Source organism: Salvelinus alpinus, chromosome 15 (genome assembly GCF_045679555.1).
Source record: "Salvelinus alpinus chromosome 15, SLU_Salpinus.1, whole genome shotgun sequence".
Taxonomy (NCBI): Eukaryota; Metazoa; Chordata; class Actinopteri; order Salmoniformes; family Salmonidae; genus Salvelinus; species Salvelinus alpinus.
Window position 1 is genome coordinate 41,858,013 of NC_092100.1, and position 144,179 is coordinate 42,002,191.

Genomic DNA, 144,179 nt, shown 5'->3' on the forward strand with positions numbered 1-144,179 from the left:
TAAAATGCCTTTCATACGGATGGATGGGCCAGTGGCTGGATCCGTGATGGACAAAGGGCACCACTTCGAGTCAGGCGCCAGCAAGGTGGAGGAGGGGTACTGTTATGAGCTGCTATCAAGGCTAGGCTAGTGAACCACCTCGACAACATGCAGTGAAATTGCAGAGCGCGAAATCCAAAATACAAAATGTTTAATATTAAATATTCATGAAAATATAAGTGTCTTACATCGTTGAAAAGCTTAACTTCTTGTTAATCCAACAGCTTTGCCAGATTTCAAAAAGGCTTTATGGCGAAAGCATACCATGCGATTATCTGAGGACAGCGCCCCGCAATACAAAATCATTAAAAACATTTTCCAAACCAGCAGAGGCGTCACAAAAGTCAGAAATAGCGAAAAAATAAATCACTTACCTTTGAAGATCTTCCTCTGTTTGCAATCCCAAGGGAGCTACACAACAAATGGTCATGTTGTTCGATAAAGTCCTTCTTTATATCCCAAAAAAGTCAGTTTAGTTGGCGCATTTGATTTAGTAATCCACCCGTTCCACTAGTTCAACATGCATACAAAGAAATCCCAAAAGTTACCAATAAACTTCGTCCAAACAAGTCAAACAACGTTTCTAACCAATCCTCAGGTACCCTAATATGTAAATAAATGATCAAATTTAAGACGGATGTAGTATGTTCAATACCGGTGTCACGTTCCTGACCTGTTTTCTCTTGTTTTGTATGTCTTTATTGGTCAGGGCGTGAGTGTTGGGTGGGTAGTCTATGTTTTGTATTTCTATGTTGGGTTTTGTGTTCGGCCTGGTATGATTCTCAATTAGAGACAGGTGTGTATCGTTTGTCTCTGATTGAGAGTCATACTAAGGCAGCCAGGGTTTCACTGGGGTTTTGTGGGTGTTTGTTCCTGTGTCAGTGTTTGGGCCACACAGGACGGTTGAAGGTTAGTCACATTTGTTGTTTTGTAGTTTTGTAGTGTCTTGTTTGCTGTTTTCATTAAAAGTATGATTAATCACCAATCCGCATCTTGGTCCGATCCATGCTCCTCCTCGTCTGAGGAGGAGAACAACAATGACTGCCTTTACAACCGGAGATAAATAAAAAGGTGCGCAGTGTTAAAATGGAAGCCACCTTGAAAAACTACAAATTCTAGCTCATTTTTCAAAAAACAAGCCTGAAACCCTTTCTAAAGACTGTTGACATCTAGTGAAAGCCATAGGAACTGCAATATGTGAGGATTTCCTTTGAATTTTCCATAGTCAAGCATTTTAAAATGGGTGGTGACCTCAAAATAAGAAATTCTGGATGGATTCTCCTCAGGTTTTTGCCTGCCATATCAGTTCTGTTATACTCAGTGACATTATTTTAACAGTTTTAGAAACTTCAGAGTGTTTTCTATCCAATCCTACCAAATATATGCATATCCTAGCTTCCGTGCCTGAGTAACAGGCAGTTTACTTTGGGCACGTCAGTCATCCGAACTTCTGAATACTGCCCCCTTGCCTTAAGAAGTTTTAAACTGTATTATATTTGCATCCTCAACAGCTTACTGTTTAGGATGCAATAATGGGTATGGCTCTACACAAGGTGTGGGAGACCTCAGCCTGGATGTCAGATGTGTGATTTGAGGTGAGTCAGAGTCAGGGATCAGGGTTAATTGTAGATCTCAGGTGTGCAGGGGTTGGAATGCATGCAGAGAGAAACATGATGATGTTGGGGGTTTACCTTACATACCTGGCCAACCGTTGACTAGCGCCAAAGCCGTTTAAAAAGATCTTCTGTTGTAGAGGTAGTAATGATGTTATGGAAGAGCTATGGAAATATATGTGAACGTTTAGGAGCCATGGAAGAACATACCGTTCCTCCTGGATAATCTTGAAATATACAAACCTATTTCTCTCACCTTTATGGTTTGCTCTTTCCCCTTATTACAATAGCTGCTTATGTATGTACCTCTTTTTCACTATGACATGTTCTCGCTTGCTCTAAGACACTGATACTGATTCAGGCTCAGCCCATTATGCTTCACTCCTGTCTGTCTATAATAAGCTGATCCCCTTGGTTCCCTTCCAAAAGGCACCTGAATCTCAACCAGACTGACTGACTGACACGGCAGCTACGCAGAGCTGTAATCATTTAGATGTAACACTGCAACATTACTGGCCAAGGCAGGATGGAGCACGTGTTGGCTGCAACAGCCTGTAGGGGAGAGTGGGGTAAGTTGAGCAAAATGGTTAGTTGAGCCACCCGTTGTTTCTAGGAAACGATGCGAAAAATGTATCATGTGACCAAATATTTAGGAAGACGTCATAATTTCATGGAGTTTGTGAAGGAAGAAACCACATGGAAAAAAGTACTAAACAAGTGTTTTACATCAGTTGGGGTCATAAGCTACAATGTGAGGTCCTAAACCTCACATTGAGGTTCTTGAGAGACCATCCAAGGAATTGAGAGAAGGGAAGATTTTTGAGCAGCAGCAAGGGATAAAAAATAGACTTAATGACACTGAAGAGGTACACTGATTAAAAAAGAAAAGAAACATGTACCTGTTTGAAAGAGAAGTTTTGACAGAGTCTTATCTGATGTCATGGAGTCTGAGCTTGCTAAACATATCACGATTCTCACGGACCAGTTTCATGGGCTTAGTAGCCTCAAATGCAGAGAACTTGCCTACAAATTGGCACATCGAAACAACATCCATGTCCCAGACAACTGGTCAGGAAACAGAAGGCTAAGTGATATTGAACACTGAGTATACAAAACATTAGGAACACCTGCTCTTTCCATGACATATACTGACCAGGTGAACCCAGGTGAAAGCTATGATCCCTTATTGATATCACCTGGTAAATCCACTTCAATCAGTGTAGATGAAGGGGAGGAGACAGGTTAAAGAAGGATTTTTAAGCCTGGAAACAATTGAGACATGGATTGTGCATGAGTGCCATTCAGAGGGTGAATGGGCAAGACAAAAGATTGAAGTGCCTTTGAATGTGGTATGGTAGTAGGTGCTAGGCCCACTGGTTTGAGTGTGTCAAGAACTGCAATGCTGCTGGGTTTTTCACGCTCAACAGTTTCCCGTGTGCATCAAGAATGGTCCACCACCCAAAGGACATCCAGCCAACTTGACACAACAGTGGGAAACATTGGAAATCAACATGGGCCAGCATACATTTAAAATATACAATACCACATCCCATACCATGAATTCAACTTGGACCTACCAGCACCATCACCCCCTGGCACAGGACACCTACTTACTGTACCCCAAGGCGGCTCAACTTACAGTACCCTGTCCCTATGCTCAACTTACCTTATACCCGGGATAAGTTGTGCCAAGAGACCACTTTTTGGGGGGGCAAGCTATGTTTTCAAAACTGTTGTGTTTGCATGAATTCTGATTATTTCCAGGAATACATAACATCCTGAAATATATGTAGATATCTTTGTTAGGAGGAATGCTATATTTCCCTTGACGTAGTGATGCTGAATATAAAAAAAATCTCTCCCCTACGGCACGAAGCCCAATTTACATAGAAATGGCCAAATTACCAAGCACAGGCACTAGCAAATGGTGCCATCGTTCAAAGTGACTGGAAAAGAGTAACCACATATGCACCTCTAATACGCTAAAACCCGTGAGCTAACACTAACATTCAGAAAGGCCATGGTCAGCTATGGAAGGAAGACGGTGAGAGAACGGAGTCAGAGATATTATGGTATTTTGTCATCAAGTGCCACATATTCCCTTCTCTGTATCGATTCTCTCAGTGCTTGGCGGTGATGTGGACAAAGCTCTGATGTCAATGGCATGCCACACATAAACGCAAGTTCTCTCCAATCATACTCAATTGTCCCTGACATGAACGATTGCTATTTACTCTGAGTGCCATCCACATCCATGGTCTGACTGTGGCTGATGTGGTTGTGTTTATGTATTTCGAATGCGTCAGGGAGGAGGAGAGTCCAGGTTTGTAGTGTGGAGTTGTGGTTGCAGATGCGCTGCCTGCTGTATTTAGAAAGGTCACAGCCTCTCCGGTGTTACGCAAGCGGAACCAGACTGTAGGTCCGTCCAGCTCATTTAGACCGGCCACATCTCCCATGCTGCCTTGCCTTGAACGATACAAATCCTAAACTCACACTGCACTGCATTAGCATAGAAATATCTTCCTTAAGAACACATGGCCACAGCATGGCCCAGGTGGGTCTGAATGAGCCTCACTCGAAAGACAAATTATAGATTATCTCTATGAATGCGATCAGTTATTCTTCCCCCTTTCAACAAACTGTCATTTCCATAAGCATACTAATTCACATTTACATAGAGATGAAGACTTATGCTAATGAGCCAAACTCGGTGTGCTTGAAACGGGCCTCCGTAGAGGCTGCAGCACGGAGGCTTCAACAAGCTTCACCCAGAAGGTTACACAAATCTGTCAGCCACGTCAATCAAGAGCCGGGTGGGTTTTCACTCAAAGAAAAAGGAGAGAAAAAAGAAGAGAAAAGAAACAGGGAAATGCTGGAACAGCACCTAGTCCTGACATGGAGGAGCTAATGTCATGCTTGGCTAGCTCAGGGAAGCAGATAAACAGGACAGGATGTTAATACACAAGAGATTTGTAATCGCAAGACTTGCAAATGTGAAATTAATGTGTGGCCTTTCTCTAACTTTCTCTCTCTTTTAAGTGAGAGAAAGGAGTTTGTAGACAAAGCCACCCAGCAATTGGAACCAGTGGTAATTTGAGAGAGAGCGGGAGAGAGAGAGAGAACAACAGCACATAAAGCAGAGAGAGCCTACAGAGGGGAACAGAAGATATTTATATTTTATACACTACTTCTCACACATAGACAATAGACCATTATAAAGCTCACTACCTGTCCAATTAAAACCACTTAATGTATTGCCTATTATCTAAATAATGTATAATAACCAAATGCTATTCAACTGTAAATGATTAGTCAAAGTAAAGGTCAGGATTTTCTGCAGGCTGTTAACTGTTTAGTAATGTCTCTGTAGACTTGTACTACTGTCTGTAGGCCTGTGTATTAGACTTAATGTCATCAAAACAATGCATTGCCCTGTAGCATATTACTTAACAAATAGACTTGAATCTGCATGTGAAAGGAAGGATGTTTCATGTGTAACATAGGCCCATTATTTCAGTGATATTTAGCAGGGAATATGTCCTACAGTAATGTGTTACTTTTTCTTTACTGTACAATCTGCCATATAAAGTAAAAACACGAAAATCATTGGTTTAAAAACAGGATAGGTTCCATGTTATATGCCATATGAGAAAATGGCGGTTGACACATTTTCCATTATACATATCACCACCAAAATCAGTCCCTCTTGAATGCATATTTCCTATATAAGTTATTCTCATTAGATACAATCTCTTTTTCAAGAGACACTTGGTCCAGGACGATTGAATGAAAGAATGCTCTTGCATTAAATTGTAGGAGGATATAGCCTAGTAGCTTCAGCAATGATTGAATGAGATCATGCTGGGGTATAATGAGAGCAGCAGATCTGTGTGATGGAAGAGGAGAGGGCGGATGTAATCTTTTCCATTATCACAGAGTACAGCAGGCAGGCCAGGCAGTGAGAGGATGGACAGCAGCTGGAGAGATGTATGAGTGTTCCCCAGTGCATGATTTACTCTGACAGAGCCCGCACAAACCAATTCCCCCACTCCACCCCACTCCCCTCCACCATGCAACTTTCCTGGCCGCCCCGCAGCCCCCGTGCCAGCCTGCGCCATCCCAGGTCCTGCTCTCCACCCCCTACTCCCTGCTCCTCAGTTATCTTGTCCCCCGGCCTTGGCTGTGCTGCCCAGTCCCAATCTCAACCCTCCTCTAGACCACCAGTTCCCTAATACCTTTTACCCTTCTCTAGCTCCCCAACCACTGGCCTCCGACGTGTCATCCCCTCAACCCCTATAGTAGCCCTGCCTTGATCTGTGCCCTTATTCCCTGTCCTCCATCCCAGTCGCCTCCCTCTGGCACTGCAGTCCAAGCCCCTTGATGTCCTCCAGTCCTTTCTCTCTCCAGTACCCTAGCACATTCTCTCCTACCTCACAGTCTGAGTCCATTGATGTACCCCAGTCCCCTCTCCCTCCTGCCCCCCAGTCTGTGCTCTCCAGCCCCTCACGACCCCTGCATCCACTCCCCTGCATCCAGTCAACTGTAACTGAGTGACTCTCCCCTCCCCTAGTATGCACCCAGCATTATAATGAAGTCACTCAATCATGCACATGGACAGGAAGCACCCTGTATTGCACAGCCACGAAGGAATGCCAGTTATGGCCGTCCACTGGCCCACGCTGTGCACATGGCCACCTTTTTTAAAGCTGAGCCCGGCTGGATAGTCCCGTGGGATCTGGCAACTCCGGTACAGTTGTTGCTCTGTGCTGTTTTGTTGAGTTGTTGATTTTTGTGGAGGCTATCTACACTCAGTTGACATTCACAACTGTATCTGTATTGAAGCTAATACAAAGCAATGTTCTTTATTTAAGAAGTTGCTTTGTGTACTAAGTGAATATAAAATAGTTTCTACTCTAATTACATATCAAAGCAATGAGTATCATAGTTTTTATTTTCTAAAGACAACCTGACCTGTTGAAAAACAAAGAACATTATCTGAACTAGTGCCCTTGAACCAATAGATCATTAAAGAAATAAGTGAAAACCTCACCGCCGACAGCTGAGCTTAAATACACAGCTGCCTGTCTCCCCCGCTCGCAGGAATCTGGGCTGTGTGTGTGCGTGGAGATCCACCCTTGCCTCCTCAGGAATGTCTGCAATGTAGGAGCCTCTGGATTGCAGACCTTAGAGAGAGGATCTGTGTTTTTACCTATAAGGTCTGTAGGTTCAGACCCCATCCAGATACAATCCAGATACAACCCTAGCCCCTATCCCCAAGGCACTTCATGTAGATCTGAAAATACTAGATATAGGTAGGTATAAGAAGCTTGCCCTCTGATAGGTTAGGAGTAATTGTTGCCATATTATTATGGTAGCTACCAATCCAACACTTTGAAAACCAAGTGTAGGAGGTAGGGGCTAGGGGTTGTTTTTGGACGGAGCCTCAGGCCTGCAGAGAGCCTCTGCCTGCTTACATAGTACATAGCTTTCTGTAGCTGCCTGCCTCCCTGGCCACCCTGTGACATTGAAAACAAACAGAGCATGAATAAGCCCAGAGGACGGCCATAGAAGCATGGTCCCTGCACCCTGCATGGCTAACTAGCTCACACGTCCAGATGGACTAAATAAAAACCACTGCCCTTAGCAGTGCCCAATGAGGAGTTGCCATAAGGAGGCCATGTCACATAAGGGGGCTTAGAGAGTTTACTGCCTCAGGGTGGACAGTGTGAGGGTGGGGGGATGGATGGGAGGAGGCGGTATATTTTGTGAGGTTTGTGGCCAGTCGACACAAGCCAGACAGAGAGTAAGAGGGTGAACACCTGCAATCTGTTAGGAGCGGTTGTGACTAAAGGCTTTGATATCCACCGGTAGCGTAATCAGAAGTGACATGAGCTCCAGTAAAAAAACAAGAAGGGTTTCTTGTGCAAAAAAATACATAAAACAACTACTTAAGAAAATAAAAATGTTGATTTCCATTTAGCTAACCACTGTAGACAGATGCTATAGGCAGGAATGTGGTTGGAGGAAGGGAAAGGGCGATAGAGGGATGGAGGGAGGGGTGCGAGTCTGGTTAAGGCATACAGACCTAGGCTTAGCATCCCTGGTGTCTGTGGCCCGCCGTCGTAAATCTCTTGGAGGGTTGGCCCTCGACAGACGTGCCTTAGAGCAAGACGCCCAGCTGCAAACACAGCCCTAACCCCCCTTTCTCCCTTTAACCATTCTGCCTCCCCCTCCCCAGACCACTTAGAAAAGGACCTGCTTTCCCCCTCCACAGCAGTCAGTGCACGTATTGATCCCCAAGTCCCTATTACAGGACCGACAAGCAGGCAGAAACCAGGCAGGCAGCTAGCCCTACTAAAGCTTCCAGCTCCACCTGCTCAAACTCCAGCCGAGTCTTAGGCCGCTAATCGCTCCCTGAGAAACATAGATAGATGACACTGACACGCGTAGTGGACACCACAGAGTTGTGTTCTCATAGAAGTCATGATAAGACACCTCATAGTGCCTAAACCCCTCTCATTGTTAAAGTGAGACTCTTTCCTCTGGCCGCCTTCCCTCCCCAACCCCACTTCTGCCTGGAACAGGATTAAGTGTACTGGAGCACCCTGCAGTTAACTATCAACAAAAGGTGTAAAATGAACCAGATGAGATGAGGGATAGAGGGAGGGGATGGAGGGATAGCAGGATGGAGGAAGGGCTGGAAACCATTAGGCCTTCAAATGTTTATCACTGACATCCCTACAATGTGCCTCCAGCAGGTCTGGGAACAGGAGATCACAGGCACCGGAAAGGTCGCTGTGGAACTAATGAGAAAGACACTTTATTTAGTTTGTGAAATCAAATAAATGCTGTGCTTCCAAGATGTGACAGTTAATAGAACAATAAGAAAAAGGGGCCTCAGGTTAGCAGATGGATTTGGCCCGATGCCTTGACTTTGTCTGACAATACAATTAACTATTCAGATAAATTAATGAGAAGATGGCTATTTAATTTTCAAATAAATGCTCTAACTCCATGATGTAACGGTCTAGGGAACAATAACAAAAAGGCCTCAGGGAAAGAGATGGGTTGTGAACAGTGTGGCCAAATGCTTTGTCATACATTAAAATTAACAATTTAAAGGTCGAAACAAAAATAGCTTCTTAGCTAAAAGCAATTTCTCAAGCAAAAATGTTGTTCTGACTGTCTGGGAGTGGTCTGAATGGGGAGGGGAAAACTGAAAACTAGCTCTTATTGGCAGAGAGGTTTGGAACTCTCTTTCTTATTGGTCTATTAACGAATTTACCGCCTGGTGATGTCACCCGGCAGGCTAAAACTCCATCCCACCAGGATGAAATTTCAGGTGGTCTTTTCAAACAGCTCTTACACTAAAATGGCATATCATAATTTTCACAATTTCACAGTATTATTCCAACCTCATAGTGTGGACATTATATAAAACAGAAAAATCACATTTTTGACTGCACTGGGCCTTTAACAACCCTTTTAATAACTTTTACATGAGGCTGAACTCAATTGTGAAGTCAGGACTATGATTAGTTTTGTTCCAATGTAATAGATTTACCATCAATAACTGAACTGTTACATTAGTATCACCAACACAAACCATTGATATTTGTACATGATGTTATGATATGGTAAGATAGTTACAATAAGCTTATGACACATTTTACAGTGCATTTGGGAAGTATTCAGACCATTTGACTTTTTCCACAATTTGTTACGTTACAGCCATACTGCTAAAATGTCTAAAAACCTGTTTTCGCATTGTCCTTATGGGGTATCGTGTGTAGATTGATGAGGATTTAAAAATAAATCAATTTTAGAAAAAGGCTGTAACGTAAACATGAAATGTCCCAGATTGTGCCTTTAAGAAGAGCTTGGATATGGGGCAGGGGGTTAGAGATTTTTAGGCCCTGCCTGATATATATAGAGAGAATGAGAGGGAGTGACAGAGACCCTGTCTCTTCAATCCCTCCCTCTGCCTCTAAATCTACAGTGTTCAATTTACACGTTTCCCTTTCTTTAACAGTTTTTGTAGAAGTGTGAGAGTTATGTGGAGTGTACACTCAAGCTACAAATGCATCTTTCCACAGGAAATGGCCCCTACTTTACCCTCTCTTGTGTTTGGTTAATGTGAGAGGGTTCTCAGTAGACAGGAGAGAGAGCTGAGCCCTGTAATTGTCTCAGACAGTGGCTGTGTCCGAATACCAGAGAGAGAGAGAGAGAGAGAGAGAGAGAGAGAGAGAGAGAGAGAGAGAGAGAGAGAGAGAGAGAGAGAGAGAGAGAGAGAGAGAGAGAGAGAGAGAGAGAGAGAGAGAGAGAGAGAGAGAGAGAGAGAGAGAGAGAGAGAGAGAGAGAGAGAGAGAGAGAGAGAGAGAGAGAGAGAGAGAGAGAGAGAGAGAGAGAGAGAGAGAGAGCGAGAGAAAACTCTGAATCCCAGGGTAGCAGGCTCTAAGGGCACTGCATTTCAACAGCACAATGGGTACACTGTAGTGGACAAGGATGGGACAAAGCCCTTTATATGAAAACCTGAGGACTGAACACACAGAACAGGCAAATATTGGACCTGCCATTGTACTCCGCTAAAGAAGGGTTGAATACCAAACATGTGGTCTGACAACTTAAATTACAATATACTTAGCAAAAAAGACAGGAAGATTGGAATGTTACAATGCACATTGAATTGGTGAAAGGGGATTGCAATTGTGAATGTCAAAAACAGGTTAACATATACAGTATTCACAGTGTAGCATGTACAACAAATATGACTGGGTCATGAAATTAAGCAGTGGTGTAGTGGTTCTTGGAAAAGTGGGTATACTCAAATTATGCACAATTTTTTTTTCAAAACGGCCTGCCCAATGAAGGAAAGGCGCCCTGTGTAAAAAATGTCCCTATAGTTTTTTCAGGTTTCATCTAACTTTTTTAATAGAAAAACTACAAAAATTGGATGTTCTAAATCCACAACAATGCTTAAAGCTGTAATATGTAACTTTTAGGGTGACCCAACCAAATTCACATAGAAATGTGAGTTATAGATCTGTCATTCTCATTGAAAGCAAGTCTAAGAGGTGGTAGATCTGTTCTATGTGCGATATATTTATGCATCCTGTTCTTATGTTTTATTTTTGCATCTTTTACTTTTGGTTTTGTACCCCAGGTTCAAACAACTGAAAATGTTTGGTTATGAAAAATATATTTCTTAGGTTTAGATGGTACACTGATAATTTACACTATATATGCTTGTTTTGTCACATAAACCAAAATTAGGGAACTATTAGAATTTTAGCAACCAAGAAATGGCAGAGTGGTTTCTGCATAGTGCAACTTTAAACCGCATCAGGAGACCATTTTTGAGGCCTGTATAAAATCAGTCAAAATATTTTTGGGAGTTTTTTTGTTGTTGCAGTCAACATTTAATTGGGAAGTTTTTTGGGGAAAGCCTTAAAAATGTTCATTCAAATAGCACTGAATAATGAATCGCAAAGATTCAACAAAGACTTTTTCAATAAGTTTAAATATCTTCCAACCCTACCGGCTACCGATGCCGTTCAATTCTATGAACCTCTCCCTGCGACAATCATGAGAGCTGCGCACTTTGACTGCCTGATATTCTGCTGAAACTATACTGAACAAAAATATAAACGCAACATGCAACAATTTCAAAGATTTTTACCAAGTTACTGTTCAATTGAGGAAATCAGTCAACTGAAATAAATTCATTAGGCCCATATCTATGGATTTCACGTCTGGGAATACAGATATGCATCTGTTGGTCACAGATATCTTTAAAAAATGGGCCTCAGGACCTCGTCATGGTATTTCTGTGCATTCAAATTGCCATCGATAAAATGCAATTGTGTTCGTTGTCTGTAGCCTGCCCATACCATAACCCCATCACCACCATGGGGCACTAGGTTCGCAACATTGACATCAGCAAACTGCTAGTCCACACAACGCCTTACACGTGGTCTGCGGTTGTGAGGCCGGTTCGACCTACTGCCAAATTCCCTAAAATGATGTTAGAAGTGGCTTAAGGTAGAGAAATTAACATTGAATTCTCTGGCAACAGTTCTGGTGGACATTCCTGCAGTCAGCATGCCAATTTCACACTCCCTCAAAACTTGATACATATGTGAAATTGTGTTGTGTGACAAAACTGCACATTTTAGAGTGGCTTTTTAATGTTGCCATGTGTAATGATCATGCTGTTTAATCAGCTTCTTGATATGCCACACCTGTCAGGTGGATGGATTATCTTGGCAAAAGGAGAAATGTTCACAAACAGAGATGTAAACAAATTTGTGCACAAAAAATGTTATGCGTATGGAACATTTCTGGGATCTTTTATTTCAGCTCATGAAACATGGGACCAACACTTTACATGTTGTGTTTATATTTTTGTTCAGTGTAGCTATGTGTGCGGCGCGCATGTGCATATATTTCACATGCTTTATTACGATTGTGTAGGCTACTTTGTGAATAAAGTATCTATTGTACTACATAATTTATATGGCATATACCTTCACTATACTACTTTGTTACGCATCAGTGGGGATTAAGTAGTGAGTATACGCAATGCCCACGGGGAAAAAAGTGGGTAAATGGCATATATCTGCTACCTGCATATATCCCCCACTACACCACTGACATTAAGGCAGAAGATACAATCACAAGACAACCAAATACATGAAAGTGCTTGCAATGACAATTGATTGTACAGTAGGCTAGAGCTTCTATAAAAGGAGTGAGACAGGTGACAAAGTCTACTTTATACATTTTTGTGGCAACAAATACAAAACGTTGTAGGCGTAACCTATTAAGGCCTGGTTCTCATTATCAAGCAGTCCAGTTTCCTATGAAGATTATTGAACACAATGCACCTTGTGCATATAGATGATATGAAGTGATTATTCATTATCCCCCCTTACACCACAATCATTTATTCCTATTAATAAACACAACTGTGAAGCCTATCAAACTCCTGAGGTTGAAGGCTGACCATTAAACCTAAATAGCTACAAAGATGCATTGGCTCATATCACATTCTTCCTGCAGCTATGTTTTGAGGCTGGCTGAAAATAAATTATGACCATCCTGCACGAAGCCAAAAATCAACGTCAATGTGTATATTTATGCAGACATATAAAGTAGGCAAAACGTTGTTTTCACAAGAGGTAGTTCATCAATATATTAAAAAACTGTTTCAACTGACGCGCATTAATCTAGTACAGGTGTGTGGTTACTGATTTGCAGCACACGTCATTCTGTGGAGCAGATGCCAGATACAGAACCTCTAAATGAGAGGCACCAAAACTAAATGCCCAGCTGGTACTTCACCTTGCAATGCAATATGTGTTTGTATAATCTGTTTATTCGACTCTGTAGTACTCCCGCATGTTCATCAGAGAGAAACCCTAATTCCGGAGACAATGGTTCGCTGTCTCTGTATAGCTCGAGCAGCCGAGTCCTGGTGTCCCTGCGCCGGTGCAGTTCTATAACACGCTGTACTGTCCTCTTTCTGAACACACACACTGAGTCCAAGACGGTGCTGTGGTACTTCTCCCACATATCCAGTACACGGTAACCGTGCACAAGCCCTGCCTCGTTGTCGATGAAAACCAGGTCGCCACGGGGTGTTCTGAGCAGGTTGTTGGTCTCCCTCTCCATCACGCGCGAGTCCCACTGCAGGCTAAATAGGTTGCTAACGAGCCTGTCGAAGTTAGCAGACAGGTAGTCCAATATTATCAGGTCCGTCCACTGCATTAGCTCGAGCAGCTCCGCCGTCGTCTTGTTCCCCAGCTCCCCCCGTAGAGGACGCAGCCCCTTGCTCTCTTGGCGCAGCGGCGCAGGTGTGATTACCCCTGTCAGGTTGGCGACCCACTGGGTGAGTGAGACCACGGCCCGCTCACTCCACTGTAAACCTCCTATTCTTCTTCTCACAGAAGCCCATTGTTCACTGTCAACGTTCAACTGGGCGAGGATGAGAGGCGGCAGATTTGTAATACCCAGCAAACTAGCCAGGTAATAAGTCAAAGTTTCCCCCTGCACCTGGTCCGCGTTTATTCCATAACGCACGCATGCTTTGGATCGGTCCGAAAAAGTGGCCAGTTGATTGGATATTCTACCACAGCCCGGCTCCAGTCTGACAATCCGGTGTCCCCGGGCTCTCCCTCTCCATGCCCGGGCATGTTCCTCACTGAAGCTGACGGGAAACTTATCCTCAAGCCATTCACTCCAAAAAATCCCCTCAACCGGAGAGACCAATTTGGCCGGGACCCCCCTCTGTGCTGACCCCTTGTTATCTATATTCATATGGTAATCTCTGATTCCTAAAGAGCCAGTTTGATCCGCAACACCAGTGAGATTGTGGGCATCCAGTATGCCCCCAAAATGCAGTCTCTGTGCTACTGGAACGGCGAGCAAAGCCCGGAAAGTTTTAGCAGAGAGGTCCGGGGATGGCCCAATGTGAGCGGACCCCCTACTCGTTAACTGTAGTCCCGTGTTGTATCTCCCCAAACTGCTCCAGACGTAGAATACACTGGCACAAGTGCAGAGAAAGAGAAGTGCAAGTAAGTTCGCCGATACAGCCCTCATGGTTACTGAAAGCCGCCCTTCCCTTTGTTGCGACGAGATGACTAGCACATCCCCGACGGCTTCAGCTTCAATTATGAACGAGCGTGTGGAATAAGAACTAGGTAGGCTAATCTAAGTGTTGTGAAACCACACCTAGCCAGAGTGCGATGCCTAGCACAGGCGCTGCGTCCCGTGCCCCGTTCACGGGCGGAGTTGGACTATTTGGATCACGGAACCGCCCGTTAATAAGCAACGAGGTTCGCATCTCTGTTCCCGTTGGGTGAACTAAAATCCTTCTCCGTCGATAGGATATGAGCCATGACGCAGTCTTTTATTTAACGGATCATCTTTTTTTCCAGAGTCTCTCGTTCCGGACAGCAAGTGCTTTTTCTCTCGCTCTCCGCGTCTCCATCTCTCCGATCTCCACTGGGTGCTGGTTGAGTTTGATTTGTGGTTGAGTTTGATTTGTGTAGCTTCTGCTCCACAGAGACAAGGGGGGGGGGGGCACGTGACTCGGGCTGCGAGCTGGGTAGGCTTATCGTCGGAAGTGGAGGGTCATATGGAAGCGTACTTTGGAGAGCTACACATCCAGAGCAAGTGCATGCAACGGCGACTCGCGGGAGCACCTTAAGGTGCACGGTTCTATCTGAATCAAACCTTTATTCAATTTTTTCAGTTTTGTAAAAAATACATTTTTAAACCATTGGACTATATATTTTGATTTGTTTAACACTTGTTGGGTTACTAGATGATTCCATATGTGTTATTTCATAGTTTTGATGTCCTCACTATTATTCTACAATGTAAAAAAAATACAAATAAAGAAAAACCCTTGATTGAGTAGGTGTGTCCAAACTTTTGACTGGTACTGTATATACAGTACCAGTCAAAAGGGTTAAAAAATGGTTCAATCGCATGCATCATATATGGAACCCTCAAAATGGTTCCATTTAGAACCCTACATGGTGTAATACATTCATTATGACTATTAAATAGCAATATTTTCTGTGCTAAGATTATAATTGAATAAACAAATACATAATGTACAAAATACCTGCATAGTTTTTAGAATTTGTAATTATATGCAAACATAGTTTGGAAATATGCGCTGGTGGCCAGGGAGGCACCTCTTTGTTTGAATGATAGCCCATGTCAACTCTGGCTGACTTTTTACAATACAACGTTGTCCATTAGTTACAGTGCATGACAAAAATGTGTCTTCTGCTCCATTCTCAGTTGTCATCAGCAGCAGCCGAAAGAGAGATCCTCTGCCTCGGATGGTTCTGGATACTGCCAGACTGAGAAAAACATAGTCTTACAAGTAATGTAATGATTAACTAGGCTATTGAATCACCAAGACTTATTATACATAATGTATTACAGTATAAATAATTTATACATACCTCTGTCAGCAACAGTCTTCAAATGGCTTCATGAAACATAGTCCCCTCAATTGACTCCACACTGAAATACTGATATAAAAGTAACAATTAGCTAATTGCCCATGTCAGGCTGGGTCTGTAGCTCTATTTGGTATATCCCATAATAACAAATCATGTTTATTTGAAAGAGTTAGCTGGCTAGCTTGTAACGTAGAAAATCAAAGTAGCCTAGCTTTGTCTGTTTAGCTAGCTAAGTCCACCCATTCTGCCATCATTGAGTTGAAGGGAGACACCCATTCTATTCATTATTATTTATTTTGTTTCAACTTTATTTATCTATCCTATCCACCTCATTTTTTACATTACTATGGGCACATCCAAACAATTTTACTTCCCTCCTGCAGCAAGCCGATGGGAAATAGCCAGAGGGAATTATTTGAAGGAGTCAATTTATAGAGTATAAAAGTAAAGTAAAGATACATGTAAATACATTTTATGAGCCCAAGCCCAACAAAGCTGAAATGATTGTGCCATTATCTTATTATTATTTATATTTTTTACCAATACATAGCCTATGATAGGCTACCGCACATTAAGCACAACAGAAAAACTTAAAAGCACATATGTAGCTATGCTCTCTTTTGTAAGTCAATGAAACAAGCTCCAATAAGCAACTTTGTTTGAGTGTGAACTGTATTACTGTATTGTATTATGCTGTATTATATGGACTGGAATTTCACACCTCTTTCAAACCATGAACCTGGGAGAGAACATGTGATGCTGGTGCAGGACATGCAGCCTACAAAGTTACAATTATAGGCTAGCGATTTTGATTTAAATGTTGAAATATAATAGGCCATTACAAAGCTTGTGTCCCACTTTGCCAGGTGTGCCACTTAACCAATACTCACCCTAAATGAAATGTTTTGTTGTCTTGATCTTCATCATTGTAACGACATGCTCAAATAATATTGGTGCTATAATCAGATGCAGATTACTTAATTTTCTCTCAGGAAGATTGAATAAACAAATAACTGCTACAGCCTACCGCCTTCCTGCATTCTCTCTTCTTTCAAACTCCCCGGCCAGTGGCTGGGAGTTCTATTCGCTGCTGTATTTAACCTTCAGCAAACAAAAGCTTGGATCCCTCTTCCAATAGTCAGTCTATTAGCATAAGAAATGCTAAAAAATACATTCTTCCTGCAAACTATTATAGTCTAGCTTTTCCTGGGACTCCAAGAACTAAGGAGGGTTTTTTAAGGAAAGTGACCAGCAGAGCTCATGGTGCGTATTGCACAAGAGACAGAGGCTATAAATTAGAAGCTTATTTCTAGCTGATCATTCTTTAGCTAAATATAAGGCTAATAACTTAACCCTTGTGTAGTCTTAACATTCTGTATACTCCCCTTGTCCTAAGGGTAAAAAATGACCCGCCTTTACTAAACCCCTAAAATAAAGCAGGTTAATTGAATTTTAAACCCCAAATCTAGATACAACCTGTCATTCATCACAAACTTTGTGAATATCTGGGTTTTCTCTCTTCACAATGCAGAAAGACTGCATTTAATCAGTGGACACCACTCGTTTTTATTACAACACACCTGTCATAATTGTTTTCTTTGCTAAAGTAGAGGTTTATTATTTTTGCTAAAGGTACTGCATAGGTGTAAACATAAAATTTTTAGCAAGAGATAGCACTTGTATAGCCTAAGAAGGTAGCAGAAAAGTGCAGAAAATAGTTTTGAATGCATTTTATTGAAGGGAAACAATTACTACTCTTGAACTTTTTTGGCAACATAGTGATATATTCTTATATACTGTACAATGAGGAATTCAACTACAAAATACTAGTCTTCTCCCATTTTTTAACCATTGCCCCCACCCACAAGGTGTATAAACAACAACAATAAATAAGAATAAAATAAGATAATAAGACAAAAATGAAGTACATAAACAAATCAACTCTAATTAGCACGTCGGACAGTATGCAAGTGTGTGTGCATGGACTTTGCAGATGTATTTCTCACATGTGCAGCACATAGTATTTGTTTTACAGTCCTTCTTTGGTGGGCAGAGTTGGCATCTCTTTCCTGCCCCAGCTGCAGCCTCAGGTGGATCAGGACAAGATTCAGCCCCCTGAACAGCTTTCACAAGCGCTGCAGAGGCTGCTGTGCAGGGGAGGCGCTCCCTTCTTTGAATGTGTGGGGTTACAAGTGCCTTTCCCAGCTGCTCCAGGAACACCCTCCTCTTGTTCTGCTTATCAGGCATCCAGGTAGGGTTGATCTTTTTCCATATCGCGAAGGCATTGTATCAATGCTATTATGGAAGATGACCAGGGGCCTGCGGGCAGTCATCCTCATGCAGCTGTAAGTTCTAATCACCTTGTCCAGGTTGTCCACGCCTCCTTTGTTGTGGTTATAGTCCAGGATGATGGCTGGCTTCTTGTCCTCACTATCACTGATCTCAGACGTTTTGTCCAGTGTGCTCAGGAGGACCACATTCTTGATCCTCTTTGGGGGGTAAGATACTGGAGTGGTGGTGGGGGTGAAGGCAAACTTTGATGACAAAGCCTCTCTCCCCCTTGTTGCGAGGAGTGCAGGGGGAGCTCAGGCTTGTTTTTTCTAACTGTGCCAACTATGGTGATCTGCCTCTTCAGGAGCTGCTGCTGAGTTCAATCAGTAGCATACATAATCTCAATGTCTCATTGTGTGTGTGTGTGTGTGTGTGGTTTTTGTGGTGTGTAAATTATTTTATAACTGCCGGGTCAAAAATGACCCTAAGACAATGTTTGTACCCTGGTTGTGTACATCTTTCATGGAAATATGAACAAAGGCGATGTTTCACTTTTTCTAATATTGGGGTCACCCTAGGAAAAGTCATCAAATTTCAAGTTAAAAAAAGATAATTTAGGAGGTTTTCTCTGCTGTTAAACATAGTGGTGGGTCATTTTTGACCCTTAAGACAACACAATGGTTATTTTATATTATTACCTGAAAATATTACCTGAAAGAGGTAGGCAAGGATATATACACTACATTACCAAAAGTATTTGGACATCTGCTCATCGAACATCTTATTCCAAAGTAATGGGCATTGATATGGAGTTTGCCCCCCCTTGCTACTATAACTGCCTCCACTTTTCTGGGAAGACTTTCCAATAGATGTTGGAACATTGCTGCGGGGACTTCCATTCAGCCACAAAAGCATTAGTGAGGTTGTGCATTGATGATGGGCGATGAGGCCGAGCTTTACATCACTCCAGCCGATGCTTGTCATTATGCATGGTGATCTTAAGTGAGCTTGAGTGCGGCTGCTCGGCCATGGAAACCCATTTCATGAAGCTCCCGACAAGCAGTTCTTGTGCTGACGTTGCTTCCAGAGACAGTTTGGAGTGTTGCAACTGAGAACGGACTATTTTTTATTGCTACATGCTTCAGCACTCGATGGTCCTGTTCTGTGAGCTTGTGTGGCCTACCACTTCCTGGCTGAGCCGTTGCTGCTCCGGTATATCACCACTTCACAATAACAGCACTTACAGTTGACTGGGCAACTATAGCATTTGACAAACTGACTTGTTGGAAAGGTAGCATCCTATGATGGTGCCACTTTGAAAGTCACTGAGCTCTTCAGTAAGGCCGTTCTACTGACAATGTTTGTCTATGGAGATTGCAGGCCTGTATGCTCGATTTTATACACTTGTCAGCAATGGGTGTATGAAGGGGTGTTCACTGTTCACATACTTTGGTGTGTGTGTATGTATGTATGTATGTATGTATGTATGTATGTATGTATGTATGTATGTATGTATGTATGTATGTATGTATGTATGTATGTATATATATATATATATATATACAGTACCAGTCAAAAGTTTGGATACACCTACTCATTCAAGGGTTTTCCTTTATTTTAACTTTTTTTTTTACATTGTAGAATAATACTGAAGACATCAAAACTATGAAATAACACATATGGAATCATCTAGTAACCCAAAAATTGTTAAACAAATCAAAATATATTTCTCAATTGGGTGAAGGTTGGGTGATTGTGGAGGCCAGGTCATTTAATGCAGCACTCCATCACTCTTCTTCTTGGTCAAATAGCCCATAGTCATTGTCCTGTTGGAAAACAAATGATAGTCCCACCAAGCGCAAACCAGATGGGATGGCGTATTGCTGCAGAATACTGTGGTAGCCATGCTGGTTAAGTGTGCCTTGAATTCTAAATAAATCACAGTGCCACCAGGAAAGCACCATCACACCTCCTCCTCCATGCTTCACGGAGGGAACCACACATGCAGAGATAATCCGTCCACTTACTCTGCGTCTCACAAAGACACGGCGGTTAGAACCAAAAATCTCAAATTTGGACTCATCAGACCAAAGGACAGATTTCCACCGGTCTAATGTCCATTGCTTGTGTTTCTTGGCCCAAGCAAGTCCCTTTTTCTTATTGGTGGTTTCTTTGCAGCAATTCACTGAACAGTTGATGTTGAGATGTGTCCGTTACTTGAACTTTGGGCTTTCTGAGGCTGGTAACTCTAATAAAATCCTCTGCAGAAGAGGTAACTCTGCATCTTCCTTCCCTGTGGCGGTGCTCATGAGAGCCAGTTTCATCATAGCGCTTGATGGTTTTTGCGACTGCACTTAAAGAAACTTTCAAAGTTCTTAAAATTTTCTGTATTGACTGACCTTCATGTCTTAAGGTAATGATGGACTGTCGTTTCTCGTTGCTTATTTGAGCTGTTCTTGGCATGATATGGACTTGGTATTTTACCAAATAGGGCTATCTTCTGTATACCACCCCTACATTGTCACAACACAACTGATTGGCTCAAACGCATTAAGAAGGAAAGAAATTCCAAAAATGAACTTTTAACAAGGCGCACCTGTTAATTGAAATGCATTTCAGGTGACTTCCTCATGTATCTGGTTGAGAGAATGCCAAGAATGTGCAAAGCTGTCATGAAGGCAAAGGGTGGCTACTTTGAAGAATATCAAATATAAAATATATTTTGATTTGTGGTTAATACTGTACATGATTCCATATGTGTTATTTCATAGTTTTGATGTCTTCACTATTATTCTACAATGTAGAAAATAGTACAAATAAAGAAAAACCCTTGAATGAGTTGGTGTGTCCAAACTTTTGACTGGTACTGTATATACAATATATCAACTTTGAACAGGATTATCTATTTTTAATTCAATTTGAATGGAATTGATGGAGAGAGAGAAATACTATGACAGAGTGCTTACATGCACTCTGATTTAATGCAACAATATTCAGTTGATATGCTGTTTTAAAACTCTACAGCTGAAAAAATTAAAAATAATCTTTACAAAAAAAAAAATCTACTGACAAATAAAATCAATCAAACCATCACAACTGTGCAGCGGCAATTTGATGAATGGAAAGAGACATCTGTTACAAAACACCAAAACCTTTAATGACATTCGGAGATTGTCAAGCCAAGCCTGTCAGCTTAAAGTAGGGAGGGATGTGTTTTCTGTTTGTCGAGATTGACATAGTCTGCTTATTTTGGTGTTGAAAACTCAAACCATGATATTGAGGTGCCTGAAGTCGGTATGTTATGTTTATTGGTTGTGTGTTGCATTGGCACAGAAACCTGTTGATTAAACATTTGTTGCATATATTTTACATAATTATAAATATTGCATCAAAATGTTGAAAATCTGATTCCCCTAGCTGATCAGTGGTCGGCGAACCCTCAACCTTCTGGCCTGTAGCCCTGTGTCGCATTGACTGTGCCACAAAAGCATGCTGAAGTGACAAAGTTGATATCCAAGAGTTTGGGGAAGACTCTTTCTTGTTTCAGCATGACAATGCCCCCATGCGCAAAGAGGTCCATACAGAATTGGTTTGTCGAGATCGGTGTGGAAGAACTCGACTGGCACGCACAGAGGACTGACCTAAATATTTTTTAATTAAAAAATTTTTTCAACTAGGCAAGTCAGTTAATTAAGAACAAATTCTTATTTACAATGACAGCCTAGGAACAGTGGGTTAACTACCTTGTCAGCTCAGGGATTCGATCTAGCAACCTTTTGATTACTGGCTCAATGCCCTAACAACTAGGCTACCTGCCACCCCAATCTCATCGAACACCTTTGGAATGAATTGGAACAATGACTGTGAGCCAGGCCTAATCGCACAACATCAGTGCCCGATCTCACTAATGCTGTTGTGGCTGAATGGAAGCAAGTCCCTGCAGCAATGTTCCAACATCTAGTGGAAAGCCTCCCAGAAGAGTGGAGGCTGTTATAGCAGCAAAGGGGGGACAAACTCCATATTAATGCCTATTGATTTTGTAATGAGATGTTCGATGAGCAGGAGTCCACATACTTTTGGTCATGTAGTGTAATTGCATCTAGCCTACCTGATTGGGCAACCATTTGGATCAGTTATCATTTTTTTCTCAGCGGTTTAGCCCACAAGGTCCAGGCACATTACTAGGCCAGTAATATGCAATGACCTATATAAACCCTGGATTGTTGATACTATGTATTGGCCATTGAGAAGCTTTGAAGCCACAATTCTACAGTATTTCAATTAAATGTTTTAAGGACTAAATTACATGATGTATTTAAAATACAGTAACATTTGTACTCTCTAAAAATACTTTTTAGGAAAAGAAATGTATCTATTTTTTAAATGTGAATGTTTATCTCACATAATTTAATTTAAAAGTATTCATTAAGGTGTCTGTAATAGAATAAATGTGTCAAAAACTAATATAGCTTCCCATTTTTTTTCCTTTTTCTTTTTACAGTTGAAGAGTACCAAGATTGCTGCGTGGCGGCTTCAGTACAACGCACCCTGTCAGTCATCTAGGGTTTATACACATCATTGGTAATATGGTGTTTTTTATCGGCATGTATCTGTTAACAGAAACATGCTAATGTAGGGATTTGTAGTGGCACGCAAATTAATTATGATAATGCATGAGCGCAGAGGAAGTTGTATCCATAGTTTCCCTGTTTGGCATCTGTGTATTAAAAGGGTTCGAAAATGAGGTGGATAGTTATCATATGACTTTGGCTTCATATATAGAAATTGCTTTCCTTAGTACATTGGGAAATAATGTGCTTATTGGTAGGAGACAGATCAACATTTACTGGGGGTGAGGGGCTTGTCCAACTCAAGGTGTTACAACAAAAAAATGCACCCCCAACAAAGAAAATAACCGTAGCGACCCTGTGTTTATAAAAGTGGATATCAATTTTGCCACTTCAGCATGCTTTTGTGGCACATAGGATGCCAAGCATGGCTATACTGCAGAAAATGATCAGCTCGGGAGAAATCTGATTTTCAACGTTGTGATGCCATTTTCATAATTATGTAATATACACTACCATTCAAAAGTTTGGGGTCACTTAGAAATGTTCTTGTTTTTTAAAGAAAAGCTATGTTTTTGTCCATTAAAATAATATCAAATTGATCAGAAATACAGTGTAGACATTGTTAATGTTGTAAATGACTATTGTAGCTGGAAACGGGTGAATTTTCATGGAATATCTACATAGGCGTACAGAGGCCCATTATCAGCAACCATCACTCCTGTGTTCCAATGGCACGTTGTGTTAGCTAATCCAAGTTTAGAATTTTAAAGGCTAATTGATCATTAGAAAACCCTTTTGCAATTATGTTAGCACTGCTGAAAACTACTGTCCTGATTAAAGAAGCAATAAAACTGGCCTTCTTTGGACTAGTTGAGTATCTGGAGCATCAGCATTTGTGGGTTCGATTACAGGCTCAAAATTTCCAGAAACAAAGCACATTCTTCTGAAACTCATCAGTCTATTCTTGTTCTGAGAAATGAAGGCTATTCCATGCAAGACTATTCCAATTGCCAAGAAACTGAAGATCTTGTACAACGCTGTGTACTACTCCCTTCACAGAACAGAGCAAACTGGCTCTAACCAGAATAGAACGAGGAGTGGGAGTCCCCGGTGCACAACTGAGCAAGAGGACAAGTACATTAGAGTGTCTAGTTTGAGAAGCAGACACCTCACAAGTCCTCAACTGGCAGCTTCATTAAATAGTACCTGCAAAACACCAGTCTCAACGTCAACAGTGAATTGGCGACTCCGGGATGCTGGCCTTCTAGGCAGAGTTGCAAAGAAAAAGACATATCTCAGACTTACCAATAAAAATAAATGATTAAGATGGGCAAAAGAACACAGACACTGGACAAAGGAACTCTTTCTAGAAGGCAAGCATCCGGAGTCACCTCTTCACTGTTGACGTTGAGACTGGTGTTTTGCGGGTAAAGCTGCCAGTTGAGTACTTGTAAGGCTATTTTGGACCACCCCTGCCCAGTAAATTTGTATCTGTCCCGATGCTACTTGCAAGTTAGCTCAACCACCATCCTCTGCATGGTCATGCTGGAATGGCAGTTGGTTTTTGAATCAGAATGATAGTTACATTATGAATTGATCAAAAGGTTCTATATAGAACCCCTTTTTTAATCTAAGAGTGTATGCTTTAAATAAATAACACATTATTTCCTCTTGCTTCTAGCTAACATTTAGTTTGCAACAGCACAAATTTGTAAGAACCTGGCTGTTTGCCACACAGACCTTGGCAACAAAGTTGCAAAATATGAATTTGATCTTCCCCCTGCCACAGAGAGCTAACTAGCCATTTTTCTGACCAGGCGAAATCATGTAGCAGCATCATTGATATGAATATAAATGGCAATGCAAAACAGCTGAAACAAATTAAAGGGAATGTTAGCTGTCATTTCAGAGTTTGATGTGACTGGGTTAGCTTTTGTTAGTTCTTGCTTTTTAAAATACCCAGTACACTCTGGAGTAGGGATAGAACCCTCAAGGTTCTTTGCCTTCACTGGGTATATACACTGAGTATACCAAACATTAGGAACACCTTCCTAATATTGAGTTGCCCTCAATTACCCCCTTTTGCCCTCAGAACAGCCTCAATTCATCGGGGCATGGACTCTACAAGGTGTCAAAAGCGTTCCACAGGGATGCTGGCCCATGTTGATTCCAATGATTTCCACAGTTCCACAATCAAGTCGGCTGGATGTCCTTTGGGTGGTGGATCATTCTTTATGCACACAGGAAACTATTGACCATGAAAAACCCAGCAGTGTTGCAGTTCTTGACACAAACTGGTGAGCCTGGCACCTACTACTATACCCTGTTCAAAGGCACTTAAATCTTTTGTCTTGACCATTGACCCTCTGAATGGCACACGTACACAATCCACGTCTCAATTGTCTCCAGGCTTAAAAATCCTAATTTAACCTGTCTCCTCCCCTTCATCTACACTGATTGAATGTTGATTTAACAAATGACGTCAAAAAGGCATCATAGCCTTCACCTGGATTCACCTGGTCAGTCTATGTCATGAAAATAACACGTGTTCTTAATGTTTTGTGTACTCAGTGTATGCAGAACCTTTTTTAGTAAAGGGTTCTTTAATCTCATGCAAAAAACCAAAAGGTTCTATATAAAACCCCAAATAACCTCTTTTTCTAAGAGTTTATGATTGTGAAAGAGAGTGCTCCTGAAACCAGTTTCAGAGATTTGATTCACTGAGTCCACTTAAATAACCTAAACGAAAACATCATGTAACGTTTAACATCTATGCTCCTCCTTTGTTCATTTATGAATATGACCCAAAATGTGCTGTCCTTGCTGTGACCTCAATTAAGTATGGTTCTTGCCTCAAAGCCCCATGCTCTAACTTCTCAGAGACAGTTTTTTCCTAATATGGCTTTGCAACATTGTGGATTGGTATTAGGCCTAGGCTACTCATTGCACTCAAATAATTACATAAACATTGACTTCTGTGTGCAGTCTCTTAAAGTCATTTAAAATAATTACTGCACTTAATTTCATCATTTATCAAAGACTGTGGGTTATACGGTTCATGTACGATTTTCATTACGTCTGCGTGATTAGTACTTCTGCTGAATGCAGCTCATTTGAGTGGATAAGAATTTACTTGTCTGGGATAACACTGAAGCGCAGGCCTATCTCCCGTACTTAATTAGGATTAACAGGGCCACACAACGATTTATTTCTACTCTTTGAGCCTGTTCCCACGATGCTTTATTTTTAGAATCCATGGGCTATTGCTGAAATGAACAATCCTCTAACATACTGTACCAATATCAGTGGTGTCAGTTCAGCTAAACCTAAGGTGTGGCAAAGTAGGGTGTGTAGAAGTTGAAGCTCATTTACTGCATTTCTACACAATTTAAAAACTCTGAAATGGTATTTGGAGAACAGCAAAAAATAACACAAATGAACCCAGCCTTTATCCCTACTAAGCTATATGGAATTGTTTTAATTATTACCACACTATTAGGTTTAAAGGCAAATTTCAACGCTGCTTTATTTGACTATATATGTCCATTAAATATGTTATTGTCATATCATATGTTTCATAAAAATTTAGAATTTCTGTATCAAATATGAGCGTTTCATAAGTAAAACTGAGGTAACATAGCTAACGTTACCTAGCTAACTAGGCCTAACAGGTAGAATGGCCCCGGAGGGGATGTCTGCCGTATTATGGGCTCCTAACCAACCATGCTATTTTGTGTATTTTTTCACGTTGTTTGGAACTTATTTTATACACAATGTTTCTGCCACCGTCTCTTTTGACCAAAAAGAGCTTCTGGATATCAGAACAGTGATTACTCATCTCAAACTGGACAATTATTTTTTTCTTTAATGATTCGGACGCAAAGGATTTACTGCTGCTACCGGACAAGGCCCAAATCCCTGTCATTCGCATGAAGAGGATTCGTCGATAGACGGGACACAGATCCGGGTGCCTTGCTGGCTGATCGACGACATGGATAATATACAGTTGGCTGGGTTTTCCGTGTATTGGCAAGACAGAACAGCTACCTCCGGTAAGACAAGGGGAGGTGGCCTGTGTCTATTTGTCAATAACAGCCGGACCACACTATTTATCAAGAGAGTTTTCATCTACAGTACCAGTCAAAAGTTTGGACACAACTACTCATTCAAGGGTTTTTCCTTATTATAATATTTTCTACATTGTAGAATAATAGTGAATACATCAAAACTATGACATAACACGTATGGAATCATGTGGTAACCAAAAAAGTGTTAAACAAATCAAAATATATTTGATATTTGATATTCTTCAAAGTAGCCACCCTTTGCCTTCATGACAGCTTTGCACACTTCAGAAGCATCTGCATTCACCAAATAGTGGGTGGTTACCCTTACATATATTCTCCAGACTTGCCCAGAGGGAATTGTTGATATGTTGTCAATTTTTCTAGATAACATTTTGTTTGGAAAAATGTGCCAAAAATACATTTAACTTAGGCCTACATGTCTTTAGTATTTTACAGATAAAAGATTAAAACATTTTTATCCACAATCTGCTATTGATAAGTCCAGTCTTGGAGTGTCTTAACAAAATTAAACCAAAATATTTAGGCTGACCTTGTCCAGTGTCCAGGGGCCTGTTGCACAAAACTAGGATAAGGGATTAAGCCAGGATATCTTGGTGATCCTGGCTCAATTGATCCGTAATCCGGTTGCACTAAAGATGGATAGGGGGCAGGAGGATATGTTATGGTATAAATTACCATGGAGATTTATTCTGTGGAGCTAGCCTGCTCCAGACCAGGCTAAATTCCAGGATCTATTTAATCTCATCCCTAATGTCAGTCAGCAGTCACCACAAATGGAAACCAATAGTTATTTCACTGCTCACTATACATTGTTATCACATATAACTAGACCCACTGTTATTATTTAAACGTTTGTGATCATTAATTTCAATGATTTTGGATAAAAAATGATTTTTAGATGATGTTGCTATCATTAGATAATTTACAGTTTCCCATAGACTATAAGGCTATATATAAAATGATAGAATATTAGGGCCACAGAGGGGAAAAAAACACAAGTCATAATATTGTAACCAGTTGTTTTAAAGGAGGACAGTTGTTAAAATGACAGATGTGGGGCATTTCGTGAAATTGTACTTCAGTATGGTTTCATAAACAAAGACATGCTGATGTGCCAGAATATTAAGTATCACATTGTCATAAGTATCAAAACTGTAAAAACAATATGTAGCTTTTCTGCAGAAAGAACCAGCCTCATAAATTTATGACTTTATCCTTTTTCTTCAGTGTGGCCCTAGTACTCTGTCATATAAACAAATACACATTCCATATGAATATAAAAACACAATGTGTAACATTATGTTCCTTTATTGAATAAGGACAAAACAAAGCAGGTAAACCATCAGCTCCTTTCGAAACTGAAGTCACAGTGACTCTACAAGATGGAAAGCACAGAATCCAAGCATATTATACAAAATGATACATACACATTCAAAGGTCTGTATATAACACACCCTGCATGTCTGCACACTAAAATAAATGCAGGACAAATCCATACACATCAACTGAACAGACAAATGAATGGATGCAGTAGCCTCCCTGCAGCCTTGTATTACACACAGTATACCGCACAAACATCATAAGAGGCCAAATTCGTCAAAAAACGAACCCAAAAAAACCCAAATTCCTCTGCCACCGCAGGACATATTTAACCAAAATTGAAAGCACACATACTAACTAAAATAATTCAACACATATTGGTCCCTCAGCAGCCGACCACTGTCGTCATCAGGGAAGATTGCCGGATTGTCCCAGTCCATGGCTGGTGGCACTCTGGGGGCCCTCTCCTTCCTCAGGCAGGCCACATTGTGGAGGACAGCACAAGCCACAGTAATATCACATGCCCTAACAGGGCTGACCCTTAATTTGTGAAGGCAGTGAAAGCGTGCCTTCAGGAGGCCAAAGGTCATTTCAACTCTGGCCCTGGTCCTGGCATGGGCATGGTTGTAGGCCTGCTGTGCTTCCTGGGGGTCTGTGAAAGGTGTCAGGAGAAAAGGCTGGCAGCCATACCCCCTGTCTCCCAGCAACACACCAGAGAATTCACCTGTCAACACAAAATCTCATCATTACTACCTCATAAACACAGTGATATTCTTGACACAGCCATGATGGTTATAAATAGGGGTTGTGTGGCTTACCTTGTGATAGGCACTGATAGATTTCAGAGGCCCGAAAGATTCTGGAGTCATGGACTGAGCCAGGCCATTTTGCCACAACATTGCTGATCACACAGTCAGCATTGCAGACCATCTGAAATCATAAGATGAGGAATATTACACCAATCAATGCACATCACTGGCAATGCAGAGTGTTCGTCAATGGACAATATCAAAAAGTTATGTTCACCTGAACATTAATGCTGTGAAAGGATTTCCTATTCACAAAATCGGCCTCATGGGCACCTGAGGGGGCTTTTATCCTTATGTGTGTGCAGTCCACTGCACCAATGACATTGGGGAAACCTGTCACACAAAGTAATGAGTATCCTACTATGTGTTAACAGTTGTCCTGTAATTTGTAGATCCTCTTACCTGCAATCCTATAGAACTCCTCTTTGATGTCACAGAGTCTTCTGTGGCCAGGGAAGGAGATGAAGACATCTGCTAATGCTTTGATAGCCAGACACACACTCCTTATTGTGCGGCAAATTGTGGCCTTGTTCAGCTGTTCTGCATCCCCCACTGAGTACAGGAAGGCTCCACTAGCAAAAAAGCGCAAGGCCACACAAACCATTTGCTCCACACTCAGTGCATGGCTCCGTGCAGTGCGGTGCTTAATCCTGGGACCCAGTAGTCTGCATAGATACCTGATGCCATCTGCAGAAAACCTGTATCTTTCATATAGATGGTCATCAGGGAAGGCCAGTGGGTCCAACCGGTCCCTGAAGACCCTTTCTCGCCTGAAGGCTCTCCTCAGCACAAGTGCTTCTTCATCCACCACATCTCGCACGAATGGGCATGCCATTGTCAGAGCAGAAAGGAACACACAATTTTGGGCCTTCATATAGGCTAGTGGCCACACCTGGTGCTGGGGGGGTGGGCAAAAGAGGGCGATGCCTTATAACGATGACTTGTACTGATTGCTGGGAAAATAAAAAAAACCTTAGAAAGATGCCACCGTCCTGTGTGCTCACAATAAGAGCTCATATGTCATGGCTCACTTGACTTTACGAGAATATACCTAATTTTTATTTTGAGCTGTGTCATCTTCTTGGAGCTGGGGGAGGAAAGAAAAATAATGATTAATACATTTGTGTTACAGTTAGCATACAGTGTACATTGAAGGCATATCTCACCTCCCTCTCAAGTTTTTTTATTTCAAGGTCCAGTTTCCTAATTGTCCTCTTTTTTATTTCGGACTCCAGTGCAAGATTTTCCATCTTTTTCTTCTTGTACTGAATGTCTATGTCTGCCAGTTCTATTTGGCGCCGGAGGTGGTTGCCATACAACTTTCTGATAGCTTGTGAGCTCTGTGAACACAATACAATTAGCGCAGCTGGAATTTGGCAGGATGTGGTGTCCTTTTATTAATACGCACTATGTTGCCAGGCTGGTTTTCCCACTGTATAGCATCTGGGTCCTGTAAAAGAAATTAGATTTTTTGATTTTGATGAGGACTCCTCACCATTGTAGAGTAAATAGTACTTTCACAGTCTTAACATGATACCTCATGCCTTCTGGAATCCAGAGAGATGGTCTCCTCCTCATCATCGTCTCCATCATGTGCTGTTGCTGCTGCACTGGGGCCTTCACCCTATCACATTTAATCGGATTCATATTGAAGCTAGTAGACAAGACATGCCAGGCCTACAGTATGCCTTTGATGGAGTACTCACTGGATCAGCATCGTCTGGTGCTTGTGCTGGTGGCTCTAACAGGAACACAGTGCTGCCAGACACTGCAAGGCAATAGGTAAACCAAAGTCAGACAGTCCAAATTGATTCAATATGAATGTGGTTGTATCCCATGTAGAGATGGAAGGACATACCTTGAATGAAGCGGGTGGCATCTTGGGAGGAACCTATGCTCGTCTCTTTCCCCCCAGGGATCCCCTCTAAGACGGGCCTGCCTTTATTTAGCTCCAAGGCCATGTCCTCTGCTGGGGTAAGGTCAGCCTTTGGTGACCCACCACCCGTGCCTTGTCTGTGGGTATTCTTTTTCACTGCTAAAACAGTACAGACAATGTGTGAGCAGGCACCTTCTGGGTACAATATATGCTTGTGCTTTGTTAAATATTAGTCAGGGACCATACCATTCTGCAGAATGTTCTTGTATTTGATTTTGACCTGCTGCCATGTCCGTTTTGGCCCGTTCATGTTTAATCTACACACACACACACACACACACACACACACACACATTTAATGGAGTCACACTGCAAAAAATTACTTGGTATTTTTGTCTTGTTTTCAGTAAAAATATCAAAAAATTTATCATAGCTTTATACAGTGTGATGGAGTTACTTTACACAATTTCACTCATATCTGCAGTGCATTTCAATTAAAAATTTAACCGTTTCATAATTACAGTACAACTGCATTTTTGGAGATGTGAATTAAATATTTGAATTGTAATTGTGATGTTTCAGCGGAGCGGTGAGTGTGTAATTGTGCACTACTTACGCATTCAGGCGGTCTGCAATACTTTGCCACGCTTTTTCTCTTTGCTTTATCACTGTGGCGGTGTTGCCTTTCTTCTTAATTATATCTTTTACCTCCTCGTATGCCTCCATGAGGATTTGTGCTTCCGACGGGGAAAAGTACGCGGCTCTAGTTGCCATGGTAAATCAGTTAATCTGTGATCTGTGGCGGGGTCTATTTGAGTGAGCCGTGAGCGCGCACCTATCCAGGATTGGTTTCACCTGGCTTAATGAATCCGTGTCTGCTCATCCTGGCTTGGTCTTTGTGCAACCAATTAAGCCTGGACGCACATGTTTTGGCTTCATTGAGCTCAGCTGAGTCATTTATCCCGGATGTCTTAATTCTACTTTTGTGCAACAGGCCCCAGAAAATGAAAAAGATGCATAATACACACTATTTTGTCACAACAAGGCCGGCTTCAAATGCTGACATTAATGTGAAAGTAACCAGTGCATAAAACAGCTGACTGCGAATGAAAACTACAGTATGTCAGATAAATCCTACACATGCGTTGAAATAAAATGCATACATCAAAGGACTTACTAAGGCCTACAATTGACAGGGATGCATGAGACAAACAAACTCAACCAAAGAATGATGAAAATCACAAAATAAACAAGGAAAACCTACACATGCCTTTTTAAAGGGAGCTAACGCACCACCCGTGATTCAGCACCGCTGAATGAACAGTACATACTGGTAATCATAGTGGAGCTCCGTGGCGTGGTGCCGAATGGACAGCGTATATGAAAATCATAACTGGCACGCAGATCTTTAGAAATAGAAGGATCAATTGTAAATTTGCATTCCACATGAAAAAAGGTGTCTGATACCCTTGTGGAATGGCTCATAAACTGTACTATGACAGTGGCATTGTCTCGTGTGCTTCAAATCAACATTATCCTGTGCGCTTTCTGCTTATTTTTGCATTGCCTGTCTGCATTATTTGCCAGGGAAGGGAAACATTCTGCGGAATATTGACGCATTGTATCAACAAGGTGGCTCTGAGAATATTGAAAAATTGTATCAATGAACGAGGCAGCTCGGAGAATGTTGAAACATTTTGTATATCTCAAGGCTGCTCTGAGAATATTCATTGTATCATATTAGCCAACCAGGAGGCGGCTTGTGCACATTTTTAGCTTGTTGCTGTCTTATTGTGTTGCCTACACAGCATCTGGGTGCTCATTATATGCAAAAAAAACATCCCAACATCCACACTATAGCTAAATAACTTAGCAATGTTTAATGATGTTTTACCAGGCAGATTGATCTGTTAGAATATATCATTTTAATTCAGGAAGATGGACAAGCAAGACTGATAGAGTGAAAGGTGGGAATTCATTATCAGAGGCAGGGAGGCTACAGGTAGGGATGCAGGTAGAGGATGATGATGAAGTAGGCTTACAGCAAGAAGGAAAAAAAAGGTTTGCCCTTTCTAAGTAATCATTAATTATTTTCCTTATCTCAATTATCATTCTGTCACTGCATGACAATTTCTTATAGCCTACAATTGTTGTTCAGTTGTTTATTTTCATACCGATACATGAAACCAAAATTGCACGAGCTTACTGGGCGAATTAATTGAAATATCAATTAGGCATACAGCTATGACAACCGATATTTTAATAGTAATAAAATAGCTTTTGGTGTCGAATGGTCACCAAAAAGGAGGGCTCCTCCACCTCCAAACTCCCAATGTAATTAACCCCTGGATATCAGACTACAACAAGGCTTACAATGCAGGGTTCAAATGCTGACATCAAATTCAAAGTAATCTGTGCACTGCCTAAATGGCTGACCGGCAAAGAAACCTGGCACTGTCTCTGCTCTCTGCTTTCTAAAAGTGAGACAAAAGGCGTGCAGGCTGGCAGCTGCTCTCCAAGAAATGCTCCACATGGTCCTAAAGCCAGCCTCTAGTATGCTAAACAGCTGTTGCATTTTAATCAGGATTGGAGTGATTTCTGTAAAAAAAAAAGTGCCTACTTTATTTTTGATCTTGAGCTAGGGTGCCATACCCAACTGATGCCCCTGACCCTCACAGCCAGTCAACTCTGTATTGAAATTCTTAATCAGATTAAATGGGTAATTTTTACAGTAGCATGCTGACATACCACATTTCCTGAATCCAGAATAACACAGCTCCAGACTGAATGCTCAATTACCAGGACTAAAATAGCCAGAGGTTCATGAACAACAGTGTTCTGAAATGGCCTTCTGTCATAAGAATGAGGCCACTTTAACATGGAGATGAGATTGTCTCTCTGTTATACTGAGAGGACAGGACGTGTGGGCCAGACAGCTAGTTGCCCCGTATAACTTTCACCTCTCCAGCTCTGGCATATCAGTGACAACAAGGCAAGGCTTAGACATAGGAAATGAAGACGGTTTAAACTGCAGTATTGGCATTCCGTCTAGTGGGTGTGCGCTGTGCAGGCTTTTAAGAGTCTGGTTTGACCCTATTGTGTTGACTGGCCCTGCTCCACTCCGCAGCAGTGTGCGGTGTCCCTTTCTCCCAGAAGCACAAGTGCGGGCCTGCGTGTTAGGATATCAAGCCTATCCATTTCCTGCCATGTGTTATCTCCAGGTCACAGTGCCTCTGAGCCCCCGCCTCCCTACTGCATTCTTTCTTCATTCTTTCCTCGTAAGACTACAGTCTTCCTCGTAAAAAAAACGGCAAACCCCAAGAGGGTTGTATAACACCGGCCCCGGCCACTCTCCTCCAATCACCTCCCTTGGTGGTGGCTGCTGCGGCGACAAGAGAGCCCATGCTTTCTATCATTCCGTCTGCAGCGTGACTCCCGAGACACAGTACACCCTGCCTGGCCTGCCCGCCCGTCTGGCCACACAACAGCTGTGAGAGCTCAGGTTCTCTGTGGTGTCTGCCTGCCTGAGGGAGGGAGACAAACAAACGAGAACAGGAGAAAGCACTCCAACCAGGCTGCTGTCATTTCCTGTTTAATGTTAGCCCATGCTGAGCCATAACTCGTGCTCCCCTTGATACGGCCCAGGAGTCTGGTTGCAGGGCTGAAAAATAAATGGACAGGCCTTCCATTACCACTGAGATCTGCCATCATTTCACTGGGCGTTGGGGACAGCTGGGTTCATATCCTCCGAAAGGAATTCAATGCTCGGTCTGCTGGTATCTGGTGTGATGATACCTGTAGTTTAAGTGTGAGTGTCTGTATGTGCATGAGAAGGAGGAAGTTATGTGTAGGCTTTGTGTTTGAGAGAAATTATGCAGATACAGCAAGACAAAAAAATGGATTAAGAGCATGGAGAGAGGAACTATTTTATCTGACACATTACTCTACATGGGATGTGCAGACAATACATGACATGCTGCGCAATTGTCTGTGCGACTGCATACGTGTGAGATAGGATAATGGACAGAGTAAGATTAGAACATGTTAGGCATATGGGGGGATGGGTCATGTCATAGTTTGATGGACTAAGTATTTTAATGGTGAATCCTGACTCTCTTCAAGGTGTTTCTATCTGCCATGCATTCTGGGAATCAGACTGTTAGCATCCGTTCCTGCTTCCTTTAGTGGTTCTGTTTCTTCAACGGAGAATGATAAAATCATTCAGGCTGGAGCAAACTTACTGGCAGTAGAGACAAGGATGCATCTTTAAATACACTCAAACAGCTACACAGACCGAATTAGTAAAGTGACATGTACAGTGCCTTCAGAAAGTATTCACATCCCTTGACTTTTTCCACATTTTGTTGTGAATCAATACACCCAATCACTACAAAGATACAGGCATCCTTCTTAACACAGTTGCCAGAGAGGAAGGAAACCACTCAGAGATTTCACCATGAGGCCAATGGTGACTTTAAAACAGTTACAGAGTTTAACGGCGGTCATACAAGAAACTTAGGATGGATCAACATCGTTGTAATTCCTCCACAATGCTAACCTAATTGACAGAGTGAAAAGAAGGAAGCTTGTACAGAATAAAAATATTCTAAAACATGCATCCTGTTTTTAACAAGGCACTAAAGTAATACTGCAAAATATATGATAAAGCAGTTCACTTTTTGTCCTGAATACAAAGTGTTATGTTTGGGGCAAATCCAATACAACACTCTCGATATTTTCAAGTATTGTGGTGGCTGCATCATGTTATGGGTATGGGAGTTTTTCAGGATAAAAAATAAACGGAATGAAACTAAGCAGAGGCAAAATGCTAAAGGAAAACCTGGTTCAGTCTGCTTTCCACCAGACACTGGGAGATTAATTCACCTTTCAGCAGGACACTCACCTAAAACACAAGTCCAAATCCACACTGGAGTTGCTTATCAAGAAGACAGTGAATGTTCCTGAGTGGCCGAGTTACAGTTTTGACTTAAATCTACTTGAGAATCTATGGCAAGACCTGAAAATAGTTGTCTAGCAATGATCAACAACCAATTTGACAGAGCTTGAAGAATTTTGAAAAGATTAATGGGCAAATATGGCACAATCCAGGTGTGGAAAGCACTTACAGACTTACCCAGAAAGACTCAAAGCTAAAATCACTGCCAAAGGTGCTTCTATAAAGCATTGACTCAAGGGTGTGAATACTTATGTAAATAAGATATTTCCGTATTTCATTTTTAATAAATGTGCAAATATTTCTACAAACATGTTTTCACTTTGTCATTATGGGGTATTATTGTGATTAGATGGGTTAGGAAAAAACACTATTTAAGCAATTTTGAATTCAGTCTATAACAAAACAAAATGTGGAATAAGTCAAAGGGTATGAATACTTTCTGAAGCCACTGTGGAGTTTTTGTTGTGTTTTTTGGGGTGATGCTGAGAGGAAAGATGACAGGCTGTCACTACTGTGTCATCTCCCCACCACTGAACATTTGAATAATGCATTTATTACACAGGGCAGACATTGTAAACAGTTTTATGTGATACATGTATGCGCCACATTGTGCTGGCTGCCTCGTCTTGTTTCACTTCAGAAATGTACAGAGGATATGCTTTTAATCTTGGCTGAGGATCACACAGTTGCTTTGAACGCCGCGTTTCTCTCTCAACAAAATAGCTCACATGCATGGGTCTTATTTGCCAATTTTCCATTCAGACTCGATGCACCATAAAAGGCGAGAGCCCTTTCTCCTCCTCTGCCGTCTAAACACAGGCTTGGCCCAGTGGGTATATGAAGCATAAAACCCAGCCTTTGCTGAAGCGAGTGGCAGATAAAGCCGAGGCTGGAAATCTGCTGCTGGCCTGGGACCTTCACAGCACCGCACACTACTACACACCCCCCCCAAAGCTCTGACTTTTTTAACATCCAATACGAATTTATTAGCTTGCATTTGACAATCTCCTGAGCCCCCCTTGGTGGTGGCCGATAAGTGGGCCCATGGTTTTCAGAGATGATTAATGCAGCTCAGTCCTGGCATGGCACCATGGCCCCCTTTCCCTTCTCTACTCTCCTCCTTACTCACCCTGGGTTATTGCTCTGACAGCCATGAAGGAAAGACTGGGAGGAAATACTGGCCCCTTTGACGTACTGTACTCATCTTCATCTGGGGAAAGGAGATAGAAAGACAAAAGGGGAGAGAGAAAGAAAATATACACAGTGAGAGAGAAAGGTTGTTCTCTGCTCTCCGCTCCTCCCTCACTGTTCTTTTACAGAAACGGAGGAGCACTGGGATGCAGAGCTATGCCTAACTACGTGAGGGAGGGTGGAAGACTGGTGCACTGTCTAGCAACTCCATTAAGGAAGCAGTGTCCAATCTCCCAGATTGCACCCACTGACCTGCCACACCAAATCCCCTATTAAATAATTCAACAATTGAAAAACATTAACTGACTTATTGACTCTGGCCTGCTTAGTGCATTGTGGGAAGCCCTGCCTTTAAGTAAAGTCCATTGACACACACGTGCGTCACACGGTGATGTCATTTTTTATGATAAATAGCTCCCTGTGTGTTTATGCTGGAGACTTACCCTTTCTTGTAGGCCTAGTGGCTCCAGCTCAATCCCCTCTTTTCATCGATATTAAGTTTGTGCCTATTCTATAACATGGGGCTTGTGAAAATGTCCTTTTTCTACACGAGAAGATCTTGACAAGGAAATCGTCAAGAAATCATATGTTAAACCTGAACTCTGTGATCTAAAAACTAATATGTCAGTAATATTGAAAGAGGAGACTCTCATGAACACAAGCTTCAGAGGAGTTGTCTGAAGGTAACCCAGTACCATGCTGGATAAATGGCAAAAACATGGCAGACACTTCAAAACCTTTATGATTTATTTTTGGACCGTGTTTTGCCATGTACAAACGTGTTATTCAATGTGCGTCTATGGGCTATAGCAGTAAATGCCAAATCCAATGTTTCATCAAATACTTTTCTTAAAACAAAATGTTATACCTAAAGGGATACTAAAATCAAATGGCTAAATTATACAGTTCATGACCATCTTAAAACGAAAACTATTCCTGTTAGTAGATATTGAGATCCAAGGGCTTAGACTTTTACAGGGGTTCAATTGGCTAAAGAGGAGCTTAACTGCATCTGATTGTTGTTAGTAGACTCAGCCACAGAATCAAATGTATTTTTCTGGTGAAATGCACCATGGGTTATGATCGTGTCCGGGTCTCTGATATGGGTCACATGGTCGGTGAGGATTAGAGTTGGGGCTCAAACGGTAGGCTCGTCACGTTTCATATGAAGATTTACTCTGCTAAACGAGAGCAATAAAAGGCCTGAGTTTAATGGGCACGTGCTTGCCAGCCTGAAATGCTCGTTCTCATCACATCACATTGGAATGGTTTTACAGGGGGCTGTGGCTAACATACCCCTTCGTAACCGCTCTTGCGCACACACTCACATATAAACACACACACACACACACACACACACACACACACACACACACACACACACACACACACACACACACACACACACACACACACACACACACACACACACACACACACACACACACACACACACACACACACACACACACACACACACACACACACACACACACACACACACACTCCAACCCTCCTCTTCCAACCCAACTAACCCAGAACTTTCGAAACCAAGTCAACCAACCTCTAATTGAAAATGTGCACTGTGAGGCATATGAGCATAGACCAGACAGAACTTGGCTGCGTCTCTAACTGGGGACGTTTGTCCAGCTGTGCATATCCTGCCTCCAAAGGCTTCGCTGTTTTTAAAGGGAAAAAACGCATCTCTCTAGAGCAAAGACTCATCTGCTAAGCCTTCCAGATTCACTAATCCTATCCTCTCCCTCCTCTCTCTCTCTATCCCCCACCCCTCCCTCTGCCAGGATAACTGTGCTGTAAGCGGTGTGTTCAGACCTTACCGGGGTTTACCACTGGACCCTGGGTTCTGGCAGTTTTCTATTGCCTCTTTTTTTACTGGTTCACCAAGCTCATGTCTCATACTCTCTCTCTCTGCTCTCCAACTGGCTACACTCGTAGGGTACATTCAGATTTTGGGGGCAGTAGAACTAGGTTAGCTGTCCCACACAGTTTTAAAGGACAGTTTTATATTCACTTGCCTTGCAGTGTGTATACGATTTCCATTATTTAATGCAAAACACATTCCTTTTTTAATTAAAAATAACACTTGTAGGCCTATTCCCATTTTCCACCATGAGTGACTAAAAATCTCTTCGACGTGTTTGTTTAGAAAAATAAAGAATGATGTTGAACAAGCTTATGTTTCGGCACCTAGTGTTGATTTATTCACCTCGGTTGGTCCGCAAGGTTGTGGCAATATTCTACTCCACCTCTGCCCCACTGTGTTCCTTGTCACTGGATTGAACCCTGGCTATAGTGCAACAACAGAACTGGGGGAGGGGCAAAAGGGTCAGGGGCCTGGACACAAGACTCACCCTTGACCTGTTGACCCCCTTGTGTACTGGGACATGGTTGTTGACAGCGCCTTGGTGGGGGAGGGTTAAACATGCTGGTCACAGGGGCAGTAAGGCATGCAAACCAGCCAGGCAGGGACCCAAACAGCCATGGAGGACTGGATCAGACATGGCTGATCAAATGGTCCACATGTAACCAGACACATGCTGTAGGGCCACTTCTTAACTTGGGGTCCATGCTCAATTGCCTGTGACTGGAATATCTGTGTAAATCATACATTCATGTCATGCTATGCTTAAAGCTATGCTGTGTGGGGGATTCACACTCCAAAAAGATATTCAAACATTTTTCAGTGCCTCATGCTTTAATCATTCTTGCTTTTTGGTGCTTTTGTCATGACTCTCATGAGAAGAAATACACCTTTAAATCTCTTTTTGAGTGCTGATCCCCCACACAGCATTTGATGCTACTATTTTCATCCACACACCCTACGTTCTGAGAGAAGTGCTTTCAAGAACTATTACATGTTTATTGCTTGATCTTAAATTAGCGTTCAGCCCATGTAATGCAGCCAGAGTGCTTGCTTGGACACATATATCAATTCATTGTTTGAGTTTAGTGTTTATGTTTGGCACAGTGCACCCAAACTTGATTTTTTTTTCTCCCTAACTAGGAGTAAGCTCTTATTCTTGTCTCATAATCTCTTTCCATTTTACTGAACTGTGCTATGCATTAATCATGCAGTCCTGTTTAAAAAAAATCCTACTTCAATGACAAAGGGCTACATGAAAGAGTGGAGCCATCTATTTGAGCCTAAGAGGATGCACACCACCAGCGCCTGATATAATTGACTGTATTTCATTCCATGTCTGCCATGAAATGGGAGGCCAGATAATTTACGACCTCGACATTGCCAAAGCATGCATCTCCCTGGCCTTGGTGTTGGGTGCATTTTTTGCCTCCCCCTGCTTTACTTGTGCCTGTGAGCTCTAATGTGGTGGATAGTCTATCACCACTGATAGATTTGTGTCCCCTGGGACTGGCTTGTATCACTTTTGTTGGCTGTCATTGCATACATTACACAGTTTAACTGAGAATGATCACCAGAAATAACAACAAAGGAGCACCAATTGAATTATTTAGTGTGGTGGGTAGTGATGGTAGGACACACACACACACACACACACACACACACACACACACACACACACACACACACACACACACACACACACACACACACACACACACACACACACACACACACACACACACACACACACACACACACACACACACACACACACACACACACACACACACACACACTGCTCCAGTCCACTGCTCCTACTCAGGAGAGGACATCTTGCTCTTAGCTGGCACATTGAAAATCAATATACAGTAGATTAAAATGCAACATTGGAAGAAGTTAAGCACATAGAAAGCTATGTCTGTAGACACTCTTCTAACCTTCATCCGGACTGATGCAAGAGAAATGGACAGGTTGAAAGCAAATACCTTACAATCCTCTCCTGGCATTTAAGTTCTGCAGAGATTACTGAGAGGAGACGACAAGGAAAGGAAGCCCCTTTAGATTCCTGCCTTCCTTGTGTAGCTCCTTGCAGACTCTGAGGTTATGGTGCCCCCTAGAGGATGGTAGTAGTAGCAGACAGAACCAACATTAATCTCCTCTCCCAGCCTTTGTTTAAATAGCACATTAATCCTGACTACTGATAACTCATCCTCATAAATAACAATGGACATTTCTACTGATAATGACTTGCCTTTCTAACACACTTTAATTTAGGCAAAGAACTGCTACGTGTCTCAGCATGATCTAGTTTTGACCTATTGACCTTTATGTTTTCTGAAAAGGTGAAGCATGGTTTATTAATCAATGATGCAATGCATGTTCATCAACTCGATCTTCCTCCTATCTGATTTCCACAGTTAGAAATAGCTTTGGATCGATAAAGGGTTTAGCATGTGAATTGTGGAAATTTTCTTGGTGTTCTTAGGGCTTGAGTCCTTATTTAAAATCTGCACACGTAATTCAAATGTTAGAATCTTCCAAAGACAGTAGTGCAAGATTAAAGGATAGTTCCAGTCATATATGGATTAGTCTCATCCATTGTCATTAACCTAATTGCATATAATTCCATATATATCACTGAACATGGTTGAATCAGAGCAGAATTGAAGTCCAGACACCTCCCCTCTCTCTGTCTCTCTGTCTCTCTGTCTCTCTGTCTCTCTCTCTCTCTCTCTCTGTCTCTCTCGCTCTCTCTGCTCTCTCGCTCTCTCTGTCTCTCTGTCTCTCTGTCTCTCTCTCTCTCTCTCTCTCTCTCTCTCTCTCTCTCTCTCTCTCTCTCTCTCTCTCTCTCTCTCTCTCTCTCTCTCTCTCAGGGCAGAGTATAATGATGTGCTCCCTCCTTGTGGGTTGATGCTGATCAGAGCCGTGCTTTGCTGTCTCAGCTATGAGCTACGGCAGACACCTAACCAGTACCCCCCCCCCCCCCCCCCAGCAAAGAAGTCCAATACCTACCCCAACATAGGATATACACTCTTCCGATTTCACAAGTGACCACCATCACATATTCAATATCCACACAATAATATTGCCTTGTCGGAGGAGTACCAAAGATGTCTCCAACAACTGAATTTAGTTGAAATTGAATATCAAAATAAATATTTTGCTCTGTCTTCTCCAACTCACCAGATACCCCTATACATTTCAAGTGTCCAATAAAATAAAATAAAAAGTAGAAATGGTCTATATTGACATCTATGGACTCATTTGGGAAATGTTCATTCCCTCTAGGTCTGACAAAGAGACACTGAAGCCTCCTAACAACATTTGTCTACGTAAGATTCATATCATACTGGTCAGCATGTCAGAAAGCAGCTCTGTGGCCAGAATGAGTCTATAGAAACTCATTGCCCATAATTAACAGAGTGAATAAGTACAGCGGGCATTTGCTTAGCCAAGGTCCTTCAAAACCCAAAGGTTGTTAAGAGGGATTCAGTAATGCAGAACCGTCTCGAATGCCTCATTATAGATAGTGTACACAAATCTTGCAAGTGCACCACCATAGGCAAATTGGCGCAAGTTACCAGACCCTAGTGGTTTTGGGTGTACCAATCCTGGCTGTCTACAGGCGAGTGTTCAACTGACTGACTACACTGGGAGTACCATGCTGGTCCTGCCGTGGCTACAGCTTGCATTGTGGTCAGGACCTTGGCCCACACACTGAGACAAGCAACAGTTCATGAAGTCCCACTATTGGCCACAAGAGGGAACTCTGGTGCCAGAGGCTCAGGCTGAGGAATGAGCGGTGGTAATTAGCTTTTTTCTTCTTCTCGTCCATGAGAATCAAGGAGATGCAGAAGGTGAAAGTAGAGCGATACTGATGTACATGCTAGATAATGTATACTTTGTGTTATTGTGATGACATGTTTGATTGAGGCTGGGAAATGGAAGACAAAACACATCTATTCCATAGTGGACATTAAAGCCATTGAACATGGGTACATGATAGGAATGACCTCAGATATTGACGTCTTTCTAAGCAACCATAGCCCATTGCAATGCACTGAGGCATACTGTAACCCTTCCTCTGATAGTTGGCCACTACACAGGGATACTAACCTCGTACAACCATCTGGAAGTCTCACAAGCATACATTCTGCGCAGCGGTAATCAGTTTGGCAATACGAGGCTACAGGGACACCACCCCGACTCTTATTGTGAAGGTGTCTCTAGAGCCTAACTCACCCTGAAACAAGATCCTAAATTAAAGCAAGTGGAAAAACACACACACACACACACACACACACACACACACACACACACACACACACACACACACACACACACACACACACACACACACACACACACACACACACACACACACACACACACACACACACACACATACACATACACACACACACACACACACACACACAGTATGTTGGGACACCCCCTGTCCCAACATCCAGCACAACGAGGCTGATCCTCCTCTTTTTGTTTTAGTTCTGTTTGTTCAGTTTGTTAAGGCTCGTTAACTGTTTCAGTGAAACCGAGGTTCCTTCCTGCCAACAGTTCCTCACCCACACAGATACCACTGACTGTGCGTGTCACCACCAACAGGGTGAGATCATTGCCCGTTGCCTGCATAGACTCACAGGACATTTTTACCAATAGAAACCAATAACAAAACAAAGCTGTGGTGAGATCAGGACCGGAGATTTGCTGTAAAAGTCCAGAATAAAGAGAATAAAGAAACTGAAACAAGAAATGTCTCTGCTGTAACGTCTTTGGGTTTCTGTTAATGGTCTGTTTGGGTGGTGTTCCCGTCATTTTCCATTTTAAATGAACGGTTTGATTCAATTATATTTTCTCACTTCTCCGTAGAAGCACACGCATGGACACGCCCACAATACTTCCACCCTCCACACATGCACATGCACAGTCCCACTTCCATACATCTGACCAATTTTCCATAGTAATGGAACAGGCTTGGTACACGACTGGATGCAGAGACTGACATTTTTTTGGGACCTACAACATGGAAACTTTGTTGCTATGGCAAACCATAAACAACTGTTGAGTGTGAACCGTCTGTCTGCTTCATTGCCTCTGGCTGTTTTCCAGTACAGGCCTTCAAAATACACAGACACGCTCAGGGTTCCTCTTGGAATCTAGATCAAAACAAGGATCAGGGGAAAGAAAGTAAACAACATTTTTGTGTACAGCAGAGAGCATGTATTAGTGCCGCCCACCGGGGACACACTGATGGAATCAACGTTGTTTCCACGTCATTTCAATGAAATTTCACTGAACCAACGTGGAACAGACAATGAATTGACGTCTGTGCATAGTGGGTGGTGTGAGACTGATGAGTAAGGTCAAGAGTTTACACTGACCATGTGAACTGACCAGGAAAAACCACCCAACTGACGAGCACCGAGGGACCAGAGCAGGCAGTGGTGTGTGTCAGAGACCTTGTGGCTCCCGGTTGGAACGTTTGGCCGGGCCAGACGGAAAGTATCCCTTCTCCACTTCTTTCTCTCTGTGTCTTGATCCCTCGCTACTCTGCCCTCTCTATTACATGACTAACATTCGTATCCCAATGTGCTCCTGTCTTCCAGGCCAGAGGCTTGGTCAGCACCCACTGGGCACACACTGGTTCAATCAATATTGTTTCAACGTAATTTGTCAACATATTGCGATGTGGAATACAGTGGATTTAAAAAAAAGTCATCAACCAATATGGTTTTCAACTCATTTCAACCAGCATTGTAAATATTGAAATGAGTGTAAAACTTCAACTTTTATACATTAACTTAACCTGACTAACATGTTGTTACATCAATCTAATTTCAACATAATCATCAGAACTATGCATACATTGAAATTGTGTTGAAAATCCCACGGAGAAACATTTCATCCAATATTCAATATATATTTGATGGTTGAAATTATGTTGAATTTCATATTTATTTAGATATATGCTATTTGACATTGTTTCGATGTTGATAATCAAATGGTATGTTCGAATCAATGTCATTGTTTCAACATCATGCCATCAACCTAAATAAAGAGGTATGTTGAAATCAAATGTAAAGCCCTGTCCAACAATTTCTGCCTGAACACTGGTATGTGAGTGGTAATGCACTTCAGGAAGAGCAGGTCTACCATCCAGCTGCCTACCTTTATGCACCCTTCTTAGTTTGAGAAAGAAGCTGTGTTCAATTCAGCTGAGCTATCATATCAACTCATTTAAATATTGATTAGCTTCCGTACTCATTTGCATAGACTACCTAAATAACATTGAAGAGTTGAAAGTAACTAACTTGTCTTACACAAGCTGCATGTGAAAGTACATTCGGAGTGAGCTTGGGTTTACATAGGTCACACTGACATCTGATTTGCCCAACTGACACCATGTTTTCAACATGAAGCTAGGTATAATATCATTCGTCCATGGTTGATTTGTCACGCCTTCCGCCGAAGTTGGCTCCCCTGCCTGTTCGGGCGGTGCTCGGCGGTCTTCGTCACCGTCCTACTAGCCGCCACCGATCCCTTTTTCGTTTGTCTGTTTGTTTTGTCTTATTAGTTTCACCTATGTTTCTGTTGTTTTCGGTTAATGAGCTTCCCTATATTTAGTAGGTAGACCCGCCCTTGTTTTGTGCGGGATTGTCTTTATGTTACGTGTGTTTTAGGTAGAGGTGTATTATTTTTTCTATTTACTTGGCACCCTGTGTTTTGGGTGATCAAGTTGTTCTCTGCACCCTGTATGTTTGGGATTATCATTTTTTGTGTGCAAGAGTAAAAGGAATATTTTTCCCAAGTGGATCTCTCTCTGCGTCTGATTCCTTCACCCACCTAGTCCCGCGTGACAGAATCCCGCACCTGAACATGGAATCAGCAGGAGCAGCCGCATCTCCTCTCCCATCGATGGAGGAAAGGGTCCTCCATCATACCAGTGTTCTCCACAGGATTGGTTCAGATATGGACCAAATGATGGAGAGGATGGATCGATGGGAGAGGAGTGGCCTTCCCACCTCATCTCCAGCACCCCCTCCTCCAGCACCTCCTGTTCCTGCTACCGCATCCGGCTCCGGGGCTCTTCGGCTGGCGCTCCCACGGGAGTATGATGGAACGGCGGCTGGGTGTCAGGGTTTTCTTCTCCAACTGGAACTTTACCTGGCGACCGTTCGTCCTACTCCCTCCGGAGAGGAGAGCGTGAGCGCCCTCGTCTCCTGTCTGACTGGACGAGCTCTCGAGTGGGCCAACGCAGTGTGGAATGGCCCAGACTCGGCGAGGGATCATTACCCTGAGTTCACCCGCCGATTCCGAGCTGTGTTTGACCACCCACCAGAGGGTCGTGCGGCGGGTGAACGGCTGTTCCACCTGCGTCAGGAGACGAGGAGCGCACAGGACTTTGCCCTGGAGTTCAGGACCTTGGCCGCAGGAGCAAGGTGGAACGACAGGGCCTAAATAGACCATTTCCGATGTAGCCTTAGGGAGGACGTCCGCAGGGAGCTAGCGTGTCGGGACACCACCCTCACGCTGGATGAACTCATTGACATGGCCATCCGTCTCGACAACCTGCTGGCTGCCCGCGGATGTTCGGAACAGGTCCTGTCGTTTCCACCTCCCAGCCCTCCTGCTCCTATCCCTATGCAGCATCGAGGGGGACCGGAGGAGGAGTGTCCTCCTGCACCAGTTGTGGTCGGCGAGGGCACACGGCCGACCGGTGCTGGAGGAACTCGTCTGGGAGTCGGGAGGGCAAGCGGAGCACTACTCGATCACCCCAGGTGAGTCAGCACCAGACTTACCCAGAGCTTCCTGTCGGTCATATGTATGTGTTAACTTCTTTCCCCGGATTTTCTCCCTCTCTACAGCATAAGGCGCTAGTCGATTCAGGCGCAGCTGGGAATTTCATAGATCGGGGGCTCGCATTAAGGCTAGGGATTCCCCTTGTGTCGTTAGACCTACCTTTCCCCGTGCACTCCTTAGATAGCCGACCATTAGGGTCAGGAATGGTCAGGGAGGCCACGGTACCACTGGACATGGTAACGCAGGGTAGTCATAAGGAGCAGATTAGTCTGTTCCTTATCGACTCACCTGCGTTTCCAGTGGTGTTGGGGATTCCCTGGCTAGCTCAGCACAACCCGGTGATTTCCTGGCGACAGGGGGCTCTTAAGGGGTGGTCAGAGGAGTGTTCAGGCAGGTGTATAGGGGTTGCCGTTGGTGCGACTACGGTGGAGAGTCCAGACCAGGTTTCCACCGTGCGCATTCCCTCTGAATATGCCGATTTGGCTATCGCCTTCAGTAAAAAGAAGGCGACCCAATTACCACCCCATCGTAGAGGGGACTGCGCGATAAACCTCCTGGAGAACGCTGCACTTCCTAGGAGTCACGTGTATCCTTTGTCCCAGGAGGAGACAGTAGCTATGGAGACATATGTTACTGAATCACTGGGACAGGGATACATTCGGCCCTCCGCATCACCTGTCTCCTCGAGCTTCTTTTTTGTGAAGAAGAAAGATGGCGGTTTACGCCCGTGCATTGATTATCGAGGTCTAAATTCCATCACAGTGGGGTTTAGTTACCCACTACCTCTCATCGCTACAGCGGTGGAATCATTTCACGGGGCGCGCTTCTTCACAAACTTGGACCTGAGGAGTGCGTATAATCTGGTGCGTATCCGGGGAGGAGATGAGTGGAAAACCGCATTTAGTACTACATCTGGCCATTATGAGTACCGCGTCATGCCATATGGGTTGAAAAATGCTCCAGCTGTCTTTCAATCCTTCGTAGATGAGATTTTCCCCGAGACCTGCTCGGGCAGGGAGTGGTAGTGTACATCGATGACATCTTGATCTACTCTGCCACACGCGCGGCGCATGTGTCTCAGGTGCGTAAGGTACTTGGGCGACTGCTGGAGCATGACCTGTATTGCAAGGCGGAGAAATGTGAGTTCTTCAAACAGGCCGTTTCCTTCCTGGGTTATCGTATTTCCACCTCCGGGGTGGTGATGGAGGATGACCGCGTTACAGCCGTGCGTAATTGGCCGACTCCGACCACGGTGAAAGAGGTGCAGCGGTTTTTAAGGTTTGCCAATTACTACCGGAGGTTTATCCGGGGTTTTGGTCAGGTGGCTGCTCCCATTACCTCACTGCTGAAGGGAGGACCGGTGCGCTTGCGTTGGTCAGCAGAGGCGGACAGAGCTTTCAGTCGTCTGAAGGAGCTGTTCACCAATGCACCCGTTTTGGCGCATCCGGACCCCTGTTTAGCGTTCATAGTGGAGGTGGACGCGTCCGAGGCGGGGGTCGGGGCCGTGCTGTCCCAGCGCTCGGGCGTACCACCCAAGCTCCGCCCTTGTGCCTTCTTTTCGAGGAAGCTCGGTCCGGCGGAGCGAAACTATGACGTGGGGGACCGGGAGTTGTTAGCTGTAGTCAAGGCTCTGAAGGTGTGGAGACATTGGCTTGAGGGGGCGAAACACCCTTTTCTCATCTGGACTGACCATCGTAATCTCGAGTACATCCGGGCAGCGAGGAGACTAAATCCGCATCAGGCTAGATGGGCCATGTTTTTCACCCGGTTTCAGTTCACCATCTCATACCGACCAGGCTCCCAAAACACCAAAGCCGACGCACTGTCCCGCCTCTAAGATACCGAGGAGCGGTCCGTTGAGCCAACTCCCATCATTCCACCTTCATGTCTCGTGGCACCGGTGGTATGGGAGGTGGACGCGGAGATAGAGAGAGCCTCACGGTTAGAGCCGGCCCCCCCTAACTGTCCAGCGGGGGCTCAGTACGTGCCGGGGGGGGTCCGGGATAAGCTAATCTGTTGGGCTCATACTCTCCCCTCCTCGGGTCATCCTGGCATCGAGAGGACAGTGCGGAGTCTTAGAGGGAGATACTGGTGGCCCACGTTGGCTAAGGATATGAGATTTTATGTCTCCTCCTGCTCGGTGTGCGCTCAGAGCAAGGCTCCTCGGCACTTGCCTAGAGTGAAGTTACAGCCCCTCCCCGTTCCACAACGGCCGTGGACACACTTATCGGTGGACTTTCTTACCGATCCTCCCCCGTCCCAGGGAAGTACTACGATCCTGGTCGTTGTGGATCGGTTTTCTAAGTCCTGCCGTCTCATCCCGTTGCCCGGTCTCCCTACGGCCCTGCAGACTGCGGAGGCCTTATTTACCCATGTCTTCCGGCACTATGGGGTGCCTGAGGACATCGTTTCTGATCGGGGCCCCCAATTCACGTCCAGAGTTTGGAGGGCGTTTATGGAGAGACTGGGGGTCTCGGTCAGCTTGACCTCGGGTTTTCACCCCGAGAGTAATGGGCAGGTGGAGCGCGTAAACCAGGATGTGGGCAGGTTTCTGCGGTCATATTGCCGGGACCGGCCTCAGAACTCCCTCCGCCACTCCTCAACGAACATGTCCCCTTTTGAGTGTGTGTTAGGTTACCAGCCGGTCCTGGCCCCATGGCATCAGAGCCAGACCGAGGCTCCTGCGGTAGAGGAATGGGTACAGCGCTCCAAGGACACCTGGAAAGCCGTCCAGGAATCGCTAAGGTTAGCGGGACAACGGCAGAAGAGGAGCGCTGACCAGCACCGCAGTGAGGCCCCCGTGTTCACACCGGGGGACAGGGTCTGGCTCTCGACCCGAAACCTGCCTCTCCGCCTGCCCTGTCGGAAGCTGGGGCCGCAGTGTGTGGGGCCGTTTAAAGTCCTGAGGAGAATAAACGAGGTGTGTTATAGGTTACAACTTCCTAGGTATTACCGTATTAACCCCTCGTTTCATGTGTCTCTCCTCAGGCCGGTGGTGGCTGGTCCCCTGCAAGAAGGTGAGGTGCCTGAGGTCCCTCCGCCCCCTCTGGATATCGAGGGGTCCCCGGCGTACACAGTACGTGGCATTCTGGACTCGAGACGCCGGGTGAGGGGCCTACAGTACCTTGTGGACTGGGAGGGGTACGGTCCGGAGGAGAGATGCTGGGTTCCGGTGGGGGACATTTTGGATCCTTCTCTACTGAGAGACTTCCATCGCCTCCACCCGGATCGCCCGGCGCCTCGCCCTCCGGGTCGTCCTCGAGGCCGGTGGCGGCGCGCTGCGGGAGCCGCGCGTCAGGAGGGGGGTACTGTCACGACTTCCGCCAAAGTTGGCTCCCCTGCCTGTTCGGGCGGTGCTCGGCGGTTGTCGTCACCGTCCTACTAGCCGCCACCGATCCCTTTTTCGTTTGTCTGTTTGTTTTGTCTTATTAGTTTCACCTGTGTTTCTGTTGTTTTTGGTTAATGAGCTTCCCTATATTTAGTAGGTAGACCCGCCCTTGTTTTGTGCGGGATTGTCTTTATGTTACGTGTGTGTGTTTTAGGTAGAGGTGTATTATTTTTTCTATTTACTTGGCACCCTGTGTTTTGGGTGATCAAGTTGTTCTCTGCGCCCTGTATGTTTGGTCTTATCATTTTTTGTGTGCAAGAGTAAAAGGAATATTTTTCCCAAGTGGATCTCTCGCTGCGTCTGATTCCTTCACCCACCTAGTCCCGCGTGACATGATTGGATCTTTAGAAGTTTAGAAGTAGACTTACCGCTGGAGGAAGTCCCAAAGTAACCTCTGTCTTTTTCTCTTAGTAATCCCCCCCCTCTGCCTCTTCCCAAATCCCCGTCTCTCCTCCCAGAAAGATACAGTATTCCCTGGGGGTTGACCTCAGGACAGGTTTATTGTAGTAAGTCAGTGGAACTACCTACTAACTGCCTACTATGTCGAAGGAAAGATCAGTATTTCTGTCAGTTCTGACCCTACTCAGTCTTGATCTTAATCCAGATGTGCTGTACACACTGCTCCATTCAGCTGTATAGAGCCGAATACTTACTAAAACTACATACTGTTTACAATGCACTGTTTAGTAAAAATGGATGCAGTAAGCAACAAATATTAACATACTAGCCTCATCCATACTGAGAATGTGTCATCTAATGTGCAATTGCGTTGATTCGCTCCATTTGTTCGTTTTGGTACAGCTGCTGTCAAACACACATGGGCCTTGAAAGACGATTCTCTTCCTCACTGGTGTGCAGCGAGTACTACTAGGATGAAAAGCCCAAAGGAGTATGATATCTTGGCATTTAAAGCATAGTACATTTTCAAAATTTCACATGATATAAAACATTATTTTCGCATACCCAAAATGCCTACTGCTTAGAAGGCAAATGTGAGTTTCCGGACACGGCATGAAGAGAGTCGCCATTCATTTTCAGTTGAATGGAATTGCACACCGTGTGAATACAGTACATTAAATTGGGCTATCATGAATCGTTGTCAAATGGTCTGTCAAATGGGGAGTAAGGAAGGAAGTGTGCATGTTGATTGGAATGGTTCAGGCTGTTCATATCATGCTCCCACTGTGTCTCCATGAGACAGCAAGGCTGTAACGGAACAGTACTGCCTGCTCTATTAGCCTCTTATGGAACAATTCACACTACATGGTGGACGTTCTCGTTTGGCACACTTCGTAGTGTGTGTGTCTGTCTGCTATGTTGTACCTATGTTCCTCATTACACCTATCTTTAGACGCCCTTGGAAGTATTATAATAATATTTCCCGTACCGCCCCAATCCACTAAACATGGACCTTTGCTGTGGCTGCCGTCTGTGAAATGGGAGGTGAATTGTGTGTCGTCCCCAACCCTCAGCCATGGCTGCATAGCTGATTGGGTAGAGTGGCAAGGCGTCCGGTACAAAGCTCCATACAAAGGCTCTGTGGGACTAGTTGACCTGTTACTCCGACAGGGATACATTCAAACCAGGCCATATATAACACTGTATATTGTATTATAGAAATGTGGTGTCAGCAAGCAACGTTGTTCATTTCCCTCTTTTGATTTCTCTAGGTGGTGTGTACGTGTGTGATGTTTCAATCACTGACTTAACCTCAACGTGGATCAGATGACCTGTCAACAGTGATAATGCTGAAAAACACAAGTCCATTAAACATTTCATACTAGTGAGAGCTTAATATTCTTAATAGGTTTGGACTCACTTTATGTTATGTAAATAGGACCTCTATCTCAGCTTCCCTCTCTGTCTTTCTCTCTCTAGATGTGTGAGAAAGAGAAAATGCTGTATAGACAAACTAGGCACAAAGACAGACACAACCCCCCCCTCTTCCCTCTCTTCCCTCTCCCGGGACAGCTGATTATGTGTAAATACAGTGGCTGGGCAGAAAGAAAGAGAGTAGTTACTGCAACATCTATAAAATGAGCTAATGCTGCCTTCAGAAGGGGAACATTCCGCCTTCAGGCACAGCAGTTAAGTGAGTGCAGACTTGGCGTCCATTTTGACGGTGTTACTAGTCCCTGTGAGGCTGTATGCACCTTGTAATGGCACAAGGCCCCTTGGCAACAGTTGTGGCCAGGTTGCCTAATGACTGGCCCAGTCGGTGCATCGTCTCACCTGTGGAGCAGACCGCCAGGTTTCCATGCCACATGTGACCTGCCATGTTCTATGTTGCCAATCTGTTTTCAATACTTGATTTTAAGGAATTTCATTGTCTAGTTCACTGTAATATTGATTGGTGTTTGAGTACACTGCAAATACAGTTTGAATTGATTTGAGACAGTATGACACAGATTTGTCATGCATCATCCTCATGTATATCCTGTAACCATGGAAATAGAACTAGCCCTCAGTCACATGACTCTATGATTAGATGTCTTGATATTAAAATCACATGGGTTCCACATCCCTGTTTCACTTGATCCTGAACATTAAAAGCTCGATGCAGCTGTCTTTGTATCAATATCAAATCATTTTTGTGTAACAATTAAGTATCTTACTGTAATAAATTCAGATTAAAATGGACAAAAATGGCTTTTTAGCTAAAAACTATTTCTCAAGCAAGAATTTCGCGAGGACTGTCTGGGAGTGGTCTGAGTAGGAGGGGAAAACTAAAAACTGTTATTGTCAGAAGGGTTTGGAACTCTTGTTTATTGGTCTATTAACCAATTTACCACATGTTGATTTCCTACATGGAAAGCCGAAACTCCCGCCCATGCAAACCTGCTGATTAGAAAGTCCTGTGTAGATTGTATTTTCAACCAGCAACTATTAGGAAATAACATTGATAAAAAAATATCACACTTTTACAGTGATAGTTTCATCAAATGTTGTACAATATGATATATACACTGCTCAAAAAAATAAAGGGAACACTTAAACAACACAATGTAACTCCAAGTCAATCACACTTCTGTGAAATCAAACTGTCCACTTAGGAAGCAACACTGATTGACAATACATTTCACATGCTGTTGTGCAAATGGAATAGACAACAGGTGGAAATTATAGGCAATTAGCAAGACACCCCCAATAAAGGAGTGGTTCTGCAGGTGGTGACCACAGACCACTTCTCAGTTCCTATGCTTCCTGGCTGATGTTTTGGTCACTTTTTAATGCTGGCGGTGCTTTCACTCTAGTGGTAGCATGAGACGGAGTCTACAACCCACACAAGTGGCTCAGGTAGTGCAGCTCATCCAGGATGGCACATCAATGCGAGCTGTGGCAAGAAGGTTTGCTGTGTCTGTCAGCGTAGTGTCCAGAGCATGGAGGCGCTACCAGGAGACAAGCCAGTACATCAGGAGACGTGGAGGAGGCCATAGGAGGGCAACAACCCAGCAGCAGGACCGCTACCGCCGCCTTTGTGCAAGGAGGGGCAGGAGGAGCACTGCCAGAGCCCTGCAAAATGACCTCCAGCAGGCCACAAATGTGCATGTGTCTGCTCAAACGGTCAGAAACAGACTCCATGAGGGTGGTATGAGGGCCCGACGTCCACAGGTGGGGGTTGTGCTTACAGCCCAACACCGTGCAGGACGTTTGGCATTTGCCAGAGAACACCAAGATTGGAAAATTCGCCACTGGCGCCCTGTGCTCTTCACAGATGAAAGCAGGTTCACACTGAGCACATGTGACAGACGTGACAGAGTCTGGAGACGCCGTGGAGAACGTTCTGCTGCCTGCAACATCCTCCAGCATGACCGGTTTGGCGGTGGGTCAGTCATGGTGTGGGGTGGCATTTCTTTGGGGGGCCGCACAGCCCTCCATGTGCTCGCCAGAGGTAGCCTGACTGCCATTAGGTACCGAGATGAGATCCTCAGACCCCTTGTGAGATCATATGCTGGTGCGGGTGGCCCTGGGTTCCTCCTAATGCAAGACAATGCTAGACCTCATGTGGCTGGAGTGTGTCAGCAGATCCTGCAAGAGGAAGGCATTGATGCTATGGACTGGCCCGCCCGTTTCCCAGACCTGAATCCAATTGAGCACATCTGGGACATCATGTCTCGCTCCATCCACCAACGCCACGTTGCACCACAGACTGTCCAGGAGTTGGCGGATGCTTTAGTCCAGGTCTGGGAGGAGATCCCTCAGGAGACCATCCGCCACCTCATCAGGAGCATGCCCAGGCATTGTAGTGAGGTCATACAGGCACGTGGAGGCCACACACACTACTGAGCCTAATTTTGACTTGTTTTAAGGACATTACATCAAAGTTGGATCAGCCTGTAGTGTGGTTTTCCACTTTAATTTTGAGTGTGACTCCAAATCCAGACCTCCATGGGTTGATAAATTTGATTTCCATTGATAATTTTTGTGTGATTTTGTTGTCAGCACATTCAACTATGTAAAGAAAAAAGTATTTAATAAGAATATTTCATTCATTCAGATCTAGGATGTGTTATTTTAGTGTTCCCTTTATTTTTTTGAGCAGTGTATTATAATACACATAAAACATATAATTTTGACTGTGCTGGGCCTTTAACCTCTCAAGCTGATTCTGTGCTCCCTTAGACGAATCCCAGACATTGAACCAAGCTACTGACAAACCCCCAGCTACTAATTAAACCTCAAGAGCTCTCTGCCCAGACCATAATATTCTCCAGCATCCATGGGTTTTCGACGTAACTTCCTTATAGTTCCTTATGTGTGTATGGGCTCAATTCAATCAAATGGGCATTGCTGTACGTGCTTGGGGTACTGATAACCTACTACTACCACCAAGGAGACTGTGCAAACATTGTTTGAAATATACTTTCAGCCTCTGTTCACTTAAAGATGGTCATTGAACCAAGCAACTGACTAAATTACAGCAACTAATGAGGCCTCCGGAGCGCTCTGCTCAACACATGATATTCCCCAGTATCACTGACTTCAATTTGACATCCCAAACAATATGAAACACTATACAGCTCACATATTTTTTATGACTTTGTTAGTTTGCTACACTCCTGCTGTAAAGTCCTTTGCTAACTTGGTAATGAGACTTCATAGTGAGATTGGGCGCATTACGACATCCCACTTACCTTTGGCAGACAACAGCCACTGTGGCGCTAGCTAGCGCCACGACCATAACAACAAGCCCTAGTGACCTCAGCTAACTCCATTCAAATGTTTTCTTCACAAAACTGTAATGAACTGAATCAGCATGGTGGATGGCTGATGGCTGGAGCTACCATCAGCCTCTAACCGTGCTTCTCACCCCCTGCCTGTGTGAGGGAGGCCAGGCACAGAGCACAAACCCAATGTTGGCCAGTGAGGAAAACAACAGAAAGAAAGACACCTAGACACCATACACAATACATCTGTAAAAGCACTGATGCACTAAGTCGACAGACTGGGTAACTTGCATCCACCACTGAATGGGGATCTAGAAAATATGAAGTGACACTTTCAGTATTAAAGGGAAAATCTACTCAAACTATATTTGGGTATTTTTTTCATTACCCTTATGGAAAAATATTGCAGTCAGAATGCAGTATAACAGTAGTTAGAGTGCAGTATAACAGTAGTTAGAGTGCAGTATAACAGTAGTTAGAGTGCAGTATAACAGTAGTTAGAGTTTTTGCAGTGTAGCTGCAGTTATTCTGCAATTACTGCATCCAAAATATCACAGTCGACTGCAGTTACTGCAGTTTGAAAACGGCAATCTTTTTTTGTAAGGGTAGTCCACTATTAATACAGACCCACAATGTTTTGCATGTCAGCAGTCAAGTTTTCAAGATATTGGACTTTCAAGAAGCAAAGTGTCACCGGCCACATCATCATGGGGACTACCCTTACAAAAAAGATTTCCGTTTTCAAACTGCAGTGAAAGCCCTATCTCTGCATCAGATCTTTCCACGTTAAGCAGATTTTTAAATATTAAGCAGGTGAGGAGTTTTTGTCTGGGGGCAAAGAGAGAGTGTTGAATTTAGTCAAGAGAAACATGAATTGCTATTTTGATACGTCAGCCTTATTTAATCTAATATACGTTTTGTAATGCTTAGGTTGTTACGAGTGTACTGATATAAGTGTGATGCACGTGACATCCTGGCAACTTTGAGAAAAAACACTTATATATCAGAGTTGTCCCTGTTGAAATTTGAGACGCTCTATGCATATTCATGAGGCTAGCATAGCATCTCACTCTCCGTTGAATACAGGCGGTTGACGACAACACCCCTCATTGAATATTCCAAAAAGTATTTAAAAAATGTGATGTATCCACCAATCCAAAGAGAGGAATAGGCGGGAGCTTGACAGCCCACCGTTCCGCTCTGTGGACAACACATCCCATTGTTAGGGTGGAGACACAGGTATCTCATCATTATTTCCAAATCTCTGACTGTATCAACACTGCATGGACTAATGAAAAAATACCATAAGAGCTTTGAGTGGATTTTCCCTTTAAACTGCTGGTATTAACATAATCTACAATCTAAATATTGAATCCAACCTCTGTTGTTACTGGGCAATGTACTGTAGTACATCTCCTCCTGGGGTGTAGGCTATGTGTGCAGATGTGGTCTCTGTGTGGGGTGTGTTGGTCCAGCCCCTGAAGCCTAGGGTTACTCATAATATAACATTAGGCATCTGAACAAACAGTCAGGAGATGGTAGAAGGTGCAGAGAAGGGAAGCACTCCGAGCTTTAGCCTTGGAGTGTAAGGGGTTCTCTGTCTTTGTTTTTCTCTCTCTCTCTCTCTCTCTCTCTCTCTCTCTCTCTCTCTCTCTCTCTCTCTCTCTCTCTCTCTCTCTCTCTGAATAGAACTGCATGGAAAATGACAATATACTGTATAGCAATATATCTGCAATATACATTTTTTACAACTCTTGGAGTAAGTTAGTTCTGTTTCTGCAAAGACAGTGTGTGTGTGTGTGTGTGTGTGTGTGTGTGTGTGTGTGTGTGTGTGTGTGTGTGTGTGTGTGTGTGTGTGTGTGTGTGTGTGTGTGTGTGTGTGTGTGTGTGTGTGTGTGTGTGTGTGTGTGTGTGTGTGTGTGTGTGTGTGTGTGTGTGTGTGTGTGTGTGTGTGTTTTTACAGCTGGGCGAGTGAATAACGGGTTAAAACGGAGCTGGGTTTCATTCAAGAGCAGTGACGTCGTCGGCTTGTTGGAATCTCCTTACCAGGCTGGGCTGTAACCTGAAACCAATGGGAGAGAGAGAGATTCAGAGAGAGAGAGAGAGAGAGAGAGAGAGAGAGAGAGAGAGAGAGAGAGAGAGAGAGAGAGAGAGAGAGAGAGAGAGAGAGGAGGGTGAAAGAGAGGGGGGTGAAAGAGAAATCAACGAAGGGAGGGGGAGAGAGTAAGTGAGAGAGGGTGATGTGAAACCAGCTGAGCTCAGAAAGTAAACAGAGCTCCAGACTGCAGCATGCTTTCAGCGGGACAGGGACTGCCTATGCTCCCTCACACCGGCACCCACCGCTCCCCCGGGACCCCTGGCTCTCTCCTGTTCAACACCCTCCTCATCCTCATCTCACTGCCCCAGGGGACAGCATGGCCTTACGGTAAGAGCCCCGGGAATACCAGACATCTATCTTTCCACTCTCCCCGTCTTTATCTTTGTGCTCTCTCTGAGTCTCTCCGTCTGTGCTCTTTGTTCTCAAAAAGCCAGCATCAGCACTCTCCGTCCAGTCTTTATTTCCTCTGCCCCCCCCCACCCCCCCCTCTACTCTTACAGCCTACAGAGTGAGGTTTGAAGACGGAGGAAAGAGAGCTTGTTGTTAGTTTGTCTTAAAGACCCTGCAATGGGATACTGCTATGCGATCCTGCATGGATCAACCTCTCTGTGTTTTCAACTTGTTATTGTCACTCTCTTTCTTCACCACCCTTTTGACGTGTTGTGCAACATGATCTCACATCTGCTGAGAGCGTTACATTATTTTATTTCAACTGATCATCTCTTATCTGAGATACGTGCCAGATCCCAAACAAAGACACACATTCCTTGAAAATAGACGGAGCAGTTCCGAGCCTGCTAATCATCAGTTTGGCGTCGGTGTCTATTGTTGAGTCTTGTTGATTAGGTTTGCTCAGAAGCATCTGTCCATCGGCCCTCGGTGACCATTTGAAGCGCTGCAGTGTCACGTTCCTGACCTTATTTCCTTTGTTTTGTCTTTGTTTAGTTGGTCAGGACGTGAGCTGGGTGGGCATTCTATGTTATGTGTTTCTATGTTGGGTTCATTGTTAATTAGCCTGATATGGTTCTCAATCAGGGGCAGGTGTTTTAGGTTTCCTCTGATTGAGAACCATATTAAGGTAGGCTGTTCTCACCGTTTGTTTGTGGGTGATTGTTCCTGTGTCAGTGTTTGTGCCACACGGGACTGTTTCGTTTCGTTCGTTCGTGTGTTCGTTCCTGTTCGTTCGTTCTTGTTTTATGTTCTCAAGTACAGGTCTGTTCACGTCGTTTATTGTTTTGTAGTTTGTTTAAGTGTTTTTCCGTCTTCGTTTAATAAACATTAAGATGTATTCACACTACGCTGCATATTGGTCCGATCCTTGCTCATCCTCAGACGAGGAGGAGGACGAGCGTTACAGAATCACCCACCAACCAAGGACCAAGCAGCGTGGGAGAAAGCAGCGGCAGAAATCTCAGGACTCCTGGACATGGGAGGAGATTTTGAACGGAGAAGGACCCTGGGCACAGGCTGGGGAATATCGCCGCCCCAAAGCTGAGTTGGAGGAAGCGAAAGCTGAGCGGCGGCGATACGAGAAGGCAGTACGGCAGCGCGACAGGTACGAGAGGCAGCCCCAGATTTTTTGGGAAGGGGGCTAAAGAGGAGTGTGGCTAAGCCGGGTAGCAGACCTGAGCGCACTCCTCGTGCTTATCATAAACAGCACGTTACTGGTCAGGCACCGTGTTATGCGGTTAAGCGCACGGTGTCGCCAGTGCGTGCCCATAGCCCGGTGCGCTATAGGGCAGCCCCCCGAAAGTGTCATGTGAGTGTGGGCATCCAGCCAGGGCGTATTGTGCCTGCTCAGCGCGTCTGGTCTCCGGTACGCAGTTTCGGTCCAGGGTATCCTGCGCCGGCTCTGCGTGCTGTGTCTCCGGGGCGCTGGGAGGGTGCAGTGCGTCCTATGCCTACGCTCCGCTCGTACCGGGAAAATGTGGGAGTGGCGCCTAAGGGAGAGGTGCGCGTAGTAGGCACTAGATCTCCAGTGCTCACCCACAGCCCGGTTCAACCTGTGCCTGCACTCTGGAGGGTCCGGGCTGGAGTAGTATTCCAGCCTGGGGGAGTGGTGCCAAGGCTGCGCACCAGAGCTCCAGTGCTCCCCCACAGCCCGGTCCTTCAGGTGCCTCCTCTTAACACCAAGCCTCCTGTAGGTCTCTCCAGCCTGGTGGGTCCTGTGGCAGCCCCACGCACCAGGCTGTCTCTCCGTCTCCTCCCTACAGGTGTGCCCGTCTGCCCAGTGCCGCCTGCACTGCTAGTCTGCCCAGAGCCGCCTGCACTATCCGTCTGCCCAGAGCCGCCTGCACTATCCGTCTGCCCAGAGCCGCCTGCACTATCCGTCTGCCCAGAGCCGCCTGCGCTATCCGTCTGCCCAGAGCCGCCTGCGCTATCCGTCTGCTCAGTGCTGCCTGCGCTATCCGTCTGCTCAGTGCTGCCTGCGCTATCCGTCTGCCCAGTGCCGCCTGCGCTATCCGTCTGCCCAGCGCCGTCTGAACTGCCCGTCTGTCCTGAGCCTTCACAGCCGCCTGTCTGTCCTGAGCCTTCAAAGCCGCCCGTCTGTCCTGAGCCTTCAAAGCCGCCCGTCTGTCCTGAGCCTTCAGAGCCGTCCGTCAGTCAGGAGCCGCTAGAACCGTCCGTCAGTCAGGAGCCGCTAGAGCCGTCCGCCAGACAGGAGCCGCTAGAACCGTCCGCCAGACAGGAGCAGCCAGAGCCGTCCGCCAGACAGGAGCAGCCAGAGCCGTCCGCCAGACAGGAGCAGCCAGAGCCGTCCGCCAGACAGGAGCAGCCAGAGCCGTCCGCCAGACAGGAGCAGCCAAAGCCGCCCGCCAGCTATGACCTGCCAGTGCCGTCAGCCAGCCATGACCTGCTAGTGCCGTCAGCCAGCCATGACCTGCCAGTGCCGTCAGCCAGCCATGACCTGCCAGAGCCGTCAGCCAGCCATGACCTGCCAGAGCCGTCAGCCAGCCATGACCTGCCAGAGCCGTCAGCCAGCCATGACCTGTCAGAGCCGTCAGCCAGCCATGACCTGCCAGAGCCGTCAGCCAGCCATGACCTGCCAGAGCCGTCAGCCAGCCATGACCTGCCAGAGCCGTCAGCCAGCCATGACCTGCAAGAGCCGTCACGTCAGCCAGCCATGACCTGCCAGAGCCGTCAGCCAGCCATGACCTGCCAGAGCCGTCACTCAGTCCGGTGCTGCCCCTCAGTCCGGTGCTGCCCCTCAGTCCGGTGCTGCCCCTCAGTCCGGTGCTGCCCCTCAGTCCGGTGTTGCCCCTTAGTCCGGTGCTGCCCCTTAATCCAGTGGGGTTTATATGGAGGGTCAACATTAAAAGGAGGCCACGGAAGCGGGGATTAACTATGGTGGGGTGGGGACCACGTCCAGAGCCAGAGCCAGAGCCGTGGACAGATGCCCACCCAAACCCTCCCTTATAGGTTAAGGTTTTGCGGCCGGAGTCCGCACTTTGGTTGGGGGGGGGGTACTGTCACGTTCTTGACCTTATTTCCTTTGTTTTGTCTTTGTTTAGTTGGTCAGGACGTGAGCTGGGTGGGCATTCTATGTTATGTGTTTCTATGTTGGGTTCATTGTTAATTAGCCTGATATGGTTCTCAATCAGGGGCAGGTGTTTTAGGTTTCCTCTGATTGAGAACCATATTAAGGTAGGCTGTTCTCACCGTTTGTTTGTGGGTGATTGTTCCTGTGTCAGTGTTTTTGCCACACGGGACTGTTTCGTTTCGTTCGTTCGTGTGTTCGTTCCTGTTCGTGCGTTCTTGTTTTATGTTCTCAAGTACAGGTCTGTTCACGTCGTTTATTGTTTTGTAGTTTGTTTAAGTGTTTTTCCGTCTTCGTTTAATAAACATTAAGATGTATTCACACTACGCTGCATATTGGTCCGATCCTTGCTCATCCTCAGATGAGGAGGAGGACGAGCGTTACATGCAGGGAGTAAATGGTGCAGTCTCTGCTGATGTGTCTACCATGAAGTGTCTGCCAGACCTGTCCAAAGACATATCCTCACCTCCTGAACCCTTAGCAGACACAGACAATATAACTAACACCTTCAATAGGTGTTATAGCAGTAAAATAAAGCATAATGGGGGAAAAAGTATGAGGTATACTACAGCTGTTTAAAATGAATGTAATGAAGACACCTCCCTTCGGCAATGAGAGCTGTACCAGAGTTGACTACTTACCTGATCTTCATTGGCAATTCGTCAGCGAGGCTGACTCAGACTATTTATGCACTAGTCACTTTATAATCGTTATGCAATTAGTTGATGATGGACAAAATCGGTTGAGCAACACAGCAAACACTATGCAACTGTGCCTAGAGTGAAGTGTGTGGCTTTGGAGCTTTTCCTCACCCTCATCAGGCCCGAGGACCCCAGCAAAAATATGTCTTTTTTCACTACATTGATTTATCTGCATGTCCAGTCATTATATTTAGTCTTACAATTAAGTGTTTTACCATGTTCTTTTCAGGACAACCAGGGCAACAAGTATAACACAAATATTTTTTTCCGAAACAGTTGCATTCATGAGTTTTATTGACAAATAAGGTCTGCCAAGCAAAAACATGATAAAAAATGAATTTAAATGAAGGCTGTAAGTACAAAAATTGTTTGCTTAGTGGGAAATGAATATCCAACTAGTCAGTGATAACTGTGTGGAGTTGGGAGTTTGTGATTGCAACTATGTGAATTTATTACAGTATTATAGACACTATGTCCTGGGATGTCCTATAAATTTTTTTCACCTTTATTTAACCAGGTAGGCTATTTGAGAACAAGTTCTCATTTACAACTGCGACCTGGCCAAGATAAAGCATAGCAGTGTGAACAGACAACAACACAGAGTTACACATGGAGTAAACAATAAACCATTCAATAACACAGTAGGGAAAAAAAAAGAAAAAAGGAAAAAAAAGAAAAATGAGTCTATATACATTGTGTGCAAAAGGCATGAGGAAGTAGGCAATAAATAGGCCATAGGAGCGAATAATTACAATTTAGCAGATTAATTTTGGAGTGATAAATCATCAGATGATCATGTGCAAGTAGAGATACTGGTGTGCAAAAGAGCAGAAAAGTAAATAAATAAAAACAGTAAGGGGATGAGGTAGGTAAATTGGGTGGGCTGTTTACAGATGGACTATGTACAGCTGCAGCGATCGTTTAGCTGCTCAGATAGCAGATGTTTAAAGTTGGTGAGGGAAATAAAAGTCTCCAACTTCAACGATTTTTGCAATTCGTTCCAGTCACAGGCAGCAGAGAACTGGAATCTCCTATGATCTCCTATGTAGAAGAACCCCTCACCTTCTAACGACTCTTGTGTCTTGTGAGCATCATAGAGCAAAACAGATTACATGTACGTGTTCGTGAGTGTCTCAGCTTTTCATAGTTCAAACCATTTGTGATCTGCCCTTGTCTCATAAACACTGCTCTAGCTCAGCTCCTGTTAATCACACAGACCAATGGTTGGTATAGAAGTCTAAAATTTGCCGGCGCCACGGTTGGACTGTAGGAGTTTTTAAAGAGAAGAGGTGCTTACACACTAGAGCCAAGTCTTTAGGGAAAGCACAAGAGAGAAAAAGTGAGAGAGAAAGAGTGAAAATGCAAGAGAGAGAGAGAGAGAGAGAGAGAGAGAGAGAGAGAGAGAGAGAGAGAGAGAGAGAGAGAGAGAGAGAGAGAGAGAGAGAGAGAGAGAGAGAGAGAGAGAGAGAGAGAGAGAGAGAGAGAGATAAAAACAAAGACAGAGAACCCCTTACACTCCGAGGCTAAAGCTGAGTTCAGTCAGCAACAGGCATTCTGTTGAATGTGGTCTTCTCTTTCTACTGTGCTCCCTGAGGATCTCTCTGCTCTTCCTACACAGTCAGTCAATGATGTGTCTCCTCACAGCTTATTTGGCTAAGATCCCCAGGAGAGAAGAGGGGATAAATAAGAGTGAAGAAAAAGAGAAAGAAAGAAAGAGAGCAGAAAAAGGTGAAGGATGAGGGGAGATGATGAGGGGAAAGGGCAGAGGAGAAGAGTGAATGATGGGAGAAAGGATATGGAGAGTTTGCCATTGGCAAGAAAATTGAGAGTTTGCAAAATATAATATTATATTGTCTGAAAGGGATCAGGCTAAATCTTAAGTTAACGGACCAAATATCTCAAACAAATGTGCATATTTCAGACTCCTGTTTGACCAAGATTTCAGTATACATTTACACACACCATATAACTAAAGTGGATAACAGAGAAACGGGGGTATGTATTGAAATGGACTGGTGATTTCCTATCGGACTGAGGTTTATTTAAAGCATGGCAGAGGTTGTCCATTGAGATCTATGTTTGGTACAGTTGACGTCGGAAGTTTCCATACACTTAGGTTGGAGTCATTAAAACTCGTTTTTCAAGCACTCCACAAATTTCTTGTTAACAAACTATAGTTTTGGCAAGTCGGTTAGGACATCTACTTTGTGCATGACACAAGTAATTTTTCCAACAATTGTTTACAGACAGATTATTTCAATAATAATTCATTGTATCATAATTCCAGTGGGCCAGAAGTTTACATACACTAAGTTGACTGTGCCTTTCAACAGCTTCTAAAATTCCATAAAATTATGTCATGGCTTTAGAAGCTTATGATAGGCTAACTGACATTATTTGAGTCAATTGGAGGTGTACCTGTGTATGTATTTCAAGGCCTACCTTCAAACTCAGTGCCTCTTTGCTTGACATCTTGGGAAAATGAAAAGAAATCCACCAAGAACTCAGAAAAAAAATTGTAGACCTCCACAAGTCTGGTTTATCCTTGGGAGCAATTTCCAAACGCCTGAAGGCGGTCCGCGGTCCGCGTTCATCTGTACAAACAATAGTACGCAAGTAGAAACAACATGGGACCACGCAACAGTCATACCGCTCAGGAAGGAGACGCGTTCTGTCTCCTTGAGATGAACGTACTTTGGTGCAAAAACTGCAAATCAATCCCAGAACATCAGCAAAGGACCTTGTGAAGATTCTGGAGGAAACAGGTCCAACAGTATCTATATCCACAGTAAAACGCGTCCTTTATCGACATAACCTGAAAGGTTACTCAGCAAGGAAGAAGCCACTGCTCCAAAACCGCCATAGAAAAGCCAGACTACGGTTTGCAACTGCACATGGGGACAAAGATCGTACTTTTTGGAGAAATGTCCTCTGGTCTGATGAAACAAAAATAGAAATGTTTGGCCATAATGATAATCGTTATGTTTGAAGGAAAAAGGGGGAGGCTTGCAAGCCGAAGAACACCATCCCAACCGTGAAGCACGGGGGTGGCAGCATCATGTTGTGGGGGTGCTTTGCTGCAGGAGGGACTGGTGCACTTCACAAAATAGATGGCATTATGAGGGAGTAAAATTATGTGGATATATTGAAGCAACATCTCAAGACATCAGTCAGGAAGTTAAAGCTTGGTCGCAAATGGGTCTTCCAAATGGACAATGACCCTAAGCATACTTCCAAAGTTGTGGCAAAAGGACAACAAAGTCAAGGTATTGGAGTGGCCATCACAAAGCCCTGACCTCAATCCTATAGAACATTTTTGGGCAGAACTGAAAAAGTGTGTGCGAGCAAGGAGGCCTGCATACTTGACTCAGTTACACCAGCTCTGTCAGGAGGAATGGGCCAAAATTCTCCCAACTTATTGTGGGAAGCTTGTGGAAGGCTACCCAAAACATTTGACCCAAGTTGAACAATTTAAAGGCAATGCTACCAAATACTAATTGAGTATATGTAAACTTCTGACCCACTGGGAATGTGATGAAAGAAATAAAAGCTGAAATAAATCATTCTCTCTACTATTATTCTGACATTTCACATTCTTAAAATAAAGTGGTGATCCTAACTGACCTAAGACAGGGCATAAAATGTCAAGTATTGTGAAAAACTGAGTTTAAATGTATTTGGCTAAGGTGTATGTAAACTTCCGACTTCAACTGTATCACAGTCCATATGTGAACAGGAAACTCCTGCACTGTCTTTTACAGTACCCCCAACACATACCATCCCTACATACACCACAACACCCAGAGGAGTTTCCTGTTCCACTGCCCTAAATTGCTCAGGCCCCAAAATACCAGACAGCTGCTGCAGAGAGTCAGCTCACACACACGGGCTTCTGGTCCCCACAGTACTAGTTAAACACGTCCACACACACACACACACACACACACACACACACACACACACACACACACACACACACACACACACACACACACACACACACACACACACACACACACACACACACACACACACACACACACACACACACACACACACACACACACACACACACACACACACACACACACACACACAGACAGAAAGCATTTGGATGTGAAATCAGAGCTGAGAGGAATGGAAGGCAGTGTGGCTCCACAGATGTGAGCCTGGAACGGGTCAACATTGATGTTTTATACACAACAAATAAAGAGGCTGTGAAGCAACCTTGAGATTGACCCAAAATGGGATGGCATGCTGTTTTATGGGTAATATTTGTTTTTTGGCCAACCATATTCTGCACAATAAGTGCATTCTGAGCCCAGTGAGTATCAGACAGAGCAGCCACACATTGGATGTGGGGTATCAGTCAATATTGTTTGTCCTTTAAAGGCTCCTTGTGTTTCAATGGTAGTGTATTACCTCTCCTAAGGTCTTGTTACTGTGTGTGAACTGTGAATGGAGTGGGCAGTAAGGCAACGGGGTAGCAGGGCAATAGGACAGGGGTCAGAGATTGTCATACCAGCACCTCTGTAGGAGAAGTTCCCAGCTCCCGTGACTGATCTTTTCTGCCCTGAATAACAATGATGTCAGCCTCTGGATCCACATCAAAGCTGCATATACAACATGTGCCTAAACCCCATACACATTAGTTTCATGTTGGAGCACATCTCACGGCAGCACAACATCAGGGATGGAGAAACCAGATACCAATTACATAATAGCATAGAAACCACGCATACCACACTGAAATCCGCATGGCCAGCCAAAAGCTTGGAAGAAATCTTTACGTGGGGAGTATACTGTCCCAGGCTGTAGACCAAGGAGACCACCAGGCTGTAGACCAAGGAGACCACCAGGCTGTAGACCAAGGAGACCACCAGGCTGTAGACCAAGGAGACCACCAGGCTGTAGACCAAGGAGACCACCAGGCTGTAGACCAAGGAGACCACCAGGCTGTAGACCAAGGAGACCACCAGGCTGTAGACCAAGGAGACCACCAGGCTGTAGACCAAGGAGACCACCAGGCTGTAGACCAAGGAGACCACCAGGCTGTAGACCAAGGAGACCACCAGGCTGTAGACCAAGGAAACCACCATTGTCCCAGTGCCCAAGAAAACCATGTGACATACCTAAATGACTATTGCCCTGTCGCACTCACCCCAGTCATCATGAAGTGCTTCGAGAGACTGGTCATGGCCCTCATTAAGGCCAGCACGTCATACACACTCCAAGTTGCCTACCGCTCCAACAGATCCATGGACGATGCCATTTCCATTGTGCGGGATGGGGGGGGGACAGGGACGTGAGCTCCCCTAAATGCAACAAAAGTCTAACTTTCGGGGGGTCTCAAATGTAACCATTCTCCTACAGTGGCTTGCGAAAGTATTCACCGCCCTTGGCATTTTTCCTATTTTGTTGCCTTACAACCTGGAATTAAAGTAGATTTTTGGGAAGTTTGTATCATTTGATGTACACAACATGCCTACCACTTTGAAGATGCAAAATATTTTTTATTGAAAAGCAAACAACAAATAAGAAAAAAAAACTGAAAACTTGAGCGTGCATAACTATTCACCCCCCCCAAAGTCAATACTTTGTAGAGCTGCCTTTTGCAGCAATTACAGCTGCAAGTCTATTGGGGCATTTCTCAAAATCTTGGCACATCTAGCCACTGGGAATTTTGCCCATTCTTCAAGGCAAAACTGCTCCAACTCTTTAAAGTTGGATGGGTTCCGCTGGTGTACAGCAATCTTTAAGTCATACCACAGATTCTCAATTGGATTGAGGTCTGGGCTTTGACTAGGCCATTCCAAGACATTTAAAAGTTTCTCCTTAAACCAGTTGAGTGTTGCTTTAGCAATAAGCTTAGGGTTGTCCTGCTGGAAGGTGAACCTCCATCCCAGTCTTAAATCTCTGGAAGACTGAAACAGGTTTACCTCAAGAATTTCCCTGTATTTAGCGCCATCCATCATTCCTTCAATTCTGACCAGTTTCCCAGTCCCTGCCGATGAAAAACATCCCCAGAGCATGATGTTGCCACCACCATGCTTCACTGTGAGGATGGTATTCTCAGGGTTATGAGATGTGTTGGGCTTGTGCCAGGCATAACATTTCCCTTGATGGCCAAAAGCTAAATTTTAGTCTCATCTGACCAGAGTACCTTCTTCCATATGTTTGGGGAGACTCCCACATGCCTTTTGGAGAACACCAAATGTGCTTTCTTATTTTTTTCTTTAAGCAGTTTCTTTTTTCTGGCCACTCTTCCGTAATGCCCAGCTCTGTGGAGTGTACGGTTTTCAGTGGTCCTATGGACAGATACTTCCATCTCCGCTGTGGAGCTTTTCCGCTCCTTCAGGGTTGTCTTTAGTCTCTTTGTTGCCTCTCTGATGAATGTCCTCCTTGCCTGGTCCGTGAGTTTTGGTGGGCGGCCCTCTCTCGGCAGGTTTGTTGTGGTGCATTTTATTTCTATTTTTTAATAATGGATTTATTGGTGCACCGTGGGATGTTTAACATTTCTGGTATTTTTTTATAACCCAACCCTGATCTCTCACACACACACACACACACACACACACACACACACACACACACACACACACACACACACACACACACACACACACACACACACACACACACACACACACACACACACACACACACACACACACACACACACACACACACACACACACACACACACACACACACACACACACACACACACACAGTTCCCACCAGCTTCTTGCCCACAAAAGTGTAACTATCCGATGTATGGGCTATTCAGGTGTTGAGCTGTATGCCTCACGGATGTGTGTTTGTAGGGCAGTAAGACATATCTCTTTGCTTTGTATAAGACCTGCCAAAGCACGACCCAGAAGACATGTACTGCCATTGAGGCTTGTTAAACAGTCATTAGCTGCGCCAAATACAACAGGTGTAGATTTTACCGTGAAATGCTTACTTACAAGCCCTTTCCAAACACTGCAGAGTTAAAAAGTACAAAGAATTATCTAAATAAAAAAAGGAAATAGTAACACAATAAAATTACAATAACAAGACTATATACAAGAAGTACCGGTACCGAGTCAACGAGGTATGTAGTTGAGGTAATATGTACATGTACAGTTGAAGTCGGAAGTTTACCTACACTTAGGTTGGAGTTGTGACGAGGGTGGGCATTCTAGTTTCTTTATTTCTATGTTTTGTATTTCTATGTTTTGGCCGGGTATGGTTCTCAATCAGGGACAGCTGTCTATCATTGTCACTGATTGGGAATCATACTTAGGCAACGTTTTCCAACCTGTGTTTTGTGGGTAGTTTTTTTCTGTTTTGTGTCTGCACCAAACAGAACTGTTTCGTTTTGTTCTCACTTTTGTTATTTTGTTTCAGTGTTCAGTTTGAATAAATTATCATGAACACGTACAACGCTGCGCTTTGGTCCTCTTCCTCAGACGAGCGTTACAGAACTACCCACCACCAAAGGACCAAGCAGCGTGGCCAGGAGGAGCAGGGATCCTGGGCCCGGGATAAGAGAGAGTGGAGGACATCTTGGATATGGGAGCAGGTTATGGCAGGGGACAAGACCCTGCCATGGAAACAGGCGGAAGTAGTGTGGGAGGAACAACAACGATACCAGGAGTCACGGCAACGAAGCAGGCACGAGAGGCCTTGGCTGAGTCAGGTTGGAGACCTGAGCCAACTCCTCGTGCTTACCGTAGGGAGCGTGGTACTGGTCAGGCACCGTGTTATGCGGTGGAGCGCACGGTGTCTCCAGTGCGCGTGCACAGCCCGGTGCGCTACATACCAGCTCCCCGCATCCGCCGGGCTAGAGTGGGCATCCAGCCAGGACGGATGGTGCCGGCTCAGCGCATATGGCCGCCAGTGCGTCTCTACGGCCCAGGATATCCTGCGCCGGCTCTGCGCACTGTGTCTCCAGTGCGTCTGCACAGCCCAGTGCGTCCTGTGCCAGTGCCCCGCCTTTGCCGGGCGAAGGTAACCATCCAGCCAGGACGGGTTGTGCAGGCTCTATGCTCGAGACCTCCAGTGCGCCTCCACGGCCCAGTGTATCCGGTGTCTACTCCAAGAACCAAGCCTCCAGTATGTTTCCCCAACCTGGTGAGTCCTGTGCCTGCTCCCAGAACCAGGCCTCCTGTATGTCTCCCCAGCCTGGTAAGCCCTGTGGCAGCTCCACGCTGTATACTCCATGTTGTATACTCCAGTGATGATCCATGTCACGAAGCCTCCAGTGATGATCCATGGCACGAAGCCTCCAGTGATGATCCATGGCACGAAGCCTCCAAGGACGATCCATGGCACGAAGCCTCCAGCAACAATCCCCTGTCCGGAGCCTCCAGCGACGGTCTCCACTCCAGAGCCTCCAACGACGGTCTCCAGTCCGGAGCCTACAGCGACGGCCTCCAGTCCGGAGCCTCCAACGACGGTCTCCAGTCAGGAGCCTCCAACGACGACCTCCAGTCTGGAGCCTGCAACGAGGGTCCCAGGTCCGCGGTCGGCGACGAGGGTCCCCGCACCAGAGGCGCCACCAAAGTGGGGGTAGCCAGAGGTGGAGCGGAGCCGTCAGCAGGGTAGATGCCCACCCGGACCCTCCCCTATAGGTTCAGGTTTGCGGCCGGGAGTCCGCACCGTTGGGGGGGGGGGTACTGTCACACCCTGACCTTAGAGAGCCGTTTTATTTCTCTATTTGGTTAGGTCAGGGTGTGATGTGGGGTGGGCATTCTATGTTTTGTGTTTCTATGTTTTGGCCGGGTATGGTTCTCAATCAGGGACAGCTGTCTATCATTGTCTCTAATTGGGAATCATACTTAGGCAACCTGTTTTGCCAACTTAGGTTGTGGGATGTTGTTTTTTGTTAGCTCGTTGAAGCCTACAGAACGTGACGTTCGTTATTCTTTTGTTGTTTTGTTTGGTGTTCTGAGAAAAAAAGAATCATGAACACGTACCACGCTGCACCTTGGTCCACTTCTTCCGACGGGCGTTACAGGAGTCATTAAAACTCGTTTTTCAACCACTCCACAAATTTCTTGTTGGAAAACTATAGTTTTTGCAAGTCGGTTAGGACATCTATGTTGTGCATGACACAATACATTTTTCCAACAATTGTTTACAGACAGATTATTTCACTTATAATTCATTGTATCACAATTCCAGTGGGTCAGAAGTTTACATACACTAAGTTGACTGTGCATTTAAACAGCTTGGAAAATTCCAGGAAATGATGTCATGGCTTTCGAAGCTTCTGATGGGCTAGTTGACATCATTTGAGTCATTTGGATGTATTTCAAGACCTACCTTCAAACTCAGCCTCTTTGCTTGACATCTTGGGAAAATGAAAAAAAATCAACCAAGACCTCAGAAAGAAAATTGTAGACCTCCACAAGTCTGGTTCATCCTTGGGAGCAATTTCCAAATGCCTGAAGGTACCAAGTTCATCTGTACAAACAATAGTACGCAAGTATAAACACCATAGGACCACGCAGCAGTCATACCGCTCAGGAAGGAGACGCGTTCTGTCTCCTAGAGATGAACGTACTTTGGTGCAAAAAGTGCAAATCAATCCCAGAACAACAGCAAAGGACCTTGTGAAGATTCTGGAGGAAACAGGTACAAAAGTATCTATATCCACAGTAAAACGAGTCCTATATCGACATAACCTGAAAGGTTACTCAGCAAGGAAGAAGCCACTGCTCCAAAACCGCCATAGAAAAGCCAGACTACGGTTTGCAACTGCACATGGGGACAAAGATCATACTTTTTGGAGAAATGTCCTCTGGTCTGATGAAACAAAAATAGAAATGTTTGGCCATAATGACCATCGTTATGTTTGGAGAAAAAACGGGGATGCTTGCAAGCCGAAGAACACCATCTCAACTGTGAAGCACGGGGGTGGCAGCATCATGTTGTGGGGGTGCTTTGCTGCAGGAGGGACTGGTGCACTTCACAAAATAGATGACATCATGAGGTTGGAAAATTATGTGGATATATTGAAGCAACATCTCAAGACATCAGTAAGGAAGTTAAAGCTTGGTCGCAAATGGGTCTTCCAAATGGACAATAACCCCAAGCAAATGGACAATGACCCCAAGGAGGCCTACAAACCTAACTCAGTTACACCAGCTCTGTCAGGAGGAGTGGGCCAAAATTCACCCAACTTATTGTGGGAAGCTTGTGGAAGGCTCCCCGAAACATTTGACCTAAGTTTTGACCTAAGTTAAACAATTTAAAGGCAATGCTACCAAATACGAATTGAGTGTATGTAAACTTCTGACCCACTTGGAATGTGATAAAATAAATAAAAGCTGAAATAAACCATTCTCTCTACCCTTATTCTGATATTTCACATTCTTAAAATAAAGTGGTGATCCTAACTGACCTAAGACAGGGAGTTTTACTAGGATTAAATGTCAGGAATTGTAAAAAACTGAGTTTAAATGTATAAGGTGTATGTAAACTTTAGACTTCAACTGTAGGTCGGGGTAAAAGTGACCAGGCATTCAGGATAGATTATCAACAAAGTAGCAGCATCGCATGTGAAGAGTGTGAAAGTGTGTCTATGTGTGAGTGTGTTTATGTGTGTGTGTGTGTGTGTGTGTGTGTGTGTGTGTGTGTGTGTGTGTGTGTGTGTGTGTGTGTGTGTGTGTGTGTGTGTGTGTGTGTGTGTGTGTGTGTGTGTGTGTGTGTGTGTGTGTGTGTGTGTGTGTGTGTGTGTGTGTGAGACGTCAATGTGCATGTGTGTGTGTGTGTGTGTGTGTGTGTGTGTGTGTGTGTGACACGTCAATGTGCATGTGTGTGTACGTGTGTGTGTGTGTGTGTGTGTGTGTGTGTGTGTGTGTGTGTGTGTGTGTGTGTGTGTGTGTGTGTGTGTGTGTGTGTGTGTGTGTGTGTGTGTGTGTGTTGGAGTGTTAGTGTAGGATGTGTGTGTGTGTGTGTGTGTGTGTGTGTGTGTGTGTGTGTGTGTGTGTGTGTGTGTGTGTGTGTGTGTGTGTGTGTGTGTGTGTGTGTGTGTGTGACGTCAGTGTGTGTGTGTGTGTGACGTCAATGTGCATGTGTGTGTGTGTGTAGTGTTTGTGTGTTGGAGTGTTAGTGTAGGATGTGTCAGTGTGTGGGTAGAGTCCAGTAAGTGTGCATAGAGCCAGCTCAAGAGATTCAGTCCAACAACAAAAAAAGGCGGTTAACGCAAAGCTTGGGGTTAAAAGCTGTTCAAGAGTCTTTTGGTCCCAGACATGGCTCTCCAGTACCGCTTGCCGTGTGGTAGCAGAGAAAGCAGTCTATGACTTGAGTGGCTGGAGTCTTAGGCCCTTCCTCTGACAGTGCCTGGTATAGCAGTTCTGGATGGCAGGGAACTCAGCCTCAGTGATTGGTGGGCCGTACGCACTACCCTCTGTAGCTCCTTATGGTCAGATGCCAAGCAGTTTTCCATACCAAGAGGTGATGCAGCCAGTAAAGATGCTCTCAATTGTGCAGCTGTATAACTTTGTTTTGTTTCGCTGACTTTAAGGGAGTGTTTATGGTTCTGGCACCAAATTGCCAGGTCTCTGACCTCCTCCCTATAGACTGTCTAATAGTCATCGTTGATCAGGCATACCACTGTCGTGTCGTTGGCAAATGTAAAGATGGTGTGAGAGTTGCCCACGGCCACACAGTCGTGGGTGAACAGGAAATACAGGAGGGGACTAAGCACGCACCCCTGAAGGGCCCCAGTGTTGAGGGTCAGCGTGGCAGATGTGTTGTTGCCTGCCCTCCTGACAGGGGGCAGCCTGTCAGGAAGTCCAGGATCCAGTTGCAGAGGAAGGTGTTCAGTCCCAGGGTCCTTAGCTTAGCAATGAGCTTGGAGGGCACTATGGTGTTGAATGCTGAGCTGTTGTCAATGAACAGCATTCTCACGTAGGTGTTCCTTTTGTCCAGTTTGGAAAGGGCGGTGTGGAGTGCAATATACATTGCGTCATCTGTGAATCTGTTGGGGCAGTTTGCGAATCCATGGTGTCGATGTGAGCCATGACCTGACTTTCAAAGTATTTCATGGCTACAGATGTGAATGCTACGGCGCGTTCTTGGGCACAGGGACTATGTGTACTGCTTGAACATATGTACTGTAGGTATTACAGACTGGGTCAGGGAAAGGTTGAAAATGTCAGTGAAGACACTTGGCAGCTGGTCAGCGCATGCTCTGAGTATGCATCCTGGTACGGAGAGCGTGAACACACAGTCATCCAGAACAGCTGGTGTTCTCATGCATGGTTCATGTTTGATCGGGTTGTTTGATCGGGTTTTGATCGAGATGTTTGATCGGGTTCAAGTCCAGGCTCTGGCTGGGCCACTCAAGGACATTCAGAGACTTTTTCCCGAAGCCACTCTTACATTGTCTTGGCTGTGTGATTAGATTCGTTGTAGTATTGGAAGGTGAACCTTCCCCCCAGTCTGAGCCCCTGAGCACTCTGGAACATGTTTTCATCAAGAATCTCTTTGTACTTTGCTCCATTCATCTTTCCCTCGATCTTGACTAGTCTTCCTGCCACTGAAAAACATCCCCACTGCATGATGCTGCCACCACCATGCTTCACCGTAGGGATGGTGCCAGATTTCCTCTAGACATGACACTTGGCATTCAGGCCAAAGAGTTCAATCTTGGTTTCATCAGACCAGAGAATCTTGTATCTCATGAGTCCTTTAGGTGCCTTTTGGCGAACTCCAAGCGGGCTGTCATTTGCCTTTTACTGAGGAGTGTAAATAAGGTATTTCTGTTTTTTATATTTAGTACATTTGCAAAACATATCTAAAAACCTGTTTTCGCTTTGTCATTGTGAGGTATTTTATGTAGATTGATGAGGAATTTGTTCTATTTAATCCATTTTTTGAATAAGGCTGTAACATAACAAAATGTGGTTGAGATTCCAGGTTTTTCTTTATTTTTACTATTCTACATTCTAAAATAATAGTGAATACATCAAAACTATGAAATAACACATATGGAATCATGTACAGTATTAACCACAACTCAAAATATATTTTATATTTGAGATTGTTCAAAGTAGCCACCCTTTGCCTTGATGACAGCTTTGCACACACTTGGTACCCCTTAGATCATATTAATAAGATCAATTATGATATTCTATAGTGTGTATGATATGACAGGAATGTGCTTGGGGCAGCTCATCAATACCATTTGGGACATTACAAAGCATGACTTTAAGCATCTCTGGAGGCCGGAGACGACGTGTCAATCGATATGATGACAATGCCAGACGCGCCAAAAGACCTGTTGACCCTCTCTTGCAGTTTCCCTGTAGGCCAATATAAATCAATTCATGCCAAATCAGCCTGGTATACTAGCCTAATTTATAGGCCAGTTAAACTGTCACTAAGCAGAAGGAGACCGTCGACACCTCAATACCCCAAGAGGATCCTCAGTTCACTCACAATCTGATAATTCAGTGATAGTCTGAGCCCTGACTAGTTCAAATGTAAGGTATTCACGTCAGTAACCCACCCTGGATGTACAGTACCAGTCAAAAGTTTGGACACACCTACTCATTCAAGCGTTTTCTTTATTTTTACTATTTTCTACATCGTAGAATAATAGTGGAGACATCAAAACTATGAAATAACACATATGGAATCATGTTGTAACCAAAAGTATTAAATAAATCTAACTATATTTTAGATTCTTCAAAGTAGCCACCCTTTGGCTTGATGACAGCTTTGAACACTCTTGTCATTCTCTCATCCAGCTTCACCTGGAATGCTTTGGTAGCCATGCTGGTTAATCTCTTCAGGAGTAGCCCCTTTTTTCAACTTGTTCAAGCTGTTAACAAGGCAAAGGGTGGCTATTTGAACAATCTCAAATATAAATGTGTTCACTATTATTCTACAGTGTAGAAAGTAGCAAAAATAAAGAAATACCCTTGAATGAGTAGGTGTGTCCAAACTGTTGACTAGTATTGTATATGTACCAGAACTTGGTTGACAAATGGTGTAGTGAATCTACAACAACAGCGGTCAATTAAGCAATAATGACAACATTGATTGCAATTTAATGACACACTGTGTCTCTAATTTGATAACACCAAGCCTTGTTCTTATGTAATCCACTTTGTGCTCTAATTATAGCAAAGAGGATGACTATTTGACAGTTTCTACCGCCCTAGCGTCTGTACACTGATGTACAGTATATCAGTGAGTGTAAGCAGACGTGAGTCTGGGTGGATGGAGTCCAAGCCAATAACTACGAGAGCTAGATTAGTCTACCCAGACACTTAACAGATCCCATACAAATAACAGGATGCACTAAGTCACTGTCGCCTCCACTATGGCTCCCCTCCAGACTGCTGCTGGTGGTTTACTTAGTGCTGAGCTCTGAACAAACAATATGAGACAAGGACAAAGTAGACTGTCTACTTTTTATAAAAGTATGCGTTTATTGTTGCCACCTCACAGTCCAACTAGGTGCATGAATAGAAAAACAGACTGGATACGTGGAAGGTATTTAGCAACTGGTGGAGGAAAAATGGAAGCTTCTTTATTCTTAAAACGTAATGCTGTAAAGCTGTTAAGTGTTGGCTTTAAACAATAGACATAAACAGGTCGGAGGCTAACCCATGGGCTTGTTGGTTATTATGTTCATTCTGTGGTAATTTACAGTGATCGTGCCTCTGATGCTGTCTGGTTGAATGCATGTGTAATTGACTCCAGTAACAATGCTGGTGAGGCTGTCCGAATGTATTGTAGAGCTTTGTAAAATGTCCCTGCATGTTCTATGTAAACAACTCTCCATACCTCCCTCTCTTATGCCCTCGCTCTCGGTTTCTCTCTCTGTCTGTCTATCTCTCTCTCTCTCTCCCTCTCGGTTTCTCTCTATGTGCCCCCCGAAGAAGCAGACACACAGTAAAAGACACAATAGAATACAAAAGAGATGAGTAGGGATGAGAACAAGAGCACTGGGCCACATGTGCTTTGAACACATACAACCATCTGGGGGGTATTGAAGTGGAGGGACAGGCTTGTTGAGCAAGGGACTACTGGTTACATAAGCAATAGCTCAATGGCATCACACTGTAATTTTACTGGAATCCTCAGGTCATAGACATTATGACAAAGATGGATTCCCTGTAAAGACTAACTTCCCTGTTGTCACTGGAGTAAAACATTTTCTATAGGTTGTTGTTGTACATTCAACATAACCCTTCTTCTCAGGGTTACCACGGCAATAATATGTCAGCAAAAGAAGAACCGATCCAAAACAAACTGAATTGCGAAATCACTCATAGAGCTTTCCAAACAAAGTATGACAGCAGTGCAGTTGAATTGACTGTCTTCACTTATAATTCCGCACTGATAATACATTTGACCTGGCCTCTTACACAATCTATTCTCTGAGTGATGAAAATAGTATGCCGTTCCTGAACTGTCCTTGGATGGCAGAGATGAGATTGAGATTCTTAAGGAGAAGCGCAGATCTCCCCTGGAGTAGGATATAGCTTATGAGTTGATAAATGTTACAGGGCCAGAGAGATGGGGGGATTGTAGGGAGGGATATCTAACTGCATTCCAGGACATCGGCTGTACATCTCCTGTCCAGCTGACTGTCCACAAATAACCTATCACAGATGAATCAAAGCCTCAACACTAACTCACGTACTCCCCTGTGTGGGTATGCATGCATGCATGTGTGCGTGTGTCCGTGTGTGTGCGTGTGCGTGTGTGTTTACTGTATGTGTACTGTGTGTATGAGTGCGAGAGAGGTTGGGTGGTGCTTGGATTGGTGGGCGGGCTAAAACTTCCTAACATACTATTGAGGTTGTTACCATGGAGAAACAGCTCTGCATAGCAACAGGACTTTGGGTCAGAGGAAAGAGCCACAGAGAAATAAACTCAGCAAAAAAAGAACTGTTCCTTTTTCAGGACCCTGTCTTTCAAAGATAATTAGTAAAAATCCAAATGACTTTGCAGATTTTCATTGTAAAGGGTTTAAACACTGTTTCCCATGCTTGTTCAATGAACCATAAACAATTAATGAACATGCACCTGTAGAAAGGTCGTTAAGACACTAACAGCTTACAGACGGTAGGCAATTAAGGTCACAGTTATGAAAACTTAGGACACCGAAGATGCCCACGGTCCCTGTTCATCTGTGTGATTGTGCCTTAGGCATGCTGCCAGGAGGCATGAGGACTGCAGATGTGGCCAGGGTAAGAAATTGCAATGTCCGTACTGTGAGATGCCTAAGACAGTGCTAAAGGGAGACAAGACGGACAGCTGATCGTCCTCGCAGTGGCAGACCACGTGTAACAACACCTGCAAAGGATCGGTACATCCGAACATCACACCTGCGGGACAGGTAAAGGATGGCAGCAACAACTGCCCGAGTTACACCAGGAACACACAATCCCTCCATCACTGCTCAGACTGTCCGCAAGAGGCTGAGCGAGGCTGGACTGAGGGTTTGTAGGCCTGTTGTAAGGCAGGTCTTCACCAGACATCACCAGCAACAACGTCACCTATGGGCACAAACCCACCGTCGCTGGACCAGACAGGAAAAAAAGTGCTCTTCACTGACGAGTCGGGGTTTTGTCACACCAGGGGTGATGGTCGGATTCACGTTTATCGTCAAAGGAATGGGTGTTACACCGAGGCTTGTACTCTGGAACGGGATCGATTTGGAGGTGGAGGGTCCGTCATGGCCAGTGGCGGTGTATCACAGCATCATCAGACTGAGCTTGTTGTCATTGCAGGCAATTTCAACGCTGTGCGTTACAGGGAAGACATCCTCCTCCCTCATGTGCTACGCTTCCTGCAGGCTCATCCTGACATGACACTCCAGCATGACAATGCCACCAGCCATACTGCTCATTCTGTGCATGACTTCCTGCAAGACAGGAATATCAGTGTTCTGCCATGGCCAGCGAAGAGCCCGGATCTCAATCCCATTGAGCATGTCTGGGACCTGTTGGATCGGAGGGTGAGGCCTAGGGCCAATCCCCCCAGAAATGTCCGGGAACTTGCAGGTGCCTTGGTGGAAGAGTGGGGTAACATCTCACAGCAGGAACTGGCAAATCTGGTGCGGTCCAAGAGGAAAAGATGCACTGCAGTACTTAATGCCACACCAGATACTGACTGTTACTTTTGATTTTGACCCCCGCCCTTTGTTCCGAGACACATTATTCAATTTCTGTTAGTCACATGTCTGTGGAACTTGTTCAGTTATGTCTCAGTTGTTGAATCTTGATATGTTCATACAAATATTTACACATGTTAAGTTTGCTGAAAATTAACACAGTTTACAGTGAGAGGACGTTTCTTTTTTTGCTGAGTTTAGATTAACAGTTCAGGCCTCGTTGGCTGCAGTTACACCTCATATGAAAACTGGGAATATTTATGTAGAAGTCTTAAATGCAGGGAAGAAAGAGAAGTTAGGAAGAGAGAGTGAGAGAGAAAGAGAGAGAGAGAGCGAGAGAGGGAGGGAGGGAGAGGAAAGAAGGATATTATGATTGGACTGGTGGTGGGAGGGAATGTGTAGAATGCTGAGAAGAGAAGAGTGTTCCGTAATGATGACATGGTGCCATGTCTGAGACCACTCTCTGTCTCTCTCCCCTCTTTCTCCCTCTCTCTCTCTCTCTTTCTCTCTCTCTCTCTCTCTCTCTCTCTCTCTCTCTCTCTCTCTCTCTCTCTCTCTCCCCTCTTTCTCCCTCTCTCTCTCTCGTTCCACATTCATCTCAGATGAATTTCCACTTGTCTCTGCTCAGACTTCTCCACAGTTACAAAATGAAATCTGTTCAGTTTAAAAGGACCTCAGATCAAATCAATATCCGACTAAATGTTCCTCAGATTTATTGTGTACCAACCTAACACATGGAGAGAGGATCAACATTAGTGCTGCCAGCCTGCCACATAATTCAATATAGTTTATGATTAATGATTGGATTCAATAATGTCTTTGCCATCTTGCAACACTTGATTGTTAATGTATTTGCCATTACCAAATGAATGATGTCTGATGTAATAGAATATGACAAAACACACACATATGAGCAGGCAGAGGAGGAACATGTGTATAGAGAGGCTGCATCCATATGGCTGGATTCAACATCTAGGCGTTTCACAGTGGTGACCCGTGGCTTGTTTGCCCAGCAAAATCTACTCAATTAGATATTATTCTAACCAATGCCCTTCATAAGTTTTCAGCCAATGGGATATGTGCCAATGAGTTCAGTGACCATTGTCACGTTGCCTGTATAAGAGATGTTAAACTACCCAAATCTCGCTCATGCATTATTACAAAGATAATTATTTGGAATTTTAATCAGCACATTTCTTTTTGTCTTTGAGTGACTGGGGGGTTGTGTCATCTATCACTGACTCGGATCAGGCCCTTAATTGTGTTATTTCACGGTTAACTCTGTTGCAGATAAATACAACAAACTAAGGGTAAAAGACTGTTGTAATCCTTGTTTTACACATGAATTGTCTAAGAAATGACAGGAAAGACATTTAGATGGGCTGATCCTACGTCTGACTGCAAGACAAACTGATCCTACGTCTGACTGCAAGACAAACTGATCCTACGTCTGACTGCAAGACAAACTGATTCTACGTCTGACTGCAAGACAAACTGATCCTACGTCTGACTGCAAGACAAACTGATCCTATGTCTGACTGCAAGACAAACTGATCCTACGTCTGATTGGCAGTCCTTCAGACATTTGAGAAATAGATGTCTATCCCTGGTTAAAAAAGCAAAAAAAGAAATATATCTTGCCTCTCCCTAAATAGCAGAAATTAGATTGTACAGTCGACTTTCCTGCCAGTTCTTGATTATCGTGACACCATTTACCAGATTGCAGCAGCCACTACTCTTAAACCTTTGGATGCCGTCCACCATAACGCCATTAGTTTTATCACTGGTGACAGTTTTAATACTCACCTCTGCATCCTGTATCAAAAGGTTGGCTGGTCCTCATTAAAGTCCCATAGATAAATGAATTACTCCCTTTTTGTTTGCAAAGCCCTACTACACAAGCTTCCAACTTATCTAACTTCTTTGCTAATGTATAAAATAATGAGATATCAAACCCACAGTGTTGGTTAGCTCTTCAGATTCCTCGGGTCTCCACGCAATTAGGTAAATCGGCTTTTAGTTTTCACGCTCCACATTTTGGAATCACTTACAAAATGCATTACATTTGGATTCCCTGGTGACACTAGGGCATTTTCAAACTCTGATGATAAATTAGTTCACTGAGGTGTGCAATTGTGTTGATTTATTGATTGATTGATGTAATAACTTGTTTATGATGTCTGAATGTTAGTGACGTTCTAATGTAATGTACTTGTATCTCGTTACATATTTTAATTTTATTTTACTTCATGGTCTCAGGGTACCATTGAAAATGAGACCCTGGTCTCAATTGGGCTCCCCTGATTTAAAGAAAAATGAATTTAAAAAATGTATTTGACCCAGGTGTGCTGGTTTGTTCCCAGACTACAGGTACCTGTATAACCACTGCCCGGGCCCAGAATGGAACGTCATGTGTCGGGGCTGCTGTGAGTATGATGTCATCCGTTGTAAGTGTCCTTTACAGGGCACCCCTGTTGGCTACGCTGTGCCCTGCTGCCGCAACGCAATCAACGAGTGTGACCCCTGCATCATCCACCCAGGTAAACCTGTCCAAGACCGCCATGCTGGCTCAAAACTTGGGGAGTGCTTCTCCATTTAGGTTATTTTATCTGGTAAACCTGTGGAGGACTGGTTGAATGCACACTCTGTATTAGATTTTATTAACAACAACATGGTCAGATACATGTAGTTCCATTATGCTTTAGTGCTGGATTTGTTAATACATGTTTAATATGCAAGTACACACAGTGTGGAGGAGGCTATTCTACCAGTACATTTCTGAAACATATGCCTTGTACAGTACCCATTTGATCCAGTGTCATGTCTTGACTGATGTTTTAGTCTGTATGCCATCTGCCTTCAAGGCTCTCTTATAAGCCTAGCCGACATACAATAGCAGTGAGGTTGGGCCACGTGGAGTGAAATGCAATAAGTTTAGACCAACCGCATTAGAGGGAAATGCCTAACCCTCATTATTTCCCAGAAAATAGCAAGCTATTGAGAGACATTGTACAATTCATTACATTTGCTTTCATTGAGGGCATCCCTTTATGTTGCTCTCCTGTTGTGTATTTACTCTGACGGGGAGGTGTGTTGGCAATAACAAAGTTATTACAGCATAAATAACCTAAGAGAAAACACATTGCTCAAAAGGCACAATGCGTAGTTATTATATTTCACCACAAGTTGTTGCAAGACTTGTTTACCTATCAGAATATGCTAATCTTTTCACTTATGAAAATATGTTGTTTGTCTGTTCCAACTTCACAACATACTCCTCTGCCTGAACTATTGGCCAGATTTCACTGAAATAGTAAAAGGCTGAAGTATGCACTTATAAAGGACTTTTCCTGTAAATCCCATACAGTAAACCCTTTTCCATCCCTCTCTATCCTGAGTGTACTGCATGTAGAAGGTGGAGGAGACATGGTAAAGTCATTGATATTTACACTGATACCTGTTGATGTTTATATGTCCTGCTGCTGTGTCTCTGTCTCCCTGATGCTCTGCCTGTCCTCAGGATGTCTGCAATACAGAGCACCATAGAACCTTCAATGTGAAAATATATCCTATCTGAAACGCAGTCCTTCTGGGGGTTTTCTGGACATTTCTATTTCAGGAAGCTGTTTTTTCTGTTCTGTTACCCTGTTACAGTGCAAGAGGAGCCTGATGAGTTTAGCAGGTCTGACGTAAAGAGCTAACAGGCACTAAGGGGAATGCAGTAGGTGTATGGGGCCGATTAAAACCGTCCATAGTAATTGGGAATGGGCAAACTAAGACTGTGACTGAATGCATCACACTTACAGTACTTTCAGAAAGTATTCATAACTCACATTTATTGAAAACTAATTACAGAAATATCTATTTTGCATAAGATTTCACAACCCTGAGTCAATACTTTGTAGAAGCACCTTTGGCGGCGATTACAGCTTTGAGTCGTCTTGGGTATGTTTGTATCATCATTGCACATCTGGATTTGGGGATTTTTTCCCATTCTTCCTTGATTCTTCCGAATCTCAAGCTCTATTGAGTTAGATGGGGAGTGGCAGTGAACAGCAATCTTCAAGTCTTTCCACATATTTTCAATGGGATTCAAGTCTGGGCTTTGGCTGGGCCACTCAATGACTTTCACATTCTTGTTCTGAAACTATTAGAGCGTTACTTTGGCTTTATGTTTGGGGTCATTGTCCTGTTGGAACGTAAATCTTTGCCCCCCAGTCTAAGGTCGTTTGCACTCTGAAGCAGGTTCTCATCAGGGATTTGCCTGTGTTTGGCTCCATTCATTGTTTCCTCTATCCTTACCAGTCTCCCAGTCCCTGCCGCTGAAAAGCATCCCCATAGCATGATGCTACCCCCACCATGTTTCATGGTAGGAATGGTGTTAGACGGGTGATTAGCTGTGCCTGGTTTTCTTCAGACATAGTGCTCAGACCACATAATCGTATACCTAAGAAGTGTCTACGTGTGTCTGCAGCCACTACCAATAGCACGTGGTGTTATTTTATATGTATAGGAAGTAGCAGCAAAAGAACCGTTGAAGATACATATGGTGATGTCTTTGCACATGAGTGGTGTGGTTGTCTGTAGGCATTTATGATCCGTAACGTTATATAGGAAATCTGTGTATGTGAGAGATATGAAAGGAGAAAGTACTATTCCTGAATATGCTGTTAAATAGAACAACTAGTGTAAATATCTAAACCCTTGTATGAATAGAACACATGTCTGAAGGAGGAATTGGTAAAGAAGAGTTTAATGGGTTACTAGAGATCTGATGAAGTAACAATAGAAAAAACGAAAATATATATATAGAACTTGCACACAAGGACTGATGGATCCACATTTCAATCAGCTTAATAGCCAAATTTCAATCCTGTTATTATCCCAATTTTAATAATCTTAATAATTTCCACACTGACACAACTCTCACATCCACATTCACTACACTCATGCAACTCACAATCACATTCACTTCGTGCTATTACTTGATTTAAGACTTGTGGTAACCTTTTTTTTTATGTTTAGTTTTATTGGTTTTATTCAATTTCTTTCTATTTTTAAACCATCGTAAACATCTTTCAGGAGTTCTACCAGGGCCGTCCTGTTAGTTCTCTTGTATACTGCAGACAAGTTATATTTGCACGATTTAGCTTACTCATCATTCATAATTAATTCATCATTAACGTTCGCTTCCTTTATGTGACCGACCAATACTGGTTCATGCATGTGACAGACCAATACACCACGAGGCTTCTTCTCTCTAAGATGAGACCTTGAAACTGAGATATCTTTCATTCTCAAAACAAGGGTCTTGGCGTACTGCCAGATTGCAGATACTGACAGTAAGGATTAGTTCAATCAGTCACTTGCATGAACACAGAAATTAGTTATTAGAAAAGCACAAACATAACATTTTCAGTTACATGCTCTCTGAGTTTTTCAAGTGCCTTTTTGCAAACTCCAGGCGTGCTGTCATGTGCCTTTTTCTCAGGAATGGCTTCCGTCTGGCCACTCCCATGAAGCCCAGATTGATGAAGTGCTGTAAAGACTGTTGTCCTTCTGGCAGGTTTATCCCATCTCAGCCAAGGAACTCTGTTGGTCTATCAGAGTGGTCAATGGGGTTTTGGTCACCTCCCTGAACAAGGTCCTCCTTGCCCGGTTGCTCAGTTTGGTCGGACAGCCAGCACTAGGTACTCTGGGTAATTCCATTTTTTTTTCAATTTCCCAATGATGGACACCACTTTAGTCTTGGAACCTTTCAACATTCAAGATAGTGTTTTATACCCTTCCCCAGATATAGTATGTCTCAGCACCAACTCTATCTCAGAGATCTACGGACAGTTCCTCTGGTATAGTTTATGCTCTGACATATGATACTTTATATAGACAGGTGTGTTTCTTTCTAAATCATGTCCAAACAATTGAATTGGCCACAGGTGTACTCCAAGTCGTAGTGACATCTCAAGGACGATCAAAGGAAATTGGATGCACCTGAGCTCAATTTGGAGTGTCATAGCAAAGGGGTGTGAATACTTATGCAAATGAGATATGTCTGTATTTCATTTTCAATAAATTAGCAAATATTTCTAAAAACAAGTTTTCACTTTGTCATTATGGGGTAGTGTGTGTAGATGGATGAGAAATATATATATTTAATATATTTTACACTCAGGCTGCAACACAACAAAATGTGGAATAAGTCAAGGGTATGAATACCTTCTGAAGGTACTGTATGGTGAAGAGGTTTCAGATGTTTCAGTTTTCAGTCAGCACTTTCTACTGGATGCTGTGCCGGCTCCAACCCTTCTTTCTATCTAACCTCTCAGGCTGTGTCTCTCTTAGTCCACCCATTTCCCCTATCTTCTTCTCTCTCTCTTAGGTTGCAGCATATTTGAGAACTGTAAGCGGTGTAACAACGGGACGTGGGGCCCCAGAGATGATTTCTTTGTCAAGGGGAAGTACTGTGCTGATTGTCGACCAGGCTGGTCTGGCGGTGACTGCTTGAGTGAGTACACTCATTCTCACATATTCCTCTACCCACATTACCTCCTACCATCGCTATGGGTAAAATGTGCCCTTGACCACAGATCTAGGATCAGATTACTTTATTCCCTCAGTTCCAACCAAAGCCATTAAGGGGATGACAGAATATCTGACTTTGTATCAGGGTTATAAGTAACTTCAACTCGCTTCCTTTCCATGCCTCTATATAGGCATATACCATACTGTACCTACAGTGCAGTATATACCAATTACTATAGGAGACAATTCTGGCACAACAGTATTTTGCATGGATGAGAGCTAATTGTCTTATAGATTTTCCATTCAAGGAGCTGAAAAGTCAAAATAGTGTTAGTCAACATCCTGGAATCTCACAATATAATTTCTAGAGAAAGCATAGGTTTCACAATAAGCAAGTAGAATAACAAGCTATCAGGCACAGAATTTTTTTTTTTTCATCAACAGCAGAAACTTGGCATGTATTTGTGGCGCTTGGCTGCAGGCCTGTGGTTAATGTGCATTTTGTTTACTTTTACCAGCCTGCATTCTTCATTTGTCTCCCGTTTGAAGTGTATTTTTCCTAATGTATGCCATGTTGTTACTCTGTAACTGGTAACTATCATGCTATTACTCAACTTTAGATGGCAATTACATATACAGTTGTGGCCAAAAGTTTAGAGAATGACAAAAATATTAATTTCACAAAGTCTGCTGCCTCAGTTTGTATGATGGCAATTTGCATATACTCCAGAATGTTATGAAGAGTGATCAGATGAATTGCAATTAATTGCAAAGTTCCCCTTTGCCATGCAAATGAACTGAATCCCCCAAAAACATTTCCACTGCATTTCAGCCCTGCCACAAAAGGGCCAGCTGACATCATGTCAGTGATTCTCTCGTTAACACAGGTGTGAGTGTTGACGAGGACAAGGCTGGAGATCACTCTGTCATGCTAATTGAGTTCGAATAACAGACTGGAAGCTTCAAAAGGTTGGTGGTGCTTGGAATCATTGTTCTTCCTCTGTCAATCATGGTTACCTGCAAGGAAACACGTGCCGTCATCATTGCTCTGCACAAAAAGGGCTTCACAGGCAAGGATATTGCTGCCAGTAAGATTGCACCTAAATCAACCATTTATCGGATCATCAAGAACTTCAAGGAGAGCGGTTCAATTGTTGTGAAGAAGGCTTCAGGGCGCCCAAGAAAGTCCAGCAAGCGCCAGGACCGTCTCATAAAGTTGATTCAGCTTCGGGATCGGGGCACCACCAGTACAGAGCTTGCTCAGGAATGGCAGCAGGCAGGTGTGAGTGCATCGACACACACAGTGAGGCGAAGACTTTTGGAGGATGGCCTGGTGTCAAGAAGGGCAGCAAAGAAGCCACTCCTCTCCAGGAAAAACATCAGGGACAGACTGATATTCTGCAAAAGGTACAGGGATTGGACTGCTGAGGACTGGGGTAAAGTAATTTTATCTGATGAATCCCCTTTCCGATTGTTTGGGGCATCTGGAAAAAAGTTTTTCCAGAGAAGACAAGGTGAGCGCTACCATCAGTCCTGTGTCATGCCAACAGTAAAGCATCCTGAGGCCATTCATGTGTGGGTTTGCTTCTCAGCCAAGGGAGTGGGCTCACTCACTTAGACTTTTGCCTAAGAACACATCCATGAATAAAGAATGATACCAACACATCCTCCGAGAGCATCTTCTCCCAACCATCCAGGAACAGTTTGGTGACGAACAATGTCTTTTCCAGCATGATGGAGCCCCTTGCCATAAGGCAAGAGTGATAACTAAGTGGCTCGGGGAACAAAACATCAATATTTTGGGTCCATGGCCAGGAAACTCCCCTGACCTTAATCCCATTGAGAACTTGTAGTCAATCCTCAAGAGGTGGGTGGACACACAAAAACCCACAAATTCTGACAAACTCCAAGCATTGATTATGCAAGAATGGGCTGCCATCAGTCAGGATGTGGCCCAGAAGTTAATTGACAGTATGCCAGGGCGGATTTCAGAGGTCTTGAAAAAGAAGGGTCAACACTGCAAATATTGACTCTTTGCATCAACTTCATGTACTTGTCAATAAAAGCCTTTGACACTTATGAAATGCTTGTAATTCTACTTCAGTATTCCATAGTAACATCTGACAAAAATATCTAAAGACACTGCAGCAGCAAACTTTGTGAAAATTAATATTTGTGTCCTTCTCAAAACTTTTGGCCACGACTGTACACTACATGTTCACAAGTATGAGGACAGTGGACACCTGCTCGTCGAACATCTCATTCCAAAATCTTGGGCATTAACATGGAGTTGGTCCCCCATTTGCTGCTATAACAGCCTCCACTCTTCTGGGAAGGCTTTCCACTAGAAGTTGGAACATTGCTGCGGGGACTTGTTTCTATTCAGCCACAAGAGCATTAGTGAGGTTGGGCACTGATGTTGCGCTATTAGGCCTGGCTCGCAGTCGGCGTTCCAATTCATCACAAAGGTGTTCAATGGGGTTGAGGTCAGGTCTCTGTGCAGGCTAGTCAAGTTATTCCACACCGATCTTGAAAAAAGATTCTGTATGGACCTCACTTTGTGCACGGGGGCATTGTGATGATGAAACAGGAAAGGCCTTCCCCAAACTCTTGCCACAAAGCTGGAAGCACAGAATCATCTAGAATGTCATTATATGCTGTAGCGTTAAGATTTCCATTCACTGGAACTAATTGGTCTAGCATGCACCATGGAAAACAGCCCCAGACCATTATTCCTCCTCCATCAAACTTTACAGTTGGCACTATGTATTGGGGCAAGGAGCGTTCTCCTGTCATCCACCAAACCCAGATTCGTCTGTCGGTCTGCCAGATGGTGAAGCGTGATTCATCATTCCAGAAAACGTGTTTCACTGCTCCAGAGTCCAATGGCGGCGAGCTTTACAACACTCCAGCCAACGCCTGCATTGTGCACGGTAATCTTAGGCTTGTGTGTAGCTGCTTGGCCATGGAAACCCATTTCATGAAGCTCTTGACAAACAGTTATTGGGCTGATGTTGCTTCCAGAGGCAGTTTGGAACTCAGTAGTAAGTGTAGCAACCGAGGACAGATGATTTTTACACGCTCCACGCTTCAGCACTCAGCGGTCCCGTTCTGTGAGCTTGTGTGGCCTACCACAACGCAGCTGAGCCGTTGTTGCTCCTAAACATATTCATTTCACAATAACAGCACTTACAGTTGACAAGGGAAGCTCCAGCAGGGCAGACATTTGATGAACTGACTTGTTGGGAAGGTGGCATCCTATGACGGTGTCACTTTGAAAGTCACTGAGCTCTTCCGTTAGGCCATTCTACTGCCAATGTTTGTTTATGGAGATTGCATGGATGTGTGCTAGATTTGATACACCTGTCGGTAACGGATGTGGCTGAAAGAGCTGAATACACTAGTTCGAAGGGGTGTGCACATACTTTAGTAAATATTGTGTATGAGCTAAACAAAAACACAATGATTTAATTATAATGAAACATATAATTACATTAATAAAGAAAAAGCTGATTGCATTGCATGATCATGTAAAATGTGAGCTCTAAATGGTTTTGTTCCTGTTTATAGAGTGTGGAGGAGTGATCCGTAAACGTCAGGGCCACATAGTTCTGGAAAGTTACCCCACAAACGGTCGCTGTGAATGGACAGTTCAGGTGGACCCACGATTCACCATCGACTTCAGGTGGGTGTGACCAACGGTGTATCTGACCTGAGTTGTCTCTTAACCTCAACACAGAGTTAGTCCACTGAGCCAAAGCCTGGTGTAACTGAATGACAGCTAGTTATAATGTTCACTTTGTCATATTTTCCCTTGACATGGAAAGGCTATACTTTGGCCTCTCTGGTGACCATCTGTAATAGTTATTAATACCTGACCCATTTAATTTCAGCTTTCACAATTCTTTGAGAGGTAGGTCATGGACCAATGTGAGTCTAGACCACAGGTTGGAAACCACTCCTATTCTTGAATAAAAGTAATTGCATTTCACTCATGTGATAACTTTGTATTTTCTCCAGCATTTTATTTGAGGGCATTTACGATAACGATTAAAAAAAGCCACCTTCAACATTGAGCTGCTTCCAGTCTGTTGGCATAATACGTAGTACGTACAGTAATAGCTTTGTGTGTTGAAATAAACAGATCAATACACGCTTAGAAAAAAAGGTGCTATCTAGAACCTATAAGGGTCCCCATAGGAGAATCCTTTGGAGAACCCTTTTGGGTTCCATGTAGAACACTTTTCCTTTTCACAAAGGGTTCTACATGGAACCCAAACGTGTTCTACCTTTTTGGGTTGGGGACAGATGAAGAACCATTTTGGAACCCTTTTTTCTGAGATTGATAGCATTTTTCCCTTTGTGAAAACACATAAAGCTCCATGTTAAACTACACAACCGTGACAAGCTCAGACAGCTAGGCCAAATCCATGATCTGATGACAAATGGATCTGCAAGCATAGCATAACCAGTTGCACAATATGGTTTATCGACAGATAGAGATTCATAAATCATCTCCTAAAGTGAAGAAATAGGGCCTTATACTGCTGTTTTGTGTCCATTATGACATACAAGACACAGAGACCATCATTAAATAGTGGTCCTCTCTGTTTCATGTTGCTGTGCTCATAGTTGGACTACTGAATTTATACGCTTTGGCACCAGCCAACGAAACCTTACTGGCAGAGCCATTTTGCATGTATTACTCACTACTCTTGGCTACATCACTCTAATTTATACCAGTAATGTTGACTCTCACTTCACACTCCTCATGGACAACACACCAATCGAGTTACACAGCAACACACGCTGCACAGCTATACTTTTAGAGCCCTGAGATGTGCGGCCCCTAAGAGACTTTAATAACAATGGGGGAATTTGCTATTGTGAAAAAGTCTGATCTAAAATATGACGTCATTCCACTGTTCTCCTTTGTATGTCGAGTCAAATATCTTAACCCTCATCTGACTGGGGTCATTTTGACCCCGGAGGCATATTTTGGATAATATTTTGGATAAGTCAGATTACCGACCGGGCATGCAGTGCACGTCAGGGGGCCCTCAGATAGCACATGGTGTAGAATTTCAGGAAAGTAACTTTAAAACTGCAACATTTTCTCTCAGCTTCATGACAAAATGTGTAGAATAGCTGAAAATGTGCTTTAAAATCTACAACAATCTCGCAACCTCATGGCAAATTGTGAACAAAAGCATGAGATCAGCATAAAACAGCAACAACAAAAAATCTTTGCCCCATGGCAAAAAGTGTAGAATTGTAGGAAATTAGCTTTAAAACTGCAACATTTGCTCTTAGCCTCATGAAATGCAGTAAGTTGCAGTAAACGGATTACCAAATAATATTTTTTGGGGTGCCCCGGGGCCCCACGTGCAATAGTCTGGCCCTGTTTATTGAATTATTCAAAATGTTCATGACTTTGTCAATCAACTGTTTCTTAATACATCTAAATCATTGTTTAGTGTTGCTGTATCAATATGGACTTTAAAATCCAAGTCCTTTGGGGTCATTTTGACCTCAGGCAAAAACACCTAATTTCTTCTATAGTAATTTCATTGATAGGAATTTTATTTGAATGTAGATTTCTCTGGATCCCCGAGCTAACAAGGTAAAAATCTGTCGTTCTGTCCCTAAACAAGGCAGTTAACCCACTGTTCCTAGGCCGTCATTATAAATAAGAATTTGTTCTTCACTGACTTCCCTAGTTAAATAAAGGTAAAACAAAACAAAAAAACACGCTGCCTGGGGTGAAAGAGTGCCGTAGGTTGGCGGCGTCTGTCGGCAAAGCGTTTATGGGTATTAGAGCCTTCTGCAGATGCCGGTGAGCGGTCTCTCATACCCGCTCACCACGCCGAAACCAGTCGTCGACAGCTGGGACAGTACCAGGCTCCTCCTCCCAGGGAAACATCTAGGGTTGGAAACCAAGGACACACTGAAACGGAGTAAGGCGGAGGGATGAGTGCATGAGTGAGTTCTGAGCATATTCGGCCTAGGACATGTGGAGAGGCAGAACATTGTTGGCGGAGGTACCATCTCTTGGTTCAGGTGTTCCGTCTGCCCGCTGGTCTGGGGGTGGTACCCGGAAGAGAGGCTGAGGGTGACCCCCAGTCGGTCACAGAAGGCTCGCTACACCTGGGAGACAAATTGGGGCCCGCGGTCAGAGACGATGTCCTCCGGAATCCATACAGACGGAACACCTGCTGGAACATACACTCCGCCAATTCCATGGCGTTAGGTAGATGAGGAAGAGGAACCAGACAACACATTTTTGAAAAACGGTCTACTATGTCAAGGATGGTGGTGTTAGAGGATTCAGGAAGGTCTGTGAAGAAGTCAACAGCTATGTGGGACCAGGGTCTGTGAGGGATTGGCAAAGGTTGAAGCTTCCCGGAAGGGAGATGACGAGGGATTTTGGTTTTGGCGCAGACTGGACAGGAGAGTGCGTAATCCCTTACGTCTGATGCCAGTGAGGACCACCAGAACTTCCGGGCTAGAAGTTCGGTGGTTCGTGTAATGCCCAGATGTCCTGACCACAAGGACGTGTGACACCATTGCATCAGTTGGGGTCTAACAGCTGCTGGTATGTAATTCTTCCCAGCTGGTGTCTCAGGAGGAGCCGGGTCTGAGGTTAGGGCTTCTTGTATAGCAGAGTGAACCTCCCACTGTACCGGTCCCATAATGCAAGAGGAAAGAAGAATGGGTGTAGGGTCTGAGGTATTGGTCCGAAGGTCAAACTGGTGGGAGGGAGCATCAGCTTTTACTTTTTTCTTTCCAGGGATGTAAGTAACATGAAAATGGAAGTGTGTGAAGAGAGCCCAGCGGGCATGTTTGGAGTTTAACCTCTTGGCCTCTCTGATATAGTCCAGATTACAATGATCTGTTAGGACGAGAAAGGGATGTTGTGCGCCCTCCAACCAGTGGCGCCACTCCTCGAGGGCCAGCTTGATGGCGAGGAGTTCTGTTCCCCACATCATAATTCCTCTCAGCGGGGGATAACTTCCTGGAAAAGAAGGGACAGGGTTGTGATTTGGGAGGTGTTCACACCCGCTGAGAGAGTATGACTCCTACTTGAGGCATCCACCTCCAGGGTGAAAGGAAGGGTCGGATCAGGTTGGCGAAGGACAGGAGCTGAGGTGAAGAGGCGTTTCAAGTTGTTGATTGCAGTCAGGGTGGTATCAGTCCATTGAAGGGTCCGGGTCTTTTGGCTAGTAAGGGCAGTGAGGGGAGCGGCCATAGAACTGAAGTTCTGAATGAACCGGCAATAGAAGTTGGAGAACCAAATGAAACGTTGGAGTTCCTTAATGGTGGTGGGTTTGGGCCAGTTACTGACGCCGGTGACTTTGTTCTCATCTATGCTGACCCCTCCAGGTGTCAGTATGAAGCCGAGGAAGTTTACCGAGGTTACATGGAAGGTCTTCACATAAAAGGTTATGCTCAAGGAGCCGTTGAAGAACCTTTTGCACATGCTGTATGTGATCCTTCAGGGAGTAGGAGTAAATCAGGATGTCATCAATCTAGATGATGAGAAAGCGGTTGATAATATCCTGTAAAACCTCATTCATAAAGGATTAGAAGACGGCGGGGGCGTTCGTAAGGCATGCCCAGGTGTTCGTAGTGCCCTCGAGCAGGAATGAAGGCCGTCTTCCATTCGTCGCCTCCACGTATACGGACAAGGTTATATGCACTTCACAGGTCGAGTTTAGTATAGATGTTGGCGCGGCCCACTTGTTCAAGGGACGCTGGGATCAGAGGAAGAGGGTCACGGTTCTTGACCGTGACGTCATTCAATACATGGACGGATGGATATACATGGAAGAAGAAGCTGGACACAGCCGGGGAAGAAGGACGAATGAAACATCAATGTAGTTCTCCATTGCCTCATTTTCCAGGATAGATAGGGGGTAAACACGGCCCATCGGTGGGGACACTCCAGGGAGTAAGTCAATAGCACAGTCTCCTGGGCGATGTGGTGGCAGAGTGGAGGCCTTGGTTTTGCTTAAGACATTGAAGGGTCGTGACAACAATGAGGGTGTCCGAGGATGAGAGTTGAATGGGTTCGGTGTGGAAGACTCCAATCTGGAGGGTGACGCTCTGTGTCAGGTGCGTGCCCAAATGCCGCCCATCCAGGGTGTTAAGGGAGGGGTGACAGGTGTTAGATCAATGTCAAGCTCTTTTACTAGCTGGTGATCGATAAAATTACTTGCTGCTCCTGAATCTGTCAAGCCTTCTACGTACTTGGTAACTCCCTTCAAGGTTATCAATACTGGGATGGAGAATTGCTTCTGGGAGATATTTAGAAATAAGGACACGCCTACCTGCATGGCAGCGGAGGGACCCTTCACATCTCTCTGTGGGGAGCGAACAGGGCAATGGCTGAGTAGATGATCTTTCCCGCCACAGTATAGGCAGAGCCCTTCTTGGATCCGGTTTTGATGTTCGATACACGGGAGAGGAGCATGGCCCAACTGCATGGCTCTGGAAGACTCGGACAGGATGATGGAATCATGGAAAGAGAAGGTTTCGGGTTCCTGGGTGGCAGAGTTCTTCGGCGGTCGGCGATGAGGTGGTCGATGGAGATATGAATGTATTGATTTAAATCCTGAAGGTGACCTCTACAGGCCAGCTCCGCCTGAAGTTCCCTGTTGAGCCCTCTTCGGTAGACGGTAAGTAAAGCAGCCTCATTCCATCAACTCCTTGCAGCCATGGTGCGGAACTCGATGGCATACTCAGCAGCTGAATTGCGACCTTTTGAAGCTCTATGAGGTCTCCTATAGGACGACCAGAGGGAGAGTGATCGAATGCATCTTTGAAGAGGGTGTGAAAATGTGTCTCAGATCCGAGATCTCTGCTGTTGGCAGTCCATATGGCTGTGGCCCAATCCAGGGCTTTGCCTGTGAGTAGAGACAACAAAATCCACCCTGCCCTTGTCGGTGGCGAAGTTATTGGGGTTGTGCCCAATGTATTTGCTGCGTTGCATCAGACATCGCTGACATTTCCCAGGCGAACCATTATATGTTCCAGGCATGGGTGTGAACGAAGGAGTGCTATGGGTGACGATAGCTGGCATCGGAGGAGTAGGGATAAGCTGGCAGAGAAGATGGAAAATTTCCTCCATAAACTCCTCTTGCTGGGTTAGGCGCTGCTGTAGCTCTGCTGAATCCATTCTGTTTTTAGGCAATGTATTCTGTAATGAATACTCAGGGAGAAAAAGGTGTAGATTCTTGCGCAGAGCGCAGCAGATGTTTATTACGCCTTTGCAGAAGGCAGGAATTGTGGTCGCAGGCAATGGTCAAACACAGGTAGGCAGTCAAAAACAAAACAATACCTCACAACCATACAAACATAAAGAACTGAACTAAATAGAGAGCTGATGAGAGCAGGTGAGAAACGAACACAGGTGAAATCAATGAACAAAAATGAAAGACAGGGCTACGTACCAGAACACAAAGAAACAGGGCTACGTTCAAGAACACAAAGAAAAAGAACACAAGGTTGACTAAGAAAGGAAAAGCAGAACCTTACACATCCTGCCATACAAGACCTACCATTCCCATTGTTTCACTAGCAGCGATGCTACTGCTGGTTGTGGGGTAAGAAAATAAATACAACTAAGCCATATTTTTCTCCATTGTTTCTCAGGATAAATGGATGAATCACTTTTTGTCACTAAAATAAAGTATATTTCAAATCTTGGTGTACTGCCCCTTTAAATGGCAGACATTTTTACCACATAAAATATGACAATTAGTGTGATTGTAAATCAGCTTTTTAGTACTTATTTGGAATGTACTTTAGGAATAAGCTGCAGATTATTGAAGGAATGTTAAGAATATGTCTGTTTTGGTCTTTTTTATATTTTTTTGATAACACAACATGTCTAATGATGTTTTGATGAGAATCAAGTTGATATTTTTATTGTTGCTTTTTCCAATAGTTTCTTCTTAGGGTCAAAATGACCTCAATGGTAATCCATGTGTATGAAATATGTTGGTAGTATGAGGGTTAAATCTACCAATATAGAGAAGAGCCAGGAGATACTCCCCATTCTTTTTCATCTTTTTCTGTTAGAGCTGAATGTTAACTTACACTCCTCCATCCAAACCCTTGTTTTCTGTCATTCCCTGTCCAGACTCCTTGACTTTTCCCACATTTTGTGACATTACAGCCTTATTTTAAAATCAATTAAATAAAACAAATTCCTCAACAATCTACACACAATACCCCACAACAACAGGTTTTTAGAAATGTTTGCAAATTAAAAATACATAAAAACAGAAATACCTTATTTACATAAGTATTCAGACCCTTTGCTATGAGACTCGAAATAGAGCTCAGGTGCATCCTGTTTCCATTGATCATCCTTGAGATGTTTCGACAAACTTGATTGGAGTTCACCTGTGGTAAACTAAATTGATTGGACATTATTGGAAAGGTACACACCTGTCTATATACTGTAAGGTCCCACAGTTGACAGTGCATGTCAGAGCAAAAACGAAGCCATGAGGTCGAAGGAATTGTCCGTTGAGCTCCGAGACAGGATTGTGTCGAGGCACAGATCTGAGGAAGGGTACCAAACCATTTCTGCAGCATTGAAGGTCCCCAAGAACACAGTGGCCTCCATCATTCTTGAAGAAGTTTGGAACCACCAAGACTCTTCCTAGATCTGAGCAATCGGGGGAGAAGGACCTTGGTCAGGAAGGTGACCAAGAACCCAATGGTCACTCTGACAGAGCTCTAGAGTTCCTCTGTGGAGATGGGAGAACCTTTCAGAAGGACAACAATCTCTGCAGCACTCCACCAATAAGGTCTTTATGGTATCAGAAGTGGCCATCAGAAGACATTCCTCAGTAAATGACACATGACAGCTCACTTCGAGTTTGCCAAAAGGCACCTAAAGTCTCTCAGACCATGAGAAACAAGATAGTCTGGTCTGATGAAACCAAGATTGAACTCTTTGGCCTGAATGCCAAGCGTCACGTCTGGAGGAAACCTGGCACCATCTCTTTTCAGCGGCAGAGACTGGGAGACTAATAAGGATCGAGGCAAAGGTGAACGGAGCAAAGTAGAGAGAGATCCTTGATTAAAACTTGCTCCAGAGCTCTCAGGACCTCAGACTGGTGGCGAAGGTTCACCTTCCAACAGGACAACAACCCTAAGCAAACAGCCAAGACAACGAGGAGCGGCTTCGGGACAAGTCTCTGAATGTCCTTGAGTGGCACAGACTTAAACCTGATCGAACATCTCTGAAGAGTCCTGAAAAAAGTTGTGCAGCAATATTCCCCATCCAACCTGACAGAGCTTGAGAGGATCTGCAGAGAAGAATGGGAAAAACTCCCCAAATATAGGTGTGCCAAGTATGTAGCGTCATACCCAAGAATACTCAAGACTGTAATCGCTGTCAAAGGTGCATCAACAAAGCACTGAGTAAAGTATTATTTTTATAAATTAGCACAATTTTCTAAAAACCCTGTGGGGTATTGTGTGGGGGGAAAAACTAGTTAATCAATTTTAGAATAAGGCTGTAACCTAACAAAATGTGGAAAAGGTCAAGGGGCGTGAATACTTTCCAAAGGCACTGTATACCAATGTGTCTCTCACCAATTATGCTATTCACTTTAACTCTCATTAAAAGAGGCCCTGATGCCACAGACCTCTGGTTTCTGGACGACCTTATAGTGTAAATTCACTGAGAATTCACAAGGAACGCTGGGAGTTGACAGTAGTATATTCACCAATCATACTATTTAGCTTGGCAATGTGACTGTTTGAGTTAATAGTAATCATACATCAACGACACATCAACAAGTTACAGTCAGTCACTTACAATCAGACCAGTGTTAACACAGTCAGTCACTTACAATCAGACCAGTGTTAACACAGTCAGTCACTTACAATCAGACCAGTGTTATTAACACAGTCAGTCACTTACAATCAGACCAGTGTTAACACAGTCAGTCACTTACAATCAGACCAGTGTTAACACAGTCAGTCACTTACAATCAGACCAGTGTTAACACAGTCAGTCACTTACAATCAGACCAGTGTTATTAACACAGTCAGTCACTTACAATCAGACCAGTGTTATTAACACAGTCAGTCACTTACAATCAGACCAGTGTTATTAACACAGTCAGTCACTTACAATCAGACCAGTGTTATTAACACAGTCAGTCACTTACAATCAGACCAGTGTTAACACAGTCAGTCACTTACAATCAGACCAGTGTTATTAACACAGTCAGTCACTTACAATCAGACCAGTGTTAACACAGTCAGTCACTTACAATCAGACCAGTGTTATTAACACAGTCAGTCACTTACAATCAGACCAGTGTTAACACAGTCAGTCACTTACAATCAGACCAGTGTTATTAACACAGTCAGTCACTTACAATCAGACCAGTGTTAACACAGTCAGTCACTTACAATCAGACCAGTGTTATTAACACAGTCAGTCACTTACAATCAGACCAGTGTTAACACAGTCAGTCACACATGGAAGTTTGCAGATGATCACTGATTATAAAGAATGACATGAGATTTTTACGGGCCTCACAACATAGATGTATTAAGTATATTGTATGGTACCATATATACATACGCTTCTCGCTGGGTTCAAAATATACGAGGTACTTAAACTGTTTGGATATCTGCTTCATGGAAAGAAATGGGAGAGTGCTAAGTGAACAGATATCCTTAAAATATTTCTAATAGTGCTAAACCTTGACAATTAATATATCATCTGTTTTTCTATAGCTCGACATATGTTTACTCAAACATCTGTCCTTGTTGAAATTGAAGGCTAAAATATGTTCTGTTTTTGTAGCCTGTGTAACTAACGCTTGTGGCATTATATTTTCAATTTTTCCTCTTAGCTCCTGCAAATGTCCCATTACTTCCACGCAGTAACAATTGTTGCGTTGTTGCCTCAAATTGGACATCATTAGACTCAGCCATGATCTCAGTTGAAAGCAGTGCAGAAACATTTTTTATAACGACTCTGAGTCTACTTTTTTTCATTGATCTCTTTCGCAGGCGAGGAAGCAGAAAAAAGGTGACAGTATGAAAAAGCGCTGATCACTGTTGCCTTGGTGAAAATACATCATAACAGATTTCACCTCCACCGCAACCAGAGAGAACTTAACATTCTATTCTCACCTTCATTAAAAGGAAGTGAGTCGTGCAAAGTGAGGGAATCACTCGTTGGCGCCGTTAACATCTTCAATGGCTCTGATTGCTGTTCATTGCTCGCCTGCTGGCTGTAGTAAAAGAGTCAGTGGTGTGAGATGGTGCCAGCCAGGGTGGCAGAGCCAGCAAAGCCAGGCAGGCACTCCCTCTCACGGCTGCTCCAGGAAACAAAGGCTCTAGCAGGAAAACTCAGAGTAAAGGGGGGGTGGTGCAGTAATGAGCAATTTACATGATGTTTACTTCCCATTACTTTTGAGTGGAGCCAAGTGAGAAACCTGTTTGATATGGAAAATCCAGGCCTGGCTACGCCAATGAAAACTTTCTGGCTGGACTAAACAGAAGAATGACTGGATGACTGAATGGTATAAGTGACTAGATAAAACAAACCATGACTATTGGCTTCTGAAGATATCCACATTTTAAATGGCATTGCAAGTGAACAGATACTTTGTCAACAGACATTTTTTCACTAGCAATACTTTGGCTGTAGACAAATATCGGATTCCAAGTTAATTCAAGGTGTGGAGTTCGACAGAATATACAGTGCATTCAGAAAGTATTCAGACCCCTTGACCTTTTCCACATTTTCTTACGTTACAGCCTTATTCTAAAATGTATTAAATAGATTTTTCCCTCATCAATTTACACACACTTAACAAAGCAAAAACAGGTTAGTAGACATTTTTGCACATGTATTAAAAAACAACATTTACATAAGTATTCAGACCCTTTACTCAGTTGTAGCCAGCGATTCCAGCCTAGAGTCTTCTTGGGTATGACGCTACAAGCTTGGCACACCTGTATTTGGGGAGTTTCTCCCATTCTTCTCTGCAGATCCTATCAAGCTCCACCAGGTTGGATGGGGAGCGTTGTGAATTTTCAGGTCTCTCAAGAGATGTTCGATCAGGTTCAAGTCCACTCTCTGGCTGGGCCACTCAAGGACATTCAGAGACTTGTCCTGAAACCACTCCTGCCTTGTCTTGGCTGTGTGCTTCGGGTTGTTGTCCTGTTGAAAGGTGAAACTTGGCCCCAGTCTGAGGTCCTGAGCGCTCTGGAGCAGGTTTTCGTTAAAGACTCGCTGTAGTTTGCTCAGTTCATCTTTCCCTCGATCCTGACTCGTCTCCCAGTGCCTGCCACTGAAAAACATCCTCACAACATGATACTGCCACCACCATGCTTCACCGTAGGGATGGTGCCAGGTTTCCTCCAGACATGGCACTTGGCATTCAGGCCAAAGAGTTCAATCTGGTTTCATCAGACCAGATAATCTTGTTTCTCATGGTCAACTGTGGGACCTTATCTAGAAAGGTATGTGACTTTCCAAATCATGTCCAATCAATTGAATTTACCACAGGTGGACTTCAATCAAGTTGTTGAAACATCTCAAGGATGATCAATGGAAACAGGATGCACCTGAGCTCAATTTCGAGTCTCATAGCAAAGGGTCTGAATACTGTAATAATGTAAATAAGGTATTTCTGTTTTTGCTTTGTCATTATGGGGTGTTGTATGTAGATTGATGAGGATTTGTATTAATTTAATCAATTTGAGAATGAGGCTGTAAAGTAACAAAATGTGGGAAAAGTCAAGGGGTCTGAGTTATTTCCGATTGCACTGTATGGAGGAAGTTTGGATTTAGAAAGATGGATTTTTTTTCTGTACTATTTTTTACACTATTAGCTCAGGAATGTTTTGTGTCATTACATACAGCCGGGAAGAACTATTGGATATTAGAATTGTGGTAACTCACAAGAACTACCAGCATTACGACCAGGAATACGACTTCCCTGGATCAGATCCTTTTTCCCCCTATCCAGAGCAATTTAACTTATTCCAGAGACTGACCCAAAACATTGCCGGCAGAGGAGAGGCACTCAAGGCGACCTGCTGGTTCGACTTAGGAGGCGTGCACGCCACCCTTCGCTTCCGAGTATATTACTCGCTAATGTTCAGGCTTTGGATAACAAAGTTGATGAGCTTAGAGCAAGGATTTCTTTCCAGAGAGACATCGGGGCCTGTAACATACTTTACTTAACGGAAACATGGCTCTCTTTGGATACTCTGTCGGAGTCGGTAAAGCCAGCAGGATTCTCAGTACATCGCGCAGACAGGAATACATATCTCTCCGGGAAGCAGAAGGGCGAAGGGGTTTGTTTCATGATTAACGACTAATGGTGTAATTCTAGAAACCTACAGGAACTCAAGTCCATTTGTTCACCCGACCTAGAATATCTCATAATTAAATGCCAACCATATTATCTCCCAAGAGAATTATCCTCCAGCATCGCCACGGCCGTTTACATCCCACCTCAAGCCGTTACCTCGACGGCCCTCAAAGACCTTCACTGGAATTTATGCAAACTGGAAACCACAAATCCTGAGTCTGCATTTATTGTAGCTGGGGATTTCAACAAAGCAAATTTGAGGACTAGGCTACCGAGGTCCTATCAACATATCGACTGTACTACGTGCGCTGCTAAGACTCTCGACCATTGCCATTCAATCTTCCTGAATGCTTACCAGGCCCTCCCCCACCCTTTCGGCAAATCTGACCACAACTCCATCTTGCACCTCCCGTCCTATAGGCAGAAACTCAAACAGGAAGGACCCGTGCTTCGAACTAGGCAACGCTGGTCTGACCAATCGGAATCCACGCTTCAGGATTGTTTTGATATCGTGAACTGGGATATGTTACGGGTAGCTTGCGGAAATAATCTAGACACATACACAGATACGGTGACTGAGTTTATAAGGAAGTGTATAGGAGATGTAATACCCACTGTGACTATTTAAACCTACCCTAAACAGAAACCGTGGATAGATGGTAACATTCGCGTGAAACTGAAAGCGCGAACCACTGCATTTAACCATGGCAAGGTCACTGGTAATATGGCAGAATATAAAAAGTGTAGTTATTCACCCCGCAAGGCAATCAAACAAGCTAAACGTCAGTATAGAGATAAAGGGGAGTCGCAATTCAATGACTCAGACACGAGACGTATGTGGCAGGGACTACAGACAATCACGGACTACAAAAGGAAAACCAGCCACTTCGCCGAGACCGACGTCTTGCTTCCGGACAGGCTAAACACATTCTTTGCACGCTTTGAGGATAACACAAAGCCACCGACACGGCCCGCTACCATGGACTGTTGGCTCTCCTTCTCCTTCGCTGACGTGAGTAAAACATTTAAACATGTTAAGCTTTGCAAGGCTGCCGGCCCAGAAAGGATCCCTAGCCGCGTCCTCAGAGCATGCGCAGACCAGCTGGCTGGTGTGTTTAAGGACATATTCAATCAATCCTTATCCCAGTCTGCTGTCCCCACATGCTTCAAGATGGCCACCATTGTTCCTGTTCCCAAGAAAGCTAAGGTAACTGAGCTAAACGACTACTGCCCCGTACCACTCACTTCCGTCATCATGAAGTGCTTTGAGAGTAGTCAAGGACCATATCACCTCCACCCTACCTGACACCCTAGACCCACTCCAATTTGCTTACCGACCCAATAGGTCCACAGACGACGCAATCGCAACCACACTGCACACTGCCCTAACCCATCTGGACAAGAGGAATACCTATGTGAGAATGCTGTTCATCGACTACAGCACAGCATTTAACACCATAGTACCCTCCAAACTCGTCATCAAGCTCGAGATCCTGGGTCTCGACCCCGCCCTGTGCAACTGGGTCCTGGACTTCCTGACGGGCCGCCCCCAGGTGGTGAGGGTAGGTAACAACATCTCCACCCCGCTGATCCTCAACACCGGGGCCCCACAAGGGTGCGTTCTGAGCCCTCTCCTGTACTCCCTGTTCACCCACGACTGCGTGGCCATGCACGCCTCCAACTCAATCATCAAGTTTGCGGACGACACTACAGTGGTAGGCTTGATTACCAACAACGACGAGACGGCCTACAGGGAGGAGGTGAGGGCCCTCGGAGTGTGGTGTCAGGAAAATAACCTCACACTCAACGTCAACAAAACAAAGGAGATGAATGTGGACTTCAGGAAACAGCAGAGGGAGCACCCCCCTATCCACATCGACGGGACAGTAGTGGAGAAGGTGGAAAGTTTTAAGTTCCTCGGTGTACACATCACGAACAAACTGAATTGGTCCACCCACACAGACAGCGTTGTGAAGTAGGCGCAGCCGCGCCTCTTCAACCTCAGGAGGCTGAAGAAATTCGGCTTGTCACCAAAAGCACTCACAAACTTCTACAGATGCACAATCGAGAGCATCCTGTCGGGCTGTATCACCGCCTGGTACGGCAACTGCTCCGCCCACAACCGTAAGGCTCTCCAGAGGGTAGTGAGGTCTGCACAACGCATCACCGGGGGCAAACTACCTGCCCTCCAGGACACCTACACCACCCGATGTCACAGGAAGGCCATAAAGATCATCAAGGACAACAACCACCCAAGCCACTGCCTGTTCACCCCGCTATCATCCAGAAGGTGAGGTCAGTACAGGTGCATCAAAGCAGGGACCGAGAGACTGAAAAACAGCTTCTATCTCAAGGCCATCAGACTGTTAAACAGCCACCACTAACATTTAGTGGCCGCTGCCAACATACTGACTCAACTCCAGCCACTTTAATAATGGGAATTGATGGAAATTATGTAAAAATGTACCACTAGCCACTTTAAAAAATGCCACTTAATATAATGTTTACATACCCTACATTACTCATCTCATATGTATATGTATATACTGTACTCTATATCATCTACTGCATCTTGCCATCTTTATGTAATACATGTATCACTAGCCACTTTAAACTATGCCACTTTATGTTTACATACCCTACATTACTCATCTCATATGTATATGTATATACTGTACTCTATATCATCTACTGCATCTTGCCATCTTTATGTAATACATGTATCACTAGCCACTTTAAACTATGCCACTTTATGTTTACATACCCTACATTACTCATCTCATATGTATATACTGTACTCTATACCATCTACTGCATCTTGCCTATGCCGTTCTGTACCATCACTCATTCATATATCTTTATGTACATATTCTTTATCCCTTTACACTTGTGTGTATAAGGTAGTAGTTGTGGAATTGTTAGGTTAGATTACTTGTTGGTTATTACTGCATTGTCGGAACTAGAAGCACAAGCATTTCGCTACACTCGCATTAACATCTGCTAACAATGTGTATGTGACAAATAACATTTGATTTGATTTGATTTGAATCACTCCTCCAACTCAATCATCAAGTTTGCAAACGACACAACAGTACTAGACTTGATCACCAACGATGACGAGACAGCCTACACGGATAAGGTGAGGGCTTGGGAGTGTGGTGCCTGGAAAAAAAACTCTCAGTTAATAAAACAAAGATGATAATCGTGGACTTCAGGAAACAGCAGAGGGTGCACCCCCTATCTACATCGACGCAACCACAGTGGAGAAGATGGAAAGCTTCAAGTTCCTTGGCATACACATCACTGTCAAACTGAAATGGACCACATACACAGACAGTGTGGCGAAGAAGGTGCAACAGAGCCTCTTCAACCTCAGGTGGCTAAAGAAATTTGGCTTGTCACCTAAAACCCTCACAAACTTTTACAGATGCACAATTGAAAGCATCCTGTCGGGCTGTATCACCGCCTGGTTCGGCAACTGCAAGGCTCTCCAGATGGTGGTGCGGTCTGCCCAACGCATTACCGGTGGCAAACTACCCTCCCAACAGGACACTTACAGCACCCAATGTCACAGGAAGGCCATAAAGATAATCAGGACATCAACCACTCTGTCACGCCCTGACCTTAGAGATCCTTTTTATGTCTCTATTTTGGTTTGGTCAGGGCGTGAGTTGGGGTGGGAATTCTATGTTTTGTGTTTCTATGATTTTCTATTTCTATGTTTTGGCCGGGTATGGTTCTCAATCAGGGACAGCTGTCTATCGTTGTCTCTGATTGGGAACCATACTTAGGTAGCTTTTTTCGCCACCGTTCTTTGTGGGAAGTTGTCTTTGTTTGTTGGCACTATTGCCTTTAGCTTCACGGTTTGTTTTGTATGGTTAATTGTTTTTTGTCGGCGTCATTCTTAAATAAAGTAAAATGTACGCTCACCACGCTGCACCATGGTCCTCATCCTTCAACAGCCGTGACACAACCGAGCCACTGCCTATTCAGCCTGGTTTCATCCAGAAGGCGAGGTCAGTACAGGTGCATCAAAGCTGGGACCGAGAGACTGAAAAACAGCTTCTATCTCAAGGCCGTCAGACTGTTAAACAGCCATCACTAGCACATTAGAGGCTGCTGCCTATAGGCATAGACTAGAAATCACTGGCCACTTTAAGCAATGGAGCACTAGTCACTTTAATGTTTACATATTTGGCATTACTCACCTCATATTTATATTCTGTATTCTATACTATTCTACTGTATCTTAGTCGTTCCGCTCTGACATTGCTCGCCCATATGTATATAGTCTTAATTCATTCCTACTTAGATTTGTGTGTATTGGGTATATGTTGAATAATTTGTTTGATATTACTTGTTAGATATTACTGCACTGTCGGAGCTAGAAGTAGAAGCATTTCGCTAATCACTTGTATGTGACCAATACAATTTCGATTTGATGTGAATTTGTGTAGCAAACCAAGCTCCCAAACCCCATACTCTCATTAGTACTTCACATTGAGGTAAACTGTCAATACCACTAAATAAACTCAGCTGACCTCTGCTACATGTGCAGTACAATCATTTAGAGCAGTCTCCCTAGACACTTCTAACCACCTCCCTCCATCTCCACCCACAGGTTTATGATGCTGAGCCTTGAGTTCGACCACTCCTGTCGCTACGACTATGTAGAGGTGCGTGATGGCGACAGCATCAACTCTCGTGTGATTGGTCGGTTCTGTGGGAACGACAGGCCTGCTCCAATCCAGAGCTCCGGCAATTCCCTACATGTCCTGTTTGTGTCCGATGGCTATAAGAACTTTGACGGCTTCTTTGCCACCTTCCAGGAGAGCTCAGGTAGGAACAGTACATGTCTGAGAGGAAACTTATGACTCTCATTGTGACTAAGTAGATCACTGTGGATTTTGTAGCAAAAGTATGCTCATTCAATATTATTATAATTGTAGTTTGGATGGAAATGAGTTTAGATAGTTGAAAAAAGCTACCTGAATGTTAACTGTTATGATAACTAAGCAGGGCACACCCTTATCAAACTCCTGCCTGGGGATCCCTGCTTGGCAGCCTAACAGAGAAACCCCTTATTAATTACCAACTTAACCTGTCACTCAGTTACTCATTCAAACCCAATCACTATGAACACACACTGTAACACAGTACTGCAAGCCAGCTGTACTCATGCCAAAAATACATACTGTAGTAGGCTACTGTACATTTTTAGGGAAGGGTGTTGGAGAGTAGGCATGAATTTTCACACTTTTATACCATCTTTAAATGTTCTGCCATATCCCCAACATAAGCTATCCACTACAAATTTCCGCGCCAGTTCAAAGCAATACTAAGGACACAGCAATGGTTCCTCTCCTAGTCTCCTTAATATTGCAGATGAAGGGAGCAAGGAAAGCCTGCAATTATTTATATATATATATTTATTTACTGCTGTTATGTAGTCCATTTTATGTGTCTAAGCATCCTTCCTGCTCTGTGTGTTTTCAGCATGCAGCTCGTCCCCCTGTCTCCATGATGGAACCTGTATCCTGGACACGTCCTACTCCTACCACTGTGGCTGTCTGGCTGGCTACACTGGACAGAGGTGTGAGAATGGTGAGTACACTAAACTTTGGGTTAGCCTATTCACAAAGGTGATGTGACATGTGTACGTCAGATGAAGTACAGTTAAAACAAAGACCACAGACAACAAGCATGCAGAGTATCTATGTTGGACTTCTCCCCTGACCATATCCTCAGAGTCCCATAAGTGCTAACAACAGCGAGTGAGTCACCAGCACAAGGGCTCTGTGGTGTGGAGAGCTTCCAGACCAGCTGCCTTCCCTACTGGTCATCTCGCTTTCTGGCCCAGGCCAATCAGCTGCTTGTAAAAACTGTCACGTGTCGACAGATGGACCATAAACCGCTATAACCACTTGACGGAATTAGAACTTCATGAAACTACAGCTCACCATCTGAGTTTATATATGGATAATAAACGTCTTGGAGAGAAAGACTGACAGAGAGAATGACGAGAGAGAGGGAGAGACAGTGAGGAAGAGAGACAGATAATGATAGATATTGGCAGACAGAGAATGAGTAAGCAAGGCTAAACTAAGCTAGGCATCCCTATGGCCATCTGTATCTGTGGCAGTCATCTGGCTGCCACCCACACAATGCCAGACAGCCCCCTACCTCATCCTAATAGAGGTCGAACAGGGCCCTATATTTCTGGAGCTCCTTCTGTCCACATCTCCACCACAACCCTGCTTCTTTATGGGTGTCTGGACGCAGGCCTGGGTTTCCATACCCACCACCACACCACTCCCCTTTCCTCCTCCCGGACCCAGAGAAAACAGGTTGGCCAAGAACCCTATCCATTTTTTCAGGTGGTTTTATTTTCAGGGCTACAGTTGAGTCTATAAAACTAATGGTGAAACAAACCTGCCTCTATAATCTAAGCCAGCTTTTCCGTTGGATGAGAGGCGCTCATAAAACGCACGGGAGAATTGGAGGGATGGAATTCCGTACACGTTGTTCGTTCAGCTGGTATTCCCATGAGGAGGGGTTGGCCTGCTCGTTTGTGAGGTAGATTTAGGATAACACTAATGTGGTGTATGTTGTGGAAACACGTGTACATTACTCCCAGTTTATCCCAGAGGCAGTTAGTTCGACAAAAAAACTGAAATGGTGGATTTGGCAGCAGCTGCACTTCGGGTCTGCAATAATTTACCTATCATTAAACAATATTCCAAACAATCTTCTTCAGGATAACATGCTTTGAAGACACGATTCTTTCTTGACTCTGTATATTTCCGATGAGGCAACAGTCTATATTTTAGATGATTATTGAAACATAGTTTCTGAGGCGTTTACAGGAGTTAGTGGTGGATTAATGAGGCTTCATTAATCATAACATCCTCTGTTAGCATTCCTTAATAATGGCTATGACTCATCCCAGTAGACAGCCCAGTAGAAGATTGACTATACTGGGGTAGACAGACAGACACTGTGATGGGAGGACAGGGGTGTGGGCAAACACAGAGGATATGATAGACTCTCATTTTAACACCCCCACACCTTTTATCTGTTTTTCTAAAAAAGAAAATGACTTAACAGGGTGGTGCACATTTTCTTTTTCCACATGCTGAAAGCCAAGTGAAAGCTCCCTGTCCCGTCCCACGTGCAGCTCCACTAGAGGGTGGAAATGTTGGTAGGCAGGGAGATAGTGATAATAGGGAGGGTTCCTCTGATGGTTTTGGGTCACACCGCTGTCAGACCACGGCCAGAGAGGGGGAGAGAGGCATGGGGCTGGTCCTATGATACAGTATGGTCCCAAAAGGGGATATCAAATCAAAATCAAACAAATCACATTTTATTGGTCTCATGCACATATTTAGTAGATGTTATTGCGGGTGTAGCGAAATGCTTGTGTATCCCCTGTTACAAAGTGATATGATGCACATAATAACAGCCCTACATATACACACCCCTTGTTCATGTGTGTATATGGGGAGGTGGGGGGGGGGGGGGGGGGGGGTTGTAGGTGTGTACATGTGTTTGTGCTTGGTATTTTGCTTTGTTCCGGGCCAGAGAGAGGGGAACCGATAGTGAATTACAAATTGACGTGTTCTATTTGTGTCAATCAAGTTCTCTGTTTCAAAGTCAGGCATTGTCTTTATTTAAAACATTTTTTTTACCTTTACTTAACTAGGCAAGTCAGTTCAGAGCAAATTCCTGTTTACAATGACAGCCTATTAAAAAGGCAAAAGGGCTCCTGCTGGGACGGGAGCTGGGATTAAAAATACAAATAAAAAAAATATAAGACAAAACACACATCACGACAAGAGAGAGACAACACAACACTACATAAAGAGAGACCTAAGACAACAACATAGCATGTCAGCAACACATGACAACAGAGCATGGTAGCAACACAACATGACAACAACATGGTAGCAACACAACATGGCAGCAGCACAAAACAGGGTACAGACATTATTGGGCGCAGACAACAGAACAAAGGGCAAGAAGGTAGAGACAGCAATAATAACGCAAAGGAGCCACAACTGTCTGAACAATTACACCCACTATTCCATTCCACTCTACCAACCCACGCCCTACTCCACCAACCCACGCCCTACTCTACCAACCCACGCCCTACTCTACCAACCCAAGCCCTACTCTACCAAGCCACGCCCTCCTCTACCAACCCACGCCCTACTCTACCAACCCAAGCCCTACTCTACCAACCCACGCCCTACTCTACCAACCCACGCCCTACTCTACCAACCCACGCCCTACTCTACCAACCCACGCCTACTCTACCAACCCACGCCCTACTCTACCAACCCACGCCCCACTCTACCAACCCAAGCCCTACTCTACCAACCCAAGCCCTACTCTACCAACCCAAGCCCTACTCTACCAACCCACGCCCTACTCTACCAACCCAAGCCCTACTCTACCAACCCAAGCCCTACTCTACCAACCCACGCCCTACTCTACCAACCCACGCCCTACTCTACCAACCCACGCCCTACTCTACCAACCCAAGCCCTACTCTACCAACCCAAGCCCTACTCTACCAACCCAAGCCCTACTCTACCAACCCACACCTACTCTACCAACCCACGCCCTACTCTACCAACCCACGCCCTACTCTACCAACCCACGCCCTACTCTACTAACCCAAGCCCTACTCTACCAACCCAAGCCCTACTCTACCAACCCAAGCCCTACTCTACCAACCCAAGCCCTACTCTACCAACCCACGCCCTACTCTACCAACCCAAGCCCTACTCTACCAACCCAAGCCCTACTCTACCAACCCACGCCCTACTCTACCAACCCACGCCCTACTCTACCAACCCACGCCCTACTCTACCAACCCACGCCCTACTCTACCAACCCAAGCCCTATTTTACCAACCCACGCAATACTCTACCAACCCACGCCCTACTCTACCAACCCACGCCCTACTCTACCAACCCACGCCCTACTCTACCAACCCAAGCCCTACTCTACCAACCCACATCATAAAAACACTTTACTGCTGTGGAAACTAAAGCTTATTTTTACTAGGACTGTTCTATTTATTCCTCTGTACGTCGCCTTGTGAGCTGTTCAGACTTTTTCCAGGCCTGCTGAAATGACCTATTAATAAGGCAGTACGATGTGGAGGCTACATTTATAAACTTCTAGCTAGTCAAAGACGCAATTCTGAGGAGGAAGAAATGGTTTGTAAATAATGAACTTGGTTCTGAGAGCCCTCAGGCTGTAGGTGGCTATTCAGAAAGAGTTGTGGTTATACCAGACAACACAATGCTAATACTGTATCACACAGCAGTGAACACACTGAAGTGGTGTTTATAGCTGGCAGAAGATTGGTAACATTATAGTGAACAGAAGACAAAACACAATGTGCTCAGAAAGCATGAGAAGGGTTGTGTGTAATTGTGTATGTGTGTGTATGGGTTTGTGTGTATCCCTCTAGTTGTACGTTGTCGGAGGCCCCCGGTACCTGTCCATGGCACCACAGAGGGGTTATTCCATCACTCAGGGGCACAAGTCATATTCAGCTGTGGCCCTGGGTTCGAGCTGAGGGGGATCCGCACAGCCGTATGCCTCCGGGATGGCACCTGGAGCGCCCCTGCCCCCCAGTGTGGTAAGAGGCCAGTGAGAGAGAGGGGCACAGAGAGAGTGAGGCAAAGCACAATGTATACTGAGTGTAAAAAACATTAGGATCACCTGCTCTTTCCATGACACTGAGCAGGTGAATCCAGATGAAAGCTATGATCTCTTATTGATGTCACTTGTTAAATCCATTTCAATCAGTGTAGATGAAGAGGAGGAGACAGGTTAAAGAAGGATTTTTAAGCATTGAGACAATTGAGACTTGTATTGTGTATGTGTGCCATTCAGAGTGTGAATGGGCTAGGTAAAAGATTTAAGTGCCTTTGAATGGTGTATGGTAGTAGGTGCCAGGCGCAACGAATTGAGTGTGTCAAGAAATTGCAATGCTGCTGGGTTTTTCACACTCAACAGTTTCCCGTGTGTATCAAGAATGGTCCACCACCCAAAGAACATCCAGCTAACTTGACACAACTATGGGAAGAATTGGAGTCAACATGAGCCAAAGTGTGGAACCCTTTTGATACCTTGTAGAGTCGATGACCCGCCGATCTGAGGCTGTTCTGAGGGAAGAAGGGGTCCAACTCAATATAGGAAAGTGTTCCTAATGTTTGGTACACTCAGTGTATATTTGGGTGCTTTGTGAAAAATGAAACCTGATTGACCTTAGTGACATTAACGCTGTAGGTTTGTTTTATACAATAACATTTGAGACATATTAACACAACAGCAATAGTGTCTGACCACCTCAATCCCATCTCACTGAGCCTACATGACCTCTCTGTTCCTCTGCAGTGCCCATGGTGAAGTTCTGTGCCATCCCAGCCAAGCCCATCCATGGAGACCACTTCAAGGTGTACGGCCCCAATGACGTCATCCTTGCCCTGCAGTATCTGTGCTACCAGCCCTACAAGCTGAGCGGAACGCACCAGAGAACCTGTCTTCCCAACAACACCTGGAGCGGAACACCTCCCACCTGTGGCAAAGGTTAGGGTCAGAGCATGGCATGGCAGGATTCAGAGTTTGGAGACAGTGGGAACAGGTTTTGACAGACATCAACAGTTGACCTATTATTATTGTAAATTAATGACTATGTACTAGGTGACCAAGCCTGCGTGAAATTGATAATATTTCACTAGTAAAATGTGTACAACCATTCATAATCGTCAGTCAACTGTATAACAACACTTATTTACAACAATTTAAATCCAGTAATTCACTTTTTTTTCTATTCTTGTTCTTACAGTGAATAACACACTTGCTGAATCAGGCAAAGATACGGAAAAGAACAAAGAAAAGGGTGCAGAAAAAGACAAAGACACTGACACACATAAAGACATTGAAAACCCCAAAGACAAAGAGATAGACAATACTACAAGTATCAAGGAGGACGTGGCTGGTAAAGATCCAGACACAGGCCTGAGGAACACGACAGTGGACATTAGAGATGGTAAAGATACAAACATAGACATTACTCTGGTGAATATCCCAGAAGGAAGCAAGGATAAAACGAGTGACAAAGAAAAAGAAACGGTGCTAGAGAAACCTACTGGAGGTAGCAAGGATAAAGTGGACAGTAAAGAAACGGATGACATGTTAAACACAGTTGAGGGAGGCAGAGAAAATGACTTGGGGAAAACCACAGAGGACACAGATGGCAGTCCAGATACGGGGGGAGACACAGACGTGCTACAGGAGATAGGCAAGACAACAGAGATTCCTGAGATAGTGGTGGTGGTGGAAGATAAAGGACAGGAGAAAGAGGAGAAGAAAGAGCAACCGGTAGATACAAGCAGTGATCCAAACATAGTTGATCCTAACGACTTAAAACCTAGGGGTGACACATTTGCCATAGATTACACTGAGATAAAACCACGGGGAGACACATTTGCCATAGATTACACTGTTACGGATGTGTTTGGCACCAATGACATAGAGCAGGGTATGAATACAACAGTGTCTAAAGACGTTGTGAAGAGTATTATTCCAACTAGAAGCAACAACACACAGTTCACCCCATATTCATCAGGAGGTCAGGAGACCAAAATGCCTGTGGGAAAACCACGCGAAGACATAGGATCGACTAATGACATGGGATCAACTAAAGATTCAAGAAGAGCCAAAGACACAGCGGCAAGTACAAGCAAACCTGAAGAGGAAAATGCAGGAAAAGATTCAGAAAAGCCAACTAAAGAGTCTGAGGATGAGAAGAGAGAGAACCAAATCATCAATGGTAAGACATCTGAAGTGCATGTTGTAAAATACACTGCACCATTAAAACAGATATTATAATGACTCTCAGCATCTTAGGTTTTATTTGACACTCTCTCACTCCCTTTCCATCTTTCTCACTCCTTTCCACCTTCTGCTCTCACCACCTGCCCTCGTTCCCCTCTATCTTCCCTTACTCCTTCCTTCCAGAGAAGAGCTGTCCTCCTCTCCCGCAGCTCTACCATGGGTACCAGCAGGTGGTGCCAGGGATGGTGCCAGAGACGGTGGAGTTCTTCTGTAACCACTCGTACGCTCTGAGTGGTGACGCCCGACGCTCCTGCCAGCCTGGCAGCTCCTGGGGGGGCGCACAACCTCTTTGTGTGAGAGGTAGGCTCTGGAATGTGTGTGTTTGTGTGTGATTGCGTGTGCCTCTACTTTGTGACTATCATCTAGGAATACGCTGTTGCACCTGCAAGTTAGGCGCTACTTTTAGCGCTAGTAGTTAGGCGCTACTCTAATCAACCCAACATTGAGAATGAGAGCAGTTCCCTGCCTGACAGTAGGTTTTAATGGGAACCCTGTGTGTGTTTATCTGCAGCCTGCAGAGAGCCCAAGGTCTCCGAGCTGGTCAGACAGAGAGTTCTGCCTCCACAGGCTCCATTCAGGTATGTCGATTTACATTCACATATGTTACATAGCAGGCAGACAAAAATATGCACATGATATAGTCTACATAAATACGACAGACAAAAGTATTCTCCAACACTACAGATATCTGCTTTACCTTAGCGATCATCATATCTAAAAACCACAAACGTGCATAATCATATATCAACATCATACACACACCACAAGAGACCATGAATATTATGTATGATCCTCATTAATGTACACAGCATAGCAGAAGACATGACTCTATCTTTTAATGACAGAGGCACTTTACCATGTGAAGTCCACATCAAAGTTTGCCATTTAAAAACCTAAAAGGACTCTACTTATACACACTGCTAGCCTCTTAAAGAACATTGTAAACTGGGTAGTTCGAGCCCTGAATGCTGATAGGCTGAAGGCCGTGGGATATCATACCATGGGTATGACAAAACATTTAGTTTACTGTTCTAATTACGTTTGTAACTAGTTTAAGGCACTAGCAATAAGGCACCTCAGGGGTTTGTGGTATATATATATATTTTTATTTAACCTTTATTTAACCAGGTAGGCCAATATACCACGACTAAGGGCTGTATCCAGGCACTCTGTGTTTCATCTCCTTGGGCCTTATTGCTTAATTATACACTAGTTGTTTCTGTAAAGGCATCTCCACTGACCCCTCTCCTCTCTCCCTCTCAGGAAGACCCCTGTGCATAAGCTCTACTCCTCCTCTGGGTTCAGGAGGCTCTTCCAGTCCGCCGGCCCCACCAAAGGTCCTCCAGTGCTATCCCAGCTGCCCCAGGGCTTCCACCACCTCTACACTCACGTAGCGTACGAGTGTGCCTCTCCCTTCTATCACCACTCAGGCAGTGCACGCCGCACCTGCCTCAAGACTGGCAAGTGGAGCGGGCGTCATGTCTCCTGCTCACCAGGTGAGGACAGCAGAGCCACATTACTTGATATAAAGAAAGGTTCTTCTTGCCACTTATGTATGCTAGAATGTCACTTTCAAACCACACCCAGACACTAAACAATCAAGGAAAATGGGCTGAAAAAGTAAAATTCCAGGGTGGGTATGATATGGAATAAGTTTTTCATACATTACAATATCAAGTGTTGTTGTATCACTCTGGCAAGTATGATGTTCCTTCCCTTTCTTTTCTCTTCTCCTCCCTGGCCACACTTTCCTCTTCTCCACCCTTGTCTCCCCATCCTTCTCTTTTCCCAGTATGTGGGAAGCACCCCACCTTTGACCCTCAGAGCCCAGCAGAGTCCCACTGGCCCTGGCTAGCTGCCATCTACCAACGCTCCACCAACAGAGCAGGGACCAAGCTAGACAAGAAGGCCAGCCTGGACGAGTCACTAAATATGGGGCCTGGAGCTGGACCAGGAGCAGGGGCTGGGTCCCAGGGGCAGGACAAGGCCTCAGGCTGGCAGCTGGTGTGTAGCGGGGCCCTGGTGAACCAGCGGAGTGTGGTGGTGGCAGCCCACTGTGTGACTGAGCTGGGGAAGATGTACCCTCTTGATGCAGCCAAGGTCAAGGTGGTGATGGGAAAACACTACCGCAGTGACCTCCGGGAGACCAAGGGCCTGCAGCATCTTAGGGTAAGAGAGGGGTTGGATAGGGTTGAGGCGGTTGGGGGTGGGGAGTAGGGAGTGAGATAGGGTTTGGAGAGGGCTAACTGGGTTGGTGGGTGGGGGTGGCAAGTAAGGAATGAAAGGGGTTTACACTATATAGGCTAGGGAGACCACCTGTACTCAGTTAGCCACACACTGCACTAATTACACTGAAATACAACTATGGTGTACAGTTCATCACACATGAGGTTCTACACTATATAGGCACATTTACCAGCCTTATGGGATCTATATAATACCAATGGCTGGGTGGCAGGGGTTTTAAACCTGTGTCCAATTATAATGCATCATTTTACAAACATGACATCATGTGTACCACATCTAGCCATACAGCCCCATGTCTGTTTATGTTCAGTTATTGAATAGGTCCCACTTTGACTGTAAGGAAACACCAATGTGGTTGTGTTACATGACTAGTCGATTTATGGTACATACTGCACTTTATAAAGGACAGTCAATTAATGTATGCGCATATGAGTGAGGAGTGTGAGTTGCCAGGTAACAAGCACAGCTAACATCGTCCCACAGAGAGCCAAGCTGTCGCCCTGCTGTTACGTTTGGCACAGTCTCTCTCTTCTTTCTACAGCTTTTCTTTTTGTCACACCCCCTTTCTCTCTCTATTCTTTCTCAAAACATCCCTCCTCTCTCTCTGATCATTCCCTCTTCATTCTGAACATCCCTTGTCTCACTGACCATACCTCCTTTCTTGTTTCTTACTCTGACCAGTTTATGTTATCTGTCTACCTTGTGATTATTTATTTTATGTCTCTCTAACCTTCCCGCCTCTTCTCCTCCAGGTGGCCTCCATCTCTGTCCACCACAACTACGACCCCCTGGTCTTGGACTCAGACTTGGCTGTGATCAAGCTGCTGGACAAGGCTCGTATCGGGGAGAAGGTCCTGCCCCTCTGCCTGCCTGACACCCAGGGGGAAGAGGCGACCTCCAGAGAGGGGCTAGTGATGGGCTGGGCCCCCCTGCCGGACCCCCGGATTGGGGAAGAGGAGAGGGCCAGGGTGGGTGTGCAGCACCTGGCCGACGTGGTGCCCTGCGAGCAGCAGTATGCCCGTAATGGCGTGCCTGTGAGCGTTACAGACAACATGCTCTGCGGCCGCCAGCGACCCGACTATGGCCCATCTAACATCTGTCCTGCGGACACAGGGGGTATCCTGATCCTTCCCGCTCAGACAGGCTCCACCCAGGACCCCTCTCTTGCCTCTCCAGGGGGGCTGGACATGTCCAAAGGGGAGTGGCGGCTGCTGGGGTTGGTGAGTTTTGGGTATGACCAGGGAGAGTGTGACCCAGACCTCTTTACTGTGTACACACATGTGGCTAACTTCAAAGACTGGATAGAGAGCCATATGAAGTGACATCACCAGGATGTGACCCACCCGGTATCTCTCTTTTCATTCCCTCCAACCAACTACACCCGCTTTTTTTTTGCCAATCTCACTCTTCATCATTATTTCCCCTGTTCCTTTTACTTGCCAATGTCTTCTCCATTCTCCCTTTCCCTCCTTTCTTCTCCCACCGTCCCTCTTCTTGTCATACACAGGCAGGGAGTGTGATCAATAAAGAGCAGAGTAACACTGGACTGCACAGGGCGGTGCACTGATGTTAAGGTGCCCTAACACTTCCTGATCAGGTAGACCCTCCACTCAGCACAGTACTTCAGTGTTCAGGCTTTACCTTCAACCTGGTGCTACAGACTTGAAAACGACTTGAAAACCAGTTCCCTCTGGCCTCTGGGAAAACCTATTTTTCATTGTATTCTTTGATATGTATATATATAATGTAATGTATTATTATTATGGCTCTGCACATGGCTCAAGTGATGTACATATTGTATAGAAGGACAGCAAAGCCATGTTTTTAATTAACAATATTTGGGTGTGTGTGAAGACACAGTGGTCTGATTGGAGTTGATCACTGAGAGTGGTTCTGTGAGCTTTAATCCAGTATTAATTCAAGGAGACCCATATGATTGTAATAAATAGAGATGAAAGAGAGAACCTGGCGCTTGCTATGTAAATCAGCCAGCCGTTCAGCCAGGGCCAATTCTCCAGCGAAAGCCTATGAATTAATCCAGGTCAAATATACACAATGAAAGGCTTCAATCGAACAACATCAACCTGATATTTTTTTAGAACAGCTCCCTCTTACATGCCTACCCAGTTAATAAAGTATGTATAATGAAGTTAATCACTTAAGTGTTGACCCCTCTGCTAGTATCTAAAGAGAAAATGAGAGAAGTAACTGACGGAGAAACATTTAGCCACAGGGTGGGTGTATCAAAACATCCATTTCTATGGAGGGATGCTCTGAGACAGGCTCAGCCAAAAACCACGGCCAGAGTGACTGAGGATCCACACATACCAAAGTTATGCTCACTTCACCTCCTCTATTACCCGTGTACTTACAATAGATGTCCACCACATGTACAAAAACAACTACAGAACAAGCTCACAAGCCCAGCATACATGTTGTATGATCATCTATCATGACTACGTTCATGATTGATTCTGTAATATATATGTTCATATAATGGGACACAATAAACACATAGATATAGAAATCTCCTGGATCATTAAAACGGACATTTACCCAATCACGACTAACCACACATATCAATATAGAAACCAGAAAATATATGTTCCAACTTACATCCAAAATGTCACCCGATTCCCTACATAGTGCACTACTTTTGAGCAGAACCCCTTGTGCCCTGGTCAAAAGTAGTACACTCTAGGAATTGAGTGCCATTTGGTACGCACGTATGGATAGCTTTCCTCCTCCTGAAAACAAAGGAGCTGTCGCACGGTAATAACTGATGAACCATGAGATGTAATGGTAGAGTGAGTGACTCCTCAGTCTAGTCGTCTATAGGAGGACCAGCCATAGCCACATCAGACCGAGTCCACAGCCTCCTAGGTGGGCGGAGGGATCAAGCCTGTCTGGAAAGATACACAAAGAGATCAAAGCACACACCAAGGGGAAATAATGTGTGTCCATTGTTCTCTGTAATACATATACCTTACCCGCCCCTGCCCTTTCTTCTCACACACTATCTCTCTCTCTTGTACAAACACACACACACACACACACACACACACACACACACACACACACACACACACACACACACACACACACACACACACACACACACACACACACACACACACACACACACACACACACACACACACACACACACACACACACACACATGCCAAGAGTTTGCAAAGCTGTTGTCAAGGCAAAGGGTGGCTATTTCAAGAAACATATATTTTGATTTGTTTAACACTTATTTGGTTACTAAATGATTCCATTTATGTTATTTCATAGTTTTGATGTCTTCACTATTATTCTACAATGTAGAAAGTAGTAAAAATAAAGAAAAACCCTTGAATGAGTAGGTGTTCTAAAACTTTTGACCGGTAGCGTATACTGTTTGAGATTAAAAAACAATTGTGGCCTCATGACAATGTGAAATGGAAATGTACAGGAATATGATAGGAAGGCTCTTTGGAGGTGCTTCGACAACACCTACAATATTGCATATGCATGCTGAGAGACGGCACATCAGAGAAGGCTGATGGGAGGAGCTATAGGAGGAAGGGCCCATTGTAATGGTTGGAATAGAATAAATGGAAAGTTCTCAAACACATCAAACGTATCGAAACCACATGTTTGACTCCATTCCATTGATTCCATTCCAGCCATTACAATGACCCTGTCCTCCTATAGCTCCTCCCACCTGCCTCCTCTGCATCATATTGTAGAAAACCTAATGTTGGCAACAATGACATTCTGGCCATAGCCTTCCCTTGGACCCTCACTGCCCTGGCAGGAACAGCCTGTACAAAGAATTACTTGGAGGGAGATCGAAGTTCAATAAAACCTTTGGATGGACGGCAACCTAGAGACAGTTTACTTTCTCTTGTACACAGGAACAAGATTTATGAAAGCTTTTTTGTCTCTTTTCTCCGGCTGTTTACTGGAAATGGACAAGGGCCTCATTTAGGCCTCAAATTCCCCTGAGGAGAGATCTATTCTACCCAGGCTGGAAGCAGACGCGTTCTCAGGCCCCTGTTAGCTCACTGGCCATCATCAGTAGAGTGGGCCAACACTTCACCATAACCTGACTCATCTGCTGGGAACTAGAGAATGACCCTGAGACCAGTGGAAAGCCCTTGACAATGCTGACAAAAGAGATGCAATGAAGGCTCGATAGTGTGTTTGCACTTAAGAGGCGGAGGGGCAAGGCGCTTGACACCTGACATACACTAAATGTCCGTTCACAGTCCAGTTTCCCAGTCAAACCCAGCTGTAGTATGGATCCCGCTAGCATTGCATGTTCTTTAGAGCTCGGCGCTGATGGCTCTACACAGCAGAGGATGTGAGCTATATGACTATGGGCTCTTCGTAATGGCTGGAATGGTATCAATGGAACGGCGTCAAACACATTGTATTCATGTGTTTAGTACCATTCCATTGATTCCATACCAGCCATTACGATGAGCCTGTCTTCTTATACTGTAGCTCCTCTCACCAGCCTCCTATGCTACACTGAAAAAAAAGGTTCTTAAATGGTTCTTCCTCAGCTCTTAAGGTTCTTCAAAATTCTTAAAGGTTCTTTAAATGTATGGAAGATTCCTGCAGATGTGTCCATTTCAGAACACACAGCAAATTGTTGATTTTTCAGTTAACAATTAATACTCAGTGGCGTTAAAGAACCCCAATGTTGACATTAATGACCAGAGTTGAACCAAAACCATGCCCATCACTATCATATTTCCCAGCATGCTGCAGGTAGAATTGTCATTTTTAATATCTACAGTTGAAGTCAGAAGTTTACCACCATAGCCAAATACATTCAAACTCAGTTTTTTACAATTCCTGACATTTAATCCTAGTAAGAATTCCCTGTTTTAGGTCAGTTAGGATCACCACTTCATTTTAAGAATGTGAATTGTCAGAATAATAGCAGAGAGAATGATTTATTTCACCTTTTATTTCTTTCATCACATTCCCAGCAGGTCAGAAGTTTACATACACTCAAAAAGTATTTGGTAGCATTGCCTTTAAATTATTTAACTTGGGTAAAACGTTTCGGGAAGCCTTCCACAAGCTTCCCACAATAAGTTGGGTGAATTTGGGCCCAATCCTCCTGACAGAACTAGTGTAACTGAGTCAGGTTTGTAGGCTTCCTTGCTCACACACCCTTTTTCATTTATGCCCCAAAATAGGATATAGGAATGAGGTCAGCGATTTGAGATGGCCACTCCAATACCTTGACTTTGTTGTCCTTAAGCCATTTTGCCACAACTTTGGAAGTATGTTTGAGTTCATTGTCTATTTGGAAGACCGATTTGCGACCAAGCTTCAACTTCCTGACTGATGTCTTGAGATGTTGCTTCAACATATCCACTTAATTTTCCACCCTCATGATGCCATCTATTTTGTAAGGTGCACCAGTCCCTCCTACAGCAAATCACCCCCACAACATGATGCTGCCACCCCCGTGCTTCATGGTTGGGATGGTGTTCTTCGGCTTGCAAGCCTCCCCGTTTTTCCTCCAAACATAACGATGGTCATTATGGCCAAACAGTACTATTTTTGTTTCATCAGACCAGAGGAAATTTCTCCAAAATGTACATCTTTGTCCCCATATGCAGTTGCAAACAATAGTCTGGCTTTTCTATGGCGGTTTTGGAGCAGTGGCTTCTTCCTTGCTGAGCGGCCTTTCAGGTTATATTCGATATAGGACTCGTTTTACTGTGGATATAGATACCTTTGTACCTGTTTCCTCCAGCATTTTCACAAGGTCCTTTGCTGTTGTTCTGGGATTGATTTCACTTTTTGCACCAAAGTACGTGGTCCCACTATTGTTTGTACAGATGAACGTGGTACCTTCAGGCGTTTGGAAATTGCTCCCAAGGATTAACCAGACTTGTGGAGGTCTACAATTTTTTTTCTGAGGTCTTGGCGGATTTCTTTTCATTTTCCCATGATGTCAAGCAAAGAGGCACTGAGTTTGAAGGTAGGTCTTGAAATACATCCACAGGTACACCTCCAATTGATTCAAATGATGTCAATTAGCCTATCAGAAGCTTCTACAGCATGACATCATTTTCTGGAATGTTCCAAGCTGTTTAAAGGCACAGTCAACTTAGTGTCTGTACATTTCTGACCCACTGGAATTGTGATACAGTGAATTATAAGTGAAATAATATGTCTGTAAACAATTGTTGGAAAAATTACTTGTGTTATGCACAAAGTAGATCCTAAGTAGGTCCTAACCAACTTGCCAAAACTATAGTAGTGCCTGAAAAACGAGTTTCAATGACTCTAACCTAAGTGTATGTAAACTTCTGACTTCAACTGTATGTTTTTGCATTGAATGCTTAATTAATCTCATGCTATTCAATTATAAATAACATACATTTTCTAAACTATTCCAATCTATTACTTGGACTTATTGCAACCGTTACTGAAATGGTGGTCGTTTAGATGTTTAATGTAGTCTCATTTGTTAGTTTTCCCAACCCTGGCAGTCTTTCTGAATTCAAGTTGCAGGTGAATAAAAATTCCAAAAGTTGGATATCCCCACTCTGTCTGGATTCCAAAAGGACAAATTCCAATAATGTGAATTGCAAGCCTGATATGGCCTGGAAACCATTAGTTTCAGGCCACTGTGTTAGGGTAAAACTAGGCCTGCAAAAAAGGCTGCATGAAATATCTATTGTCTAAAATAATACAATTTTAATTAAAATATATTCACTTAGGATCTCACTTGGTGAAGGCCACAGGACTGAATATGAATCTACTTATGCATCAAGCATGTCTCTGTCACTATCAGGATTCAAGGTAAGACCCAAGTGCAGATTGTGTGAAGTATCAATGTTTATTGTAACGCCAGGGGCAGGCAAACAACAGATCAAGACAGGCAGGCTCAGGGTCAGGGACAGGCAGAGTTCAGTAAACCAGAGGTGGAGCAAAGGTACCGGACGGCAGGCAGGCTCAGGGTCAGGGACAGGCAGAGTTCAGTAAACCAGAGGTGGAGCAAAGGTACCGGACGGCAGGCAGGCTCAGGGTCAGGGACAGGCAGAGGTGAATAATACAGAGGTGGGACAAAGGTACAGGACGGCAGGCAGGCTCAGGGGCAGGCAGAGTGGTCAGGCAGGCGGGTACAAAGTCAGGACAGGTAAGGGTCAGAAACCAGGAGGACGAGAAAAAGAGAGGCAGGGAAAAGACAGGAGCAGACAAGACGAACAATGGTTAGCTTGACAAACAAGACAAACTGACAACGGACAAACAGAAGACACAGGTATAAGTACACAGGTGATAATGGGGAAGATGGGCGACACCTGGAGGGGGGTTGAGACAAGCACAAGGACAGGTGAAACAGATCAGGGCATGACTGTCACCAGTGAACATAGTTATGGATGGTACTGGTAACTCTAAGTCTAGCTCAAAATGCACTGGGAAATATGCAAGTAAGGCTTAAAACCCTACAGCATGGCTATTCAATTCCGGTCCTGGAGGGACGAAAATATCTAGTTTGGGATTTTTGTATGGTTCTTCAAAGAACCATCCCATTTATGGTTCTTCAGAGACCCTAAAATGGTTCCCCTACGGCATTGCTATCAAGAACCTTATTTGGTTCCAACTTGCACCTTTATTTTTAATTAAGAGTGTACGTGCACATGTAACACACACACACAACACATACAAACATGCAACACAGTCATTGGCGCTCCAGGGACAGGGAATTACACAACAAAGAGATGGCTCTCTTTCCTGCCAACACGGGAGAGCTGTGGCAGTAGTCTTGTGATGTCCTCAGGGTTTTGCTGTGTCCATGGAGACCATGCATTTACATTTAATCTCTTCTCAGGTGTTCTGTGATGTGTTTACCTCCCCTCGCTATATCTACCACACGACACACACACACACACACACACTCAACCACCACCACCCTAGCTCCGGATCTATTCACCCTGCCTGCTACCCCTCCCTCCCCTCTCCATCTCCACCTTCACCCTCTGCTTGGCAATGAGGGACTTTAGGCGCCAAATAGAACACACACTGTACGCTGTAAATTATTCAGTCAAATCCTGTACATGCACAGACAAATATATTTGCACACACAAGCACAAGTATATTCACATATTACTGCACACACATGCACACACACGTTTTGTTGTGCGGTTTAAGCCCAGGATGTGATTTCACCATCAGTCATCCATATGCAGGCCTCTGATGGAGGTTCTCAGGCAGAGGCAACAATGTAACTTAGGGCTCTATTCAAGTCAAATCGCAGAAGGTCAGCTTAAAATCGTGATAGAAATTTAAATGCAATGTTCCCGCTTCAGCAGAGGCTGCATTCACGGTAAATGCTGCGTATGTCGGCTCAATGGGAAATTACCTTCATATTTCTATCGCGGAATCTGTAACGCTTCAGCTTTACAGATTGAATAGATACCTTAGTTTATTTGGCTTCCACCACAGCAGAAACCATGTATGGAATTCTGGAGCAGGTAACTGCTGCTCACAGAGAGGGATAGAGAGAGAGAGCGAGAGAGGCCCTGGATACCTTGAAAATAAACACAGCAACAAACCAGAGGTAGCCTAGAGCCTAATACACTCTGCACTCCTGATGTTGTTATTGGTTTTAAATCACCCATTCAACGATGAGGCTTAAGCTTATGTTTCAGTCTTGAGCTACACCCACCTCCCACCATACAACACAATATCTATATGTTCCTTCCCTAAACACTACCAGAGGCATTCCCCGGGAAACAATGGTTTTATTACTCTCTAACGCACTTCCGTGATTGGCCCTCGGAGGCCACAGGCATCTACACTGAGTACACATCTACACTGAGTATACAATACATAAAGAACTCTTTCCATGACATAGACTGACCAGGTGAATGCAGGTGAAAGCTATGATTCCTTATTGATGTCACTTGTTAAATCCACTTCAATCAGTGTAGATGAAGGGGAGGAGACAGGTGAAAGGATTTTTAAGCATTCAGACCATTGAGACATGGATTGTGTGTGTGTGTCAATCAGAGGGTGAATTGGCAAGATCCAACTCAATATCAGAAAGATGTCCCGAATGTTTGGTATACTCAGTGTATATAGCTGTGTAGCCTTTAACACCCCTCCCCTTAGACATACAGTACATTAAACATATTGGATATTCAACAATTATTATACATTAATAAAACCAGCACAAGGAACAGTCCACCTACCTCACCCATAAAGCACTTGCGCATGAAAGAGTGAAACAGTCGACTCCTGATAAATACAATGGCTTGGGACAAAATATGTACCAGCCGTAGCTCAACTAGCTGAGAGACCGAAATACCAATGAATATCCACCAACAAACTTTATTCTAGAGCTGGCTGAATATGTTTTCACTTTTAACTGTTTCAGGTTTGATGATGAATACTACCTCCAAACGAATGGAACATTGATGGGCTCCACATTCGCTCCAAGCTATGCTAATCTTTATGTGGGTCTATTTGAAGAACGTTTGGTTAACAATGAAAATGGAAATCCATTCTTGAATAAAATCCTGAAGTGGTATCGATATTGACCACATTGTTTCCATATGGGGAAGAATGGTAGAAGAGCTGTCAGACTTTATTACATTACTCAATGACATTGACCCTAATCTCAAATTCACTACTTAATGTGACACTAAGCATGTTCACTACCTCGCTATGTGGATTGAGAAATCAAATGGAACCCTAACTCTGTACCGAAAAGAAACGGACAGAAATACTATATTACAGAGGGACAGCTTTCACCCAGAGCCATTAAAAAGATGACTTCAAAGAAGCCAGTTTTGCAGGCTGCGCCGTTTATGCCACTCCACAGAGGACTATCTAGAAAAAGCAGTGGATATGCGCAATAGGTTTCTAATAAGAGGCTACCATACAAAATGCGTGGATGAAGCTCTTAATATGGCACTTGGGAAAACACGAGATGAACTGATACAAAAAATACCCATTAGAGCTAAAGAATACTCAGTAATGTTCAACAACTTATATATTTTGAACTCGAGCAAAGTGGGAGGGAGATCCTGTCAAGAATCACTGGTGTGTTTATCATCTGATGCAGCTTTGCCAGCTGAATTTAAGAACCCAACATTTACAGTATATAGGAGAGGTCGCCATTTACGAGTCGTTGGCCCAAGCTAACCGCCAGCCACAAAAGAAAATGAGCCAGGCTCTTTTACGCCCTCTTCCGAACGGTAGCTATAAATGCAGAGGCACAGTGCAACAATATGAAGTGTGAATATTTCTGCCGCCCACATACAGGAAAACGGTTCCAAACAAATGACAGTATTACGTGCTCATCCAACCATGTTATCTACATGATTAAATGTTCATGTGGGCCGTGTTATAAAGGAAAAACGTCTCGTTCTCTCAAACAGAGAATTAGTGAACATAAAAGTTAAATTAGGAGAAATGACAGGGATTGTCATGTCGCAGTACATTTTAATGACCTAAAACATGGCATTTCTACCTTTAGATTTTGTGGCATAGAGAAAGTTAAGATATCAGACAGGGGAGGTGATATAAATAGTACACTGAGCAAAATAGATTATTTTGGGATTTTCACCCTCCAGGCATTATTCCCAAAAGGTCTTAATGATGATGCCCATGCATGTAATGTTCTATATGTGAACATGAACTAATGTCTTGTCATTAATCATTTCAGCCTACTCTATACCAAATTATTTGATAGGGTGATGTCCTCAATGTGGTTTTACAAACGTGTTTGATACGTTTTATGTACACACTTTATTAGAATATTTATGAAATGCACATTGTTATATTTGGTAACACATGTTTATTTTTCCTTGATGTGGGTGGAGCAATGTCTACATAAGGGCCTTGAGGCCGATACATAAAGCTTAATAAAGAACAGGGATACAAGGCACCTGCAACAAAGTAAATTCAGATGTGCAAGTGCAGTTTGAATTATGTTGCAAATACAGTGATTTAACTGCAAATACAGTGATTTTAGAAAGTATTCAGACCCCTTGACTTTTTCCACATTTCGTTACGTTACAGCCTTATTCTAACATTGATTAAATAGTATTTTTTCATCAATCTACACACACTACCACATAATGACAAAGCAAAACCAGTTTTTTTTTAACATTTTTGCAAATTACATAAGTATTCAGACCCTTTACTCAGTACTTTGTTGAAGTATCTTTGGCAGCGATTTCAGCCTTGAGTCTTCTTGGGTATGACGCTACAAGCTTGGCACACCTGTATTTGGGGAGTTTCTCCCATTCTTCTCTGCAGATCCTCTCAAGCTCTGTCAGGTTGGATGGGGAGTGTCGCTGCACAGTAATGACCCCAAGCATACAGCCAACATATGATTTAAATATACACTGTACCTTGAATGAAGTGCTGGAGGTTGTTGTTTGTAATTGTGAATAAATATACAGAATATATGAGAGCATTTTCAAATACAGACCTGCAATGCAAGTTTCCACCACTGCTTTTGGAATGTGTGCAATATTCGGAAAGCATTGGGAAAGTATTCAGACCCCTTGACTTTTTCCACATTTTGTTACATTACAGCCTTATTCTACAATTGATTAAATACATTTCTTAATCAATCTACACACAATATCCCATAATGACTAAGTGAAAACAGGTTTTTAGAATTGTTATAGCAAATTTTTCTAAATAAAAAAACAGAAGTACCTTATCTACATAAGTATGCAGAACATTTGCTATGAGACTCAACATTGAGTTCAGGTGCATCCCGTTTCCATTGATCATCCTTGAGATGTTTCTACAACTTGGAGTCCACCTGTGGTAAATTCAATTGATTGGACATGATTTGGAAAGGCACACACCTGTCTATATATTGTCCCAGAGTTGACAGTGCATGTCAGAGCAACAACCAAGCCACGTGTTATTTTTTACATTGGTACCCCAGGTAATCTTAGGTTTTATTACAAACAGTCGGGAGGAACTACTGAATATAAGAGCAACTTCAACTCACCATCATTACGACCAGGAATATGACTTTCCCGAAGCGGATCCTGTGTTTTGCCTTCCACCCAGGACAATGGATCTGATCCCAGCCGGCGAACCTAAACAACGTTGCCGTAAAAGGGGCAAGCGAAGCGGTCTTCTGGTCAGACTCCGGAGATGGGCACATCGCGCACCACTCCCTAGCATACTACTCGCCAATATCCAGTCTCTTGACAACAAGGTTGATGAAATCCGAGCAAGGGTTGCCTTCCAGAGAGACATCAGAGACTGTAACGTTCTTTGCTTCACGGAAACATGGCTCATTTGAGAGACGCTATCGGAGTCGGTGCAGCCAGCTGGTTTATTCACGCATCGCGCCGACAGAAACAAGCATCTTTCTGGTAAGAAGAGGGGCGGGGGAGGTATGCCTTATGATTAACGAGACGTGGTGTGATCATAACAACATACAGGAACTCAAGTCCTTCTGCTCACCTGATTTAGAATTCACAATCAAATGTCGACCGCATTATCTACCAAGGGAATTCTCTTCGATTATAATCACAGCCGTATATATTCCCCCCAAGCAGACACATCAATGGCCCTGAACGAACTTTATTTGACTCTATGTAAACTGGAAACCACATATCCTGAGGCTGTATTCATTGTAGCTGGGGATTTTAACAAGGCTAATCTGAAAACAAGACTCCCTAAATTCTATCAGCATATCGATTGCGCAACCAGGGCTGGTAAAACCCTGGATCATTGTTATTCTAACATCTGCGACGCATATAAGGCCCTCCCCCGCCCTCCTTTCGGAAAAGCTGACCACGACTCCACTTTGTTGCTTCCAGCCTACAGACAGAAACTAAAACAAGAAGCTCCCGCGCTCAGGTCTGTTCAACGCTGGTGCGACCAATCTGATTCCACACTTCAAGACTGCTTCAATCACGTGGATTGGGATATGTTTCGCATTGCGTCCAACAACAACATTGACGAAAACGCTGATTTGTTGAGCAAGTTCATTAGAAAGTGCATCGGCGATGTCGTACCCACAACAACTATTAAAACATTCCCAAACCAGAAACCGTGGATTGATGGCAGCATTCGAGCGAAACTGAAAGCGCGAACCACTGCTTTTAACCAGGGCAAGGTGACCGGAAACATGACCGAGTACAAACAGTGTAGCTATTCCCTCCGCAAGGCAATCAAACAAGCTAAGCGTCAGTATAGAGACAAAGTAGAGTTGCAATTCAACGGCTCAGACACAATAGGTATGTGGCAGTCAATCACGGATTACAAAAAGAAAACCAGCCCCGTGCCACTGACACGGCTCGCTACCAAAACCTGTGGACTCTCCTTCACTGCAGGAGTAAAACATGAGTAATACATTTTAACGTGTTAACCCTCGCAAGGCTGCAGGCCCAGACGGCCTCCCCAGCCGCGTCCTCAGAGCATGCGCAGACCAGCTGGCTGGTGTGTTTATGGACATATTCAATCAATCCTTATCCCAGTCTGCTGTTCCCACATGCTTCAAGAGGGCCACCATTGTTCCTGTTCCCAAGAAAGCTAAGGTAACTGAGCTAAACGACTACCACCCCGTAACACTCACTTCCGTCATCATGAAGTGCTTTGAGAGACTAGTCAAGGACCATATCACCTCCACCCTACCTGACATCCTAGACCCACTCCAATTTGCTTACCGCCCCAATAGGTCCACAGACGACGCAATCGCAACCACACTGCACACTGCCCTAACCCATCTGGACAAGAGGAATACCTATGTGAGAATGTTGTTCATCGACTACAGCTCAGCATTTAACACCATAGTACCCTCCAAACTCGTCATCAAGCTCGAGACCCTGGGTCTCGACCCCGCCCTGTGCAACTGGGTACTGGACTTCCTGACGGGCCGCCCCCAGGTGGTGAGGGTAGGTAACAACATCTCCACCCCGCTGATCCTCAACACTGGGGCCCCACAAGGGTGCGTTCTGAGCCCTCTCCTGTACTCCCTGTTCACCCACGACTGCGTGGCCATGCACGCCTCCAACTCAATCATCAAGTTTGCGGACGACACTACAGTGGTAGGCTTGATTACCAACAACGACAAGACGGCCTACAGGGAGCAGGTGAGGGCCCTCGGAGTGTGGTGTCAGGAAAATAACCTCACACTGTCAACAAAACAAAGGAGATGATTGTGGACTTCAGGAAACAGCAGAGGGAGCACCCCCCTATCCACATCGACGGGACAGTAGTGGAGAGGGTAGTAAGTTTTAAGTTCCTCGGCGTACACATCACGGACAAACTGAATTGGTCCACCCACACAGACAGCGTTGTGAAGAAGGCGCAGCAGCGCCTCTTCAACCTCAGGAGGCTGAAGAAATTCAGCTTGTCACCAAAAGCACTCACAAACTTCTACAGATGCACAATCGAGAGCATCCTGTCGGGCTGTATCACCGCCTGGTACGGCAACTGCTCCGCCCACAAACGTAAGGCTCTCCAGAGGGTAGTGAGGTCTGCACAACGCATCGCTGGGGGCAAACTACCTGCCCTCCAGGACACCTACACCACCCGATGTCACAGGAAGGCCATAAAGATCATCAAGGACAACAACCACCCGAGCAACTGCCTGTTCACCCCGCTATCATCCAGAAGGCGAGGTCAGTACAGGTGCATCAAAGCAGGGACCGAGAGACTGAAAAACAGCTTCTATCTCAAGTCCATCAGACTGTTAAACAGCCATCACTAACATCGAGTGGCTGCTGCCAACATACTGACTCAACTCCAGCTCACACAATCATGGAAATTGTTGGAAATTTATCAAATGTATTAAATATATCACTAGCCACTTTAAACAATGCCACTTAATATAATGTATATGTATATACTGTACTCTATATCATCTACTGCATCTTGCCATCTTTATGTAATACATGTATCACTAGCCACTTTAAACTATGCACTTTTATGTTTACATACCCTACATTACTCATCTCATATGTATATACTGTACTCGATACCATCTACTGCATCTTGCCTATGCATCTTGCCTATGTACATATTCTTTATCCCTTTACACTTGTGTGTATAAGGTAGTAGTTGTGGAATTGTTAGGTTAGATTACTCGTTGGTTATTACTGCATTGTCGGAACTAGAAGCACAAGCATTTCGCTACACTCGCATTAACATCTGCTAACCATGTGTATGTGACAAATAAAATTTTATTTGATTTGATAATGGCAGAAATAATATAGCTTTACCCAATAAGGATTTGAATTTGAGCTGTCATCCAGGCAGAATCTCAATTATATTTTGATTTGTTTAAGGCCTTCCCACACTGTACGTTGGATTCAGTCTTTTACGGTTATTACATGTCAAACTCTGCTATTTTATCATTAAAATCTTTATATCAACCTGGCCAGATTGTACAATTTACTTGTTTTGTCGTCACATTCTGGAATTGTCTTGTGAGGCTACGTCAGCCGATGTAGGGTATGTCAACTGCAGCGGTGTATTTGGTCTGTGAATGTGCCAGCAGCGCAAGCCTTCCTCTATGCTTATGCACGAGTAAAGAGAGTTTGAAAGAACTGAAAGTATGCATCTTCGAAATTGTTTTCACATGCTTTTAGTCATGTAGTGTACAAAGTTGTATGTGGACACCTGCTCATCGAAAATTATGGGCATTAATATGGAGTTTGACCCCCCCCCTTTGCTGCTATCACAGCCTTTACTCTTCTGGGAAGGCTTTCCACTTGATGTTGGAACATGGCTGAATGGAAGTCCCCTCAGCAACGAGCATTCGTGAGGTTGTGCGATTTAGACCTTGATCGCAGTCGGTGTTCCAATTCATCCCAAAGCTGTTAGATGGAATTGAGGTCAGGGCTCTGTGCAGGTTTGGTTAATACATGATTTCGTACGTGTTATTTCATAGTTTTGATGTCTTCACTATTATTATACAATGTAGAAAATAGTAAAAATAAAGCAAAACCTTGAATAAGTATGTGTGTCCAAACTTTTGACTGGTACTGTATGTTTGGTGCCATTCCGTTCGCGCCCTTCCAGCATTATTTCAAGCCATCCTCCCCCCAGCAGCCTCCTCCAACTGATTATTTCTCACTATCTACTTGTGAGCTACTCATTGACAGCCTGCCAGCTACGGAACATGCAGTTTTCTGCTAAGGTGCATCCTTTGGTAGGCTGTAGTCTGCACTACAGCAAAGGGTAATCAGACCCGTGCTTATCATGGTTCTTAAAGACAAAGTGAAATGATTCAACTCATTTGCTCGTGGTGCATGCAGCTCAACTTACAACACCATTGGACCAACACCATCAAAATAGATGAACAATTTTCTTTTGCAGGTGCCTTTTCATTTTAAACCCCAGTGGTACAACTCGTGCATTCTGACTGCAAGGAACAATAACAGCAGCGCGCAGGAGCAAAGCAAAAGCATTCATCTTGAGGCGACGGGGGAGGGGGTGCAACATGCAATCTGTTAATTATTATATCATCTATAAAATGGACATATATATTTTAATACAGACTAGCTCAAAACATTACTAACCATTGAAAATGACAAATGACCCAACGGATCATGATCATTTTCTGGTAAATAGTGGGGGGTGCAAAAACATTAGTTTGCTCCCCTATTTTGAAAGGTGGGGGGGGGGGGTGCAGCTGCTCCGTTTGCCTCATTGCTCAGGTGCCTATGGACTAAAGGACATGTGGTAAATACACCTGGACAGCAGCCAAAATTGCATACTACAGCGTACCATAAACATATGTTAGAACCCTTGTGCTTTAAGAAGCTTTATGGTCTAACAGTCTACACATGGCTTCAATGGTGCACCTGGAAATACAGTTAGAATATATTATCCTTCCCTAGCATGAAAAGACAGTTATCATAATTAGGTGTGTATTAATTGGACATGAGATTTTTGCATATCCCACTCTCCCTGAGATACCCTTGGAGAATGGGGTCACATTAAGGATCTGCCATTATCAACCGCAACCCTGGATCAATTAGGGTTAACAGCCTTGCTCAAGGGCACATTGACAGATTTTTTAGGGATTCCAAATAGCGACCTTTCGGTTACTGGCCCAACGCTCTAACCTCTAGGCTACCTGCCAACCTATAACCTAGGGCCGATCAAACACCCCATTGGGGCCCTAGCACTCACTCTCCCATCAATTTATCATGTTTCCTTCATCATACTCCACATACAGTAGCTAAAACGACATTGAGAACGTTCCCTTCTGAACTCAACATGTCTGTGCCTATATTCATTACCACCAAACATCACTGTCTCTCCAGAATCCTTGTAGCACCTTTGAGTTATTACATAATCTACATAAGGCCACATTGTGTGTGTCTGGTAAATATGTTGTGGTTCCTGCACTTATGTTTTCCTCTATGGTCATGGGTCACAGACGGAGGATGTGCCAGAACAGTGTCGTAATAGACCATGTAGATGTTGTTGTGCTACTACTGTAATTGAATCCACATGGTAAAGTACCAATGAAATCCACCTGCCAGGAATCAGTACTGTATGTCTGTGTGAGGACCCACCAAATAGCCAAAGCTTTCTAGTCCAAACTGTAGTACTATTTATTTGTTTATTTAGTCAGTTACGAAAACAAATTCTTATTTTCAATGACGGCCTAGGAACTAGAGGTCGACCAGTTATGATTTTTCAACGCCGATACCGATACCGATTATTGGAGGACTAAAAAGAGCCGATACCGATTAATCGGCCGATTTCTTTCTTTCTTTATTTGTAATAATGACAATTAAAACAATACTGAATGAACACTTATTTTAACTTAATATAATACATCAATAATATAAATTTAGCCTCAAATAAATAATGAAACATGTTCAATTCGGTTTAAATAATGCAAAAACAAAGTGTTGGAGAAGAAAGTAAAAGTGCAATATGTGCCATGTAAAAAAGCTAACGTTTAAGTTCCTTGCTCAGAACATGAGAACATATGAAAGCTTGTGGTTCCTTTAAACATGAGTCTTCAATATTCCCAGGTAAAAAGTTTTAGGTTGTAGTTATTATAGGAATTATAGGACTATTTCTCTCTATACGATTTGTATTTCATATACCTTTGACTATTGGATGTTCTTATAGGCACTTTAGTATTGCCAGTGTAACAGTATAGCTTCCGCCCCTCTCCTCGCTCGAACCAGGAACACATCGACAACAGCCAACCTCGAAGCAGCGTTACCCATGCAGAGCAAAGGGAACAACCACTCCAAGTCTCAGAGCGAGTGAAGTTTGAAACGCTATTAGCGCGCACCCCGCTAATTAGCTAGCCATTTCACATCGGTTACACCAGCCTAATCTCGGGAGTTGATAGGCTTCAAGTCATAAACAACGCAATGCTTGCGAATTGCGAAGAGCAGCTGGCAAACGCAGGAAAGTGCTGTTTGAATGAATGCTTACGAGCCTGCTGCTGCCTACCATCGCTCAGTCAGACTGCTCTATCAAATATCAAATCATAGACTTAATTATAACATAATAACACACAGAAATACGAGCCTTTGGTCATTAATATGGTCGAATCCGGAAACTATAATTTCGAAAACAAAACGTTTATTCTTTCAGTGAAATATAGAACCGTTCCATATTTTATCAAACGGGTGGCATCCCTAAGTCTAAATATTGCTGTTACATTGCACAACCTTCAATGTTATGCCATAATTATGTACAATTCTGGCAAATTAATTACGGCCTTTGTTAGGAATAAATGGACTTCACACAGTTCGCAATGAGCCAGGCGGCCCAAACTGCTGCATATACCCTGACTGCTTGCACGGAACGCAAGAGAAGTGACACAATTTCCCTAGTTATAAGAAAGGAATGTTAGCAGGCAATATTAACTAAATATGCAGGTATAAAAATATATACTTGTGTATTGATTTTTAAGAAAGGCATTGATGTTTATGGTTAGGTACATTGGTCCAACGACAGTGCTTTTTTCGCAAATGCGCTTGTTAAATCATCACCCGTTTGTCGAAGTAGGCTGTGATTCGATGAGAAATTAACAGGCACCGCATCGATTATATGCAACGCAGGACACGCTAGATAAACTAGTAATATCATCAACCATGTGTAGTTAACTAGTTATTATGTTAAGATTGATTGTTTTTTATAAGATAAGTTTAATGCTTGCTAGCAACTTACCTTGGCTTCTTGCTGCCCTCGCGTAACAGGTAGTCAGCCTGCCACGCAGGCTCCTTGTGGAGTGCAATGTAAGGCAGGTGGTTAGAGCGTTGGACTAGTAACCGGAAGGTTGCAAAAACAAATCCCCTAGCTGACAAGGTAAAGATTTGTCGTTCTGCCCCTGAAGGCAGTTAACCCACCGTTCCTAGGCCGTCATTGAAAATAAGAATGTATTCTTAACTGACTTGCCTAGTTAAATAAAGGTGTAAAAAAAATATTATAAAAAACGGCAAATCGGTGTCCAAAAAATCGGTGTCCGATTACCGATTGTTATGAAAACTTGAAATCGGCCCTAATTAATCGGCCATTACGATTAATCGGTCGACCTCTACTAGAAACAGTGGGTTAACTGCCTTGTTCAGGGGCAGAACAACAGATTTTTACCTTGTCAGCTCAGGGATTCAATCTTGAAACCTTTCGGTTACTAGCCATACTATATGGCTATGATAATGACAAGTGTGACACAGTAAATCCACTGAGCTAAAGCTTTCAGGCAGTAACAAGGTAAGCTAACACGAGTCATCATATTTCAGGCAAGGGTACACATCGCATGTGGTTCACCCAACCACCTCTGCTACACGGCAGTCACCTTTGACCTTCTCCATCGCTCCACAACGACCGCAGCAGCTAATACATTAACTGACCGAGTCCCGATAAAGGCACCAATGTGACCGACTGAAATTGGTGACCAGCTGAATTTGAACGTTCAGTCGAATTAGCCTGCAGAGTTAAAGCCTAGACATTAGCTTGGGGAGTTTTCAGGTCTCAGGCAAGGTTAGTCATTACATGAGCGTGGTTGACCAAACACACTCTAAAAAATGCTGGGTTAAAAAAAAACTACATTTGGTTTATTTGGTAACCCAGCGCTGTGTAAATTTTAGGCAGAACACAAGTTTGTATATTTTGACCCAGGCAGTTGGATTGTGTGAATAACCCAACATGTTGTGTGGTTGGGATTACCCAAACATGGGTATTTTTTACTCTCATGCTGGGTTAACCTAGCAGCTGTTTTTTTTTTTATGTAATCCTTACGTTTTTTTCAGGAGGCGTGGCTTGTAAGGGGCATGGCTTTCAGATAGATCTTTTTGGCCACCAGTGAGAGTAAATGTAATCCCTGTTCATCATGTTAAGTTTACATTCTGCATTTTTTTTATTACACATTCTTCTATAATATTAAGATTACCTAGTCAGTTGCACAGCTGAATGCATTCAACCAAAATGTGTCTTCAGCATTTAACCCAACCCCTCTGAATCAGATAGTTGTGCGGGCTGCCTTAATCAATGTCATCTGCGCCCGGGGAAAAGTTGTTGTTGGGGGTTAACTCCCTTGCTCAAGGGAAGAAGGGCAGATTTCAACCACCAAGCTACCTGCCACCCCCAAATACATATTTTAATAATGTACACCGCCTTATTGCCTAATATGATATATCAACTTATTGTATCCCAACAACGGGATTTACACAGGGTTTTAGGAAACTCATATACTTCTGTAATCATCATTGAAGGTACAAAAATGTAAATGAACAGGAATGACATTTAATCTCATGGGTGGCTAAAAATAACTACAGTATCTGAAAGCCACGCCCCACGGTCATATCTCAATAACCCAGCACCAATAACCCAGCATCAATAACCCAGCAGTTTCTAAAGAAAACAACACAACTAAGTGACCCAACGCCTGCAACTCAGCAGTTGAGTCAACCAAACAACCCAGCATTCTTTAGAGTGCAACTGGCCGTTCATTCCATACCCCCAATAAAGCCGTTAGTGCTTGCAATAGAGAATAGTGAACTTGTTGTTAACCTGTCAATGCTACACCTGACCTGATACTGACACCCCTAGAACAAACACACACGCACACACACACACAGATACACACAGACACAGAGGAGCAAAAGCATGTGTTATAAAAAGGTAAAAGTGTTTAAACATTAATAAAGATGGGTGGGGGCATCAAGATTGTACCGTCAACCAACGAGGATCGGCATTCAGAGAAGAAAAGGGGTGAACAGGAGGAGGGGAGGTGGGGGAAGTGAAAGCGCAAAGGAGCGAAGTAAGGCAGAGCTCATTCAGTGGGATTGTTGAGCACAGAGCTCCACGGATTACTGTGATAGAAATCTGTCTGTTTGGTTTCTGGTGCTGCTCGCGCTCATGCCCTGGACGCACTGAAGGCTTGCATTTCAGCAGTCGAACATCTCTGAAGCGGATGCACGAGACTCGGAGAAGGGAGAAGAAGAGAGACTGAAACTTATTTTCCAATAACTCTGAGATTGAATACAAAGGTGAGAGGCAATTATTATCATGTATGCACATTACAAGTATACAGGACATACGCTTTTGGCAAAAGAGGGCAGGATAATAAGAATAGAAATAAGAATAATTCTTGCAGTAGGGCCTAATACTACATGATAAATTATAATCATGATGATCAGCACACGGTAATTAATTATATAGGCTACCTAATTATTCTAATTCTAATTGTTATCATTATTACAATTATTGTCACTATCATCATTATTATTATCCATGCTTCTTTACACCAACTTAAAGTAAAGCCACAATGTGGTTAGCTATCAAAAGGTCAAAATGTTCATATACTGCAATTATAAGAGCGTGGTCAGGATCAAAGTGTTGGAGCTCGCACCTCCTGAAAACAATAGGCTGCACTTCAGATTACCGGCGTGGGCAAAACAGGTGCATGTGGACACCATTTTAGGCAGCACAACAATCTGCACCCCCTCTAGACTCCAAAAAACACTTCACAATTGCTACATTGTCTACATATTGTTTTATATCATCAATTATTGACCTGCAACTAGTAAAAGGAACAGTAGGGTAACAAAGCCACCCCCCCACCCGTAATTGTCACAAAAACCACATTATGTCACAAAACTAAATGTGAACACTTTCCCTACAGCCACTGCTCTTGCACAACTAAAAATGTTATCTGTCTCAACATTTTTTAAGTCACTAACAAAACAATTCTAAGGAAAAAGTTATATGTATAATCTAATTAAATTAGATCTATAAATGTTTTATATATATATTCAGTATATACCATTAGCGGAGCCTAAAGATAAAGAACCCACTTGTTTAGCGATAAACATTGAATTACATTTTTAATAAAGCGGTACAATTTAAGGTGAGTGCAAGTCAACGGTACTTAAATTAGCATTGTCCAAATCATTACTCCGGAACTTGGGAAACACACCCCTTTTCCAAAAACAACATTAGAACAAAAACTTTAGCCACTTATTTCCCTTCATAGTTTGTTTGCCTATGCATGACCATCATCCACATACCACATTTTTACCAAACTTTGCTTGTGTCAGTAACTGGACATTGGTTTTAGGTGGAGCTGGTTACCCCAAGTTACCCTAAGGGTGAGATTCAAGGTGTACTTCTATCATAAAACACTTATCTAGTCTACTACTGAGGAGGCAATGTTTACAAACAGACAATGTGTGGTAATTACGTACCGATATATCTTGCATCTGGGTTTCTAATACCGGATCTGGGTTTCTAATACCGTTAATATAATTTCTCTATCAAACGGCTCCGGGCCTGTGTGACAAAGCGCACATCTTTCGCGAGCTGCATCGTATCTGCTTTGCCGCAAGGCATTCCCACACGCGTGACTCTATGTATCCTGCCAGGTCTTCTCAACTCAAGCCAGAGAGGACTACGATGAAGAGAGATCATTGTTGTTTTAGTGTTTTAGGTGTTAGCTCTTCTATCGTTCATTCAGTATCTTATCAATAGTTTACAACACAGCCATATCCGTTGCGTAAATCGTAAAAAGAAACGTGTTCGGTAACATATTTATCTTGTGGTGTCGTGTTATCAAAAGTGGTTTGTTGTGAGCGATGAAGCCATTTTTCTAGTCCCTGGTCTGTTGTTACTGTAGACAGGTGCGTGCTCATCAAACCATCATTTGAGTTAAATGTTCACTGTTTTCACTATTGTCAACTTCCTATAGGAGAGTTTAAAATATTTGTTTTGGGGATATTCTCCTGATATGTAAATTCACGGTTTGTATTTAACTGATAGTCTACTTTCGATAAGGACCCTTATCAGTACTTACCATACTTAATCAAGCAAAAATATATATCAACTACACTACATGATCAAAAGTATATGGACACCTGCTCATCGAACATCTCATTCCAAAATCATGAGCATTAATATGGAGTTGGTTCCCCCTTTGCTGCTATAACATCCTCCACTCTTCTGGGAAGGCTTTCCACTAGATGTTGGAACATTGCTGAGGGGACTTGCTCCCATTTAGCCACAAGAGTATTAGTGAGGTGGAACACTGATGTTGGGCGATTAGGACTGGCTCACGGTCGCCGTTCCAATTCAGACCAAAGGTGTTTGATGGGGAGGAGGTCAGGGCTCTGTGCAGGCCAGTCAAGTTCTTCCACACCGATCTCCACAAACCATTTCTGTATGGATCTTGCTTTGGGCATAGGGGCAGTCTCATGCTGAAACAGGAAAGGGTCTTTCCCAAACTTTTGCCACAAAGTTGGAAGCACAGAATCGTCTAGAATGTCATTGTATAATGTAGCTTTCCACCACTCCAGCCGATGCTTGGCATTGCGCACAGTGATCTTAGGCTTGTGTGCAGCCTTTTGTGCAAGTTGCCAAATGTATACATTTTGTGAAGTTGGAAGTCGTATATATTCACCACCCCTTCCTTGAACCAATTACTTCACACCCCATACCCCCCTACCCCCACTTCCCATCGATTACGGACGCACGCACACACACACACAATATCGTCACCATGGAAACATACTCTCTTGGCACTTGATTGCATTCACATTATTTTCACAGCCTGTCATTTGAACAAAACCAGAGGACATGTTTCCAGATGTAACGTCAATCGCTGCTTGATTGGTGGTGGTGATCGTCAAAACCGGCAGAGGGGGAGTGTCTGTCAGGACTACAGGGGCTTTGATAAGAAGACTATTCATGAATATTTCATCCTCCAGTGGGAGTCAGTCTGTAAGGACTGTGGGTGGCTGGAGATGTATGTGATAAATGCCCTCAGGCCAGGATCTGGTGAAATGTGGCCTTGTGTAATTGGAAGGAGAATATGGAGTGGTAAAGTGGAAAGTGTCCATGCAACTAATATGTTCTGTCCTGAGCCCGGAGGCTGCTCTCCTATACTACAGCACTCGCTGGCTGCCTTACATGAATGAATACACAGCAGACATTCGGGGAGAGCTTAATGTACTGTATGCTCAAGTGCACAATGTGCCATTTCATGTGTGTATCTGGACAGGGATTGGTTTGTCAACAGCCATTTACAATAATCTACATGAATGTGTTTCTGTGAGAATGACTAAAGAAGAGACTCACATTATTTTCATAATGGGAAATAGATTTGATGGAATTCCAAATCCATGTCTTATATCCTTGTTGTTTAGTATTGTCTATATTGGTGACTCCAGTGCAGTAGAACAGCTTGACCAACATCGACCCCAAGCCAGGTTGCTACTGTCACGCACAGACACACATACACACACACACACACACACACACTAGACACAAAGTTAAACCCTGGAGGGGTGCTGATCTACATATGGCTAAAGCCATATTTATCAGAATCTATTATCTGAAACATCTGTGAAGACATGTTAGTTTAATTATGGTACATGTCACTCAAGGTACACGGTCTGTGTATATACCGTATGTGTGTGTACAGTATGTGTGTGTGTAGAGATGTGCTAACCAAGGCAGATTGTGAATATTGGCCGGACTAGGGAGTAGCTGCTCATAATAAACAAAACATACATTCTTATATGCTTTGTTTGCCCTAATTGATAGATACACTATATATACAAAAGTATGTGGACAGTTGCTGACAGGTGTATAAAATCGAGCACACCGCCATTCAATCTCTATAGATAAACATTATCAGTGGAATGGCCTTACTGAAGAGCTCAGTGACTTTCAACGTGACACCGTCATAGGATGCCACCTTTCCAACAAGTTAGTTTGTCTGCCCTGCTAGAGCTGCCCCGGTCAATTGTAAGTTCCGCTATTGTGAAGTGGAAACGTGTAGAAGCAACAACGGATCAGCCGCAAAGTGGTAGGCCACACAAGTTTACTGAACAGGACCGCTGAGTGCTGAAGGATGTAGCACGTAAAAATCCTCTGTTCCAAACGGCTACGGCTCCCTCAGCAATGTGCCAACATCTTGTGGAAAGGCTTCCCAGAAGAGTGGAGGATGTTATGGCAGCAAAGGGGGGACCAACTCCATATAAATGCCCATAATGAGATGTTCGACGAGCAGATGTCCACATACTTTTGGTCATGTAGTGCATCTAATGTACAGATGTAGAATCTTAATTTGAGCCAGTCTTCTACAACAGGAAATGTGAATTATTATATTAACATTTTTGTAAGGATTTATACATTTTTCATAAGGGAAAATCAAGTCTGACATTTCAAAGTGGAAATTAAAAACTTCTGAAGCTTTTTTAAACCTCAAATACACTAAAAGTGTAAATGTCCTGCATTGCAAGAAAGTTCTCATGCAACAGGGTGACTAAATGAGGATCCTACATCTGTGTAAAAAGAACATACATATCTAATATAGAAGGCATCCAATGACTATTTGCAAAGCTTTTCCACCCTAAATGAAAAAGTGTGTCTTCCCATGTGATGGTGTGGATGTAGGGGTGGAGGAATTCCATTGCAATATTACTGGCTGATAGACTGGGAAAGGGCCAGATGGTGGATTGGAGTTAACCAATAAACATGAAACAAGTCAAATAATTGAAACTGCCTTCACGCTGGTGCAGATGTTGTACTAGAAAGACGAGTAAACATTTACATCAATAATAGGTTATCCACATGGGGTAGACCACAAAGAGTATTTCATATATTATTATAACAGCCAGGCTTGATTGCATGGCAAAAATTACTCACATGTGTTTGTGTGTGCATGAATGCCTGTGCGGGCTTGAGAGTGAGAAATGTTCATTGTTCTGAAATATGATTTGTTCTGACACCTTGCTCTATATTGTCATCCAGATGCTTTACAGTGTAACACAATCCTCACTGGAGAATGGAGTTCAGCTAGAATGGAGGGAAGTGAAACACTTTTCATTTGAGAGCGAGAAAGAGAGTGAGAGAGAGGCCGGGAGAGAGGGAACAGAGAGTGATCTATCAGGTATTTTCTTTGGAGGAGAGAAATGGGTAGAGGGGTAATAGTAGTGATAATGGTGGTGGGTAGATAGACAGTGGGGCACTGTGTGCTGCTGAGAGGATGAGAGACTGAGCCTATGAGGGGGTCACAGGGCATTGCCAGCCTCCTGGACGTCAGGCATCTGTTACTTGTCACCAGGCAGCCAGGCTAGGGGTAGTCAACCTCTATCTGCTGCTTCTCTGAGACCCAGCCAGCACTGGAGGAGACTGCTACTGAGAAAGAGAGGGAGATGAGAGAGAGAGAGAGAGAGAGAGAGAGAGAGAGAGAGAGAGAGAGAGAAAAAGAGATAGAGGGTGTAGGGGGCAGGGAAGAATAAAAAAAAGAGACAGTTAAATATGCAGAATAGGGTCAGAGGAGCGAAGGACGGAAAGCGAAGATGAGAGTGTGCATGTATGTGTGTGTGTGTGTGTGTGTGTGTGCGCGCGCGCGCGCGCGAGTGTGTGTGCATGCGTGTGTGTCTTTGTGTGGCTCCATTCATAGGTTTTCACTGTGGGCTCGCTGCCATTCTGTAGCATCTAGCATTTGAGTAATCCCCCTGGGAACATACAGAAGCTGCCAAAGTACCATCCAGATCCTTCTCAAGCTGTTTACCACCCTCTTCTCTCTGTCTCTCCCTCTACTATCCCCTGTCTAGCTCTCTGTTTCTTCCACCCCTCTCCCCTGTCTATCTTGCTGTCTCTTCCTCTACTATCCCCTGTCTAGCTCTCTGTTTCTTCCACCCCTCTCCCCTGTCTATCTTGCTATCTCTGCCTCTACTTTCCCCTGCCTATTTCTCTGTTTCTTCCAATCCTCTCCCCTGCAATACTCTCTGTCTCTCCCTTTTCTAGCCCCTGTCTACCGGTCTGTCTTTTCCGCTACTCTCACTTGTTTCTTATCTCCTGTCTTTTTGCTTCATCATCCCATCTATTTATGCCCCTCTCGCTCCCTCTCTTCTCATCTCCTTCCCTGTCTTTCTCACTCTTTCACCTGGTCCTTCAATTTCATCAATCCATTGCTTTTCCCCTTTTCTCTCTCCCTTTTACTCTCTCTTCCTTTTCCCCTCACTACCACTTTCCTTATCCTTATCTCTAGAACTCTATGCTACTACAGATATAGGATCTTAATTTGGACCACCCTGTTGCAAGATACATTTCCAATGCAGGAAATGTAAAACGTGTAGTGTATTTGAGATTTTAAAAGGCTTCTGAAGTTTGAAATTTCAGACTTGATTTTCCCTTTACAAAAAATGTATCACCCCCTACACAAATGTACATTAATTATAATCCACATAATAATTCACATTTCCTGTTGCTGCAGGAATATTTTCCTTCAGAAGCAAACTGGCTCAAATTAAGATCCTATATCTGTATTCCTATCTGCTTCATATGACTCTCCCTTTTCTAAAGGATACTTCCTCTTTTCACCACTGTAGTCCTCCCTGTAACTCCAGTGTTTCAGTCGTCAGTGAGCTGAGAGAGAACGAGAGCCTATTCCCATGGGTTGGACAAACAAAAGCCTCCTTCCTTGCTCCCTTCCTTTCTGTTTGACTGCACCAGAACAGACACACGGGCATTCACCAGCCTGCCTACCCGCCTGCCTGCATGTCCATAAATCTCCGCGGGTCATAGCGAAAACATTTTTCTCTAATTTAGAATAACTTTTGGGTCCCTGCAGATAGTCTGTGTTGTGTAGTTAGTTGCAGTTGCAAGGGGAAATAATATAGTCCTGAGTGGGTTTTCATGGCTGTTTGCTGTTTGCTTTTCCGAGCCTTCTCTAGGCAGTTGGATGGTGCCTTGAATAATCACTTTCCTGAGGCTTGCTTTCAAGTGTTTGCTAGATTATCATAAACTGTTCTTCTAGGAAAGATGAATGGCATTACAGCTCACAACTCTAAATATATTCTGATAACGTGATCTATCGCATTAACAAGCTATTTGGGTTTTATCTTCCCTGGTTTGGTGCTCAGGAGAGGGTCGAAGTACACAGGTGGACAGCTGTCACATGTTGTATTTCCTTTATTTCGACAGAAATATACACACGTTTTCCTTGGGTATGTACACCGAGTGTAGAAAACATTAAGGACACCTTCCTAATATTGAGTTGCACCCCCACCTTCCCGTCCTCAGAACAGCCTCAATTTGTCGAGGCATGGACTCCACAAGGTGTCGAAAGCATTCCACAGCGATGCTGACCCATGTTGACTCCAATGCTTACTACGGTTGTGTCAAGTTGGCTGGATGTCCTTTGGGTGGTGGACCATGATTGATACACACTGGAAACTGTTGAGTGTGAAAAACTCGGCAGCGTTGCAGACACAAACTGGATGCGTTTGAAACCTACTACCATACCCGTTCAAAGGCACGTATATATTTTGTCTTGCCCATTCACCCTCTGAATGGCACACTAACACAATCCATGCAATTGCATCAAGGCTTAAAAATCCTTCTTTAACCTGTCTCCTCCCCTTCATCTACACTGATTGAAGTGGATTTAACAAGTGGCATCAATAAGGGATCATAGCTTTCACCTGGATTCACCTGGTCAGTCTATGTCATGGAAAGAGCAGGTGTCCTTAATGTTTTATACACTCAGTGTATTTTACGGTAGTCTGCCTTAGCTGAGCATGATAGTAATGTTTAGTTAAATTGAAAGGCTGCCCAACATGCTTCCCTATTTACAGTTTGTAGGAGAGCTGATAACGGCCAACGCCAAACTAAGAGTTCAATGTCAGTCTGTCATGTCCTGTAGAAAAACGGAGATAGCTAGCTAAATGAATCTGTTTATGGAGATCCAACTAACTCTTTCGGATCAAACTGTACAAGATGGACAAAATTGATACATTTTCCTCACATAGATTGTTTGCGTCAGACCCAACTTTGTAGTGTACCTGTGTATTGGTCAATATTTCTGTATTAGTGGAATCTGACTGCACTCTAAATGGTTTCAAGATTTCAAGTGCGCTTCTTTTGAAAGGCATCCTGTCGTGTGACTTAGATAACCATCATCTCAAGGACGGAAGTCCAAGATTTGTGTTTGTATGGAGGGGTGGCGGGGGTGTGCTGGGGGCTAGTGCAGGCCAGGGAAGTGTTATGGTGGTCAGCATTCCCACCACTTTCTCATGCGCTCTCTCCAAACCCTAAACCACCCACAATCCCCTTGGCACCCGCTCCAGCGGAATTCAGGTCAGCGGGGGGGAGGGGTCACGAAAGGGCCCTCGGAGGGTTGATGAAGTGGTGGTGCTGGAATGGGGTAATGGAGGGGAGGGGCACACTTTT

The 144,179-nt window shown here is 44.0% G+C and overlaps 4 protein-coding genes across 12 annotated transcripts in view; 2 read left to right on the plus strand and 2 right to left on the minus strand.

Annotated features, from left to right (window-relative positions):
- Positions 1 to 10,148: 10,148 nt before the first annotated feature.
- LOC139540104 (four-jointed box protein 1-like) lies at positions 10,149 to 14,690 on the minus strand. Its single transcript, XM_071343672.1, has one exon. The coding sequence runs from the start codon at positions 14,250 to 14,252 to the stop codon at positions 12,972 to 12,974; it is 1,281 nt and encodes a 426-aa protein (XP_071199773.1). The 5' UTR covers positions 14,253 to 14,690; the 3' UTR covers positions 10,149 to 12,971.
- Positions 14,691 to 27,856: 13,166 nt separating this feature from the next.
- LOC139540105 (putative nuclease HARBI1) lies at positions 27,857 to 31,545 on the minus strand. Of its 6 annotated transcripts, none has more exons than XM_071343679.1 (10): positions 30,816 to 31,545; positions 30,552 to 30,728; positions 30,400 to 30,461; positions 30,231 to 30,317; positions 29,860 to 30,143; positions 29,745 to 29,780; positions 29,096 to 29,646; positions 28,911 to 29,026; positions 28,703 to 28,814; positions 27,857 to 28,608 (listed from the first exon to the last, which is right to left on the minus strand). In XM_071343679.1, the coding sequence occupies exons 7-10, from the start codon at positions 29,565 to 29,567 to the stop codon at positions 28,238 to 28,240; spliced, it is 1,071 nt and encodes a 356-aa protein (XP_071199780.1). In that variant the 5' UTR covers positions 29,568 to 29,646; positions 29,745 to 29,780; positions 29,860 to 30,143; positions 30,231 to 30,317; positions 30,400 to 30,461; positions 30,552 to 30,728; positions 30,816 to 31,545; the 3' UTR covers positions 27,857 to 28,237. The 6 variants fall into 6 exon arrangements, with proteins under 6 accessions (XP_071199780.1, XP_071199779.1, XP_071199774.1 ...); XM_071343678.1 differs by having other exon boundaries at positions 29,860 to 30,033; positions 30,102 to 30,143; positions 30,552 to 31,545; XM_071343673.1 differs by having other exon boundaries at positions 30,552 to 31,545.
- A 25,627-nt stretch (positions 31,546 to 57,172) lies between these two features.
- On the plus strand, positions 57,173 to 117,870 carry LOC139540107 (inactive serine protease PAMR1-like). 2 transcript variants are annotated; one of them, XM_071343680.1, is made up of 14 exons: positions 57,173 to 57,401; positions 80,811 to 80,987; positions 84,827 to 84,952; positions 88,540 to 88,654; positions 104,959 to 105,176; positions 105,834 to 105,941; positions 109,822 to 109,992; positions 110,754 to 110,945; positions 111,205 to 112,191; positions 112,380 to 112,556; positions 112,768 to 112,834; positions 113,520 to 113,752; positions 114,049 to 114,425; positions 115,256 to 117,870. In XM_071343680.1, the coding sequence occupies exons 1-14, from the start codon at positions 57,266 to 57,268 to the stop codon at positions 115,823 to 115,825; spliced, it is 3,654 nt and encodes a 1,217-aa protein (XP_071199781.1). In that variant the 5' UTR covers positions 57,173 to 57,265; the 3' UTR covers positions 115,826 to 117,870. The 2 variants fall into 2 exon arrangements, with proteins under 2 accessions (XP_071199781.1, XP_071199782.1); XM_071343681.1 differs by lacking the exons at positions 57,173 to 57,401; positions 80,811 to 80,987; positions 88,540 to 88,654 and having other exon boundaries at positions 84,850 to 84,952.
- Positions 117,871 to 135,773: 17,903 nt separating this feature from the next.
- Positions 135,774 to 144,179, plus strand: part of LOC139540108 (excitatory amino acid transporter 2-like) — a 40,984-nt gene continuing 32,578 nt past the window's right edge. For all 3 annotated transcript variants that reach the window (XM_071343682.1, XM_071343684.1, XM_071343683.1), the window contains exon 1: positions 135,774 to 135,988. The gene's annotated coding sequence lies outside the window, so the exon portion shown is untranslated. The remainder of the gene's footprint in view (positions 135,989 to 144,179) is intronic.

Coding starts and splice junctions, on each gene's coding strand:
- LOC139540104 (XM_071343672.1), bottom strand. CDS start 14,252: ATGAGGGCTGTATCGGCGAACTTACTTGCACTTCTCTTTCTCTGCACT.
- LOC139540105 (XM_071343679.1), bottom strand. CDS start 29,567: ATGAAGGCCCAAAATTGTGTGTTCCTTTCTGCTCTGACAATGGCATGC. Junction 28,815..28,910: donor TTCACAGCATTAATGTTCAG/GTGAACATAACT, acceptor TTATGATTTCAG/ATGGTCTGCAATGCTGACTG. Junction 28,609..28,702: donor CTATCAGTGCCTATCACAAG/GTAAGCCACACA, acceptor TTGTGTTGACAG/GTGAATTCTCTGGTGTGTTG.
- LOC139540107 (XM_071343680.1), top strand. CDS start 57,266: ATGCTTTCAGCGGGACAGGGACTGCCTATGCTCCCTCACACCGGCACC. Junction 109,993..110,753: donor CGCCCCTGCCCCCCAGTGTG/GTAAGAGGCCAG, acceptor GTTCCTCTGCAG/TGCCCATGGTGAAGTTCTGT. Junction 113,753..114,048: donor TCATGTCTCCTGCTCACCAG/GTGAGGACAGCA, acceptor CTCTTTTCCCAG/TATGTGGGAAGCACCCCACC.